The following is a 144179-nucleotide window of genomic DNA, read 5'->3' as shown; positions in this document are numbered from 1 at the left end:
TGCTGGAAAAGCACAGCAGTTCAGGCAACATCCGAGGAGCAGAAAAATCGACGTTCCAGGCAAAAGCCCTTCATCAGGAATACAGGCAGACTATTCCTTATCTCTGAAGGGTGGAGAGATAAATGAGAGGATGGTGGGGGTGGGGAGAAAGTAGCATAGAGTACAATCGGTGAGTGGTGGTGGGGATGAAGGTGATAGGTCAGGGAGGAGGGTGGGGGAAGGTAGCAAAGAGTACAATGGGTGGATGGGGGTGGGATGAAAGTGATAGGTCAGGGAGGAGTGTGGAGTGGATAGGTGGAAAAAAAGATAGGCAGGCAGGACAAGTCATGGGGACTGTGCTGAGCTGGAAGTTTGGAACTGGGGTGAGGTGGGGAAGGGGAAATGAGGAAACTGTTGAAGTCCACATTGATGCCCTGGGGTTGAAGTTTTCCGATGCAGAAGATGAGGCATTCTTCCTCCAGGCATCTGGTGGTGAGGGAGCAGCAGTGAACGAGGCCCAGGACATCCATGTCCTCGGCTGAGTTGGAGGGGGAGTTAAAATGTTGGGCCTCAGGGTGGTGTGGTTGATTGGTGCGAGTGTCCCAGAGATGTTCCCTAAAGTGCTCTGCTAGGAGGCATCCTGTCTCCCCAATGTAGAGGAGACCGCATCGGGAGCAACGGATACAATAAATGATATTGGTGGATGTGCAGGTAAAACTTTGATGGATGTGGAAGGCTCCTTTAGGGCCTTGGATGGAGGTGAGGGAGGAGGTGTGAGCGCAGGTTTTGCAATTCCTGCGGTGGCAGGGGAAAGTGCCAGAATGGGAGGGTGGGTTGTTGGGGGGTGTGGACCTGACCAAGTAGTCATGGAGGTAATGGTCTTTGCAGAAGGCGGAAGGTAGAAAGGGGTGGGGAGGGAAATATATCCCTGGTGGTGGGGTCCACTTGGAGGTGGCAGAAATGTCAGCAGATGATTTGGTTTATGCGAAGGTTGGTAGGGTGGAAGGGGAGCGCCAGGGGAGTTCTGTCCTTGTTATGGTTGGAGGAGTGGGGTCTGAGGGCGGAGGTGCGGGATGTGAATGAGATGTATTGGAGGGCATCTTCAACCAAGTGGGAAGGGAAATTGTGGTCTTTAAAGAAGGAGAATATCTGTCTGGTGTGTTCTGTGGTGGAACTGGTCCTCCTGGGAGCAGATACAGTAGAGGCGGAGGAATTGGGAATATGGGATGGCATTTTTGCAGGAGATAGGGTGGGAAGAGGTATAATCCAGGTTGCTGTAGGAGTCGATGGGTTTGTAAAAAATGTCGGTGTCAAGTCGGTCATCATTAACGGAGATGGAGAGGTCCAGGAAGGGGAAGGTGGTGTCAGAGATGGTCCAGGTAAATTTAAGGTCAGGGTGGAATGTGTTGGTGAAGTTGATGAATTGCTCAACCTCCTCGCGGGAGCACGAGGTGGTGCCAATGCAGTCATCAATGTAACAGAGGAAGAGGTGGGGAGTGGTGCCAGTGTAATTACGGAAGATGGACTGTTCTACGTAGCCAACAAAGAGACAGGCATAGCTGGAGCCCATATGGGTGCCCATGGCTACCCCTTTGGTCTGGAGGAAGTAGGAGGATTCAAAGGAGAAATTGTTAAGGGTGAGGACCAGTTCGGCCAAACGAATGAGAGTGTCGGTGAAAGGGTACAGTTGGGGACGTCTGGAGAGGAAGAAATGGAGGCCTTGGAGGCCCTGGTCATGGCGGATGGAGGTGTAGAGGGATTGGATATCCATGGTGAAGATGAGGCATTGGGGGCCTGGGAAACAGATGTCTTAGAGGAGGTGGAGGGCGTGGGTGGTGTCTTGAATGTATGTGGAGAGTTCCTGTACTAGGGGGGATAGGACAGTGTCGAGGTAGGTAGAGATGAGTTCAGTGGGGCAGGAGCATGCTGAGACAATGGGTCGGCCAGGGTGGTCAGGCTTGTGGATCTTGGGAAGGAGGTTGAACCGGGCAGTGTGGGGTTCCCGGACTATGAGGTTGGAAGCTATGGGTGGGAGATCTCCTGAGGTGATGAGGTTCTGTATGGTCTGGGAGATGATGGTTTGGTGATGGGGGGGTGGTGCCATGGTCGAGGGGGCAGTAGGAGGAGGTGTCCTTGGGTTAGCATCTGACTTCAGCGGTGTAGAAGTCAGTGCGCCAGACTACCACTGCACCCCCTTTATCTGCTGGCTTGATGTAAAGGGAGGGATTGGAGCAGAGGGATTGGAGGGCAGCGTATTGTGTGAGTGAGAGGTTGGAGTGGGGGAGGGGGGTAGACAGATTGAGGCAGTTAATGTCCCGGCAGCAGTTGAAAATGAAGAGGTCACGGGCGGGTAATACACCAGCACAGGGTGTTCAGGTGGATGGAGTGTGTTGGAGGCAAGTGAAGGGGTCCTCGGAAGGTGGGCAGGAGTCCTAACTGTAAAAGTAAGCTCAGAGGCAGCGGAAGAAGTGTTCAACGTCGTGGCATGTATTAAATTCATTGATAAGTGGGCGGAGGGGAATGCAGGTGAGTCCTTTGCTGAGGACTGATTGTTTGTCCTCAGTGAGGGGGAGGTCTGGAGGGATGGTGAAAACTCAGCAGGGCTGGGAGCTGGGATCTGGTATTGGTGTGGAGCTGGGAGTAGGGGCGGAGCCTGTAATTGGAGTGGGTGTGGTGGTGGGGGAATGGGGGTAGAGTCATGAGCAGGGGTGGTGTTCCCCTCAGGGTTCTGGGGGGCAGGCATGGTGACAGTGGAATCTGTGGGGGGTGTGTCAGCAGAATGCAGGTGAGTGGCATTGGTGGGGTGGAAGTGGTGGCAAATACGGCAGTAGGGGGTGCAGAGGTCACTGAGCGTGTGACATCAGCGATGATGTGAGGAGCGGAAGTGATGATACATGTGGTGCATGAGGAATTGTGAGGGGCGGAAGTGGCTGTGGAAGCGGATGTGATGGGGGTGGAAGTGACATCATCGATCAGTGTGGGGATGGTGGCTGCACCAGCCGCATGACTAATGGCGTCCGAGCAGTTCCAGAGGCCGGGGGAATCTACTGGAATATTTGGGGAGTGCTGGTTATGGAGGTGGTTGGATAAAGGTTTGTTGTACGTATAGGTTTTGATGTTTGAGACAGCATACGCTTCAAGGACATTGAAGACTGGGCAATAATGGTGGAACAAATGTTCATAACATTAACGGTAACCTTGTTCCTACTGAACTGATGATAAAAACAATCTGATTCACTAATATTCTTTAAGGAAGGGAATCTGCTTCCATGACATTTTACCCTGTCCATAACTCCAAACCAACAGTAATTGGATTGATTCTGTTTAACAAATCTGTTTAAAACTAATGGTCTAATAAAGAAAGTGATTGTCAAGGACAATGATAACCATTGTTGCAATTAATTCCCATTTGTTGTGAAAGAATATTGAAGAGACCTTGGACTTTAAGTTGATGTTGCTCTTCTCTGTCCAAGAACAACTTTTCAATTGCCCTGGCCATGAATTCTGCAATTCTTTCTTTAAACTACTTTCCTTTCTTACGTCTCTCCCTAATTTCAATAGCCTCCTTGAAAGCATGTGTGTTTTTCCATGCCACCTGTAGTATTATCAAAATAAGATAAAATGTAACAAGCAGTGCTAAAATTGTGGTGTAGCAGTACTTGGTCATTGCCCATAGCCCATATTACCACATAATTACTCTGGTGATGATTTGGATGCCCAGGAAACAACATTGTGGTAACTCATGAGTAAATTTCCTGCACATAGAATTTGGACAGTGTAGAAGCAGGCCATTCAGCCCATTGAGTCCACACTGACCGTCAAAAGTACATTCCAGACCCACCCCCTCCACTATAACCCCCTATTTTCCATGGCTAATCCACCCAGCCTGCACACTACAGACATTTTAGCATGGCCAATCCACCTAATCTGCACATCTTTAGATCATAGGAGGAAACCCAGACAGACACAGAGAGAATGTCCAAACTTCACACATACAATCATCCAAGGCTGGAATCAAACCTGGGTCCCTGATGCTGTGGGGCACTAGTGTTAACCACTGAGCCACCATGCCCACTGTTCTTGCCATATTCTTGACACTTAGTAAGTTGTTCCTGAAGAAGGCGTCATGCCCGAAACGTCGATTCTCCTGCTCCTTGGATGCTGCCTGACCTGCTGCGCTTTTCCAGCAACACATTTTCAGCACCAGTCTTAGTAAGAACAATGTGAGTTTGATTTTTAACTTAATACAATAGTGCAAAAGAAGTTATAATTAGTGATAGCTCATTTTACATTTCTCCTAATTTTGATTTCTGTTGAAATCAACAATAAAAAATATGGGTGCGGTATCATAGATATCGGATTTGCTATCGCTAATATTAAATTCAAATTTATTGAGCAATAACACTGTATGCCTGTAGCATAGTCTCTGTAACATGATGGATGGTACAATATCTGTCTTTGCTGGTTGCACATCTAAAACATGAGAGCCTAAATTAGTATTTTACCCTTTCTCAAGCAATTACTTAACCGTATAACTTTGTCATGTGGAACCTGCTTTCATGCATTGACCTAATGCTTGACAATGTTAATTGCTTACCTTTATATTTTGGTCACAGTCAGAGTGCTTTTGTGCACTTCCTGACAGAACAGTATTACACCATAACGATACTCTCTATTATATTCTTCAATGACTGTGAACCTTCTGCACTGTTGGTCAGTGCCACAAAGATGGCATTTCACCATCTCATTAGCCAAAAACAATGTAAGGTGGTCACTAATAAATTCAATTAGGAATTCAAGAGAAACCTCTTTATGGAGAGAGTGGGTTGATTGTGGAACTCACTATTAGAATGAGTAGTTGAGGTAAATAAGCAGAAGGTACACAAACACGGGAGGGAGAAAAGAATGAAAGGTTGCACTGACACTGTTACACAATGTGGGTTAACAGAGCACTCATGTGGTGTATAAATACTGGCATAATAACCAAATGGTCTGCTTCTGTGCATACTCTGTGTGATTCTATATATTAAAACTAAAACCTAAATCTTCGCTAAATCTTTATCTGCTACGTTGAACACTCCTGTGCACTTCACAGATAGATTAGTGAAACATAAGTGTTTAATACTGATTATGTGGCTTGTTTGATGACTAAAGAGTAGTTAAGCAGCACTGTTGCAGTTACCTTTTAATTGCTTATCAGGTGTGTACATATCTCACTACCAACAATCTTGGATGAATATGATTTTTCAGATTCTTTCCTTTGAGCTTGCAGCAAAATGAAAGTGCTCTTTTAATATATTTTCTGTGACCAATGATAATTTTTACTTTGTCAGACCTCTGTTTGATTATGGCATGTAAACAGATCTAAATTATGTTTTGTTCATTGAGAGAGTGCATCAACAATGCCAGTCTCAAACTGGAATAGATGGAGGGGGAAAGTATCCTATGTGGGTTGATTGCAATGTAGGGATTATTCATTCATCTCCTACTGGATAGCTGTCTCACCAGCTCTTCTGAAAAGCAACATATCTAATCAGTTACAGGAAAATTATAACAAAGAAACATTAATCGGGGCAAAGCCACCAATCAATTTTGACTCATTACTGAAAAAAAAATGCTATTTGATAACTTATACGGGTCCTGTTGAATATCCTATTAGAGCAGTGGGAATTGCCCATGCAAGATGCAAGTTTCAAATCCATAATCCAAAAGACCCAGCAGTTAATATGGAATCTCACAAAATTAGAAGGCAGCAAGGACACCATTTCAAGAAGGTACTTGTAAGCTTAGAATATGATAGCTTGGTTGCAGTGTGTTTTGGCGTGTTGCACTATTTGCGATGCAAAACTGCATGAAGAGCACAACTGCAGTTTATAATTTAACACGAGCCCTTAATGCTACCTTGCAACGTACTTCAACCCCAATTTTTGTCCTGAATGTGACTACTGCAGCACTCACTTTAATATTTTTTAGTCTGAATCATAGTTCACATCAATATCTAACATGAGTGCAGCTGCAGTAAAACTAAATGTAGAGCAAACTGACATCAAAAGAGAGGCAACTCAAAGTGTCTGTGGTGTCAGTTGAGATTTAACAATGCTGATTCAACTTTCTAAACTTAAACAGGTAGAAGTCTGCTGGACCATTGCCTCCCATTTAAATTTAAATGATGGAACAGATTTGGAGCAGATCCAATACAGAAATATTCATTTATTGAACTTAATAACAAGTGGTAACATTGCAAATTCCTTCATGGAGGACTTCCAAAAATGTTCTCTGTCCCACTGAACAGGATCAGCAGAATTCTTTTATTTTTCCAATTTCAGACTTTCTACAAACTCTTATAAGATTGTTTATGCATGGTAGCAGTGTAAAATTGACTTTGCTTTCAGATAATTGTGGTTGTATTGTGGTTATGGAAGGTTTGAGGCTGTCATAGTTTGCTTGAGTGAAAAGATAGGGAAAGTTCTCCTTGTTTGATTGGAAGACAAGACATTGAAACCAAAGGCATTCAGAAATCTTTTATCATGTTATATCTCTCTTATTTATGTTCCATGAGTGGATGTTTGCTGCATTGTGGCAAATCGTTGTGTGGCAGTCACATTAATAATGTGCTGTATGCATGTTTGTGAATAGTTACAGAGGATATTTTTGTAACAATTGATGTTAAGTGGCTAAAAAAAGGGATTGAACACAATATCTAAGCTGACACTCCAGTGCAATGCTTAGGGAAAGCTACACTGACTGATAACTTTAATAAATTCCCAGTCTTTCCTCCAAAAAGATATAAAAGCTAAGTCAGCAAGCAGCTGAGCTTGAAGGCTTGTTTTCAGATGTTTCATCACTATACAAGGTAACATCATCAGTGAGAGTCTCCAGTGAAATGCTGGTGGTATGTTCCACCTCTCTATATATAGGTCATGGTTTCTTAAGGTGAGTAATGTCATTTCCTGTTTTTATTTCAAGAGAAAGTAGATAGGATCTAAATCAATGTGTTTATTGATGGAGTTCTGGTTAGAACGCCATGCCCCTAAGAATTCTCGTGCATGTCTTTGTTTCACCTGTCCTATGATGTGTGTGTTGTTCCAATCAAAATGATGTCCTTCTTTATCTGTAGGTATAGAAACTAGTGATAATGGATTGTATCTTTTGGTGGCCAATTGGTGTTCAAGTATCCTGGACACGCACGAGAATTCTTAGAAGCATGGCATTCTAACCAAAACTCCATCAATAAACACAGCAATTTAGATCCTATCTACCTTCCCTTGAGAAGAAGAACCGGAAATGACATCACCTACTTTAAGAAGCCAAGACCTATAAATAGAGAGGTAGAACATACCACCAATGTTTCATGAGGGAAACTTTCATTAATGATGTAACCTAGTAATAGTGATAAAACATCTGAAAACAAACCTTCAAGCTCAGCAAGCTAACTTACAGACTTATCAGCAACCTGAACTACAAATCTTCTCAAAAATTGTTAAAATATAAAATCCCATAAAAGTTATAAATGATTATAATATACACCTTTAACATGAGTTTGAAAAGGAGCTGGGAAAATTTTCCGATGGTTCTAACCATTCATAAGCAAATAATTGTGGCAGTATGAACTTGCTATGCCTAAATTGGTTGCTATGTAAACTGTGTTTCAAAAGTACTTAATTGGCTGCAAAGTACCTTGTTACAAATGTTTAATTTCACTCATTCATGGGATGCGATCATTGCTGCCAAAGCCAGCATTTTTTGCCTCTCGTTAACTCCGCTTGAGAATGTAGAGGTGCTCTACCTTCCAGGATCACTGCAGACTATGTTGTGCAGCTGATGCGAGGGAGGGCGTTCCATGATTTTGACATAGGGATAATGAAGGAATGGTGATTTAGTTTCAAGTCAGAATGGTGTGTAGCTTGGAGAGGAGCTTATAGATGATGGTCCTTCTCTGTGTATGCTGTCCTTGTCCTGCTAGGTAGAATGGTCATGATTTGGAAAGTCTTGTTGAAGGACCATTGGTGATTTGTTGCTGGGCATCTTATAGATGGTATATACTGTTCCCATTGGTTGTGGAGGGATTAATTGTTGAGGGTGTTAGATGGGATGCTGATGATGCAGTCGTTATTTCCTGAATAATGTCAAACTTCTTAGATGTTTTTTGGTGGTATCAGTCAAGTACTGAGTATTCCACCACGCTCCTGACTTCTGCCATGTAAAATGTGATGAGGCATTTGGAAGTCAGGAGATGATTGCTCACTTCAAGTAGTTGGTAACCTCTTCTAGCCACAGTGTTTATATGAATGGTCAAGTTCAGGTTCTGGTCAATGGTATCCCCAGGATGCTGATATTGGGGGATTCAGTGATGGTTATGGCCATTAAATGTCAAGGTATGATGAATTCTCACTTGTCAGAGATTGTCATTGCTTGACGCTTATGTAATGCAAATGTTATTTGCCAATTGTAAACCAAATCTGAATGTTCTTCAGGTTTTCCTGTATTTGAACATAAGCTGCCTCTCTATGTGAGTGGCACAAATAGTTCTCAACATTGTGAAATCAACAGCAAATTCCCCACTTCCAACTTCATGATGAAATGAAGATAATTGATGTAACAGCTGAAGTTGGACATGACCCTGAGCAACTCCAGCAGTAATGTTCCCTGGCTGAATTGATTGATCTCCAAAAGCTACAATCATCTTATTTTTGTGCCAGGTATGACTACAACCAGCACAGAGTTTCTCCCTGACTGCAGTTTTTCTGGAGGATTCATTAATGCTGCACTCTGGTTAAAAGCTGAATTGATATCAAGGACAGTCACCTGTCATTGTCTTCAGAGTTCAGCTTTTCTGTTCATGTTTGGACCAAGGCTGCAGTATGGTTTGGAGCTGAATGGCCCTGGTATAATTAAAACTGTGAGCAGGTTATTGTTGAGTAAGTGGCAATTGATAGGACTATCAATGACACCTTCTATTCCCTCAATAATGATTGAAAGTTGACTGATGGGCTAGGAATTTGTTGGGTTCGATTTTTTTCCTAACTTTTTGCAGACATAACAGGTCTGAGCAATTTTTCTATGTTGTTGGGTGGATGCTATTGTTATAACTGTACTGTATTGCTTGGTCAGTCTTCAGTACTACTGTCAGAATATTGTGAGGGCCCGTAACATTGGCAGTATCCAGAGTCTTCAGCCATTGCATGGTATCACAAAAGTGAATCAAATGGGCTGAAGAATGGAATCTGTGATGATGGGAACTCAGGACAAGGCTGAGATGAATCATCTACTCAGCGCTTCTGCCTAAAGATGGATGCAAATGCTTTGACCTTGACTTTTGCGCCAATTTGTTTGGCTCCTCAAGCATTGTGTGGGAGATATTTGTGGAGCCTTTTCCTCCAATGAGATGTCAATTGGTTCCACAACCATTTATGACTAGTTGTGGCAGAACTGCAACTGCAATTTATGATCAATTGATAATAGGATCATTTAATTTTCTCATTCTTCTTAGCATTCAAGTAGTCCCTTTTTTGTAGTTTTACCAGGTTGACACCTCAGTTTTAAGCATGACTGGTACTGCTGCTTTTGTGTGTACTCCTACACTGTCCAATAAACCAAGGTCAATCTGCCAGCTTGTTGGTAATAGTCCAGTGTGAGATGCGCTAGGCCAATAGACAGAATGTGATTGAACACAATTCACTGCTGCTGCCTCATAGATGCCCAGATTTGAATAATTAGATCTGTTTGAAATCTATGTCATGCAGCACGGTGATAGTGATAGAACACAATGGAGGATATCCTCACTGTGAAGGTGGGACTTTGTCTCCATAAGGACTGTACAGTGATTATTGCCCTGATACTGAAAGAAAATAATTCTTTCTTATGACAGATTTCCAAAGCTTTCAGCAAACAAAGCTGAGTACAAAACATAAGGTGCTATCTAATCAGAACTCAGTCCCTGAATTATATTTTGTTGTGTTGGTTACGTAGTTTCAGATTCTCTTGGCCTTACTTAAAATTTGAAGTTATTTATCCAACTTATTGGATATTTCTGCATGGTCTTTGACAAGGCCACAATACTTTTTTAAATTGGTTGTTATTTATGCTGCTTAATTAGTCATTGGATAATTCAAATTACCTAAAACAAATAAAATGATATTCAATTATCAGGAGTAGACCATATTTGTCTTCTGTTAATTTTAACCAATAATTTAATACTTCAACTGATTATACTTTCTCCTTTCCTCTCCTGAGCAATACTTTTTTATCGACATTTGATCACAAACTAGGACCTTATCAGCAAGGGTCTGAATTGTTCATACAGGGAAATCTGTAGATTTACTTGAAAGTCTTGTGCCAACAATTAGACAAACATATTTGCAACTAAGACACATTGTGAAAATTATTGCATTCATGTGCTCAGTTCCTGTACAGGGAGTGACTGAGCAAGCAAAGAAATCAGACCCTCATTGGTTCATCATAGCCATAATGAGCAGATGGGAAGATTCTGAACCTTGGACTGGGATATGTCGCTTGGCTGGAGGTTAAGAAATAAAAAGGGTATTAAGAAGTCCGAATGTAAAACCAATTTGACAGCTTGTCTGCAAAGTGATACGTTTTGTGGAAAATTACCATGCTTCAGCTTTAAAAAAGTACACAGTTAATGGGCATATAAATTGCAGTTGACTGAATAAATAACTTTCACTTTGTTTTGCATTTATTAAGTGCATTGATGTCAAGGAAAGCTCTTTTCTCACAAAGCTCTGTACAAGTTTAGTTAAAAGCGCAGGTCTTTTTTTGACTTAATCTTATTCAATATCATGCATTTATGTAACATCTTCAATGTAGTAATGCAGAAGAATTTCATTTCAGTACTCATTCATTATCATTATGGATCACTCGATTTCCTTGTCCTCTAATCTATCATAGATATCTTACAATCATTTTATAATCAACATATTCAATTTAAGCAAATTAACACATTGGCCCACATTTTGTAGTCAGAAGAATATGACTATATTCACATTTGACCATGAAAAAGCTTCCCAGAAGGATCTCGGAGATACAATTCCACCATCCCTGATGTTACTTTCATTACACATCAAGTGGACACCTGACACATAGCAACAATGATCTCCTTCAGCAGGGTACATAAACAATCATATTAAAGATTTCTCACATGCAATAAAATCAGAAGTAAACTGCCTGAATAATCTTCACTTTTTAGTCATTTCATAGAGTGAAGTAAGTATTGAGGCTTACACATGGTCTTGAGATAGAAGCTGGTAAATCTTTACCAAACTTGAAAATTTTATTTTTTTCTTGTTTTGAATTTCTATGAAACACTTTTTTAAAACCAGAATAAAGTGATATGAGATTCCAGATTTTTTTTTACCAGAACCAGAGAGGTTGTTCAGAAATAAGTGTTAATTTAGTACTCTGTTGAAAGCCCAGCAACACTTTACTGGCATAATTTCATTTATTTTTCAGTAACACTAAAAACTGAAAAGAGGAACTCAACATTGATTCACATGATTTCTAAAGATTTCTAAATTTAGGCTCTCCAACTGATCAGCCTATGGAGAAGCAGGCAAGTCCTGACACAGCTTCCAGATTTCTATGCTTAAAACTGAATGTGCATAGGTCAGGTGTTGCTGTCAGTTTCACAATTGCAATAACGGTAAATGCTGACAATTTCGCCGTCTTTATAGCCATTAAATTGGTGAGGAAATTTCATATTTGGCTGCGTTTTGAGCATCTAAGCTATTATATATTAGACAAGAAACAGAAATGCCTCAATATTTGCCCCACATTTCTACAATCTGGTATTGAATCAACTAACCAGCAACATTTGCTCTGCTGTGGTCTAGGAGTCCAGAACTAGAGGGCATAGGTTTAGTGTGAGAGGGGAAAGATATAAAAGAGACCTAAGGGGCAAATTTTTCACACAGAGGGTGGTACGTATATGGAATGAGCTGCCAGAGAAAGTCATGGAGGCTGGTACAATTGCAACATTTCAAAGGTATTTGGATAGGTATATGAATAGGAAGGGTTTGGAGGGATATGGGCCGGGTGCTGGCAGGTGGGACTACATTGGGCTGGGATATCTGGTCGGCATGGATGGGTTGGACCGATGGGTCGGTTTCCATGTTGTACATCTTTATGACTCTATGACTATGGTGTTGATTAGAATAGTTCTTCTTTAAACCTGACAATATGGTAACTCACACTTTATATTTTAATGCTGCATGATTTCCTTATCATCATCTTCATTTGGGCCAAGGTAGTCCTTAACAAGCAAGACTTTTTTTTCCTGATTTTTTTGTTTCAAATGTTTAATAAGGAAACAAAGATAAGGATTGACATGTCTGTAAGATTATGAAAGTGTACAATGCAGCAGACCTACAGATGATGTGGAAAAAAAATAAAAACGGGTGGCCATAGTATAGGAATAGTAGAATTAATAGATCTAATAAATTATTTAGGACAGATGTATTTACTTATAGAATGTAGAACTCATTATCGCATGGAGTAATTGAGACAAATGGTATAGATGAGTTTAAAGAAAATCTGAAGTGATGCAGGAAGTGAAAACAATATCCTGATGGGATGAGATGGAGAAGAATGGAAGAAAGATCACATAAAGCATGAACTCCACACAGGCCAATTGGCCCAAATACTATTTCTGTTCTTTAAATTCTCAGCAGACAGTGCAAACAAATAAAATGTTGATTTAATCAAAGTAACTTGCTCAAATACTTAATTAAATCTACATCTTAATTTTGAATAACTTACAAAGAAAGTGATTCCCCTGATCTACTAGCCTTTGGCTTGAATGGACTCTAAACGTTGTGATAAAGCTTCAAGTGCAGAACTTGGAACTACAGGAACATTCTTGCTTATATACTAAGGCATACATTTCTGTACCCTTGGAACCATGACTGTTCAGTTGTTTGTTTGTGAAACCAAATATTTACTTTGTAGTAATAATGGCTAATGTATTGTGTGCTGACATAATTTGGTAAAGGTTATTTTACACTGTTAATGTTAGACATGAAATAATGCCTTTATATGGAACTTATGATTGATATTCTGGATTTCTTTTGCCACAAGGAATCTTAAATTCATACAAAAACTTTCACAATTTCAAGACATTCCAAGGTACTTTACAGCCAATGAAGTATTGTTGAAGTGTAGTCACCATTCTACTGCAAGAAATGTAGCAGTCATTTGCACACAGCAATGTCCCACAGTTAGCAATGCTATTGCAAACTGTGTAAAAAAAATTAGGAAACTAAAATTATGTTTGTTTCATGTTTTTTTCTGGCCTTGTTTTAAAAAAAACGTTCTCTCCTTTGAAATGGGAAACAAACAAAGGGCTGAATCTTCAGTTTTTAATGGCTAAGTGTGAGTTATATTGGGTTTTTTGGAGGGGTTCTCATCATGAGGACACAATGAGAATGCTTGTCCTATCTTGACCAACGTTCCTCATTACCAACCTAGCCCATGCTATGCATTCCTCATGCTGATTTCAGACACATCTTACCACATGCTGTTCCCAAAATGACTATTCATTCAAAGGCCAGCATCTCTTGCACCCATGTCAGTTATGAACGACTACTGTGCACCCGTGTAAGCATTGGCAATTTGGCATTGACCTTACCAGTGATGGAATACCACAGCAACTATGCTGCTCATGGCACATAGCCAGTATAGCATTATGCTCACTTCCTCACTCACACAACCCAGCATGCCCGAATGGTGCAGTACACTCCATCTGGACTATATAGGAACTCTCGTCCAGACCACACCAAACTGTGGAATTGCATACTCAGCAACGCTATTATCTGCTCCATCACAGCCCTGGGTCACAGCACATGCATCAACTTGATGAGGTTACTGCATTGGCTGAAGAGATCACACATTAAATCGAGAAAGAAGTGCCTACCACATTTGCCATCCTTGTTCCCACGTCTGTAATTGTGCTTGCCCCCTCTCCACTTTTGCTTCCTTTAACTTTTTGTCTGTTATCCCCCTGTGCCCTTCCAGGCCCTCTCTTTATCAATGAAGGGATAAACTCCAGCATTGTAATCACCCCAAACCTCAACAAGCAATCCCTAGGAATGACTGACTAGACTCCTGGCTGCTGCCTTTGCACCGTCTACATGAGAGTACACAATGTGACTGACTTCTGGTGCTGTTCCTACAAGATGGGCATTGAGATCATCTAGGATTGAGGTCAGACAGGTCCTCTCACCTTGAGTATCCCAAGTTGACCATGGTAAAGGCCCTGGATTATGTGCAGACAGTGCTCCTGATGGTTATCAGTGATATCCCCTTGACACAATTGAAAACTAAGTCCCCATTTCATTGACTAAAGGTGTGTTTGCCGTGTACAGTTTGCAGCTGACACATGCTATCGATGTTAACCTTTGTACCATTCAACAAAATGCCAAACCATCTCAGCAAAGAGATTTCTATTGACATGCAGCCTGTCTAAGTGTCTGCTTTCAAAAGCACATCAATACAGCATATCGAAAACCTTTAGATCTGGCTAAAGTGCCAATGCACTAACAGGCTTGGCACAGCATGGCAAGGCAACATAGATTGGTGTGGGGAGTGTGCAGGAAGACATTAAGTGAACAAGTACTTAGAGAGGAAGCAAGCAGCACTGAGATGCTAGTTGCCTGATCCAATCCATAAGCTGGGCAACCACTTATGTGCCCAAGTGTCCTTGCTAAAGCCTTTCAATGCTAGATGCCTATGCTTCCTGCTATGCAAGTCCATGGTTCCTCAGTGACCTGTAAGTGAATCAGAAAGGGCCCCTGATAGTGGTCAGGGATTGGCAAATTTCAGATGCTAATATCCATTGATGAGGGATGTGTGTAGCTGGTGCCCATGGATCATGCCCAGAGATGCTGTTAAATACTGAGCAGCATGGAGCTGATTGCAGACATCGGGTTGACATCAAATTTTCTCAACAATTGTGGGCGGCACGGTGGCACAGTGGTTAGCACTGCTGCCTCACAGCGCCAGAGACCCGGGTTCAATTCCCGCCTCAGGCGACTCTCTGTGTGGAGTTTGCACATTCTCCCCGTGTCTGCGTGGGTTTCCTCCGGGTGCTCCGGTTTCCTCCCACACTCCAAAGATGTGCAGGTTAGGTGAATTGGCCATGCTAAATTGCCCATAGTGTTAGGTAAGGGGTAGATGTAGGGGTATGGGTGGGTTGCGCTTCGGCGGGGCGGTGTGGACTTGTTGGGCCGAAGGGCCTGTTTCCACACTGTAAGTAATCTAAAAAAAAATTAGCTTTTTCATACATTTACTGAGTTATGAAGCTGATTATTAATAAGGCAAGTTATGGTGTTAACCAGCATTTGAAAAGCTATCATTATCCTTAATTAGCAACTCACTGCTACCTATGAGAAATACACCTCACTACTTGGCACATACAGAAAGGATGCAGCAAGTTCACCCTCCACATTAAGATAGACTTTGCTGGATTTCTTGCCACCAATCTCACCACAGACTACGTTGATTAAACTCCTGTAAGATTCTGCCCAAGATGTGAGTTCTTAGCTCAAACTGCCATAGTATTGGTGTTAGTCAGCAGGTAAATATTGCCCAACAACATAGCAAAGTTTCATGCCCTTCCTCAATTTCTGTCATAGGGCCCACCTACAAGGTTCTTTAGCATTCTATCTGAAAGATGGCACATTGAAAAGTGGGTCAAATAGTCAAAAGGCACCCTATAGATGGGGCTCTCCCTCCAGCATCTGACTATTCTTTGTCTTTTTTTTTTAAGTGCATGGCATTTTCTTGTTGGAGTACCCTACCAGTTTATAACTGGAGCTGAGTGCAGCTCTGAAGATGAAAGCCATCTAAATGACCCTTTAACTTCAGATGCTTGCCTATCACCCTTAGCTGGACCTCCAAGTCTCCAGGCTAATTATGACCTCAACCACATTGAAAATCATTCATCAGTTTTCTGCCAGAGCTAAGTCCGAGGAGTGAAATCGTCCCAACACCTGTTTCCCACCTCCATGAGGTGGATTCAGCTTCAAATCACAAGAGTGAGTCTGTAATTGCACGAGTTACTGACTTAAAGGTAACAGAACTATCATGGACCCACATTTTTACATAATTTATCCTTTGCCTTGGCCTTTAAAGATGCTTTAAAATGTATACATTCTTTAAATTATCTGCGAAGATGTCAAGTTGTATGTCTCCAATGAATTAAGTTAAATTAGTTACTGGTATTAGAATAAGGTAAGAATGTTATAAATGTTCAAATACATACACAGTTAAAAGAAAATGCTCAGGATGTTGTACTTGTAATAACCACAGGAATTTGATGAGACTCATAATTTTACCCTCTTGTTCCAACAGAATAAGGAGTTATCAGATAAATTTATTTCCCTAGTGGCACCTGGATCTTAAGCACTCCCTCCTTTGTAAGTAGAATGGGTCAAACTATGACCTAGATTTCATTGTTTTATAATTCATTTTTTAAATATGATTAGCAGTGATAAGGATAAATTAACACACTGCACCGCACTGTACTCTATACTTGACTATTGTACAATTGGCTACCAGCTGTGCCTTTTAATGATTGTCATTGCAAAATATCACTGGAAGTCACGCCAGAAAATTTAAATGCTGCCTTTCATCTGGATGCAATGTTAGTGCTGATTTGATAGTAGCTAGAATCTTAAAATATGAAAATAGATACATTGTAAGTTGTATTATTTGGATGCTTTCATTTTCATCTGCTTACTTAGCTCAGGGTTAACTTTGTAGATTGATTCTTTGCCACATTTGCAAAATGGTTTTTGGCAGCATGCATTCAAGATTTGGAGCAATGATGTGACTATCAATTTCAAATAATTAAATAATCTGGACAGTTAATTTTTCATACATAACAAAATATTTAGTTTATTTAACTGGATTAATATTAGACATAAAAATTCAAAAACCATATATACATCAGAAATTCCTTCCTTTGTAACATTCCTGGAATAAAACAAATTTTACAACTTTGCGGTGAGAATGGTGCTGCATTTGTCACAGAATTAAATAGACTATAATTAGATGAAGACCTAAAACAATACTGATAAGTAAAGCAAATATATGTACCATAAATATAAATTCAGCAAAGGCCAACTTTCATTCTTTAAACATTTGCCCTGGTGCCATTGGGGAACTCCAGTGCTGCCAATAATTCAAGTGTTGATCAGGCAAATCACTTTAATGATTCTTGCAAGTTTGCAATAACAAGGTTTGACTGTATGTAATTAAAGAATTGAATGCATCTTCATTAATGTACATTTTGGAATCCTCTGGCAACAGTGGAAGTAAAATCAATTGAAATCATATCTGCTACTTCTGCAGCACTTCTCATTCATACAATATACTTGATGAGATTTGAACTCACTGGAGTCTCACTGCCTGTAAGGGTGGTAGAGGTATCGTTAGAGAATCCCTCATAACATTTAAGAGGTATTTAGAGGTGCACTTGTGACGCCAAGGCTAAGTGAGCCATGCGCTGGAAAATGAGATCAGAATAGTCGTGGTCATTTTTGACCAGGCAGACACAGTGGGCCGAAGGGCCTTTTTCTGTATTGTGTACTGTGTTTTTGTGACTATATAAATATTACATACCTCAGGTCATAACTGAATACGTTTACATGTTTTATGTTATGTCTGTTCAGGTCAAATGCTCTATTTCATGTATTACTTGTTACTTTTTGATCCACTTGACTCATTTAAAAGGAGATATTAAAGTGTAGCAGAAAGCATATAACATTTTTCATGATTTGATACTGAATATTTGATACTGGAGTATAAATACATGAATAACAACCAGTTTGTATGGCAGGGTCTTAGCAACTTCTTTTTATTTGATTGCAAGATGTGGATGTCACTGGCTAGATCAGCATTTATTGCACATCCCTAATTGCCCAGAGGGCAGTAATGAGTCAACCAGATTGCTGAGGGTACGGAGTCACATCTAGACCAGACCGGGTAAGGATGATAGATTTTCTTTCCTAAAGGGCATTAGTGAACCAGGTGGATGTTTTTTATTCTGACTATTGTCAGTAATTTTACAGTCACCATTTGACTCTTAATTCCAGATTTTCCTTTCCCAAATTTCATCCTCTACCTTGACAGGATTTGAAGCCAGATCTACAGAACATTATCTGGGTCTCTGGATTAATAGTTTATGAATAAATAATACCATTATACCGTTGCCTCCTCAGATTATAACAAATCCTTTTCACTCAATAGAAACAGTCTTGGAATACCTAGAAAACAGTAGAATCAGACACAGCCAGCATGGATTTACAAAGGAGAAATTATCCTAGAGAAGCCTGCCAGAATTCTTTGAGAATGTAACTAATAGCATTGTTCAGGGGAGCGGGTGGGTGTAGTTTTTTTCTTTAAAACGCTTTCGACAAAGTCCCATTGAAGAGATAAATGTATAAATGTATAAAAGCACATGGGATTGGGGATAATGTATTGCGATGGATAAACAAGTTGGTTAGCAGGCAGGAAAGGAAGAGTAGGAATAAATGGATCTTCTTCTGAATGACAGGCAGTGACTACTGGGTCACTTGACTACCACAGGAATTGGTTCTTGGTCCCTAGCTATCTACAAGATCTGTTAATGATTCAGATGAGGAAACATGACACAAAGCTGGGAGTATAGAAGATGTGGAAATGTTGCAATTTGATTTGGACAAGCTGAGTGATGGGCAGTATAATGAGGATAATGGTGAGACAACCCCTTTGGTAGCAAAGATATGAAGGCAGATTATTATTTAAATAGCAGTAAATTGAGAGAGCAAAATGTTCAATGTGACCAGGGTGCAGCAGGCAGAACAGAAGCCAAACTGTGCATTGGCCTTCATAGCGAGAGATTTCGAGTAAAAGAAAAAAGATAGGCAGTAATTATGCGAAGCGTTGGTGATGCCACACCTGGAATACTGTGTGTACACCTGGAGTCCTTTTGGTCTCCTTACCTGAGGAAGGATATTCTTGCTATAGAGGGAATGCAGCAATGGTTGACCAGATTGATTCCTGGGATGGCAGGACTGATGTATAAGAGAAGAGAAATGGTTAAGATTAATTCACTAGAGTTTACAAGAATGAAGGGGGATCTCGCAGAAACCCAGAAAATTCTAACAGGATAGACAGGTTGGATGCAGGGTGAATGTTCTCAATAGTGGTGGTGGTAGTGGTGGCGGCTGGGGTAGGGGGTGCAGACATGTCCAGAACTGGTTTCATAGATTAAGGATAATCAATACACTTTTAGGATTGAGATGAGAAGTTTCTCCACACACAAAGTGATCAGCCTATGGAATTCATTCCCACAGAAAATCGTTGAGCCCAAAACATTGTGTTTTCAAAAAGGAGGTTGACACAACTGTTGTGGCTAAAGGGATATGTGGGGAGGCAGGATTAGGAAGTGGAGCTCAATGATCAGCCATGATCATATTGAATGGTGGATCAGGCTCAAGGAGGTTGAATAGTCTACTTCTGACTTATTTTCAAAATTTTTATGTTCATGGAAATGAACGATTCACCCCTTACTGCTCTCTGCAATATATCACCATTGCCTTGCTGATTGAGTTGATATTGAATGCCAACTGGCAAGTAAGACAAGGATTCAATTGTAAGGCAGTGTGCTCAAGTCTGCTCTAATATAGTACTATGTGACTGTAGCAGACAGTACGAGCTGGCAGTGACTCATAACATGATTACTAACTAATGTGATCTGAATTAACAAGCCAGAGATATTTTCTAACTTAAATTGAATGTATTGCCAACAGAATAGAAAGGAAGTACTGAGTAGCATATGCAAAGTAGAAAATTAGTGTTACTTAAATGGAAGGAACACGAGATGGTCAGTTGAGGAGGAAACACCATCATATAGGTATTACTCAGCTGTTCTTTTCAGTTTCAACCAGCTCTCATGGATTTATTTCTTTTTGTTCAAATTCCTGTGACATTTCCAATGTTGCACAATGTAAAAGAATGTATCAAATGCAATCCGATGAGATCAACTGCAGCATAGAATCAGAATCATGTGATCCATATGAAACAAAGTGATCTCAGGGAGCACATCACCCGACATGAACACTTAGGGCAGCAAGCATGTTGGGCTCGGTTTTCCGTCTCAAGAAAACAGTCACTGATTGGGATTTTAATGGCAGCATGAAAGTGGCGCAGATACAAGTTCTCCATCCAAATAAAGGGGAGGGTGTGTTCTCAAAGCTGGGATCCCATTTCAGTGTCCTTCCAGTTTGAGAGAAACAGTAGACAGTAATGGAAGGCAAATGACAGACAGGGTGCTTTAACATGGGACATTTTTCCCACTGGAGTGTAGGAGGTTGAGGTTTATAGAGATTTATAAAATCATGAGGGATATGGATAAGCTTAATAGTAGGTGTCTTTACCTTAGGATGGGGTATTTCAAGATGAGAGAGCACATTATTAAGGTGAGAGGAGAGCAATTTTAAAAAGACCTGAGGGGCAAATCTTTTACACAGAGGTTGGTTCACATGTGGAATGAGCTTCCTAAGGAAGTGGTGGATGTGAGTACAATTACAATGTTTAAAAGACACTTAGGTAAGTACATGAAGGGCGAAGGTTTGGAGAGATATGGGCCAGGAGCAGGCAGGTGGGACTTATTTAGTTTGGGATTATGTTCAGCATGAATGGTTGGACCGAAGGATCTGTTTCTGTGCTGTATGACTCTATGATGGAGCATTTTCTCCAAGTTTTGAAAACTTTAACCTGAAGTTAGATTCAGCAGACACACCAACGCTATGGGAATTCAGAGAAGGGCAGGCAGTGATCACTGTAGAGGATGGCCTGTAGCTGCTCTTGCAACATGGAGAGCCCCCTCGAGATCCCTGGAGCATTGGACCAAGCTGGCCCTGGGTCGCTGCTGGGAAATGGGAGGCTGATTGGAAAATCCCAATTTGTATTCTTTAGTTGGACATAAATAATGCTTAATGAGGTAAATTGGCTACCCACAACATGCCTGGAAACAGGAATATCAGCTAGCAAACTTAATTACAGCCCCATCTGCCTACAGGCCTGGCCCCAATGGTCTCCAATAATCCAACCCATTGACTGTTGGCATGTGGGGACCATGTTTTGCTCAGAGCACCCTGCATTATTATATATCTTTGGGACAAATGTATTTCCCTTGCATATAATTCTGCGTACAATCACTTGCCTATCTCTAAAAATAGTACTATTATCCGAAATGTGGAGTAGCAAGTTTCAAAAGGTCTATTATTTTGATTGAAAAAGATTCAAGTGGCAACCTGTTGTTTGCCTGGACCCAACATAATGGTATCATTTATTTCCAAACATCATTATATTGTTAGAACCACACTGGCCATATGCTCACAGTGCTCTCAATTTGCATACCTCTTTTATAGCTCCCTTTTAGTTTTTGAGTGTTTTAATTTAAATAAATCAGCAGCAAAGCTTTAATCTTAAACAAGATTAAGGTTTGTTTATTACTAAAGTATTGCAGAACATTGTACAGTTGAAAAAAACAATAAAGGTATGCCCTAAAATAGAGATGCAAACTTTTTAAGTAATTAAAGATAATAGTTACTTATGAAGATTAATGCTATCGGGAAACTTTTATTTCATAGTGTCTCCTACAGTTCTTCCTTGTAGATTCTGCCCAAAATGGTTACTCATAGCCTGTCTTATACAAATCAAAGTTAAAATGGCTGATATCCCAAAACTGTTGTCATGTGTTTGCATGTTAAATATTGTCTACTGGTTGAGATAATTAATCTTTCTAACTATCTTAACCATTATTTGAATGGCTTTCATTATCAGGTTGTGGTGAACAAGGCAGAACTATTCACACCTCCAGGGAGCTATTGTTAGGGAATTCCTGTTTACCCTTCGAAATATTTATTGAATTTCAAAAGACCTGTTGTGATTTCTTCCAAAGAGAAGAGCAGTCTAGTTCCAATACCAGCTGAAATCCGTAAGGGCACTCGTTGGATGGCTGGGAGCCATTCTGTAAGATTCTATGTCTAGTTGAAAAAAACCAGATTAACGTTCTTTACGACATATATAATATTATAATTACACAGTCGTGATGGTATCGTGGAAGAATAACTGTATTGCTTTTATGTGATCTCCCATGGAAAATGCCAAAATTCTGGCTCTTCCAATTTCCTGCCAGAAGTAACTAATCTTGGCAGATAGACTGCCTCTGATTGAAGATCTTGTTACCTGACAGTAAAGTAAATAAGTCAGATGAACCTCAGAGAAAAAAAACTCCCCAGTGACAACTCATAACTTTCCACCAGTTTGAAAGTGCTGTTAACTTTAGAGTGCATGCATATATATTGCAATAAAAGCCCACTGTGAAAGACTTGACTGCATGGATTCAAATAAAAAAAAACGAAATTGATGACAATTAATCAATACACTTTTTTTTAACATGACCCACACCCACTGCAAGAGTGCATATTTGTTTATTGAGTTGTTTGTTTCTGCTTTTCCTTTAGTACCCAACATCTTTGCTCAAAAAACTTCACGAACAGTCACAGGTGTTCAAGTGTGATGGAACCTGAGTTTGATGTCAGCTCATAGTGTTTCATGATTTAATGTGCTGGCAGATTGGCTGACTGCTCACCAACAGAAGTAATGGAGATTCCTTGAGGAATCCAAGTTTTATTTCAAATTGCACAGTGCATGTCCTTTATCCATCAGTCCTTACATCCCTAGCTACTCATTATTAAACTGGCATTGAAATTCTGAAACCAAAAGAGAAAATGCTGGAAAATCTCAGCAGGTCTGGCAGCATCTGTAAGGAGAGAAAAGAGCTGACGTTTCGAATCTAACTGACCCAAAGCTTTGACAAAGAGTCAGTTAGACTCAAAACGTCAGCTCTTTTCTCTCCTTACAGATGCTGCCAGACCTGCTGAGATTTTCCAGCATTTTCTCTTTTGGTTTCAGATTCCAGCATCTGCAGTAATTTGCTTTTACTTTAAGCATTGAAATTCTCCTTGACTTCAAGACATAAGTTATTGGTTGTTCCTACTACTAGCCAATTTGGTGTACTATATTCATACTGTTGCCTTCTAATCAGTTTGATTTTTATTCAGTTTGATTTCAAATGCATGATAATCTCTTGCATATCTTTTATTAGGACACAAATTTAAATAAAGTTACTTCCATGCTTATCAAAGTTAAAGCCATGCATGAGCACAATAGTTTTGGAAAAAGAAGGCTATTTGTTTGATATTAATCTATCTGGGCTAACCCTACATTCCCAATTATTGCCTTTAATTACATTTTTCATGATTCCAACGCTCTTTCCAGAAGACCATTCAAAACCTTGAACACATTTTATGTGGAGAATAGCCTCATAGTATTAATCATCAAATTCAACTTTGCTACTTTGAATTTATGTGTCTTTTGTTCTAACCTGTAGTATAATATCAGGTGATGCTCAGCATCAACATTTCCCATAACATTTTATTATCTGACTTTGTTGTCTAGAGGAATTAAGGGCTACGGGGAGAACGCTGGTAAGTGGAGCTGAAATGTGCGTCAGCCATGATTGAATGGCGGAGTGGACTCGATGGGCCGAATGGCCTTACTTCCACTCCTATGTCTTATGGTCTTATGGACTTACTTCTACTTTCTCACTATTTGGTTGCCTTCTTTCCAGGCTGACAACTTCAGTTGTCTCCAGACCTTTCTCATAACGTAGACCCAGATTATGAGGATTAACCTTGTCAGACTTCTGTGCATCATCTTCAATGTTTGAGTCTCTCCTATGTTTCTTAACAAACATAAATTCCCACAGTTGATCTGGCCAGATCACTAAATTGGCGCGGCACGGTGGCTCAGTGGTTAGCACTGCTACCTCACAGCACAGGGTCCCAGGTTAGATTCCAGCCTCGGGCAAGTGTCTGTGTGGAGTTTGCGCGTTCTTCCCGTGTCTGCGTGGGTTTTCTCCGGGTGCTCCGGTTTCCTCCCACAGTCCAAAAATGTGCAAGTCAGGTGAATTAGCCATGCTAAATTGTCCATAGTGTTAGGTGCATTAGTCAGAGGGAAATGGGTCTGGGTGGGATACTCTTCAGAGGGTCGGTGTGGACTGGTTGGGCCGAAGGGCCTGTTTCCACACTGTAGGGAATCTAATCTAAATTGATTAGGTATTCCAAAGAATTGAATAATCCTTTGACTTGTGGTCCAATGTTTTGGGCTATGTTGACTATTGTTGGACATATTGAGCTTATAGTTTACTATAGCCTTACACATTTTTGAATGTTAGCTATTTCAGCTCTGTTTGCTGCATACGCTTGTTTCCCTTTTTCCCTTTCAATGGTCTTACTTTACTTCTGTCTACATTAACTTTCACTTTCACATTTTGCTTACTTCATCCTATAATTCCTGAGAGAGGCACTTCATTTCCAAATTGGTATTACCTACAAATTTAATCAACTTGCATTAAGTAACAAATACTGGGCCATTGAAATAAATTATAAATACTATTGACTTCAATAATGAACCATTGAGCACCACATTCTATACTTCGGATCTGTATGTTAACCCTCAACCCGTGTCAACTGTTTCCCTACTCTTCAGTCACTTTTGTCTCCAGAGCCTAAGTCTTGAATGTCGCAGCATAAAGTTTAGTTAGTGACTTTTAAAACTTCATCATATGTCTTGCAGTACTTGCAAACCATCTCCTGTGTTTGATCTTCCTATCAATGCTGGGGTGGGCTTTTACTGTTGATTTTGACGGACAGATGAGCACAGGAACAATGCACTGCCAGCGAGGTTATTAATGTAAATGCAAAATATTTGTAACAGGTGGCAAGAGTTTCTACTTGCTGGTGCATTGGAAGTTTTGGGGGAAAGTGGAGTGTAGATTATGGTAGATTATGTGTTTCCCCACTCACTGTAGAATTGTAATTCCGTGCATTGCAATTTGTTGGTCCTAATCGGTTCCTTGTCCAGAATGCAGGTTTGACAGGAAGAAAGTACAATGAATAAGTTGCAGGTTTATATAGGTCTTGTTTGGAAATGTGAGACAAACCACCAACATGGGGTAGAACAGGTCTAAGTTTAGGAAGGTGTCCAGCACTGATATCTGGTGAAGGGGTGGAGGAGTTTCTCTTGTGGAGATTGGGTTGCAAAGCGAAATGATGCCAGGCTGACAAGCAACAAACGTGGAGGGGCTGACCTTCTTCTTGAACCTGTCCGCACTTCACTGTTGTTGCCCAGTTTCGAAGGCCCACATACATGAGGTGGCTCAGTGGTCAGCACTGCTGTTCCACAGCACCAGGGACCCGGGCTACTATCTGTGTGGACTCTGCACATTCACCCTGTGTCTGTGTGGATTTCCCCTGGGTGCTTCGCTTCCCTCCCACAGTCTAAAGATGGGCATGCTCATTGGATTAGCCATGGGAAATGCATGTGTACGGTGATAGGGTAGGGGGTGGGTTTGAACAGGTTGCTGTTTGGAGGGTCAGTATGGATCCGATAGGCCAGATGGCCTACTTCCACACTGTAGGGATTCTATACTTTTATGGTGCATTGCACTCTTTAGAGTGATGTCCTTTTATGGGAGCAATGCGGTAATGAATGAAATACCCAAACAATAGGCCACTGGCTATCTGCTCTATAGCACTCTAGGCACAGGATGTGTCTGGAGATTATTCTGTACTGTATATATTAGTTTACCTCAAATAAACCCACACAAAATTTCCAATTGAACATGAACCATGAATTTAATTTGTGTCACATTTAGGTAATACAAGAATATTCTTACATTGTGGGCCCTTTTTTTATTACATGGCTATTCATAGTTAAATCTGCAAAACAAGTTCAATCCGAGGTTTTCAGGCACATTAACATACTTAAAGTGCCAGCCTGAATCCTGAGAATGTCTGCCTATACCTCGTTCCACCTCACTTAAAGTTAGAAATTGGCAGTTGTCAATTTTAGTTGACCTGACACCTTCATTCAGGACCACTACTTTCTCAAGTTAAAATTCTTCCAGTACTTAATTTGTGTACCACCAGATAAAGAGAAGATTATTGTTTCCAAGTTAAGTCAGGGCTTCCCAAAGTGGACACCCCCAGAGTTCTGCAGCTACAACAACAACCATGGGGCACTGACCACATTATAACAGCTGTCCTCCTAGTCTAACAGGATCTTGCTCTCACAGTTACCCCACTTCACTTCCAGTTCTTACCAAAGGGCTGCAATAATTTTTAAGCCTCAATATGGCATCACAGTGGGAAAAGCTTAAGAAGCACCAGGTTGAATCTTATATTGTAGCCTATCCTGTGAAGCAATTAAATGTTAACTTGAATTTTTACAGCCACGACAGAAGTACTGAATTTGCTTGATACTTTAAGAGAGCATCTGCTATGTTTATTTATCATTGTAATCATACATTGTATTTTTGGTGAGCATACTTTGAGATTAGTAAAATATGCCAAAACATATTTTTTAAAATAAAGGTTTTGTGACCCAGTTGAGCAGACCAATGGTAGCAATGTGAGACACGTGGATCATCTTCTTCTGTTCTTACTCCAAAAGCACACTATCCTGACATGGAATTATATTGTTGCTCCTTTATTTATGCTGAATCAAAATCCTGTAACTCCATCTCGCACAGTACTGTAACAGTACCTACATCATGTGGACTGCAGTGACTCAAGAAGATAGCTCAACATTAACTTCTTGATGCTTGTTAAAGACAAGCAATAAATATTGGACTTGCCTGTGGAACCCATGTTCCATAAATGAATAAGAAAAAGCACTGCAATACAATTATTTTAATTGAATTTGTACAAAGGTTCTTGGAATACAGCAATTGCAATTTGCATATGTGGGTGGCATATGTACGTATTATTTATTAAAGCACATTTTTAAATCTCCCATCAGATATGCATCAAGGTAATTTTACAGAGCTAAGGCAATGCTCTTAATAATAGAGATTTCCTTATGTCACAAAATTGAGTAATTGATCTTCCCTGAAATTTCTAAAATCAAGTCGAAGAAAATTTATCTCTGAGTTAGTTTGAAAGTTGAAATCAAATTTCAATCTGAAAGGCATGTAGGGAAAAGTTGTGAGCTGTATTAATGTGCATAAAAAAGTTGTGCAATGTGTCAGTATTTCAAATGAATTCCTTCTTTGGAGACAAAAGGAAAAGATAATATTCCAACAGAACACAAATATAACAGCACCACTGAGAGCAATCATTGAAACATGATGCAAATACATTTTATTATTTAAATTATTAACCATTTGATTCTTTTGTAACATTTGTCTAATATACCTCAACTTGTCAGTCATGGACTAGGAATCAATAATACCATCAAACAAAGTGTAGTCTCACTGCTGTAGATGCCTGAACTCATCCACAAAATCCCTTCGACTGCGTATGTTCTCTAAACAGTCCGACAGTGAGGGCATAAAAATATTAATGCTTGTCAACCTGCTGGTTATAAATTTTATTTTTAAAACATTTTTTAATATGACTGTAAATTGATGTTTTTAAAAGGGCACTAGTTATCTTGCTAAAGGACTTTCCATTTTAATAGACCTGTTTCCTACCAGTAAACATAAATAATCTCAGCGTGAATATCATAGTCCATAAACTCATGTCTATGCATTCTGAAATTGTGCACAAAATCTTATTACAGGGGTTTCTCTATGTTCTAACATTGTGCTTTCATGTATTTGTATTCATCGAAGAACAAAGAAAATGACAGTACAGGAACAGGCCCTTTGGCTTTCCAAACCTGCGCCAATCCAGATCCTCTATTGAAACCTGTTGCCTATTTTCAAAGGGTCTGTATCCCTCTGCTCCCTGCCCATTCATGTATCTATCTAGATACATCTTAAATGATGCTATCGTGCCCACCCCTACCACCTCCATAGGTAATACATTCCAAGCACCCACCACCCTCTGTGTAAAGAACCTTCCATGCATATCTCCCTTAAATTTTTCCCCTCTCACTTTGAGCTCATGACCCCTAAAAATTGAGTCCCCCACTCTGGGAAATAGCTTCTTGCTATCCATTCTGTCTATGCCTCTCGTGATTTTGTAGATCTCAGACCTCCTCAAGCTCCATCTTTCTAATGAAAATAATCCTAATCTACTCAACCTCTCTTCACAGCTAGCACCTCCATACCAGGCAACATCTTTGTGAACCTCCTCTGCACCCTTTCTAAAACATCCACATCCTTTTGATAATTTGGTGACCAAAACTGTATGCAGTATTTCAAATGTGGCTGAACCAAAGTCTTATACAACTGTAAAATGACCTGCCAATTCTTATACTCAATACCCCATCCGATGAAGGAAAGCATGCCGTATGCCTTCTTGGCCACTCTATTAACTTGCATTGCCACTGTCAGGGAACAATGGACCTGAACACCCAGGTCTCCCTGTACATCAATTTTCCCCAGGACTTTTCCATTTACCGTATAGTGTGCTTTGACTTGGATCTTTCAGAATGCATCACCTCACATTTGCCCAGATTGAGCTCCATCTGGCATTTCTCTGCCAACTCTCCAATCTATATGTATTCTGCTGCACTCTCTGACAGTCCCCTTCACTATCTCCTACTCCAGCAATCTTAGTGTCATCTGCAAACTTGCTAATCAAACCACTTATGTCTTCCTCTAGATCATTTAGGTACATCATAAACAATAGTGGTCCCAACACAGTTCCCTGTGGAGCACCATTGGTCGCAGGTCTCCATTTTGAGAAACTCCCTTCCACTTCTACTCTCTGTCTCCTGCTGCCCAGCCAGTTCTCTATCCATCTAGCTAGTACATCCTGGACCCCATGCGTCTTCACTTTCTCCATCAGCCTACCATGGGGAACCTTATCAAATGCCTTACTAAAGTCCATGTATATGACATCTACAGCCCTTCCCTCATCAATTAAGGTTATCACTTCCTCAAAGTGTTCCAATAAGTTGGTAAGACCACATCGCTGATCACTTAGAAGCCCATTTTCTTCGAAATGTAAATAGGTCCTATCCATCAGTATCTTCTCCAGCAGATTCCCTATCACTGACATCAGGCTCACCGGTCTGTAATTACCTGGATCATCCCTGCCCACCTTCTTAAACAAGGGAACTACATTAGCAATTCTCCAGTCCTCCAGGACCTCACCCGTATTCAAGAATGCTGCAAAGATATCTATTAAGGCCCCAGTTATTTCCCCTCTCACTTCCCTCCGTAACCTGGGATAGATCCCATCTGGATCAGGGAACTTGTCAAACCTTATTGCCTTTTAGAATGCCCAACATTTCCTCCCTCCTTATGCTAACTTGACTAGAGTAATCAAACATCTATCCCTAACCTCAACATCTGTCATGTCCCTCTCCTCGGTGAATACCGATGAAAAGTACTCATTAAGAATCTCACCCATTTTCTCTGACTCCACGCATAACTTTCCTCCTTTGTCCTTGAGTGATCCAACCCTTTCTCTAGTTACTCTCTTGCTCCTTATATACAAATAAAGGCTTTGGGATTTTTCTTAACGCTGTTTGCTCAAGATATCTCATGACCCCTTTTAGCCTTCTTAATTCCACGTTTCAGATTGGTCCAACTTTCCCAATATTCTTCCAAAGCTTCGTGTGAGGATCCTCACAAATCAGTGTGAGGATTAACAGTATTGTAGAAATGAAATATTTTGACTTTGCACCTGGTGACGGCATCAAGCATAATCAAGAAAGGTTAAAGAAAGAACTTAGTGCAATTAGCAGTTCTTTCTATATTGTTATGACAGAGTACTTCGATCTCTCTCTCTCTCTCTCTCTCTCTCTCTCTCGCACACACATGCAATTTGCATCTCCTTCACTACTTGTCATCATGGCCTTTCTAATTCATAAATTTAAGCACAATCATGACAGATCTGAGAAGCATTTTCATCCCGTGGACTTACAGCCAGCTCATGTAGATTAATACTGACCAAAGTCATATTACTTAGGACTCAGAAAAAATAAATATTCATCCCTTCTAATTAGGATCAATTGGAGGTTAAGAAACCACTTTTATTGTAAAACCTTCGTTCCAATATTTTAAGAATTAATATAGTGTAACCAGCACTCTATTAATTGCACTGATTCCCCAAATGTTATGTTTATTAGACAGGAATAATTTTAGGTAGAGCCTAAACACTGTTTGAAGCTAATTCATTGTTTTACTTTTACAGTTCATTCCAAATGTAGGGATGATTTACTGATTTCTGACTTTGCTGGTCTCTGTCCTCAGACCTTGGACTGTTTTGTGACTATAACCACAGATCAAGGCAAGGAATGTGTTAGCAAGAAACTTCGACATTCCATTCAGATCCCAAATGCTGTCTTACATTGACTACCAGCACATAGACTGTTTTCCCACTTATTTATTTGTTTTTCATGATAAACTTTCTAAACAGCATTTGCAGAATTCTGCATTTCTTGGTGTTACCCAGACATACATCCAAAAATGTCAGAAAAAGCAGTAAAGGGGATCATCAATGCTTTTTTTTTCTCTGTTCTTGATCCATGATTAATATTTTACTCATCAATCTAGTAGTTGAACCACAGAAGCATTGACACATGAAAGCAGAGAGACATATAGGTTTGCCAACTTCACCTGGGTGTATTCTTGATGGGCTCATTGCATAACCTCCTGCCTTTTGCAACCACACTCAGTTCTTCTTCAAAAAGTACTTTTCTTTAGCTAATCGACCAAAGTGAAAAATCCACATGTTCTTAACACTTCAGAATTTTTATCCCTGGATTTATAGAGATTAATATTCAATTCCTGGAATCTCCCGAGGAATATAGGATGGTTGTCAAACCTGGAGACCCGTAAAGGTTCAAATAACTGACTTCAGTTTAAAGCAGTGAAAATAAACAGTTAAAAACATTTAAGTAGTGATAATCTTATACAAAATCTCAGGAATATCTAATTGATTTTCTGGTTCCAGATAAATGCTTATACATAAACATATACACACTCACACACACACACTCTCACACACACACTCTCTCTCACACACACACACACACACACACACACACATACACTCTCACACACACACACTCTCACACACACACACACACACACACACATACACTCACACACACACACACACACTCTCACATACACACACACACACACACACACACACACACTCACACACACACTCACACACACTCACACACACTCACACACACACACACACATATATATATATATATATCCAGAAATTTATCTGGATGTACTTACAGGCTAGGCATAACTTCTGGATTGGTGGTCATTGCTTCTGTATCCACGAAGTCTTCATTAGAATTAGACTGTTTCAAATTAGATCCATAAGCTGAACCAATCTTTCAGCTCTTTTGAATACTTATGAAAATATTTTATTTCCTGGTGCTTTCCATTGCATCCAGTATTCTGTGACTAAATTTCAGAAAGACCAGCTACTTTCTTCTATCATGTTCTAAAAAAAAACTGACAACTAAGGCTGTAAAAGTTATTTTACCGTAAATAAAGATTTATGTTTGATTTTGACTAAATAGGAAGGTTCTAGCTAATTGACTCTGTGATCTACACATGGAGTTCTATGATGTATAGTTAAGAACTAAGGAAACCACAAATGATTTAGTTGTGGCTTAAAACATATTATCTAAACCATTTTGTCCATTATAGTTATGAAGACAAATTTCTTTTACCAGTATGAATTCAGGTCATCAGTTCCCATCTGTATACATTCATACTTTAACATTTTCAGCATAACGCGGGGAAGTAAATCATTGCTGCATCAAAACGACAGCTTCTCAAAAGAAGACAACTTGCAACTAACAGCAAAAGAGTGTATAATTTGAAACGTTGTGAACGAAATAGCCCAAAGCTACTTGCATGGAGGAACATTCATAAAATGCATGTTTATCTGCTTTTACTACAGATGATTTCTGCAAAAGTATACTATAATGCGATATTACATTAACTTCTCATACACAGGGCTGTTCCTGGCTAGCTAGGAGATTGGAGGACTTACTCCAGTGGCTTCCAGTTTTGATGAGCATGGAACAAAAATTCACATTTCTGCTCACAATTTTATTTAATTGTGTTTTGTATTCTGTGTGATACTTCAGCTTCACCTCTCACCCGGAATATTTCTTCAGTTTTGGGATCTCCCATTCTAAAAATGTGATCTTTTTAAAAATCTAAGGTACTGGAAATCTGTTAACTTATAGTTAAACCTTTGTTAACTAATGATTTTGATTACATTTTCATAATACAGTATCCATCCAACATAGCTTGAAAGTTCAAAGCTCCAAAGGAATCCAGAGCTCATAATGCAAAAGAACTGCAGGAGGTTCGAATAAGCCAGCATCTAATACCCTTAAACAATCAAATTAGTTTGTTTGTGTTAGAACTCAAATTATCTGGAACATTTGCCAAACAAGCCCTTCAGACTCAAAACATTATCACATTGTTTTTTGAAATATCTCAATCGTGTAGACAATTGCATATGAAAATTTAATTGCTTAAAGGCATGATGGTTAACTGATGTTTATTCTTTATCTTTGCTGTTTGAAGACAGCAGCAATAATCTGACAACCTAAAACAGGAATACTGTAAATAATGCCTTGTGCTTCCTACCTCTGGCAGTTCACCATGGCTATCCCTATTATGAGACTTTGAATTTCAGCATTTGGTAATAATTTGTTACATCTGGTATATAGGAATATTCTAACATTAATGTGGTGGAATTCATGACCTTTAACTTTAAGCACTAATTGTGATCTAATTTTGATAAAACATCATTCACCATTGTTAGCAGCTGTATTTCCAATTGTTAGGCACAAAACTCCAGAATTATCTCCCTACGTCTCACAGCTTCTCCTCTGCTCTTTGTCCTCCTTTAACACCAACCAAACTTTAGGTCACCTGTCTCAATATGTTGGTGTGACTGAGGACCAAGTTTTATCTGATAGCATTTTTCTGTAGTACTTTGAGAAGTCTGCTACTTTCAAGACAATGTATAATACATGTTGATCAGAAGAGATTTAACAGGATGTTGCCGTATTTGGGATTATAATGTGTTTGAATTATAATGAAAGACTGGGTGGACTGGGACTTTTTTTCACTGGACATTAAGAGGTTGAGAGGTGACCTTTCAGAGGTTTATAAAATCATGAGGGGTATTCATAGGGTTAATAATGTATTTTCCCTAGAATGGGGGATTTCAAGGCTAGAGGGTATTTTGTAAAGGTGACAGAAGAGAGATTTTTTTTAAAAATGAGGGGTAATTTTTTTACAAAGAGGGTGGTTTGTGAGTGGATAAACTTCCAGAGGAATGGTGGATGTGGGCACAGTTACAACATTTAAAAGACAGTTAGATAAATACATGAATAGGTAAGGTTTGGAGGGATATGGGCCAAGCCAAAGCAGGTGAGACTTGTTTAGTTTGGGATTATGCTTGCCATGGACTGGTTAGATCGAAGGATCTGTTTCAGCGTTGTGCGACTCAATGACTCTATGACTTCAAGTTGTTGTTGTTAGTAAACTTCTGTGAAAAGCACCTCAGCCTAATTTTAAGTGGTCCCTGGACACACGAAGCAAAACTGTCAACATTTAATACAACTGCTATCAAGTGCTATGAAGAAACTTCAGGATAACTTCAGTGAAACATGGGAAAATGTTACATTGGTACCAAAAGTGTTTTTCTAAATTGGATCCTGAAACACATGATTAAAAGACTGAAAGAAGCCATCATTTTCCATCCCAACACATTGGCTACTTGTACTTACTTTGATAATGGAAATGATAATATGTTCTCTAAGCTAACATTTTGTGATTCATAATCACAAAATAGTTGGAGGATAAGTTGCTGAACATTTCCCAGGGTATCTTTTGAGGTCCTTACAGTGTTGGATGTAATGACCATAACTTTGGAGCAATGGACAATGTTCAGAAATGAGAAAGTGAACTGATGTCAAAAGTACAGGTACAATAAATCTGAGACAATGTTGTATGATGATTCTGAGGTGAACAGAGAGTACAAAAAAAGATGAATAGGTTCAAAGGCAATCTGTTAAACAAACTAAGGGACAACAAAAGCTCCAGAAACATATACTTGAGCATCTGTTAAAATGAACAAGCAAACTCAGCTGGAATGAAGTCAATGTTGAACATTCAAAATGTTACATCTGTTTAAAACCCTCATCTTCTTTGATAATTACTGTTCCTTTCTGTAATAATGATGGCAACTATTTTCATTCCAGATACGGCAAAGTATATATGTCAATACATTTAATTGCCCATGATGTTTTCACCAAGAATTTAAAATGGTATTCACTGATCCACTGAGATAGAAACCAGTTCATAATAAAACTACTCCTATCTTTTAAAAATAAAATTTATTCGTATACAGTAACAAGCAATGTTATATTAATTCCTGAACAGCAGTTGAAATGTTCAAAATATCTTTTGCATAAGAAATCTCAGCAGAAACTATCAGTGCTGAAACTACAATTTTAATTACTGATGTTACCAGGAACAAGGATTTTTTTTTACAATGAAATGTCAACTGCTAACTCTTCACTTAGCTTTGCTCCTGATGGAGTTCTGGCAGCACACTCATGAAGAGCAGGCTGATAACTGATGTAGGAGAAAGTGAGGACTGCAGATGCTGGAGATCAGAGTTGAAAGTGTGTTGCTGGAAAAGCGCAGCAGGTCAGGCAGCATCCAAGGAGCAGGAGAATCGATGTTTCGGGCATGAGCCCTTCTTCAGGAATGCCCTCATTTGCTCTCCTGCTCCTTGGATGCTGCCTGACCTGCTGTGCTTTTCCACCAACACATTTTCAGCTCTGATAGCTGATGTACACATCTTTAAGGGTTTTCAAAACTGCAAAGCATTAGATGTGCAATTCAAATCAAAGTACTACAATATTCTGATCAGCAATTCCAAAGAAAAGACTTTGTCCTTAAAACATGCTGTTGGTCTCAGGATCTGTTGTACTGTCCAAACATTACATATCAATGAGAATCAGCATCTTTTAAATTGGTTAAGAGTGGTGCTATTCCACACAGCCAGTGTTTGTAATATGTCACATTATTATCATATATAATATGCCAGATTATCAATGCAAGTCACTAAAAGAAAGTTTGTTCTTGGCTTCCAATTATGTATAACTTATGATTTCACAATTTGCAGTTACATACACTTTACATAAAAAGCTGATGAGCTGGAAGGCTCATTATCTGAAATTGGAACATTATTTTTTGCAAGAGGTGCTGCACTATCATTAAACAACATTGTATGATGTAAAGATGCAGCTTTAAACATAATTTAATTGTATTCTAATTCATGCTTTTGTATTTTGCTGAGAAAAAAGTTTGTTTGTAAGTTAAATAGTCATTATATGCAGAATGTAAACAAACATATTATTTCACACATATGATAAATATGATTGCAAAGTTAATATTCATAGATTTTTGAGGGATGCATTCAGCTTGTAACTCAGACCAGGAATGGGCGGCATGTTAAACCAATTTTAGGTGAACATTGTTATAGTAATTACTGTAGGTATCTTTCAAATTAAAAAGATTGCATAATGATTAGACTATCCCATGAGTGAATTTTCCTAACTGAAGTTCAACAATTTAAGAGAACATATTGAATCTTCTGCCTCCAGTGACAGATTGACATTGACCCTACCTTGCCAAGATAAGAATGGAAAGAATTTTCACAGGTGTGATATTCTCTGATGTTTTATGTGAGAAAATGGGTCAGTTTGCGCAGTATGACCAATTTCATTCCTGTATCCAAATTGACTCAAGTTGGTCTGAGACTCTGAAATGGGACAGGAAGTCGATTGTTAAAGTCAGGAAATACATGGTGCTGTTTCTGAAATAATCAGACTACCGTCAGATTTGATTAATTAGATTAAAACTGTAGCTTTTCAGGGAAAATACACTTGGCATTTTAACTATGCTGTGTGTAGTTTCAGATGGTTAGTCTTCTTCAGGGAATTGGATGTAGAACCCTGGAAAGACATTTAAAACAAAAGTTAGTTTTCAAGTTCATTTCATGATCTTATGATATAATCGTTGATTCTTGGATTGCTGTGAAAAAAAGGTAAATTTTGTTATAATGAAGCAATGCAAATATCCTTGTGGAACAAGGAAAATATGAGGACTACAATGCTGGAGATCAGAATCGAGAGTTTGGTGTGGAAAAGCACAGCAGGTCAGGCAGCATCTGAGGAGCAGGAAAATCTTTCGGGCATAAGCCCTTCATTAGCAATTCCTGATGAAGGGCTTATGCCCGAAACGTCGATTCTCCTGCTCCTCGCATGCTGCCTGACCTGCTGTGCTTTTCCAGCACCACACTCTCGATCCTTGTGGAACAACTTTCTGCTTGTGTTTAAGCACCAACATTGTTTTATTAACTGGCAACTTGAAAAAAATACAAATTTGTGTAAAAATATACAAAAATGTTACAATGTGATCCTTCCAATTTAGCAGTAAATGTCAGAGTGTATAGACAATACACGCTTTTTTTTTGTTCTAAAGTAGCTATCTTTTGTGCTATTAACTAGTAGAATGCCTTTATAAACGCTAAGGATAATGCGTTTTACTCCGACCTAAAACTTGTTAGTCATAGGAGCTGTGACTAACAACAACTGACTAATAGGTAATTGTAACTGACAATACTGTCCAAATATCACTCAACAATGGCGATCAGGATCGTTTGACTTGTTAAGAAAGTTATTAAAAATAGTTTCAAATTGATCGTTGTAAATGATCGGATTGTTATTTTAGTTTCTTCTGGCAACATTTTACATTTCACTTCCATGGGGTGTTCAAACGGTTTGACCGGATGTCGCTCATGACGAAGTGGGCTTGCTCTAGAAAGGGTATATTGCCAACTTTTAGAATTTTAATAAAGTATAACGTTCCCCACTGTTGTCAACTGAATTCGCTTCTTTCCAGCGTTTGTCATAATAAAGTCACGAATTAATTAGAAACAAAGCAGATGTCTGTGCCAGATTTAAATGAAGCATGGTCAAAATGATATTTAAGTCAACATATTTGAAAAACACTGTCCATTTCGTATTGAAGACTCAGATCTGTGAGTAATGAATACGAGTGTTGTGAAATGATTTTTGTTTTCTTTCCAAGGCTGCGTATCTTAAAAAAGAGTGCCACCTTCACACAATTTTTTCATAATTTCCCATTTTAATCACTAATCTAAAGAGGTGAGATACGATAATTGATTTTATTTGCGTCCAGTTGCAAAGTGCAAAAGGTCTCAAAATGTTTCCAGTCGAAATGATGTGCCAAAATGTAACTACATGTTTTCTCGCCTGTTGTGTTCACTTGCTAAGTCAATAGCTTCAAAGTTGGCGGGACGGACAGACGGATTTGAAAGCAGCAGATCGTAATGGAACTCAGACCGAATTCACTACTTGTCAGGGATTCCCAATACCGTTCGCTAAATTCATAACACAACTACATTGAAGGGACATTCACTTCTCTCTCTTCTCTACTTACTCCCAAGTCATACCTTCTCTAAATGGTTTGCGTCCCGCCTCCTGTCAAACTTCACACGTTAATCTCAAGAGATCGTAATTGCCATGCAATATCAAAATTTTCACCTGACTTGGAACTTCTGAAATAGGGTACTCTGGTGAAAAGCGGTTGATGGAGCATATGCACGTAAATCTGCAGCCACTGTTTTGAGACCAGCGGATCTGACAGTACATATGCAAAGTTATTATTCTATTACACTCTTTACCGCCGGCTTCTATTGTAGTCTCTAAACTCCCTGGCATGAAGGATATGCTGTACTTTCTCCTTACAGCCATTTCCATCACTGGAGAAGGAGGTAGTTAAATAATACACACATTTCTGTCGGTTGCTATTGATCATAAATCAGCGATTTGAATAATGTCTGCTTAGAATTAAAGGGTCAGCATGATATTTCAAATAATGCAACGTAGAATGGGGAGGCTGTTCATCCATTAGTCTGAAATGCTAGGCTAGCCCGAACAAGAAAGTCAAAAGGAGCTCTGTTTGAAATGCTTTAATGATCCTACGAAGCTGATTTCTGCACTACATAATTTCAGATTTTGGAGAGAAAAAAAAATTCTAATTAAATCTAGTAGTCGAAGACTGGAGATGTTTGATAACTAAAATCTTCATCAGCAATTTATCTTCCTGTAGCATAAATTTACTGCAAAGCTGTGCTTTCATAGCTCTGACGAGTCCTATTAATCTTCTTCAGCAAGTTTTCGATGGGAGTCTACAGCTATTCGCGCCATGTGATCTAGTAATATCTAAATTGTCATCTAGAAGGGCAGAAGGGAGTTTCCAGCCTCAACCACTCCGTCTGTGGCAGCATAAGTGAAATCGAATAGCTAACCTATTTTCATCCGAATTGATCAATAGTTTAATATCTTACACCGAAATATTCATATGTAATGTAAATCCAAATGGGGCGGGCGGGGGGGGGGGGGGGTGCTGCAGTTGGTGGTTTTGGATGTTGGCAGGCTGTGGAATCTTCGGCCCAGGCCACTCGATGTGCACGACATTAGAGAAATATAGAAACAACGCTTATCTGTATACATTACGGAGTCTTATTGATTAACTCGTCCGTTTAAGAGAAACGAGAAGACCAACTCATTAGCCGAAATAATTAGGAAGAAACAAGATTTCAGCAAGTAATTGTGCACAATGGAATCAAGTAATCAAGTTACATGCATTAGGCAAGGATGTGTGGTGGGGTGGGAAGGACGTGTGGGGGGGTAGGGGTAGTGTTGATTGTGGATGGAGGCTTGCTAATAGCCAGTCATGTAAGATAGCAGATCATCTAAGCCATTATTTTATAAAGAGCAAAATTGGGGTTTGATAAATTTGCCTGCGTCAGACAATGCCATGTCCAGAATCCCCTCTGGTTTAATAGTTCTTGGGAAATTATTTGATCGTCAACGTTTTTATGCAGAACTTTAAAATGACAGTTTTTGCTTTTGGCATTGAAATGGTGCTGAGGATAAAAAAAAGCATCGCGCAGAAATTGTTCTGTGGTGAATTATAAACAAGCATCCACAGACATAATAAATGTGATTGTAAAGTTCAGATCAGATAGCTAGCAGTCATTTTAAGGAGATAGAACATCACTGTGTAGCCCTATTGCAATGTCACGCCACGGCAGAGTCAAACTTATCTCTTACTATTATCACCCTTACAAACTACATCTACTTTGGTTGTAAAGAGGAGAGAGAAGGGGAAAGGAAGAGATAGAAAAATGCTGGCGTTCTGCCTAAAGAGAAATCATTGAAACAAATTAATCCTTCGCCGGTTAAATTGACATGGCAATCCATCATCGCAGAGCCTGCCTCTGAAAGCAATCTACTGGCTGCATGTTCTCAGATTGGCCCTGAGGGCACAGAGACAGATAGAGAAGGGAAAGGGAGGGGGGTGGGGGGGGGGGGGGGGGGACGCGCCTGTAACCTGCACCTTTAAATGAACAACAAAGTGTTCATGGACGAAATGTAAAAACAATACAAGAAACCGGAAAGTTAAAGCAGCAACCAACTCACTGATTAATGAAAGTTAAAACGAGCTCTGATCTGACTGTTCACAGAGAAAGACAAGACAGGCAGCAGGTGAAACGGGCCACTGCATGTTCCCATACCTTGAATAAACAGTACGGTGCTATGGTTGAAAAAAGACACCGTGCTAGAACCAGCAGTTATAAGTAAAACCGAATTTAAACTCGGCAGCTGTATATGTGTTTACCTTCAGCACATGACAAAATAAACATTGCTTATTTTAAATGACGTATAAGAGGCTGCCTTATCTTAACCATGAATAGGAACCAGTTGCAAACAACAGAACTCTTACTAATTAATAAATAGGAGGGAGAGGGATGCAAAGCTAATAGTGTATCTGCATTAACAATGATCTTGGTGAGATGGGGGGCCATGGTGTTATAGGCGTGGGGATAGACTAATCATTTGCTTCTAATGCTTCATTGAGACTTGAACTCACATTTAGAACAAACTTGGGCTCAAGAAAGCGTTGCGTGAGAGACGGCCGAAATCACGAGATGGGTGAAGGGATGTGGCGAAAGGCTGTCCAGGGTGGCGAGTGAAACCTTTAAACAATATATTAAGAAGAAAGGCTGCTGAACACTGGCGTTTCCCCAATAATTAAAGCGGACAGTGACAAATTGGTTTACATCGGTAACACAAATCGTGTCTGCAGCAGACTGGAAGCAACTTCCAAAGTTATATAAAAACTGTTTTTCTTTTTAAGTAATTTTCTCTTTTTTTCTAAAAGAAAGGTTAATTTCGCAGCTCTAAATAAACACGTTTGTTCCCAGTTCCCAGACAGGAGCATTCAGGACACAATTTATTTCATTCATTTATTTTAAGCACTCAGTTTCTAACTCTATTTTGGGAGCATATCACGGCATTCATCAGTTTGTTAACCAAACTTTCACTTTTTTTGTTGCAAATCATCTTTCTGACACCCCCTATTGACAGCTCCAGTTTATTGTTTGCTTCCTGGGTCTATGTGTATCGATCACAGTTCCTCGCTACATTTCAACATCATTTATGGAGAGATGTAAGTGGATTCAAAGTACGTCGCAAGTTTGACCGACCTAAGAATGTGTTCAACGTGGAGTTGTATGAAGGAACCAATTGTTGCCAATTATCATTTGTCGCAAGATGTAATTTATAATCCATGCACAGTCTATGGGGAAGGTCACGTTGAACTTATAAAATATGATTATAAATACAGCATACTTTTCTTTTTTTAAAAAAGCAGAATTACTAACCTGGCATTTCACAAGAAATCAAACATAGGAAACTGTTTCTGAAAATTTGCTAGCTCAATCGCTATACAGTTTGGAACTAGCCTGGTCATTTACTCCTCCTTTTTGATGTCTCATATTAGACAATACCTTAGAGAAGTTTATGACAAGGGAACAATTCTAATCCTCTACTCTCTAGCAAACGCAAAACATCAGGGAGTTCCTATCAGCATTCTTGTCTATTTTGCATCTTTCCGCCTCGCTTTCAAACTCCATCAGATTTATTTTACGTGTTCATTAGCCTGGTTAACCTTTGCTAGATCTTGGGCCGGCATGGGTTAATCAGGGCAGCACGGTGAGGCCTGGGGTCAGAGGCGCCACGTCTTGCCCTTGGAGTGCTGTTTTTTTTTGTTGGTAGTGCTGGAAGGTGAGGGTGAGCGCGCTTTCTCTTTTTCTCTCTCATCCTCTCGAGCAGCACCATCCTCTCCACCTGCAGCTCTCAGTTTATCTCTGGGGAGTGCAAAACAGGAGATGACACTCTACAAATCGCTAATTAGACTTTCCCAGATAGCCCGGGATGCGGTTTGCCTTTTCGCTTCTATGCAGCTTTACAGCTAAATATAGACGGAAGCTTAATTTATTTAAAATGTTAACATGCAGCTTTGCTTCGGTATCCTGCAGGGATTTTTTTTCCAAAAGTATATCCATTTGCATCAATGTTATGACACCTAGCATTATCTGTGTGTACATGCATTGGAATGTATAGATTTACTGTATTTATATAGGGAGACGAACTGTATCTTTCCATACACCTGCCTTTAACGTATTTACACTTCAGTCAAATGAAATTTAGTAGTGTGAAACTTACACAGACATCTCTCATACTGATTATTTCCGTTTCTTCTCTTTTTCCCCCTATAAGTCGGCAGCCTGCTTTTTAAATTCCTCAACATGACACTTTCCCCCACTGTCAGAAATCACCTCCTAATCAGCGTCTATCGATTTCCGCATTTTTTCGCCTGTTTCTCCACACCTGAAACACATCCTTTAACCCTCTCTCTTTACACACAATGATTTACCCCTTTGCTCTCTGCTCACCAACGAAAAGCCAATCGATATGCCCGTGTTATTTGTGTGTGATCAGTAAATATTTGGCCTAGTGACATCTTCAGCTTCCCTCCCAATCGATACAGGACCCAACAGGCGGCGTGCCGTAATTTGCAGACAACTACCGTCTCCATGTTGTACCTTTTCTCGTTTTATTCTGCCTGCTCTTCTGTTAAGCTCAATTTCTTCTTGACTCAACCTCGGAGTCACGCCCAGTATCCCTTTAATGCGACAGGATTCTTAATAAGCTAGACGTCTAGTTATCAGCAACTTTCCATTCATGAAACAAGGTGAATCTTCTTATGGCTAGACTGTACATAATAGCTGGATAACACAGAATGATTAATGTTAACCGGATTTTTGTTTTGTAAGGCCGTGCATTCAAAAAGACAATATCTCCGGCAATCCATGAATTGTGGTTACCTTCCACAATACGATATACTTCGTCTTGCTAAAGTATTATTTCTGAGAAAATTATTTTTTTTCAGCTTTCAAACCGGTAAATGCAGTACAGTTCGTACATGACGGTTATTTGAGTGGGGACGCTTGCTAAAGGACAACTTGGAAATCAAGGAGACATTTCATTTTGGAACGCAATGCTGTAATGTCAACTTTTCTATTGGCGAGGCCAGAGGGTTAGCATTACGTTTGATCCCTACGTTCCTACTCAATTAGACCATAATGTTATTTGCATTCACTTTAAACATACACCACTGGATACAACCACTCTCAACTTTAAAATATATTTCTCAACATTATAATAAAATGTGTGAAGCCAAAAGAAGCGGTTGCCCCCCAACGCCACCCCATCTCCAATTGCTCAAGATCAGCTTTGCGCAGAAATTACTTCGCTTGTTAGTCAGCTTCCCTACAACTGAACTACCTCGTGCCTTTTGAGAAATCGTAAAACAAAACAGCTAGCTAGCTGGGGTTAGGCTGCACACATTAGATACCTGAAACATATCCAGTTGGCTTGGCATCCTTAACAATTGAAAATACGCTAAGATATAGGTATGTTCAAAGATCTTTATATTGGCTTCCCATTTTACTTGCAGATTTGCTCATTTTATTTCCTCCTAAAACACAAAAGCATCAAGAAATCGCCTCTAGACAATCGGCGTATTTTGTTTCTGCAAATGTATATGTAAGGCCAGTAGAAATATCTATATCATGTTTAGGCTCTCATATCTTTTGTGTCATTAGAAATGGCTGTATGGAAACGTAGTGGAGCGGCTAATACTGGCAAGATTTGGAAGTGCACATGTACTTAATGATTTAATTGCGGCAGATTCCTAGCCCAGAAACCGGAGGGTGAGCAGTATTTAGCTGCAATCAGGCCAGAAATGTTGCACAAGATTTTTCTCTTGAAAGAGCGCCTATGTGTCCATTGAAGGGCACTGATCCGAAAAGACAGAGGGGACAAATAAAAATCGATCTGCAGCGACCCTGGCCGTCCTTTTCACACGATTCACACACAATCCCCTCTCCACTCTGCCAAGACAAAGGCCTGAGGCTGGGAGATTCTCCATCAGCCACAGATAGCCTTTCGAAAACGCGCAGATAATTTTACACAGGGCACAAACCGCATTCTATGTCAACAATTCATCTCAAAACCTCAAAGTAATCTTCGCTCTTCCACAGGAGCGTTGATGGGGTAAGGAATGAGGTTGTGAAGGAGGGAAGGGGTGAGGGGGTGGGGAGCGGTTAAACGTTGGGGCAAATCATTACCTTTGTGTTCCGAAGCTCAAACAACTTTATAGAAGGAATATACTGAAACCAGATATACTTGGACCTAACAAAGTTCTCTAAACTCCTGTTACCAGATCAGCTACCATTTCGAAGGGTTGGATGGTAAAAAGGGTTGTAATTCAATTTTTCTATCTCTCTGTCTAGTCCTAACTGAGCGGTAAAGTGTCTGTGATTAGCTTATGATTTGAACCGCTTTCCTGTACTTTTGCTTTTGCAATGAGAAAGATTGATTGGGAATTTTAGTAAAAGCTGTGAAACTGATCACAGTAAAGGGGACGAAAATTACCCAGGACAGGGCAGCCTGGGGGTGGGGGTGGGGGGGGGGTGGGGGGAGAGAGTCGGTGGTTCTGGTAGGGTTTGGGGCGGGGTGGGGTGGGGGGGTGTTGTTTAGATAACGCGGCTCGCATTCCGCTACACTTTCACTAGCTTCAGCGGCCGCGGGACTCCCAGAAAGTGCACCAAAAGATTGGGCGAAAAGTTGAAATGGCAAATCGAAAGTGCTTCCCTGCTTTCTGAATATTTATGCAAAGCCTCTCGCTTCTCGCCAAAGGCATAGCCTTCTATCAGTTTACACGATCGGTCGCGCAAACAGATGACGGCCGATGGAATGAATGATTCTCTTCAACAGATAAATAGATCAGGTGAGAGGGAGACGAAGCCCTCCTTTAGTTCACCTGCCAGAAAAAAAGAGATTCATCTCACTCAGTACTTTCCAACTCAGTTCCGCCAAGATTCACAACTTCCTGTGTCCAGAGGAGACTCGAACCCATCACGACGCAAATAATTTCGGACACTGAACAAAGACAATTGCAGGCGATGATGTTTGGTATGTTTTTTTAAAAAATAAATATATGTGTTTTACTTAGGGGAGGGAAGGTGCGTTTTTCTTGGTCAAGACATGATCGTTCTTAAACACCTATATTTATTAACCCATCTCTATAATTTTGACATCAGGCAGGTTTTGAATTTCAACACATGTTCTAATTCGGAAGATCTTGAATATCCGTTAAGACAATTAGGTTTTTTTTTGCTTTATTTAATGTTGGATTTTTTTTTAAGAAAAGACGTTAAATCAGGCTCGTGCTTTTCTATCGTTCCCTCCTTCCCTCTCTCTCTCTCCCTCTACGTTTGGATTATTTTGATAATAAACCACCGGATTATTGTGTGCATTGTCTCCTAAGTAATAGCGATCAGCCCCCGGACTTTCGTACCTCGGAACGGGTCGCTGTCTCGCACCCGCGGTGCAATAATGGAGATATACAACCTTACGACCAGAAATATGACAAATCTCGACAACTTAGAATTAAAATGAACTTCGATTTTTTCCCCCTCCTCAAGATGTGACACGTAGTAAGCGCAGAAATCCAACGGCTCTTTGCCTTGCAAAGTGGATTTAGTTAAATTTTAGTTGCAGTTTAAACTGCAGTATAATGGTGATTTGATTTACATCACGAGATCATTTTTAAAACTTTCTTTCTAAAAAACAAATCAAACACCGAATCATCTCAGGAGAGAAAATAGCCGTGTTTACAATCAACAGATTTTGTTTTTGTAATTTCATAATAAATTGGTACTCACCACCTTTATCTAGATCCTCGGACGCGTCTGATGATTTGAGGGTTTTAAAAATAGTATATTTACTTACTGGGAGAGAAAGCGCCCGGTTTCGATTTGGCTTTGCTGCGTTAGGAGAGCCGCTTTTTGAAGGGGGGAGAAAAAGCAAATCTGTTACCAATCGTTTGTTTTGGAAATAAGACACATGCCTAGTCACCTAAGTCAAGCCAGCGTCCGGGCAGATCGAGAAGGGAAAGAAGCACAAAGCGACGGAGATCAGCAGTCCCGCTCGGCAACGTCCGAGTCAATTAGAGAAAAAATCCTAAAGAATTAATCACATTAAAAGTGCAGAAGTTTTTTTTGTTGGGGGGGGGGGGGTATAAAAACGCGTTGTGAGCGAGCAGGCGCCGCGCTCCCTTTGAATGGCTTGTCTCCTCTGGAGTTCTACAGCGACACTCCGTACGCTAGGTGGCAGCCAGATACTGTACAAGATTTTGACAAATTCTCCAGCATATGCTGCGATTTAGCACTGTAAATTTTTCAGAAGCCCGCTGCACTGACAGCTCCCGGCGGTTATCAAAGTGCCACAAGTCACCGCTTAAAAACTGCAATGACTTTGAGATCACCGGAACACAATGGGAATCACTTTCTCCATTCACTGTGTTGTAATGCACTTTTTTTTGAGGGGGGGTGGGGGTGGGGGGGTAGGGTGGGGGTGAACGGCGGGGGAGAGAGAAAGAGAGAGAGAGAGAGAGAAAAACAGGGCAAATTCATAGGGGCCACAAATTCAATAGATCTAACTGGTTATTAGGGAGCAACTGGGAAGGAAGTGGCATCCAGTCCGTGTTATAAATAGGTTACTTTGGCAATGCCATGGTTGTACCCATTGCAATAGTCAATTTAGCGAATCCTATATTTTCGATCCACAAAGCACTTAAATTCAAGTAGCTGGGTTCTAACTAACACGCTGTTTTGAGTCGCAGTAAACTAAAGTAACTTCTGAAATAAATCAAGTGCAACCTGTCCATTTGAAATAAAGAAAGCAAGGATTACATTCACTAATAATAAATCCAAACTTTTGGATACATCTCGAAAAAAAGTTATTAGCAGGAATCACTATTCGCCTGATAACATTGATATCATGGCACGGTAGTTTAATTAATAACAAGAGACATTCACTTCATATTTCTCAAAATTAACTGCATGTTGCATTTAAGACTGTTGAATGTCAAGACTTCATACAAGTCTTTTGTTTGGCCTTTTACCAACGGTTAAATTTGAAAAGATACATGCAATTTGCAGATTATGAAATATCACTGTAGATGCTATGCTGAAGATGCTGTCCAGTCTTTGCTGATGTGTGTGTGGTTCTGTGTCAAATGAACATCAAGACGAAATTGAACTTGTTTACCTTCAAGTAACCAGACCATAGTGGGTTATACTTTTTGATCACTTTATTGAATTGTAAGCACTTTGCGAAGAGACTGGTGCCAATTAGTATATGCGTTCAAGTAGGTTTTTGAAAGAAAGTCGACACGGCAGAGGGAAATATTTCTTCTCAGGTAACGGTATTTCAGATACTAGCTACTACACCTCAAACGGAACACCTGTTTCGTGCAATGTATCCTCGATCGTGTGCCATATACCTGAATGTTTGTAATTTCACATTGTATATGTTAACTGGGGAATTGCGCAATCATCGTTTTAGCACGTAAATATTTGAGCATTACCAGTAACACGTACTTTGTATTTTCAAGGCTTATTTGTCAAATATACAGAATTCCTTCTAAAATGCGTACGGAAGTGTATAAAGCATGTGAAAGGCGCATTTAGAACCCAGCGCCAGAGAACTCTCACACATTGAAATTTCCTTCAATGATATAATTCTCGTTATTTTTCTCTCCATGCAATTTATTTAACAGACGTATTTCGCAAACTCTCCATTACTGCAATTAAAGATAAACTACAATGCGGCCAGAGCCTTCAAAACCACTGAGTTTACCTGAATGTGTATATTTCTCACGAACATAATATTTGCCAATTTTGTTCAGTTGAAACGTCAATTTCTTAGTTAAAGCTGGTAGCGCTACCAATAGACTAACCCCATGCAACCCGAATAACAAAAAAAAAGGTATAAATGGAGTTGTCTTTCTTCCAAAACAAAGACAGTGGAAATTCGAATCCATTGTTACAGAGGGGCAGGGAGAGCAAGTGGCATCGGGGCATCTCCGCTCCAAAGATTCGCCGCTCTTCCGCAGAATTTTGGGTATTTTATTTCGAAATTATTTATTAATCTGCACGCATCTCTATATGTCTATCTGTGTACCTTACTAACTATCTGTACACTTCAAAGCTCTTTTTACTTTTAAGTATTTCAAAGTAATCGTGATAGTTATCCGTATTAATAATGGTTCATCAGATGAATGAGACCCTCTCGAGTATTCTTGTTTTTTTTTTCTCAGGCTACACACCTTCTGCAATGTAAAGGGACAATTATTCTTCACAAAGCAGCTGTAGCTGATTTCTGACATAGCGGTCCTTAATTTCATTCGGATACTTCCATAAAATCTCTAGTAATCCTCGTCACACTTCTAACAGCTCCCGTTAGGATGTCTCAATCAATGAGAAATCATCTCCGTCAATGCTGCATCTTCAATGTTAACTTTTTTGCCCAAAGTTGACTTGTGAATAGCATGGGTTTCCTGGTTTTAACAGTGCATTGGTATTCGGGAATATGATTAGTGCAGAAGCGTTGGAAATTATATAATGAAAATGCTATAGAACAACAATATATAATGCAGCTATAGCCTTGTAAGCTTTACCGTGGATTTTTAAAATTAATATCAAGTAAGCTTTTCATAGTGCAAGGTTCCACCTCAATTAAAGGACGCATTTAACAGTAATCTGAATTGGGTTTGTTCAATGTTGCTGCATTCCTAGCCTTTTTTGTACAGTATTATATTAGATTATTAAATCCCTATATAATGTTAATCTCTGATAGTCAAGTTTAAAATATTTCATTCTGTCCAGTACCCAATTTCTTGCAGATTTTTTTAAAGAAAATCTGGGTGTATGTGTTGTATGGGGGTAGTAGGGAGGTGGGTGGCTGGTTGGGAGAGGGAGGTGGATGTAAGAAATAAAAAACTTATTTTTTCGAAGTAGACCTCTGCGCATGGATGTAATGTAAATTTGTTGCCGGCCAGGACGTGCTGGATAATAAGTAAGGTGCCTATCCAATGCGGTGCAGGGGGCGGGCCAGATGTCCCAGCCCCTCGAACCTAAAGCTCTGACCAGTCGCCTTTGATTGTCAGTCGCCAGCAGCCGCCGCTTGGCTCCGTCACTCGGCAGCGCCATATAAGGAAAGCATCTCCATAGAAACGTGTCAGTTTCAATAGTCGTGTCAAAGTTCACTATATACAGCCATCCGCGCAGATTTCCCCTTTCAGAAAAATTACTCCGCAAGCCCGCTCGTTCAAATCGGATTCACTTCCAACCCCCTTTTGCATATTTGATCAGTTTGATTCTCTCTCTCTTCCCTTATTTTGCCTCCTCTCGCATGAGAGAGGTTCTATAGCTCCCTTTTTTTCCACGACGTCGACTCCTTTTTTTTGTAGTCTCTCTCTCTCCCCCTCTCTCTCTCTCTTTTTGCTGGCGAGTTGTTGACTCTCTTCGCGTGTATGTGTGTGCAGTTCAACCAGTACCAGTACGGCGGAGAATTTATGATCAGTTGATGTTCGGGCACTTCTACTCCGGATCGTACATCTGCCTTCAAGAGTCGATTCTCTCTCTCTCGCTCTCTCTTTTTTTTGTTTTTTAATCTTTAACCTTTCATCCCCCTTCGTCCTTTTTTTTAATGGGATTTCTGAATGGCTGACTGCGTGCTGCCCTGGTCCTGGCCCCCCGACACTCGCTTCTTCTCTGCCGATCGGGTTTGAACTGCTACTCTCTCTCTCTCTTTCTCTCCCTCTCTCCCTCCCTCTCTTTTTTTTCTGTTGTCAGCTAATCGACTCTTCTTTCTTCATTCTTCCCCCAACACCACCCCCACCCTCCCCCTCCCCAACACCACCTCATCTGCCGATTCAAAAGACAAGACATTTTTTTTTGTCTGATAATACTCTGCCCGAGATATGGCAATGGTAGTCAGTACGTGGCGAGACCCGCAGGACGACGTGGCCGGAGCACAGGGCACACAGCCACCCCCGCCTCAGCAAGGACCGCAGCCGCCTTCTGGAGCACCTCTTACCCCGCAGACCCCAGGCCAGCCGGGAGCTCCGGGAACCCCGGCCCAGCCTAACCAACAGAGCCAGCAACAAGGCGAGAAGCAGCAGCAACACATCGAGTGTGTGGTGTGCGGGGACAAATCGAGCGGCAAGCACTACGGCCAGTTCACCTGCGAGGGCTGTAAGAGTTTCTTTAAGAGAAGTGTGCGCAGAAACTTGACGTACACATGTCGTGCCAACAGGAACTGCCCCATAGACCAACACCATCGCAATCAGTGTCAGTACTGTCGCCTGAAAAAATGCCTCAAAGTCGGCATGAGACGGGAAGGTATTGAGAATTCATTTATTTAAAATGTTTGAGCTACTATAGCCAGCCCCTTACTTCCCACTCCCCCCAACCCCCACCCTGCAGAAAAGAGCTCTCACTTCCATTCCATAAAGTTGTTCTGTGTTGTTGAACGCCAGTTAAAATGAATTGCTAGTGCCTCTCTGTACTTTGCAGAGTGCTTGGGGCCGAGAAAGTCGTATGTGTTCTTGTAAACGTTATTTTTTTTCTTTGATTTCAGTGTGTGTGTTTGAGAGAGAGAGAAAGACAGTATGTGTGTGTGTGTGTCTGTCTGTCTGTCTGTCTGACTGTTTGAAAATAGTCAGATGAGGACTAACCGTAGAAAGCGTGCTTTGATTGCAATCTAATTTGAAAAATGTGTTATGCTACACATGAAACTTCTCATGAAAAGAGGGGAGGGTATTGAGAATGCACGGTGCAAGTTGAAGCAGTTTGCAGAGTAAAGTCCAGATAGTAAAATAAATCAGCCATTGTTGTAAAATATTCAATCAGTTTTTGCATGCTTTAGGGAAATGACATAGTAAAATGGCATAGCAGTAATGGGTTTAAAATGTGCAGTCTGGCTTTAAAACATGTACAGTCGGTGGGAATTAAAATAAAAATTATAGTGTATGTACAAGCTATTGTTGTTTGTAAATGGCTAGGGGTGTGTATTGTATGCAAACTGTTTGAAAATGTGGTAAGATTCAGGTTTCAATATCTGTAGTCTGTTCTTTTCGCACTGCAGCAGTCCAAAGGGGAAGAATGCCACCTACACAACCGACTCCAGGCCAGTTCGCCTTGACAAACGGAGATCCACTCAACTGCCATTCCTATTTATCGGGATATATCTCCCTGTTACTGCGGGCCGAGCCCTACCCGACCTCCCGCTACGGCAGTCAGTGCATGCAACCGAACAATATCATGGGCATTGAGAACATTTGTGAACTGGCCGCTCGGCTGCTCTTCAGCGCCGTGGAATGGGCGAGGAATATTCCTTTCTTCCCGGATCTGCAGATCACGGACCAGGTAGCCCTGCTGAGGCTGACCTGGAGCGAGTTGTTTGTTCTGAACGCTGCCCAGTGCTCCATGCCTCTTCATGTGGCTCCTCTCTTAGCCGCCGCTGGGCTGCACGCGTCCCCTATGTCTGCAGACAGGGTCGTTGCTTTCATGGATCACATAAGGATCTTCCAGGAGCAGGTCGAGAAACTCAAAGCTTTGCATGTCGACTCGGCAGAGTACAGCTGCTTAAAGGCTATCGTCCTCTTCACTTCAGGTAGGAATATATTCATTCCAGAATATGGCTGATCTGTAATCAGAACAGCCATGATATCAGATCTGAGTAAGCATGCAGTCATATACTCAGCTCTCATCTAAATGTAGTGTCATGTATGCTTTCTATAATATCGACATTAAAATAGACAGGGCGAGAATGCCTTTATATTTTAGCACAATGTTAGTTTTAAAATATGAAAATATTTAGTGAAAAAATACATTTAGTTACTAGTGATGATTTTGTCTTAAAGGCGGTTACTACACATTTTACATGCCTATCGCAATATATATGTAAAATTACGTGCAAATAAAAATCTGGGGAGCGATTAAAATATAGCTATGTTTTGACATTTTACAAACATTATAGGCTCTGTCGAATGTCCCTCATACTATGTGCAGAATTGCTGCATTTAAGTTGCAACAGGAGCGCAAGCATTCATCTGGGCTGAGTATAAAGCTTTCAGGGATTGATATCAGGAAACAGAAATTTTTAGTTTATGTGGGAAAGCGGTTCACAATCCTTTCCTTGTTGTCTTAGGGTGATCTGGGTATCCAGAGGACTCCCTGGACCCCTTCCAATGCTTGGGTCGTGACCCAAGCTTCCTTTTCTATATTATTACTTCACACATTTAAAAAAAGATGCTTTTCCATCACGTCCTTTTTAAAAAAAATTTAAAAACTAATCAAATTAGAAGCGAACATTTTGTTAGTGGGAAAAATCCAGGCATTTGAGTTTAAGTGGGGGTGACGTGTTGTGTGTTTGCTTTAAGTTATCACATGCCAGTTTTTATGAAGTAGTATTTTTCTTAGACTTTTTTTTATACTTGAATTACTAACCGACTTGGAAATACTTTTAAATATTGTGCGGTTTATTTTGTTTGTTCAGTCTACTTGATCCTACTCAACCAAGAGCAATCGATGACATTACCATAGCAGTTAATTTATTACTATTTGTAAAATGTCAGGCCTTGTGTGCAGCGAAGCAAACTCACTGTTTTGTGAGCACTTTGGTGTTACACGCTATTGGAAGGAAAATATATACGCATAGATGTATAAGGTTGCTCGCCGAAGATGGCCAAACCTGGTTTAAGTTTAGAAAACCCAAAAGTATTACATAAAATGTGGTTGTGAATGGTTGCTGTATCTATGCTTTGTGTTTGCTTTGATGCCTATAATAATATGCGTCTGTTGGGCTGGGTTTAGAGCATTGCAAGATGGAATGGCTAGGTCAGGTCACAACCTATGCTCTCTAATTAAAGGTCCTATGCAAGTATGGGTGCAATTTATTTAATCCTGCACTTTTTTTCTAATATATTTCTTTTTTCACTCTTTTCTTTGTGCCCATTTCCTTAATGAAGATGCTTGTGGCTTGTCTGATGTGGCCCATATAGAAAGCTTACAGGAGAAATCGCAATGTGCTCTGGAGGAATATGTTCGCAGCCAGTATCCGAACCAACCGACCCGCTTTGGGAAGCTTTTACTTCGTCTCCCTTCTCTTCGCACCGTCTCATCTTCTGTCATCGAGCAATTATTCTTCGTCCGTTTGGTAGGTAAAACCCCCATAGAAACTCTGATCCGTGATATGTTGCTATCTGGGAGCAGCTTCAACTGGCCTTACATGTCGATTCAATAAATAGAAGGGGGAGGAAAAAGGCAAGTGACATTATTTTGCAAATTCCTTCTGTAATGGGAGGAAATAAAAGGCTGTTACAAGTTTACCTATGTGACACAAAAAAAATGAAGAGAGGGAAGAAAAAAGAGGACTGTGGATTTCAATGACTGTACACGAACTTAGAAAAAACGCGTTCAAAAACTCTCCTGTGTCGTTCAGAACAACTTGCTACTTATCATTTTTGTAACAAAAGGAAATTAGTCTTTTATTTTGGTTTATTTTGTAAACTTTTGAGAAATATCGATATAAAGATAAGTGCATTTAAACAAGAATTTCAAAATTAGGAGGAAAGAAAATAACATTTTCCAAATTATTATAAATTGTCCTGTGTCTATGTATCTATAGCTGTTTTGTATTTTTCCTGGTTTCAAACCAGTCTCCTCTGTGATTCTCTACTAATAATTTTGATATAACCATTGCTTCTTATCAGATACGGTGTATCACGTAAATATGTTCTGCAAGAATTAAAACTGAATCCACTAAAACGTTAGACGAAAGGTTGTATTGACAGGATTGAAACTTAATGCTGGAAACGCACTTATAGTGTTAACTCATAAGACGTTTAATTTTGGGGAAATGGACGGCAGACTTATATTAAATGATACACACTTGTAATTTAAAAATCCATTGTTGAAAACTCGTTAATATTGACATGTGGAGGGGGGCGGGGTGGGGGTGGGGGGGTGGAAGGACTACATTGTTCGTATATTTCTGAAGCAGAAATATTTTATGTGTCCAAGACACAGAACAATTTTGTTTCATTAAATTTAAGAACATTTTAGTGATCTGAATGTGGCTCCATTTAGTTCCTGTTGCAGTATAGAGTCCGACCAGGCTCCAAAAAGAACGCCTGTTTGTATATTTCCGACCCATTTGTAACAATTATCAACCCGTTGCCCTTTTAAAGGAAAAATAACGCCACAATTTCTTTTCTTGGATTCAGCATGGAACTCTATGTCGGCACTTACTATTTGACATGTGGTTAATTAAGTATCTAGAGTTTACAGTCGTGTGTACAAACTGAAGGTTTTTTTTAAAGTGCAACATTTCTGTACTGTAAGAGTTATGATTGGATTGTTTGGTCAGTCCTGTGTGTTATATTCAAGAAAAATGAAAGTGTTCGGAGATTATAATATTATTTGATATATTGAACTTTTTCGCTGTTACAACTGTATGTTCACCCAAGGAAAAAAATCTCATTACAATGGTCAAACACCGCAGTTTACTGGAGTCATTACAACTCGTGGATTATTTGTCTTATTTACTCAATATACCTGTATAGTTTACTACCACTGTCTGTAGTAGTGGGCAAACCACATGCTCTTTCAATGAAAGGATAAACCGTGGACTCATGCTGCTCCTTGTCTTTTGGGTTTAGCAGTGACACCTTAAAGAAACAGTCGAACAACCCCAATATGAGACGCCGTTCTCCTCCCTTTTTAAATTCAAAATGCCATAGGGATTTTGACCACCGACCCTTATTTAGTTCTAACTTAAGTGCCTGTGCAACCAATGTACATTAGACAGGTGTTAGGAAGCATGGATCATTATGTGTTTTAATGGTCAAGTTTTTGTTTTGAAGCTTATTGTGTCTAAAGTTCACGCACAGAACACACTTAAACAAGCAATTGCTACTAGGAACAGTGTTGATTGTAAATAAAATATATTAAATGAGATTTATTCAAAAAGTATGTCTGGAAAAATGTGGTTGCCAATTTTTGTTATTGGAAGTTCTTCAAACTGAGGATGATGTGACTGACGTTTGATGTGTAGCACTATAAGTGAGCCTGATTTAATGTATATAAATATAAATTCATTTGATTTTTTTATATATGGGAATAGACTGTGAGAGCATGGCCACAGGTCGCTAACACATTTTACATTTGTTACATACATGTAAATGTTGGATTGTATAGAGGTTATACATTTTGGCGATTGTTTGCCTTCAGTGCTCCCATATTACCCTTGTACTAAAAGCAAAACACAAAAAAAAACAGAGCGAGCTGGTTTGAGTTGGCCAAGCCATTTGTTCCAAGCTTTTCTGGTAGTGCTGCTACCTACACTGCAGTGTGAAAACTTGCATTTTTGTCCCTTTTACAAAAAAAAAGACAAAAAAAACTTTTTTTGTGTGTGTGGCTATCCAGCCACATACTACATCATGTTGTGGTCGCACACAAAAAAGAATCATTTTGTATAGTTGATGGAACAGTGATCTTTACCTGTTGTAGAGACAGATCTGGACCAGAAATGATGTATGGTTGTGATTATTAACACGTTTGCAGCTGACCCACGTTTTTTTTTACTTCAGGGTATTGCTACGCTGTTCTAACTTATAGATCGAGCCTTTTCAGATGTTTTTTTTATTGCAAGTAATATGTGTATGGAGTTACTACGCCAGACTCCTGTTTGTGTTAGCTATTGTATACAGCGTTTTTGTTGTAAATTGTTCTTGGTATTAAATTATAATTTATGGCTTTGAATCGAAGGCTCTCACTGTTTTATTCCCAATTTTCTCAATTTAAATATTGATGTACCGAGGCCTTGATCATAACCAACTGCTATACATAATGTTGTGAATACATAGTATGAAACTATCACTGTGTAGCAAAGTTTGATTGCAGGATTAAAATGTTTTACGTTTAGTTTAGGTTAGTTTATAAATACTAACACCCGTTCTCCTCCCCCTCCCTGCCCCCCACCCACTCCAAAAGTTGCCCCCATTCTAGCTGCGTTAGAACAATAAAATTAACCCGGGGGTGAAACTGACAAAAGGGATTGAAATTGACGAGCTTGTCCTTTAACTGGCGAGATCTGAGGCTGTTGAAATATGGTGACGCTCGCCTGAAGTGTCCATTTATTTTTCCTGCGGCTTTTTTTTATCTGATCTTACTTCGCATTTCTGTGCTAGGGGTTAAAAGAAACCAGTCAAACATGATCTGCAAGCTTGCATGGCTCCGGCGTGCCGCCCAATCTTTCTCTCTCTCTCTCTCTCTTTCTCTCAAACACTTTTTTTCTCTCTCGCAGCGAGTGAAGGGAGGTCTGTGCAATATGACTTCACTCGGCATTCTCAGCAACCCAAGTGTGATTGCCTTTCACCGCTAATGACCAAATTTTGAGGGTTGGGGGGGGGGGGGGTGGTGAGGTGGTGGCTATCAGATCATGTTTTACAACGCGGCTTGGCGATGTTTAAACAGCAACAATAACAAAACAGAAAGCCCAGTTGAGAGGGTATAATTCAATATTGCACGATCTGCACTGCACCAAATCCAGTGCGATTTCTGAAGGTGCCTTTATTTTCTCTGAAAGGGAAGGACGCGGTTGCTATGTTGCAGAAAGTTTTGTGCATTCGGTGTGTCTTTAATGGGAGTTTTATTTTGGGGAGAGGAGGGTTAGAGGTTGATGTGGGGTGCAGTTGTAACCAGAGACCGTGTGTGTGAAAGTATGTGTTCAGCCGGCTGGGTTTAGTGTCCTGTTAGCAAGCCAACATGGCGGCGTGTAATATGTTGCCGAGCCCAAGCAAGCTGTAATAGGAAACACATTTCAAACCCTTTTTTGCCATTCGTCTACAGAGCGGCTCCAATAAAACGATTAGCAGCAGGATCTATGTACCGGCTTATTTATTTATTCCTTTGCAATCGCAGGCGAGGGCGATCCAAGGGGAAGGGGCTAGGGGTGGGGGGTGGGAGGTCGAGTGTTGGTAGTGGTGAAGGAGGAATCTCGGGTCTGAAAGTGCAGTTGTCTTTTTATTCCGCTGAAGCCACTACATTTTATTCCTTGCAAACAGTCCTCGACACACATACACACGCACAGAGAGAGAGAAAGAGGCCTCGGCGTTTCACGCAATCCCATTGTGGTTTGTCATTTAAATATGCAAAAACAACAACTCGCCCAACCTCTCAAGGCAATCGTCTTTTACAGGGGGGGCCGTTTACTAGCCGCAACACACACTGTTACAAAATAGCAAGTGTCTCTTTGCAAAGGCGGTTGTCTCTCTACCAAATCTATTTACATTGCTCCGCTCCACATAACATGCTCTCTCTCCCTTGCCCCTCTGTTTCAAAATCGGGTTTGGTGGCGAAGAGCGAACGGGTTAAATTCAGGCCGGTGCTGCTCAGCTTTCCTGGTGTGAGGGCAAAACTCAGACCCCAAAGTGCGAGTGATTTAAACAAAGTTTGCATTCGCTGTGCTATCGACTTCGGTAACGAGGGCGGGGGTGGGGGGGGGGGGGGGGTGGGGGCTTGAATGTATTTACAGCTTTCGAGACGCAGACACGTTCAGAATCTTAAAACCCTGCACGCATTTATTTATTTAAACTAGGCTGAAAGTTGCTTCAGACGATTCTCTCACCACCCCCCTCCTCCCACCACCCCATTTTCTCGAATTTCAAAGCCTCCCTACTGCGCTGTTACCTAATTAATGGTGAAACGCAACTAAAGCTAATTACTCAATAATTTTAAAGCAGTTAAGGCTGGGCGTTGGTTGTAACAAGATTCGAGTTGGTGAAGAAAAAAAGTTTGTGTGGCTGTTAAGCTCATTCAATATAATATGTATATATTTTAAAAGGTATCACTTGAATATTCTTTAAAGATCAGGTCTCGAAAAGGGTTTTCTTGAATTTAATTTTAAAACACGAAACGCAGGAGAATATGTGTGGTGTCTTTCAAAATTTGAGTTTGCATATATATTCCAATGCAAAATTCATTTTAATCCAGCTTTCAACTCAAAGATGATTGCCATTATATTCTCAACCTCAAAGGGACTGGGGATGCAATTTTGCAACAATTTGTATCATGGTTCTCGTGGGCTGATTTCAGTTGACAACGCGTGTGCTGGGTTTGAACTCTATAATTTGCTCTTATGTCCCCGCATTAGGAGCGTACAGCGAACTAATGAGCGCTTGCTTCTCCGAATGTCACATTTATTTATTTTCTTCTGCAGAAAGTTTGAGGAAAAGCGGTGGGCTTGCACAAAGTCCCAAACCTTCCTGGTAAAGCACCGGACACATCCACACACACACACACACACACATCCACACACTCCATTCCTCGATGAAGAATTTTTCAAAAAGGTGTAATCTGGAATGGTGTTGCGTTCTGCCAATTTTTATGATTATTGGTCAAACTTCCATTTTTGTGTAAGCATGGAACTACACACACACACACACACATACACACACACTTGCAGCCAGTCTTCATATGTGTAGACTTTTAACACTGATATTGCAACAAGAGGAACGAAACATGGACAAACAGAGCTGTCTGGATTTTAAATAAAGTGCAATTCTTCAAGAAACCTTCTGTTTCGGCTTGCAGCGATGGCAACATACCGCTAGCTAGGATTTAGTACATCTTGTACAAGTTATTTTTTTCTCTTTGCTTCCTTCCCCTACCCGCCCCAACCCCAAACCCCTTTCCATCCTCCCCGGGAGGTTGCCCATCTTCAGCAGTTTTACCTTTTGAGAGGAGATGGCATAGATCTCTTGGCAATGGAAGTGCTATTGATTCCATTATTAAGACGCAAGCAGACACACGCATTTTGCGTCCTTTGCAGACTAAAGAACTGGCGTTAAGTTTATTTTTTAATTGAGAGCCGTAAACTGCAGTAGAAGGGGAACATTGGGCGCTACAATTCTCGGCCTTTTTAAAAAAATCTGAGCACTCAGATGCTATCCCACCTGAGGTGTGTGATTGAAAACGACTCTTCCGTCGTGCCAAAAGAGGCTGTTCATTCATATCCCTATATATATCTGTTAGCAGTTTGATGCGGTGAAGCACTTTTTGGAAGCAAGATAACCCGATTACCACTGACCTGTGCCTTTGATACTCCAATTCTAAGTTTATGTAATCAGACTCCCCACGCTCTTTCTAAAGTCTTTTAATAAATGTCTATTAAAACGCCACAAAAACGGGATAAATTTACTGTAGCTGCCGCTTTACAGGAAATAAATGCTAATGATAGATTTACCACCAGGGATTCGCCTTTAACTCCACCAGACTGCTGTTCGCGGCCCAGTCCTCTACAACTCAAAGCTTCTACACTATTTATTTTCAGTTCAAATTGACATTTCTTCGGAGGGGAATTAATTTATTGACAGCCCCGCGAAATAATGTTTCCCCTCTCTACTCCTCCGATTTTTTTCTTCTTCATAAACGAGTGATTTGCGAATTCCTTTGTGCAAACTTTTTTTGCAGGCTTCATTGAGATGTCTCTGTTCTGCTTGTCTGTCAAGTTATCTCTGTGCACACAAAGAAAGTGCTTCTAAATGGACTTAGTGCTCAGCGTGTGTGCTCTCTAAATGTTAGAAAATTGTGCCATCTACCCGTTATCCACAGAATTGTCACTTAAGGACCTACTTCGAGTTTCAACCACAAGTTAAACACGACAGGAACAGTACTGATTCAAAGTGAAGGAAGGCTATATTATCTTAATACTTGCATTCAGACAGAAGTTAACTGATTCACTTTATTTCCTCCTGTTTATCATATTAATAATTTGCAGTTGGATTAAACCCGTCCTATCTTTCCCACCTGTTAGCCTGAAATTTAGCAACCAATGTTTGAGATCCGTGTAAATTCTATAGATACTTGAACACCACTAAAGGCCCAAAGAAGGCAATACTCTTAATACCGCATTTTGCCCCATTATTTGTACGACGGGGCATCACTGATTTGTTTCCTCGGGGACAAAAAGGCCCCTGTCTTAAAAAAATAAGTCTGGTGTCTTCTGACAGTGAGTAAGATGTGCACGCACTAACGGAATCATGCACAGTTGCACACACAGGAATACAGTTTGCAGATGTGAGGGGATAAAATCTGCCATACCCACTAAACGAGAATTTAAACAAATCATCCATATATTATCAGAAGTATTTCCCCGTTTCTTTGAATTATAGAATATTTGCTCGGGCACTTAGTTATTTATTCCTCTGATGAGAGGAACTCTCCGACGTAGATTGAATGGTGTCAGACACCAACATCGTTTTGTTTCGCGTAGGAACTGATGTCAATGCATGGACAAGTGCACTGAGCCGAGTACATTAATAAGCTTTGTAACTTCGGTGCTCCGGTTTGAAAATTTCGTTGCAAACACCTAGCCACTCGCAGGTTTTCCCCAAGACTGGCTCGAGGGTTTAGGAACCGTTCCTCCAAATTTCACTCGTTATTCCCAACACTTAACTGAAATAACTCAAAGTTGATAATGAAACAGACACACGGGGTTGGACGGGACTTTACAATCAAACAAGCATTTTTTTTCTGATTGCTCGACGAGATTATGTGAATGATTCGGAAAGACAGCCTAGGTTGTTAACAAAAGTTGCTGGTTGGTGGGTAGCTGCGTGCTAGAGATGAGGCTGATTATATCATTGCTACGCACCACAAATGAGACGTTCTGGGATCTGAGGGTCAACCATCGATCCCTTCCTATGTAACGAAAGGACGGGTTAATTTTCTCTCATTAGCATTCCCATTGCACCAACCTACAGATTGACAACTAACACATCTGCTCTATGCTTATTTTTCTTTAAATAACGCCTTTCCCAAATTACAAAACACTAGTCTTATCTGTTTTTGTGTGTAGTCTTTTATATCGTGGAAAAAAAAACGCACTAAAACACCCGGTCATTCCCCCTCTTTCCAGTCAAGCATTTGTCTCAATTCCACCTTCTTTTTTTTTGTTTTATTATTTCTTTTTCGCCCCTTTTCTCTGCCCTCCATCTTCGACGTCCAACCACATTCTGTCTTCTCCTCACACCCTCACCCTTCCTCTCTCTCTATAACCCAGCGCCTTGATGTTTTGTTTGCCCTGTGAAATAGACGAGGTTTCGTCGGCACCAAAGTGGCAAAGTTCAGATTGAGGGAGAGGGTGAGAGAGAGAGAGAGAGAGAAAAAAAAATCTCCATCCAGACGAACAAAAGGATGCCTGGGCTTGGAAACTATAGCATGGATATGAAAACCGCAGTTTCGACTGGTGTGTGTATGCGTGTGTGCGTGTGTCTGTGTGTGTCTGTATGTGTGTGTGTGTCTGCGTGTATTTTAAAGGTTTCTTTGAACTGCCTTTGTGCTGAGTCGGCGCTGCTTCTTGCCAATGCAAGTCACGGTCATACGAACTTTGTGTTAACCTTTTATGTCGAATGAATCTTTTCATTTGGAAAGCCATAAATCTCATTCCGTAGCTCCTTTTGTGCAGCGCACTACGACTTAGTAAGCCAAGTGTGCGTTCAACAACAACAACAAAAAAAGTAGGAAAACAAAAAAAAAGTTGCAACCGATAGAAAGTATAACTTTAAAAGCAAACAAACACAATCAGATTCCAGTGTAAAGTGCGGGACTGGCTGTTCACAGGAGGCGTCGTGGAAGCAATCGAAGTGGAAACGGAGCGCACACAGTCACAGTAAGCAAGCTATTTTCTAAAAACCTCCTTCAAGGTTTACATGGAGACGATGATTTATCGTTTCGAAACGGTCATTATTTTGGTGAATTTCAAGTAGTTAGGACCTGCTGTGAGTTGAGCCGAGTGGTTAGAGACGGGACGAAGGACTGTGAGGATGTGAGAGAGAGTTACAGAAAATAGGAAATACTTAAATAAATGGTCATTTGAAAAGCAGGCTTGTAAACCAGGTGAACAGCTACACGCACACGCAAAAAAAAGGAATCTTTTAGCTGAAGTTTATGTCGAACTGTCAGCAATTGGGGAGGGGGGTGGATTGGGGGAAGAGCCTGTAAATGCTGTGCATGCGCGAGAAGGGATGAGTAGATAGAGAGAGAGCGGGGGAGAGAAAGTTTTATCATTAAAGGTCTGGCCTGCAAAACTCTCCGACTCCAAATGGAAATATCAGGATCCCATTAAACCATGACTGTTAGATTGGTTATTCCCGTACTGTGATGAATTTGTGTGTTTTATTCTTGTAAGTGAGTCTTTTTTTGTGTGGGGTGGATTTGGTTTTATTTTAAAACTTATCATTGAGTTATTGGTGTGTGATTGCCCGTTCGTTCCGTACGTTTGGAACCTTTTGTAATACTTTTAAGCATAAAAAATGTTATTTAGACTGCGTGTGGACTATCCGTTGCTTCGTCCGGTATTCCAATCACTATCTATTTGTTCCCCTTTCCCTCCCTTTTTTTTCATCTCTCTCTCCTCCTTTGCTTTCTTCTCTTTCTTTTCCTACCTGCGAATGTTTCATTATTAATACGTTCTCCCAGTCCACAGTTACAACACCTCCCCCCACCCCCATCCCTCCTCCCACCATCACCACTCCCGCCCTAGTTGAATCTTTCTATCATTGGGCATCATTGCGGGACAGCTGTGTTTATCACTATCGGTACAGGAGGGATCATTCGTCTCTCAGTCTTCCGCTCAGAGCGTTATTAATTGCCACTACAATGCTGGTGATTTTTAACTAATAACAAAGTTGTAAATTAACGCGTTCCTTCAAATATTACTAATTTGTCAACACTGATTGATTTGACTCATACTCCGCTGGTGTGGATAGTGTTGCAACCACGATATTGACTGTGTGACCATTAATGCAGATTGGCAGCTTTCTGTGAGGGCAAACTTAATGAAACATTTTTTTTGTTATTGCTGTTGTTAGTGGAATTATCACTGCAACCTTTACTTAAAAATCAATCGCAGAGTTTAAAAAATGCTGTTACAACTGAATGTAAAATGTCAGTGTGTTCTGCCTGTCTGTCCACTACAGTGAGTGGTACAGTATAGCATCTATTAGAGTCCCATATTTATTTGTTCAAGTCAACATTTTCATAGATACTTCACACGTCACTCGCCTTGATCAACGTACCTTCCAATCTGTTAATTATTTTAAGAAATCACCCGAGGTGCAGTGCCGAGGTGCTGATGCTTCAATACGGCATGTAGAACACCTGGAAGTCAAGAGAATACTGTTAAACTTCGACCTCTGGTCCTCTGTTTTTTTTTCTCTTTCGGGATAAAGCCGGAGAGAGAGCGATTTCAATCGTCTCAAAGGATGGTTAAAAAGCCTGAAAGAATAGCTCGCTCTGATGATGAACTTACTGCCAGCGTTAAGCCTTTAAGCCCTTTGGTGGATTCTGACACTTTTCTATTGGAAAACAGTAACTAAGATTTGCAAAGTTCCCTCGTTCTATGAACATCTATTGTTTCATCCTGTTTCCAGCGGCCTCACTAGGGTCTGACAATCTATTATTTATATACATATGTAGTGTATCCATTTTTTATTCCTGATTGCTTCAAAACTAAATATAGGAATTCCATCTCACACGAATTTGGTGATCCTGCCGTATTAAGTAGAAACAAGCAGCAGTCTATTTTATTTACTTTGTCAATCTCCAGATTAAAAGTACAAACATGCTGTGCGAAACTAACTTTCTGCAGAAATTAAATTTAAATGGAAGTTGCAACCTCAATGGGACCTATGTATATATATATATATATGAGGAATTCAATCTACCGAGTATTGTGACTCGTCTTTAAATAGGTTGTATTTGTGTGCATGAAACCTTTGTCTGGGTTTAGGAGCAAAGCTTTTCAAGCAGACCTAGCGATAGTTCAGGGTCACTGGCAATTTACTGTCCCATTACTTTAAAGCCTGGCACCCCGAAACTATTCAAGAAATAAGAAAATTGGAACGACTTCTAAATACTACCTTGACGATCTTCTCTCATATAACCTGCTGAAGAATTCGGTTCATTTGAACGGAAATTATATCGAGACATTTCAGAGACACAAATGGCGTTTATTGGGCGTTCACAGTATGAATGGAATATCTGGCTATGTCATGGAGCAGAACTCACACAAAGTGCACTTCAACAGTAAACATTTTTTTTCAAAGGCATGAATCAGGGAAACATGTTTAAGTCTTTGTAATAAAGGTGCTATAAAATGTGTTTCAGCGAGTTGCTGTTGCATTCTTTGCACTTCATGTGCAACTGGCTATATAATAACACCAAGGAAAAGTCGGCTTCACAAACATGTATTGGTCTAAATGATGTCCTGATTTATCGAGGCAAATTTATTTATTATTAAAACCATAATCCTTAAGCACAAGAACAGCTTTAAAGGACTCGTCTACTTCTGAATGATCTGGTTCGTTTCTCCGTCTTGGTTTAGTACTGAGGGGTAAAAAAAAATCATGCAGCAGAAAGTTTAGACTTCTATTATCATTTATCTATTATCTATTAGCCTGAGAGTCAGAATAAGGAACCATATGTGAAGTAGCAAGGAGTTAATCCTTATATCATCAACTCAAATTTGGTTATTAAATCGGTGGCCAGCAATAATTTATTTACAGAGTGAGTCACATATCTTGTCTCTTGATGACATCTTCTTCGCCCACATCTGTTTACTGCCTCCCAATAACAAGCAGAATCTGTAAAACGTTTTTTTCCCTCCAAGTAAGTCACACTGAAGTCTTCGCGGATTTCTGTTTTACAGATTACGTACAATATAATCTTCAGTAAAATCATTGCCAAAATATGCAGAATACTTATTAGAAAGTGTGACAAGCCGTGAAAGTGTGGAAGTGCATCTGCTGGTGCCTTGATTGTAGAATCACAATTAAATACATTTCATATTTCCAAGTTCTAATTGAAAATTGCATGTTAACTACAGCAACCAAATGGGGCTGAAATTATATCTGCGATTCTCCCGAATTATAAAAAAAGGGTAATGTTACAATGAAGTACCAAATTAATTTGGTACAGTTAACCGATACTAATTCCCAAAAATAGCCATTACTACAGATCTTGATAAATATTGCAGAATAGGAAAGAAAAACAGGCGGTCATTGAAATCACTGAATGCCCTTTCTAATTAGAACCAGTGCTATAAGGTTATATTTAAAACATTTAGCCCCCAGTACAGTATTACTTATCGTAGCTTTAGACTGACACACTGGTTTTTAAGGCTCAAGCAGCGACTAATATTTACGTGTATATTTGTAGTCATTTATTTGGCAATACAAAATCTGATTCGATTGTTAGGCAGATCATTTTATTGTATCAATACCTCACCAGGCACGATTTCTAAGCGATTAAAAAATGGCGCTCTGTGGCAGGTTATCAACTGCCGCCATTCTGTGGACGCGGATAAGTGGGACTGTTTATTAGAAGTATTAATAAATAATTCTGGCTAGCATTGTTCGGTGTTTTATCGTTATTCTCAGATTTTATTAAGACGAAACAAAAAAAAACTGCGTTGGAATTAAAGCTGGTGGAACAACATGTATCTGCCGAGCAGTTAAAAACAATTTCATTTATTGGGTATTATGCCACTCTGCCGATATATCAAGGAAATAGTCAGGGCAGGTTATTTGCTTTGATAAATTGACCGCGCTGAGCAGCTACCCCAGTAGACTGGCCTACATAGTTTCAGCATAATCAATGATAGCGGAGATATATTTAATATCCCACAACATATTGATCTTAGATACTGCATGCATTATATTTGTTCCTGTAGAATGATTTTTTTTTAGTGCTATGTATTGATGCACGTACTCTATGTATATCTGGAATCTCGGTTCATCTTCTAGATGTCCATTGGATTGACCCCACAGCTCCGATCCTTCTCCAATATGACGTTCAAATAGACACATGCACCTTAGTGCTTTGTCTGTTTGTGTTTTAATATGGATCCCTTTTTAATTTATGATCTGCCCCCTCTCCCCAAAGATCCGACGATTAAACCGCGCTCAGAGTGAGTAGATTAAAGCGGATCTGAGATTGGAATCCTGGCCCAACACGTGACTCTGAACAATTGAATTCATTACAATATCAAGACAATCAAACATAAACCAAGTCTTATTAAAATATCGAACATACTGCATTTATTTGAATAGGTAAAGAACAAATGACTGAGATCGGGCTGCTATATTGTGTGATTAATATTTCATATCATTATAGTACATTGTTCAATATATTATTGAAATAACATGCTTAGATATTTGTTTTAGAACTAGATACCACGGCATTGTGTTTGTTAATCAGCACACGCATGATAAAAAATAGGGTGGATGGGAGTCAGGAAATTTGCAACATATTTGGTACAGCAGAGGGAAACAGTGATGCCAAAGTTCTAACGCTTGCATCTTCTGAAACTGTACGGTGAGAAAACTGATTTGTACAAAGATTAATGTATAAAAAAATGACCCCCGAAATGGACTTAATACACTTTGCTGTTGTAGTCTCTATAAGAACAATGATACACACGCATAACCGCAGTGGGTCAAATTCGCTAGATTATTCCATTAAATACCTCACGAATTAGAAATAGACTTCAGGAGCGTTCCTAGAATGAATCCCAAGGCTAAATATATACAGGTTTATCAGAAAAAGAACTCCAATATAATTTGCATTAATACAACAGGGGTTTTTTTTTATCAGTATGATAAAGAATTGGAACAGAGTCCTCATTTCCTCTCAGATAAACAACACCTGAAGAGATGTCCAGAAAGTAGTTCCTCCCTCTGTTCATTATTACAAATGTTTCCATACTCTCCAACACCTAGAAATGAATTCAAATGCTCCTTTCTAATAAAACGATGGTCGATGATTTACAACCTACACAACCATGTCCGGCTAGATTTAATAAGTCCCCAACTCTAATAAGTGTCGATTTTGCAATGAATTCGGTTCTGCCTTTTTAATTTTGCACTGTCAAAATATAAAATCTCTTGATTCTACTGTATTAAATATCATATGAATTGTTCGGAAACTTGATGCACAAAAAGGGCCTGACTGATATTCTGTATCTGGTACTTTAAAAATGACAAATGTCTTGTCAAATGTAGAAAATCTATTCCATCTGGATCTCCACAATTACTCATTCAGTGAAATGCGGCTGGAAAGGTCTGACGGCGCGTCACATAAAATAAATTTGTAATGTAATAGCAAAAACGTAGGGATAATTTGCTGCTAATCGTCTTGTAGCATGGTGCTGGAGAGGAAATCAGCTGGATAAAGAGTGCGACAGGGTTTGAAAAGAAGAGGAAAAAGTTTATAATTAGTGTTGAGACAAAAAGCATCATATTTAAAAAAATCTTTATGTTGGAGTGCTATATGTTTCTTGCTTTATAGTCCAGGGAGAGTTGGATAAGTGCCTGACCACTGAATTAATAATGGCCAGTTTCTCGGCTGCCTGTTCTGTTGGAGCCGGGTTTTATACTGTAATCATTAGCAGCCCCTCTGGCTACATGTTTTGCATCGGTGTAACACTATGACACAGTTGTAATACAAACTCCTCAGTCTTGCTTTGCATTTTGTGGCAGGAAGTTTAACAGCAGTAGAATTCATCCTCACTCTCTAGTTTAAATGGTAATCGTAAAAACTCCGACCGACTGTAATATTCATATATGAAAAATAAAATATGGTATATTCATCAAACATTTTTGCCCTATCATCCTTCAATTTGGATTGAGGGATAGAGTGAATTTACGATTCAATACGATGTGTATTTTTCATATTCATTTTTATATCATTTAACATATATTGCTAATGGAATTAATTGGCATTATGTAACTTTGCCATTAGCAGATAAACTACTGAGTGTCCGAGTAAAGCAATATTTTAATGTGAGCGGTTCAGGATCAGCACGTCAAAAAAGATGCTGTTGTCGGTCTCTAATAAAAGGTTCAATAATTTAATGAAAAGTTACAAAGGGTAACGATGTTTATGTCATGTTTGAGAGACTGTTTGATCTGCTCACTGCTTTTGGTGTGCACATCCCACTAATGACAGCGGGGTGGCGCTAATATCTGTGGTTTCTCTCCTGTACTTTCAAAATGGTGCAGTACAATCAAGCACAAAAGAATTTTACATGATTGAATTTGTTTGGGGGGGGGGGGCAGGGGTCCATAAAATGTGACAAAATTCCACACAGATTTTGTGAATTTTTATAAAATAAAATTGTCCCGAGCTACAGACAATTTCAGTACTAACATTTCAGACGGTGACTGCTGCAGAAGAGTTTTGCAGAGTAAAAGTTTAAAAAAAAACAATTGTTGAAATAAATACTGCAGCGCAGCGAAACCGATGTGTTGCACGAAGGGGTTCCCTTAATATGATACTGTTTGTCAACTATCTTTACTTCAAATGCGGAGTAACTGACAAACTATGGCGTTTCCGAATTTAGTTAGATTATACTTTTGATTTTGCTTTAAAAAAGACTACAAATCTTTCTTTAATAACTGTGCAGAACCTTTACGTGTAATGATTGACTTTGCTTATTTGCCCTTTTCAGTTCACAGAATCAAATCAGCTATAAGGTATTGGAGAAAATAAACATATGTTAAACTGTAGAACAAATCATACATTTAAAATTATTCTTTGATTAGATTCATTGCGAAATATTTTTTGTTTCATGACATTTGTCATATAAGAAAGCATCTAAATATCAAATAAAAGCGATTAACCCCAACGTATTCATTAATTGCGCCCCACAAAGTATCTTTTAAGACCTAATGGTTTACCTCCTTCTTGGCACCCCATTTAGCAACGAAACGATTATTTGGTATTTTTGTGTTATTCTAGAGAAAGTGAGGAAAGTCGGGCAGGTGAAGTTTGGTGATTGGAACTTGTAGCAGCTGCCCACAATTAAATACGATTGAGTTCGATTACTGTGTTGATATCATTTAATTCTGAGTTAGCATGAAATCTTGGAATATTCATTCATGCCACTCAGGTAAAAGCACATGATAAAGAAAAAAACGGACTTTGTCACAGCTAGTATTTATTTAATTCTTTTATTGGTGCAACTTCGTCAATCGTCAACAAACGTGAAACACTTTAATTATGAGCATAGTTTCTCTCAATGGAGAATCGTTTGATTTCAGACTGAGTTCGTGGCATCACACAAAGCCTCCGAATTCGTTTTATTTTGCGGTATAATTATGAAGTTCGAATTTTGCAGTAAACTGACGCTAGCATACGTACAGTTGTCGACCGTCCACTTTATTCAAAATCCTAACCTTTTGATTGTGTTAGTTTCTTTTATTTTGTGAGATATTATGGATTTGCAGAATAAATTGTTAAGAGTTATTACTCAGTCAGGTACTAGGAGGCGCTGGTTCCTATTCAAAATTATGTACTAAAAAGCACAGTTCTTTGTCTAGGTAGAGTGTTTTGAAGGTGACATCAAATCCTAGGATTAAATTATTGGGAACGAAAGCCAATGTACCTCTAATTATTTTTTAAAAAACCGCATCGTCCAGTGTTATTTTAAACCTTATTGGTTGCGGAATTAAATTATCTGTTTTAAAGGGCGGTTTATCAAAATGGCTTTGCTGAATTATCTGCGCATCCTTTCGAAATGCATAAGCAAAATCAAGCTTTAATTTAAAGAATATATTCGCTGCTATGAATTAAAAGCGAGAAAGATAGTGACTGTTTTTTTGTTTTTAATTGCAAAATAAAATGAATCATATTCATCGGGGTGCTAGTTTCGTTCAATATTATATGTCGAGGATGTTGTTTGTCTTGTGAAATTAAAAGTGACATTCCAACATTAAAATCTCTTAAATGTAATAAGTGAAGTCATACCACGGATTTGTTCGGGGTCCTGATAAATAAACCGGCAAAAGACGCAAAGGCTAATCAATGCAACTATATTTTGTCCACGATGGTTGGGGAACTGATAGATTGTAATTGAAAAGAGCAGATATAAAAGTGGGCGCCATTCTAACCGTACCAAACGAGTAACAGGCAATAAACTATCAACACATGCTATCGTCAAACTTTTGAACATTTCACATTAAGATCCTCAAATTGTTAAATTAAATGCTTCTTTCTTTGTTGAAACAATGAGAAAAGCACCAACAACTGTTCCACACGTTAGAAGTAAAAGATAATGGATGAACTTGCGCAGTTTGGTACTGACTTAAAAATCACACATATTCAACTAGATGTTATGTAGAAAAAAATGTTCGCAGAAATAACATGCGGGAAATGTATTGTCCAAACGCATTGAATATTTGTAAACCCACAAACATAATAGTTTACCGAAAAAAACCCCCTAGCTTCGAATTAACTTTCAACTTGTCGCGTTAAAATAAATTGCAGGTATATACCAAGGATGGGACCGTTGTCATAAATTACAAATCAATCCACTTGTGGTCCGTTATGGGTATGTGTTCCCAGCATAAATTTCATTGAGACTCATAGCCCTCGGTGATTTTTCTAATTTCCTGTTTTCTTATAATCTTTGCAATCGTCAGGTTGTCACCTTCCCCGCATCAATATAATAACGTCCAAAGCAAATCAATTTGTTCTTTGCGTTTTGATCCTTTTTGGAAGCTGATTTCAGGTTATAAAACAGGTTATTTTCTTTGCAGATTTCAAGAAAATGGACATACGGAGAGTTTGCATGTTTTCTCCGCGAAATTATGTCTCACTCTATTTAATTTTACATCACTAATGTGCAACAAGGTAGTGCTCAGAAAAGCATTTTTTATCATCACGTTACAGACTTAGTTTTAAGTTCCAGTATCCAGTGCTGGTCACATTTCTTTAGAATCGATCCAAGACTTAAAAGCAAAATCGCCCCTTTTTTTGCAATGAATGTTTTTGTAATATTATTTGCAATAAAATGAATGGCCTGATCAAACGTTTTAAAATATTTCAGCAGTGTGACGCAATCATTGTATTTATTATAAAACTATTATCGTGCAGAATTATGAGCGTTTACTTGAAGCGTACATCCTCGCGCTAGCTATAATGCAATAAAGTCATCAAGATCAAATTCGCAACTTACATTCTTTTAAAAAATCATTGTATTTCATTTTAAAATGATAAACGTGCGGCCATGAATATGATAGATGTGCAAGCGTTTTTTCTTGAAGTTATCTGAACTCATTTATCTGTTGATATTTCTTTCAAAAATGGTCTTGACGGTAAGGTCAATTGGATGACGGCATGGGAAATCATTTTGCACATTGATAATTAAAACAAGGAAGTTATCATGCAGGGCATAGTATTTTTTTCCCTCCCGATTCTTTCCCTCTGTGTTGTGATCAACTGATGTGATGTTCACAACAAATCTATAGTATCCAAACAACAATATTGCTTGGAATACGTATGATATTAACTATTAATAAAATTCTCTAATCTAAACTTCTGTACACACGCTAATTGGACTCTAGGAACCTATATGTTCGGTGTTCTTTGTTTGATTGCATCGAGTTTCTGAACACAGCATGAAAATTGGCATTTGTTTTGCTGCGTATGAATGGATTAATTTGCAGATCTGTAAAATAGTATTCACGGAGGGTGGGATGTTATGAAAAGTTAGTGTCTGCTTAGGAAACCCCTCCAACTCCATTTATGAAACATTTCGTCGTTTTCAGTCCTGTAGCGTTGTACTAAGGCTATTGAATTGGCATTATCGAAGAACACACGTCTTAAATCAGGTTTCATGAGTAGATTTTAAAGTTTATTGTGGTAAAATCGAAAGTTGTGGTACGAGAGATAGAGGAAGAAACACTTTGTTTAAGGAAGACTTAAAGGGTTTCAGAAACATGGAATTGGCATACGTCAGAGCTGCTTGGGACAAGAGTTTCTACGAAGCACCTGTTGAAGAACCATCTTTGACAAGTTCACTGTTGAATATATCAATACCTACGCCCAGGCAATCTCTATATTTAGAATTATGAAGTCCTTTAAATGATCCAATATCTGCCCATGCAGAAAATTAACGCATTTTTATTGTCTATAGCTGTTAACAGTTAGGTTGCGAACTTTGATCTACGTTAACTGAAATTTTGTACAATAGTTACTTATTTTATGTAAAAAGAATTCTACTCATCTCGAACGAAAGCATGGAGCATAACTAGCGAAAGTTGGCCCGTATTTTCCACAAACCTATCACGGAACAAATGAACGTATAACTGCAATGGCATCGAACTAAATATTTCAGCCACTTGATAACTTTCTTGATGTTCCTGTCATTTTATTTCGCAGGTTACCGTTTCTGTACCCCCGCCTCCTCCCTTCTCCCGGGGTCTAAAATCTAGCAGCCACTTTTAAATGTCAACATTGCGGTAGAGCTGTCAAGATCGACATGACAACTACCTCCTGCTGATTTTTAAGCGAAATTCGAACCTAATCAACATTTCACATCGCTAACAGTTCAATCTCTCTTTTTTTTTAAAGAAAAAGCAATAACACTCCACAGATGGCACTGTTACAGGTGCTGGAAGCTTCAGTGTACTCCGCTTGGGAGGAGAAGTTTCAAGTGGGACAGGTACAATAATCCCCCTAAAAAGAGTTTTCTATTCGCTTTGGGCGATGGAAATAGCTCCTGCATATAAAAAACCTCAAGAAATTTCAATCAGAATATCCAACACACTTGCTTTAGGATAAACAACAAGGGAGATATAGCTGCAACTGATGTATTGCAGCATCGATTTACTGACCAATTTCCCTTATTCCCGCCGCTCCCCCCACCCCTTCCCAACATACCCCTATTTCCCAATAGGGAGAACCCTAGAGGGAATGAATTTGTGGATTTTTTTTTGCACTGTTCAAGTGAATTCAGCCCAATTAGACGCCACGAAAAAATCCATCACTTTCGCAAGACCTGAATGACTAAAATGGAAGATGAACATAGAAAAGCAAACACATATGAATGAGGCATGATCATCTCAACCTTAAAAAAAACCCACAAGTTTTGCTAATACAGGATTGCTATGATGTTTTGCATGATAATTCCAATACGGTTCGGTTCATAATAGCATGGTTTCTACACCACACACAGATCTTGAGGACTTATAAAGGATTTAGGCTACAATAAATATTAATATAATGCGAATTCCCATGCCCTGAGAGAAAAAAAAATGTTTGGAAATGTAGGATTGTAAGAATCGAAATAATTGTTTAAAATTAAGCAATTCATATAATTTAATACCCTACATCAAAACACATATAAAGAAGACGAATTTGCGCCCAGGGCCAGTCTACTGAATCATTGCTTTGCCTAATTCTTACTTGAATAATTTTCGTAAAATCTAACAGCAGAAATCAGGGTAAATTGTTGAACCTGATGCAATATCTGTCAAAAGTTTACATCAAAGACACAATATTATTCAGTTACCAGAGAAACTGTCTCCTCAGATAAGAATATCTTAATTACAGCGACACAAAGGTAACGATTGCAAAAAAAAATAAGATTTGAAAGAGAAGCTTTTCGGTCTGTTTCTTTGATGGTTTTCTGTATCGGATCACGATGAAGTTCTGAATCGGGGAAGCCTGAAGTTCGCTGAACTCGGTAGCTATAAGTAAACAAGTTGTCAGATTGGAATAATCTCTCTTCTTTGGGTTCTGAGAAAATTTCGGCCTCACATTCTTAGATGTAGCTAAATCTACTTTCTCCTCGAGCCGATAGTGGCGTACTTCGTGTCTTGGACAATAATGTGGCAATTGTTAAAGTTTTGTGACCCATAAAATTTCGGGGTTAGTATTCTGGCTATGGCATGTAATTATGCAAAACACTTTTCATAAAGACTTGCCATTCGATCTAATGGCATAGTCTACGGTCCAAAACTATGTGTATGTGTGTGTGCGTTGGGGTTGGGTGGGAGGGGATAGTGATGGTGGCGGGGGGTCATGGCGGTCATGGTGTGTAGGGGGAGGGGGGAGGATGTGGGTGGGGAGTGGCGCGGGGCTCACTGATTGCATTCACATAGACTCTTACAGTACATCTACCTGCAAAGTTGCAGGTTCCAGTGAAGGTACCGATTCCCAGTCTGCCTACTTTCATTTAAAGTTCATACTGAATGGACTATATCAGCCTGTCCAAATATGCATCTGAGAGCAATCCCTGCTTATTTTGATTTCATGACAGTTATTGATAGCTGTGAGTGATTAGTGAAATCCATGTCCCTCTCTAGCCTGACGGGACATTGACAAGCGCATTGTAAAAGGGACTGACAGCTGAGATTGAATTAGTTGCATTTGTACAAATTTGAGGAACCGATAATCAGGAAATCAAAGGAGAACTATGACATCCGACAGAAATATGGCTGGAAATCACTGATTACTTGGTAGAACTTTCTTTCATCATCAAGGCAAAAAAAAACAAAGGCTAACGTGTTAAATGCAACCCGACAAGCTGACACATGGACAAAAAAAAACGCTATAGCTTATTGACTTTGTGCAGGGAGAGAGAGCGCGCGAGAAGCATTCCAGTATTTTAAAAGGTTTTATAATTATTATCTAAACAGCGACAAATAAGCACAGACATGGGCTCACTTGAAATACTTTGTGATCGATTTTCCATTTTACTGTTTCAATGTCCTTTTTTCTGCCTTAAGGAAAGATTTATATGGCTTCTGCAGAGTATGCTTCAGCGTTTTATTGATTAGAATTTTAACGAAAGCCTAGCAGGTAGTTACATCGCAGATTTTGCATTTCAGAGGGAGGACTCTGCAGTAGGTGCCTTTATTGATGAAGGCAAGTTGACTAAGTTGGTAGGTTTATTTAAATATTTCACTTTTAACGGAGAAAAATATAATTGTACAACATTTATTGAACAGCGCTTAATATTATTTATCATATATAGTTAGCATGTCGAAATTATGACAGAAGCACCACATGTTACTGTCTAACACTGACAAGAGACTCACTCTGCCACTGAACTGATTGACCTGCCCCACGGAACTTCCCTGATAGCAAGTGATTTAATTCCACCTTACTTAGTCAGACGCGATAAAAACTAAAATCAAAAAGCTCATGCGATATTTTAGAAGTTCCCATGTTTACTTTCAATTGCGTGATGGAATACCCATCGATTTCTAGGTGCATAATGATTTTGCTGACAGATCCTAATTTTGCGCAATAATGAAGATTTGCCAAGCGCTGTGATGACCATTCATGGATGTTCAATGTAGACGCTTCTCTAACAGATTTTGTAGCAAGGAAGCACTGCCAGAGAGAGAGAGAGAGAGAGAGGCAGAAGAGACTGGTTGTCAGGGGTCAGGCAGTCGGAGATTGCTTCTTGAGATCTTTCAAATTTCACACGTTTGAAGGCTTATAGGCTTACTGATTCGTATTTCAAAACAAGATCAGTGGATTCATAATCAAAAAATTGAGGTCTGTAACTGGGCTGCATTTTGATGCACAGAGATGTCTTGTAGGGTGAGTGAATTTGGAAAGCACAGTTCTGACACGTCTCTGATCGCTGGTATGACGGGTCTCGCTGAGAAAAGAGGAACTTGCTGTCTGTCTTGTTGCCTCTCGACCATCAAAGCCGGAGTTAGTGGAAATTGGGAATCAAATTAAGTGGTGGTCCAAAATAAATGCCAAATGAGTGCTTTCTTATTTTTTGAGCACGTGTTGCTTGCGAGACAGGCCCCGCGGTTCCCCCCACAGTCGTATGTTATTTTTAAAAAAAAAAGGTATTTCCACACGCTGAGGAAAAGGGTGTGCAACCAAAGGGGAACACAGAACAGCCAGGACAGTTCTAAAGAAGTCATGGTGAGTGACGTTGAAAGCAGCATCTTTGTTTTCAAGCAGCATTCTGCTGGCTCGATCAATGACGTCACATGCTGGAAGCTGCTGCAAGAAAAGTTTGATACAAAAGTGAATTACCCAAATAATTATACCCAGAATATTAAAAATGGATGTCCTCTGCCAAGTTACAAAATTAATACCACATTATAATGAAAAGATAATTATCAGCTGGACATCTTACGATGCCTGCAGCTCGAAACTATCAAACCAGATACTGTCATTTGCTAATGCTAACGAAAATAGTTGGCTGTATACTAACCATTGACAGTACCTTCGCTAAGTACTGAAGGCAAAAACAAAACGGTTCGAAGCCAGGCAATCCGCCATAGTCTATAAAAGAAACGTTAATACCCTATTAAAACATTGCAATTTGCTATTTGTTTTATCATTCTCCAACAACCAAATTTCATGTAAAAGTATCATTTCGGGGACACTGAATATTGGAGCATTAGTTAATCTTTCATGCATCTCTATTAGTGATGGAGATCTATTGCTATTGCAATCTTAATGACTTATTGTGAAATCAAATTGTATGGGGCATTGCTATATATGAAGGATTTAATCCAGCTTCACAAATACACCAAACTAACGACGCGTTTTGGGAAAAGGAAAGAAACGAGATTCATTGTCTTAATTAGTGCTAGGCCATAAGTCAAGTAAGTTGGCCGGGGGCGGGGGTTGATGGTGGGGTGGGGAGGGGGGTGGGGGGGGGGGTGGGGGAGATAGTTGTTTGGAATCGAACGTCTCTTTTTGTAACATTTCATGCGGCAACATGGTATTGTAACAGGGGTGCGGAATTAATAGATAAAAGAACAAGGACCACAGTGGAAACTCCCTTTCAATAGATTTATTAGTTGTTTTGTTTGTAGTTTTGTAAATCAATGAAACTATAATTAAATGTACATCCTCCCATGTGTGGAAAAAAACCACTTAGCTCAAATGGGCATTTTGTTTCAAAATGACATGAATACTGATGGAAAATGAAATCCAGATTAAAGAAAGCAAGTGCGATATAAAGGGTATGGAAGCAGTAATGGTATATTGAAACAAGGCAATGTGGGCAGCAGGAAAGTAGGGCCAAAGAGCATTGGACACCAGCATTAGCACAGAACAGTTACGAAAATAATAAATGATTGTAAACCCGCCAGATGATAAAAGCTGAAAAAGAAAAATTGTTTTAAAAATGCAGCACAATGAGCAAGAAGAATAGAAAGCAAGATTGACAATTTTTGCAATAAGCAAAAATGGAGGGGAGGGGAAGAGTTGGCAGAGAAGAGGAAGTGTGAGTCTGAGGAAAGTAAGATAGAAGGGGGCCAGAGATAAAGCTCTGTCCTGATTGATGACCAGTTTTTTGTTGCTGACATTACCATTAAATTATTGCCCAGTATCCTAGTTGTGTTGTCTGCGGCGAACCTCTACCACAAGCTGTTTAATTTTTTTCTAATAGTCTCACGCCTGGCTGCCTTTAGCTGCTCGCTATTAATCAGCAAGAGGCTGTACGTTCAGGAAGAAAAGCGTTTGCACTGCACGTGTTCGACAGTGCAGTATAGTCTGCACTCAACCATTTATACAACAAATTATTCTTATTAGGTACACTTTATATTTCAATAAAATTTCACGCACAAAATACACTGCTTTGGAGTTCAAAGAATAAACAGCCTGCTGCAGAGAAAAACACAAATCGGCCTGTCTCTTGCGTTCTTGTATACAATCACAGCCAATCAAACCTGTGAGGCCAAAGTTAACGGAGTGTATTCATCTAGTGTAACCTCGGTGATATCAGTTCACTCATATTCACCTCGGAAGGAAAGTAGTTTGTTCTCTGACTCGCAGGCAGAAATTTTGTCATAGTACATTAACACTACTAAGTTTCCAGCATGGCTAGTGCAGTCAAAGTTTTTTTTCAATATATTTTGCAGGGTGCATGGCACCTGTTAGTGTATATCAGCAGCATGTTCAACCTCATTGAGGTTAATAGTTAAATATTCATTTTAAAGCTCTCCAGTTGAAATAAAGGCGCACTGTTTGAAATCCTTCAGTTTTCTTTTACTTGCACCAATTTATCTATTTCGAATCAGTGTTGTTGAATTACCCTAACACGTTGTAATGGGATTGACATTGGATTTTAAGGTGAATCAGATGTACTACCGCGTCCCGATGAGCCATCAAAAATGGATTCAGTTATGTCATTCAGTGGCAACTTTGGGAAACCTTCAAATTTATGAAGCAAAATATGAAGCAAATGCCAAAAGGGCTGTTTCCTTTTAAGCGAACACTTCTTTCAAATAAATGGTTTGTTCCAAAGGAATTGAAATTGGAATTTCTCAGGGAGTGGAACATAAATTCTGCATTAAAACGGCTGTTGATTTATGTATTAAAGAAACGAACAATTTATAAGGATATTTGTTTCAAAGATGCTTCATTTTTAATTTTCATGGTATTGCATTGACTTGTCTATCCAATCCCAAACTTGCAGTGCCACGAGCGCGTCACATTTAGATATTCCAGTAATTTTCATCCTTTGGACCAGAGCATGGATTGGACAAGTTATTCCCAACTAAGACTTCAGAACGCCCTGGTTTGAACAGAAGTGGTGTTAGTCCATCTCGAGAGCCTGGCCTCACGCTAATTACATATTGTACTTGTTGCAGCTTAACTCCAACCTCAAACGAAGGCACTGACAAGCTGATCTGATCAGAGGCAAAAGGCATCTTGTTTCTTGAAGGAAACAGAAAATCTCCTCCGAGTTAATACTTCCTGGAACTTGGACAAAAAAGAAAGGAGCAACAAGAACCAACAGGGAGCGTGGCACAAAGATTATATGAGATTATATGACAAGGTAAAACAATTAAAAATACAATAAATACCTCTGAAAGAGACCAGAAAGACCAGAAAAAAACAACAACAAGAAAAAAGGGGCAACTGTGCATTCTACCTCAGTAAAACAGTTGAAAAATGAATGGCTCATCACAGAAGACAGATAGATTAATGGTACAGGTGCAATCAAAAATGTAACATTTCTGCTTCATTGCATGGCTTCTCTTTTGCTTATTTGATACTATTAAGCCCAAACCAACAGGACGATAGAGTAAAATGTATCAGATTTTCCTTGTCTAATATGCCGTGGATAGTGGGTCCCTTTTAGATTTACACTACAATGTAGTCATTGAAGGCGAACTCATAGATCGAAACAAAAACATGAATTGCTGGAAAAGCTCAGCAGGTCTGACAACACCAGTGGAGAGAAATCAGACTTAACGTTTCCCGTCCAGTGGACCTTCCTCGGAACCCGTAGGTCCATGCCTGATTTGGGGGGTTAGCACCTTGCAATTTCGTAGCGGGCCGTGACATTTGGCTCAACCTGAGCTTGGCGATAGAATGATAGGCGTGTTGGGCATCTATTGGCCCTGCCCCTTGTTCATCATTGAGAAGTGAAAACAGATACCGATGCGAATTGCAGACTGGTTGATTGGAGGAGTTTGGTGATTTACAATCCAGTTTGGCGGCAGTAGAGGCCATGAAATCTGGGTGGGGCGGGTGGATGGACAATGGCCTTGGGCAAAGCAACATGTCACATAGCTACATGGCTTTAAACATAACAGCACTAGCGATTGGAAAATCTCAGGTAAACAAATAATGGTGCACAGCACTGTAAAGTGAGTGCAACAATTAAACAGAATCTTCATTTACGTCTTTTGGGGATGACGTGCATCAATTACCAGATTCAATCTTCTCAGCATGAAGTTTTCATATTTCGGTTGTTGTAGCACTTACATTAACAAAATTATGACCAGCCGACAATGTCAACAGTATGCTAACTGTGAGATAAAACTTCAAAAGTTGGAGCAGTTTCAACGTGAACTGCATCACATGAATATTCACCAGTTGCAATGCTTTGATTGAAATGTCAGTGCAGTCAACTGACATCCACCCAAGACTGAAGCGAGTTTGTGCATTGTCAAGAGTTTGTAAGGTTAAAGACAAGGATGGTTCGATTCTAGTTTCTAACAACAGTGCACGCAATAGTTGATGCGATTTAAATACAAATTAAAGCGGGAAAAGTGGACAATCTTTCTTCTCCACAACGATAGAAACAAGACGTGCTGGAAATGAAATGAGGAGCAGAAAGGAGAAAAGGATATAAAAGTGCAGTTGATGCTCGAAGCAGTGATTCATAGAACTGCCATTTATTATTTTTAAGCCCCTTTATTGTTTAAAAAGTCATTAATTCGGAAAGCGATTTAGGTTTTGTATTTCAAAGTGTAAGGTGCAATTGGTAATTTGATTAGAGAAAGGAAAATGCATAAGTAGAACTGTCGGAGAGGCAGTAAGAGTTAATTTTATACTTGGTGAAGTTCCAAATCGTTCTTGACATTTAACACACCTGTACAGACTGGGAGACGTGCAGTACCCTGAGGGGAAATTAAGGGCGTGTAAGCGCCACGTGTTAAGTTTTGCCGTCTTCCGGTGCCGATTTCATGATGTCACCCACTGAACAAGAAGTGGATTTCCAACAGCAAGTTGTTACCTAAAATAACACGCCCCAAATCTTTGATGGGAAAGGTTAGGAAAGGTTCTTACAGGCTTGAATTCTATTCGGGTCCAGTTTGAGGTCGGAACAAGTTCAGGTGACAGGCCTGAGATGTACTGAGACCTTTTGTACGTTGTCCTTTTGTGAATTGCTTTATTTCGGGCCAGTTTCCTTTTATTCAAAACTTTGAAAATCACCGCATTTTTAGACTGAGCCGCAGATTCTAAGCGCAGTATGTTTTCTGGTAAAAAGCATCTTGAGACCCTATCTTTTTTGGAAGTGAATCCTTGCCATCTGGGAGCTTTAGAAATCAGCATTTTAAGGTTTCATCAGTTGCTTTTAGGACCTGCACCAAGACTGACTAGGCCAGTGGTGCGGACGCTACCACGGCGCATCAAAACGCTTCACCAACACGGATATGCTATGATAGCATTCACAGTTAATTATTGCATGTTGGCAACATCGTGAAGTACTTACTGTTGTTGCGCAAGCAAACATTTGAGCTTCAATACGCAAGGAGGACAGATAGAAACGAGAAACCGGACGAAAGCAGTTAAACCACACTCAAAACAGATTCAGACTAATACAGCTGTCAGCACACTAGCCCTTTAGTTCGTAGTGGGAGCGTTAGTGGCGCTAACAGGTAGCGATGTCAGACGTCATTCGCAGCTAGCACACTGACAATGCCAATGCAGCCAGACATAGGGTCTGACACTCAGGAGATCATTGCAAATCCTCATGGACTCACAACTAGAACTTTCCTCTCGAATGCAGTGTTAGGGGAGCACACCTTTTCGCTAACATTAACAATGTTGGGGGAAAGTAATCGTTTCGAGAAAAGTTTTGAAGGATCTTGCAGTTTGCACAGAAACGAAGTTATACTGGATCCAATCCAAGGAGCAAGCAATTGTGCAAAAGTGTGCAATTGCTGTCTTTGGTCTGACAGTTCCGAGTTCAAACCCAACCTGCCTGGCAGTATTCCTTAATTATTACCATCAACATCCAGGGTGGTGCGGAGGTAGTTCCCCAACTTCTGGGGTTGTAGGTGCGGAATCAAGTCCTATCTGCCCCGGTGGTTTGTAATAAAATGCTCAAACGGTTGGCTTCCTCAGTGTCAGTACATTGAGGTATCAGAGCGTTGCCCTACCTCCAGCCTATGCCGACACATTCCAAGTTTTAGTTTGTGATGCAAATGCGGCAGTTGACCCAAATTGTTGAGATGGCAAGTCTATTTGTTGAAAATCCCACAATACCTTCATAAGATGTCGAACAAATAAACAAAAAGTCAAAGATGAGCTCAGTATTTAGTGAGTACGACGCAGGGGAACCACTGGGCAAGTTGGACATGCAACAAACCCTACAATGCACGACATCGTTTAGTTACGTGACTCAAAGAACTAAGAGTCCAGTGGTCAACAAAAAGAGAAAGTCATTGATGTGCATTGGTTAACCATTTATAAACTGTTGTTGAATTCTCAACTCAACACTTTTAGACATCTCCTTCACACACTTTTGTCTATGAAGTTTGACTCAGTGATGAGATGCTTGCCCTTGCTTCGAAGTATCTGTTCAAATTGTGCTCCCGGGCTAGAGGATGTGGTTAAAGATGATGCCCTAGAGCAGTGGTGAGAAAAGATGTTTTGCTGGAGATTCGAGAATTGGTCTGAATCTCGACCTTCTGGATTAGTGGTGCTGGAAGAGCTCAGCAGTTCAGGCAGCATCCAAGCAGCTTCGAATCTCTACCTGCCTACTTGGGTGGATGCAAAAATTCCCATTCACGACTTGAAGATGAAGAGGGAGATTTTTTTTAACCCCTGGTGACCCGGTCAAAACCCGGCCTTTCGCCAAATCGGCTGAATCCCGGCTGATTCCGGGATATTGCTGCATACAAATTGCTGATTACAATTATATCCGTAATAATAGTCATTGCGCTTAACCGACCAATTAATTGGCTATAAAACTGTCCGAGACAAACCAAAAATCAGGACAAGTTGTTTACTTTTTTTTCCAGTTTCATTTGAATTAGCATTTAAGTGGCCCGTATGGAATCGGGTAACAGCAGTTTGTAAAGTTGCTGACAAGAATAAAACGGTATTTTTTGTTCCTCTCGATTCAAAGAATGATGTTTGCCAATGCACCTCAAATACTGCCTGTGCCTGGGTCGGATGATTTGCAGCTGAACTGTGGGTTTTGCATTGTAACCCAAAATGAATCCTTCGACTCGGAGACAGTTCTGTGCATGCGCTATAATTATTTTTATTGTGGAGGTGTAACCCAAAGCTTTCACATAAGGAACTCCTTGCCCGTCAAGTCTGGGACAGCGCTCAGGTGTGTATTGAGGCACAGGATCGATGCGTACCTATATAAAGCTTGTTGTTTCAAGCCCGTATCACATCAGAAACATGTTGAATATGCGCAACTTCTGTATCAATGAAGCATCTATTAAATCTCATTTTAGCAATGCACTCCAAAACTATATTAACGTGAATATATGCATAATGCACAAGGACAGATCAGGCATTGGATGTGCCAAACGTAATGTCAGGTCAATGAGAACGTTAAAGTTGCTGCTCTCTCCACGGATGCTGCCTGACCAACTGTGTATTTCAATAACTTCAGATTTACAGCAACGGCGGTATTTTGTTTTTGTGTTACTGTTTCTGAATCGTAAATCGTTTTCAAAGTATGCCTTTTTTTTGCTAGCTTAAATTGCAGCCAGATTGCTGAAGGAAGCGGAAATAAATGGCTCAGCATTAGGGAATTTTAAAAATCAATTTAGGATCAATGGATAGATTGTAAAATCCACTTCACTCTAGATTAGAATCTAATATGTGAAGTCCAAAGAATATCAGACTACTCGCTGGTATTTGGAATTAGCTCAGCTACTTCATGGCCCTACCCTTGAATTAGGTCAATGCCTGGTCCAAATTATGCTGCTGGTTTCATGTGGGTGCACATTCAAACCAGATCGAATTGATCTGAAAGTGACTCTATAATGGTAATAGAAATATTATTTTGCGTGCGTTCCATCTTCTATTTTCGATTTCTAATACTTAAGTCACATTACTTAAGTGATTTGGTGGCTCAGTTTACTGATACCTCTCGTAGTCCCGTTGACAGGAGTATGACATTCGCATCTGTAGTGTTGTGTGGAAAGCGGCTCTGGTCTCCCATACTGCTGAAACCGGCGCGTAAAATAGTGCAAATAATAGTTTTCAGCAATGCCGAGTGTCAGTTATGCAGCATTTTATAGTTTCACACTTTAACTGTCGAACCCAGAGTGTAATACACAATTTATTCGCTGGAAATTACTCTTAAAGGATAGGGGAGGGAAAACAATGTGTGAGATATTTACTGAAGTTCCCCCCACCCCACCCCCCACCCCCACACGCTCTTTCTTTGCAGAATATATTCCATGATTACAAAATTAGCAAAATAATTAGTGTGAATGCCTCATGATCTCCTGGCATCGCCATAGAAACATTAGGATGCTATGCCGCAATGAATCTCTACCAAGATATTAGAGATGCTCTCAAGATGTTAGTCTCTCAAATCCGTAGTGATTCAGAAGTTATTCAGTCCAGATTCAATTATCTGAATGTGAACTGTCAAGAGTTTTTTTTCGGAAATTAGAAACTTGAACTTCTTTTTTTCCCTGTGCACTTCAGTGCCAGTGCACGACATTACTCCGTACTTCACGTTTATTGACTATTCTTAATGTTTTCGACTGAATAAAAGCTGCATGGTTATATCATTCTGAAAATTCAGTGTAATTCCTGCAAGACTATTGCTCTAGTGGGTGTCAACAAGGATGTGCCAACATTAGTCAGCACCAAAGCCAATCAGCATTCGTTTTAATGGCGAAAGAAATCCAAATTACAAAGCTGCATGAGTATACTTTATAAGCATACATCTCTTTTATAGCTGTTATAATAATGCCATTTTCATGCTGGCATGCACACCGCATGAGAGAAACTTCAGCGAAAATAAGCAGTTTTCACAGAAACATCCACAGAATCGGGGAATGAGATTTAGCCAAAACAATGAAATTTTATATTATGAAACTGTAATTTTCTTTGTTAAGGCATTGTGAATCACTGTTGTCCTTTGCTGACTATAGCATTCCACATTCTCCATCTAAATTACCTTTCTTTTAAAAAGAAATGAATGCCTGATGCATTAAAATATAATGTCTTATTTAACCATGCTTAATTAGTAGCCTTGAAAATAGCTTGCTCCGTTTTAATAATATATTTTGAGTTGCATCTAACTATTTTTGGGGTTACAAAATGGAACCGATCATTTACAACAGTTCTAATGGTGCAAATTACGCACACAGGAGAAGGGGATGTACGTAGTACAGATGCACAAGGAAACTGTCTTGCATTAGCCGTTCACAGCTGTGTTAGTGATACGGATGTTACACTTGGATATAGGAGGGATGCATCATATTATTGATCGCTATCCAAGGGCCCATATATGGATGCCGGGTGACGGCTAAGCTTGGCGTGATTGCCCCGAGGTTGTGTGGAATGTCAACTAACCCCTACAGGTTCAGGTTTGAATTCCGGCCACTGGGTGAAATGATGAGGGGAAACGTGATGGTCACAGAGTCATCTCCCTACTAGAATGTCTTCAGCAGTGGAAACAATTAGCGAGTAACGGAGGTTTAAAATGTATCGCTGTTTTCGTCCCGAAACAATTAATGTTTGCACTGCAACATTCTACATGTGTGAGCCTCTGAGGCACAGTCCTCTGAAAAGTATGGAAAATCACTTCTAGAGTTACCATGCATGCACCACAAGTACCGAGAAGATAACTGAAGCTGCAAAATAATTTATGCAATAATGACAAGAGGATGATTGACAGCTTAGGGGTATTCACCTCTCACTCAATTAAAATATGTACATTTTTCACATGATTTATTTTGCAGTAACTACCTCTCGTTCAAACTTGTCAGATTTTTTTTAAAGTGGCAGTATTATGCAACAGCTTACTGTTATGCTGTGGTAGTCTTTTCCTCAAGTGCATTTCACCATTTTTTTTAATGGAGCACATTTACAAATTGTTTACTAAAGACGGTACTTCTGAAACCAAAAGTTAACTTTGAAAACTCCAAAGATGTGCAGGTGGATTGACCATGGTAAATTGCCCATAGTATCCAGGGATGTGCAGGCTAGGTGGATTAGCTATGGGAAAAGCTGGGTTCCGGGAAAAAGGTAGGGGCGTGGGTCTGAGTGAGGTGCTCTTCGGACGGTCTGTGGGGACTCGATGGGCCCATACGGACGGCCTGTGTAGAGATTCTACCATACTATGAAAAATGGGAATGGACGCTCCAATACTCAGTAGAATATCTGTGCACTGATTTTATTTTTCTTTCATTCACCTGTGGCCAGGGTAACATTTATTGCTCATCCCTAGTTGCTCTTGACAAGATAGTGGTGAGCTGATTTCTTGAACATGTGCTGCAGGTAGACCCACAATGCACTCAGGATTGGAATTAAAGCTTCATGTACAAACCTAACTACAAAGACACCTCTGAAAGTTGCACAAATGGGGATGTTTATTTCATGTGTAGGTGCCACGGCATTGCCCACGTCTGGCAACACCTGATGTTAAACTTGTTTTTTTGTTTCTCCCCGCTGTTTGTTGCACGAGAGGATATCGAAAGGCAAACCGTCAACACGAGTCAACAGATGTGAAGCTGGGAGAGCACAGCAGGTGACACAGCCTCCGAGGAGAAGGAAAAGCAATGTTTCCGACCGAAACCCTTCGTCAGGACTTAGTGTTCGTTTTTTTTTCAAATTAGGAGGAAATTTGTTCACCAATTAATGTCCTGCAAAGTGTCCTCACTCGTCGCTCGAAGTGTCCTGGCACCGAATGGACGCCGGGGACGGACCAGTAAGTCAAGGAGTCGGGCAACCTAGAATCCATGCTGAAATAACACTATACAAAGGCGGCATATTTTCACTCGTTTTATTAAACAATCCTTCTTTAATAAGTTGTTAAACTGAAGAGAACGATGAAAATGGGAGCGATAGAAAACATTTCGATGAAAGCGGGAGAGATAGAAAACGTTGCATATAAATAAAACGCCTTTTGCAAACAATTTTTATGTCATTCACAGAATATCTTGAAAATAAAACAAAATTGTCTGTGCAAATATTTGCCTTCAATTTAATCTCGGCAGTTAACTAACCTCTTTGAGCAACTTTTGAGGGATTGGTGATAGGGCAGTCAATAAGATTGGGCATTCGAGTGCGGGACAGTTGAATAATGCAAGCAGCAAATGAGACGCATTTATTTAGTCAACAAACGTTCCCGCTCCCCGCCCCCCACCCCCCTTCACGTCACCATTAATTGCCACATGTTCAACTAAGTTTGCGGTTCTTTGCTTCAGCGCTTCCTCAAGACTGGTAGTATCTCTACCAGGCACCGGGGACATGGAGACAGTCTAAGGCTGTGATCTGAGATCTGTGCCATGACAGAAAGCTATAACAATATAAGTCTGTTGGACATGCCGGCTGGGCTGTCAGTTTTAATTTGTGCATGACCTAGTGGCCGAAAAATGGGAAAGAAGTGGCAGAAAGTGGGACTGAAGGCTAGTATTATTGCTTTGACAGCTTCACTCATCTAGAAGTAACGCAAAATGCAATTTATATTTATACTCCCTGACCTTCTGCTCCAAAAGGAAAGTATCTAATGAAGGGGCATGAAGGTAGAGTAGAAGCAGACTTAAGTTCAGCTGGAATTTGTCTACATTGTTATTCTTCAACTGTTTAATTACAGACGAAATGTAAATCAAACACCAAAGAAGATAACGGAGCCTGAAGTCTTCGCTTTGTTTTATTTTTGGGAAGGGGATATGTGTACGGGGGAGGGAATAGGCTGGGTAGAACAGGAAGGAATAGGGAGTCCCAGGGATGTCCTGCAGGACGTCTATTGCAACTCCATTAAAATCGAAAAAAAAATCAAGAAACACTCCCGACGCTTGTTTTATTTGTTTCATCCCCCGAGACCCAGTCACTGAACTGTGTTGACTTTTCACCGTGCACCCATGGCCAAATATTAAATATTCTGGAAGAATGCCAAAGACAGGCCTGGGTTCACACCAAAGTAAACACCATCGTGTCTTCTAGTTTCATACACACTGATCGCGATTTGCAAGATATGTATTTGCTGATATCACATGTCTCTCTCTCTCCTTATTCTATCTTCCTTTTAATCCACAGACCCGTGCTTCTGCCGGTCCTGTAATCCTGTGGCATGTGCTGATGACATCACATGATGTCCATTGCCGGCAACATCCAGTTCCCTGCAACTGTCATTTAATGTTGCAAGCAAATGAAAAATGACTGTGAGACTCACTGGCTCCCAGAAGTGACCTTGAGTATTATTAGAATGACCTCCCATCGGTTTGACCAGAAGACCTTTGATATCTGCATGAAGAAAATATACGAGTGAGATGCCTCGTCTACAGAAAGGACAACGATCAGCGAGAATAGCACAAAGCTAAGGTGCAGCTCATTGCTGCCAACATTATAAAATAATCACCGTTCATGACGACTCCCTGCATCCACTTGCTCTAAGAATTGTATTTTTTCTAATGCAAACCATTAGATTTTTGTTTAAGAAACGCATTAATTTAAAAGGCCCCTGGCTTGTACAGGATGCACACACACATACACACACACACACACATAGAGACATACATATCGCCCCTGTTAGTTGGAAATGAATCTGACAGTCAATAGAGTTCCATGCCTTTCAACGGGCATGCTATTACCAACGTTGTCAAGCCGTAGCCAGGAAGAAGACTGTAAGGGGAAATCACATGTTTTGAGAGGTTAGTTCATTGAGTAGACCAAAGCTTTTCTTCACCAAAAAAAGGTAAACCGAATTCCGTGATGTAATCAGCTGTTCTCCATTCAATCACGCAGTCTCTTCCTTCCCTAAACAAACTGTTACTACTCTATTGCAATCAGCTCACACACTCTAAGCACGTTCCATGACCAATACGATATCCCGAAAACAAATTAATGAGGACTGATTATGGGAAGGACGGTTAGCGTTACTGCTCTACTTTCACCCCTTGCATCGTTCATCTATGCCCGTCAGTCTCCTCTTCCCTTCACATTTCATATTATTTTTAAAAAAATCTCCCCGCCCACTTTACCAGATTCTAATCTCTTTCTTCCTCTTTAATTCCCCTTTCCTCATGCTTCTGGGCTTTTTCTTGGTTTCTTTGCCTTATCCACCAACCGGAGGCGCACCTTACTTTATTTATGCCTTTTGAGGGGATTAATGAACCTTCTCCCAATTGTCTGTTCTCCTCCAGCGGTGCATCCTGTTAGTAACAATGCAAAGTGGTTGTGGTCTTATGTGAGTTGGTGTTTGTACACAAACGGAGGTACCCCTACCTCCAAACTGCACCTATTCGGGATATTTGACACCAGCAAAGTTGTCAAACGCAAGTTGAATCTGCGATTGTTCAAATAAAAACCGCCATTCAGTTGATTCAGCCAGGGGCTAACAATTCCCTATTACTGGTGTTATTACTGTAACAGTAACGCCAGTGCAACACAATGCATTTTGGTCCACACGTAGTTATAATTAGCTACATATATGAAGCTGCGTATCGCATGCAAGCATTGGCAGCAGTAAAGGGTCTCTCTTTCTTCTCCTACCCCCACCCACCACTACATCGGCATCCTACCTCATCCCACTCCCATCCTCCCATTCCCTCCCTCAATATTAGACAAGCTGTTCACTTTCAATCCATATTGAAATTAATACGAATATTGTCATGTACAGATTGCGACCGTGGGATACTTGAGTTGAGCTAATGCCTTTTCCCCAATGTGCATTCGTCAGTATGATAAAATGTTCCTTTGCATATAGAACGGTGCTGCATCGAGATTGTAGTGTGCTGAATTACATGTGTTACAAAGTTGGAAAGAGAGATCTTTCAAAGGCAGCAGATTCAATCCAATCAAATAACATTGTGATTTTCTAAGACCTTCTGTGACAAAATTGAAATCTTAATAAATGAAAGCATCAGAACTGTCTATTCATTCATTCTATAACTGCTTATTTATTGTGTATATTGTTCATTGTTCACATTCATTGTATATAGGGTTCACATTGAGCATAGAGGATATATATATATATATATATATAGAAATAGGGAACGGTAAAATGCATACCCTCTCTGCATGTAGGCAGTCAGGTTGTGCAGACTGGCCAGTATCATTTGAAAATTGCATTAATCGAAAGTCACCCAATACTTTGAGTCTAAGCAAGAGGAGTAGGGACATGTATTCCACAATAATTGGGATCAAAGCAACGCTACTTCTCTGCTTCAGATGTTACGAAAACTTTTCAACCAAGAGGCTCGTTAACACCTTAAGGTTCACCTTGGTCCTTATGGTTAATCCGCCACAAATCGGTAGAATGGGTTCCTCAGAAAGTGGCTTGAAAACTATTTTTTGTGCGTGTCTCAGCGACCTTTTCATCACGTGCCACATCTTTACAAACGGAAGGTAAAACCAATATCTCACGTGAAAAGACCAATAAAATATGTACACGGGGATAAGTACCACAACGTAGAGTTGCAACAACTTTCTTGCTTTACTTTTATGAGTATTCTCTGCGGGGGAATAAAACTAAAACACCCGCGGATATAAATTGAACTAAAATGTGCTTGACTGAAGGGTGGACATCGCAGAGATGCTTGGTTGAGCACAGTCATCCCTTTCTGCATTCTAATGTGTGATCTGGGAAACCTATCAATTTATTTCTGTGCACTTGGAATAGAGTGAAGGCTTTGCTCAGTCAAGGCGAAGGTGGCAAACCTTTTGGGGTAACAGAATGGAATGATTCGCTTCTTTTCCATTAGACTGTGGGTCAGAAAGACTGTCGATAATGGGTGCTCCCGGTGAGCGATTAAAAAAGGTTCCGAGAGGGCAGTGAATGACTATTTAAATAGAAACAATGTACAAGATTTGGGGGAAGCCAGGAGTTTAACACTAAGTCAAAACGCTCACAGAGGGCCGGGACAGACACGATCGACAGGATAACCTCCATGTACGGTTACAATCTGTGAATTTTTTATTCTGTGAATAAAAAAAACCCCACAAATTAGTTAAATCTAAAGTTCAGTGCAGCTGTCACCTTGTGTTTAAAGTACAAAAGGCCAAAACACATTACTGGTGAACTGCACAACTTTTGTATCCAATGAGTGCACTTTCTGTGGATTTTTCGTTCACTGATCCAGATCAGTTAATCCTCCCTCTGCCGAGAACATTCTCTCTCTGTAAATTTTCTCCCCCACCCCCATCAATAAAATGAAACCTGCTTTCAGTAACTAATTGGGTCCGTTATTGTCTGTGTTAAATGTTTTTCGCCAGGACTTGAGTAAAGAAGGTATTTCTTGATCTTCGTATTGCATACTTCACATGACATTCCCAACCTGTGTTCGACATTATCTATTAACCTACCACAGGAATCAAAGCTCAAAAAAAATATATTCATTCATTTTTTTGTTTTGATTTGATGACAGTAAAAATGGCAGACTGGAATAACAGACGCGGTTATAAGTCGTGTCTGCTTTTGCGGCTTCCATACTTGCACTGACGACTGATTCCAATGGTTATTGTTTTATTTTAATCCCATTCGCTTGTGTTCAATTGAACACTCGATACCAGCATAAACTACAGCATCAATAGATTGTGTGTGTGTTTTTTGTGTAATAAATACAACCAGCGCCTTCGAGATTACATGTGTGGGTATGCAGTGAAGCATGAACACAAATGACTATTTTTTCCGAATAAGTGGATCTGTGATAACTTTCAGGATAGAATTGCTTTATTCTGGTTACCTACTGGGAGACGATAACCTTCGTCTTTTAAAATGCTGAGAGATGAGCAGTTAGCCCCCTTCCAATGTTCTAACTGTAAAATTATATACTCCAGATTACAGTCTCACCGACTCTCACACTCGACTGCCCATACCCTGCATATTTTGTATGCAAACAAATTGAAACATTTTCCTTAATTTGAGGTTTATCAGACATGGTTTATTACAGAATCGAAAGAATTTTTTTTTGTCTAATTCACGGGTTAGGAGACGACCCCTTTCACGAACAACTCGAAGTAGTTCAAGGTGATTGATGACAATGTTTACTCTGGCTGAGATTTATTGCAGCGACTTGTTAGCATGGAGACGTAAGGTAACATTCAGTAGGAAGCCCGGGAGGAAGTTCTAGAGGACAGAAGTCGAATTAAAGACCTGTGTCTTTTGCCTAATTCTGTATGGAGTTTACACCCACTGCAAGGTCATTTCACAATACACCCTAATGCAGCTCTGAAACCTTAAGCTCCCGCGAGCTCTTGTAATAACTGGTAATAAAAAAGTCGTATGCTATCAATAGTTGACACAAATATTTATTGGAGGCACAGGCAGGCTGTAATCCTTATTGTTATCCATATTGTATACTCACTATTTTCTTAAAGTCAAACTTGTGGATCAGAACTTGCGTGTTTGTTGCAACAGAGAATCAAACGATCATTATTATGGCATCTCTTTCCAAGTATATCGCTTTTTTTAAACAGTTCTGAAGAAGGGTCACTAGATTCGTAACGTTAACCTAGTTTTTTCTACACCGATATTGCCAGCCCTGCTGAGTTTCTCCAGCAATTTTTGTTTATCTTTCGCATTTTTGATACTTGTTCTGATGCACAACCAACACTCTCTAATCTGTGAAATATGCACCCGGAAACCTCAACAGCTTTGATTAAAGTTACGTAAACCGCCTGAAAGAGGAGTTCCTGAGGCATCCTCAATTATTACCATGCAAATAATCAATGAGAATGCCCACCTTTCGGCCCTAATCATAGATCAAAGAAATATGAATTTATTTTAAGTTGCACATTAGGATGTCGAGCCTGTAAAATCTATTACGGAGCCCAAACATGAGCAAGGTGCATCAAATCGTTGCATCCTCTTTAGCAAACTTGACAAAATAGAAGAAATATGACATGTGAATTATTAAACAGAGCCCATTTGACTTTTAACCCCGCTGTTTTCAGGAAGCTAAATTTCCGGTATATTTATCTTGATACGTATTACAAGGGCTGCGGGCCATTGAGTTGAAAAAAAAATCAGGGGCAGAACGAACAGCCGGGCTCGAACGAAGGTCTGCATGAGAAACGGGTCATTTGTCAGTGAAAAGAAGTCAATAAATTAGATAGAATGATGGATAAAAAGGATCGAAATGGATGCAAGGGACAGCAGACAGCGAGTTGGGTCTGGCTTAGCGAAACCGGCCCAAGAGGCAACTAACCCTTTCAATATGGATTGGCTCGATTAACAGCAGGAGAGCATTTGGGGAGTTACCTACTATCTAACAGGTGTTAGATTGTAAAAAAGTTTCAAATTTGACTATACATCAAATAATGTAGGAACTTCTATCACTAATGATATATTCTGCCATATTACCAATTTACACGTTTCTACTCTGTTTTCCAACGATTTCATGTCTAATTTTAGGTTGAATATGATGAATCGTGCATTATTCCTCACGAAATAATGACATCTAACCGAAATGTTTAAAGGTCCAGAGTTGACTTGAAATAATTGCACCTATCACATTGTCCTCATCTGCAACGATGCTCAAAATGTAGTTAATCACAAACGATGTTTTTTCTTCGAATTCACACTCTAATTTCTTATGAAGTTGTTCTATAATGCAATGTGTCTCAGTCGTTACATTGTGTATTACCCCATGTAGTCTGATAGAAGGTGTCAGTTTGCATACGCATTTGCACTATGGTCTAGATATATACTCAATTCTTTCATTTAATGTGCCCCATTAAAATGAGAAATCTTACACTTTTATTCAGGTATATACCCATCCAAGCTATAGAGAAATCATATTTACGAGTATGGCAATATTTCTGTTTAAATTTTTAACTCGATTGATTTATCAGCCTGCAGTCTGTTTGACTGCAAACTACATCAGGTAGTTGGCCAGGTGTGTCAGCCATGAGAATGCCTGGATTTATTTAAGTGTTTTTAAAGATCCAGAAGAAGCGGGCGAGCTAGATATTTCCACAATATTACTGACAATTATTAAGAAACAGTTTCACTATTAGCGATGCGAAAATTAGTGAATGGGCACGCAACGGAGGGGAAAATCCTGGGTAATTGAATAAACCAAAATCTGGGTGATAGAGCAGTCAAAAGTGGCCGCGATGACAGGAGAGCTATGAGGCAAGTGATGGATACTATTGTCCTAATTTGACCCTCCATTAACACCAGTTCTCAGCAGCTGTATTATGTCAGAAATTCCCATCGACATACAGAGGTTGTCACCGATTTTCTCAGCTCTCCCAGTCTTCGATGCAGCGCTCAATCCTATCTCAAATAAATGGGTGGAGGATATGACCCAAAACTGCTCTCCAATCTTAGCAGCCCTATTACCGCCTCCAAAATGCATTGTTGTGCAGGTGCCAGTAATTTGGTCCTTATCTCTAAAATGTTTATGCAGCTCCGTCCATTAATACTGGAAATGTTATTAATATTAATTAACAAATAAAACGAACCATTTTGGGCCCAGTGAATAGCTCATCTTCTAATTGGACTTAAAAGAAGAAAAAAGTTGACCTACTAGTGACAGACACAGGTTTCAGGGTGACATTTCATTGTGTAGCACCATGTGAGAGAAATAAAAAGAGACCCGTCAATTTAATGCAAGGACCAAAAGTGCATATTGTTGCTAAGAGACGGGGATGCCGCTGAACTTCCATCAGAAGCTCTTCTCCGACCTTATGCAAATAGAACTGAAAACTCTTTGTGGATGGCAGCGAATTCCACCCACCATGTCAGGAATACCTGGCAGAGGCTTTTATTCAAATGTTCAGTAAAAACACACAAGATGTGATAAAGCATGACACATTCAGCTCTGGGGAGAAAGAGAGAGAGAGAGAGACAGGGAGGAGAGAGAAAGAGAGAGACAGAGAGAGCCTCACCATCCAAAATGCCATCAATCCAACATCCAGAACTGTCATTTTCTCCCCCTTCAGTCTCATAGAAGATTGGTCCAAAATAGTAAAGTGTCTCCTTACATCACTAAAAGGTCTATTAAGGCACATTAATGTAAGTAATAAAGCAAACTACCGCAATACACATGAAGGCTAGGGGAACGGAATCTGAGGAACGGTCAGATCATTTCACTTTAATGTCCTTTCGAAATTATCTATACCGAAAAACACACAGAGTAACCCCATTAACGCAAATGAAGTAGAAATGTACAGTTTAAGAAACCATTCAGAGATTGGTTATTACTACATTTGGAATTGCAAGCAAACTGAAGTTCAAAAATACGATTTCTTGAGGAAACTGTCTGACGATAGTGTAGGATTGAATTAACAATAGTAATAAAGAAACGGATTTTGTTTGAATATTAATTCATACAAGGTATAATATTGCGCATTTAATTCTCTCAAGAAACAATACTATTACAAGTGATGTACTTTAACAAGGAGGAAATCTAATGTTTGCTGCCTACCTAGATCAATTGCGTGGTTACTATCTTCAAAAAAAGATAATTCACATAGTTTTATTCTGTGTAAGAGCAGCATCTATATTTATTTGGAAATGATACGCATAGGTAATTGGAGAAAATTAAACTTTATGTAATCCAGAATACCATACATGTCGAATTATTCGCCCCAAATTTTGTATCATGAACACGTATTTAAATATAATTTAAAATATACTTTGGAATTATTGGGGAAGCGCCCACATTTGCGCAAATGCATTTTTTGTTTAATATCAATTTTAAGTGAAAGTTTAAACATTTCATTTTAAAGGAGGTCTCAAAATGGGCATATGATGATTTGTTTTAGGATTTGTAATGGGTGGTCGATGACGTTTCAAGATTTATTCAAATTTCAGTGGAACCTGGTTAGTAAGCAAAAATAGTGAAGTGTATAAAACCACTTGAAGATTTTCTTAAAGCCTTGTTCAATTAACATGCACTTTAAGTTTTTTTTAAATCAATCTACTGAAATGACTATCTATGAACAGCACTTTTCCAATTACGCTCGAGGTCCCTTTCCCAGTTCACGCGTTTTCTAAGAAAATACATTTCTACATCCCCACCGAGAAATGTATGCAGCACGGTGAGCAAACTCGTATAAACTGAAATCTCAGATGTCAGATGCTCTGCTGGCTATATTGGATGGAAGCGGTTAATAATCAAGTTACTTCGCACACTTCATATCATCAAATTAATACAGCGAGGAAAAATAGGTTTAATCCAGTAATTTGAATAAATTTAAAAATAAACCAACGCAATTGTGTAAAGAATCGAAAGTTTGAGTTTTCTTGCAGCAAACTAACTCTGCAGGCAACGCTTTTTTTTCGTGGCAATATTAACCATTCTGACTTGTTTTTTTATTAAAGAAAATGCTATCAGTCTTAAACTTATGTTACACCAATCGACTTTCAGAAGTAGTCATGTTTGTTCTTATAGACCTTTTTAAAAAAATTGGATATTGCAATGTGCAAAGTAAACTATTTCACTATTTCCAGCTCTTCCCCACTCACGTTCCCCTCCTTCACGTGTATCTTAAGTAACATGTTCGCACTCCTTTGAAACAAATAAGACGCGGTGGTTTCGTGTGGTTATAGTTTAGCACAAACGAAGTTCGCCTCATGTAGAAATGCAGTAAATTCCGCAAGAAAACTAATTCGCTCCGTGATGGATGTAGAAGTTGAAACAAGTAATAGGGTTGGATAAATAGCAAGTGAAAATTGTGCTCTCGGAGTTATGTTGGGGTGAAAAAAAAGGCCATTATATTTCCAATATTGCAAAGGACACCGAGACTAAAATCAGAACTGTCCCACTTTGTTTGACAATACTATCTTAAACAAGCAGTTAAATTACCTTGAAATTGCTACTGAAATAGTGGCTAGATTTCCAAATAGCAAACCGATTTTCGTAATGTGTATAAAAAAGCTGGATATTTAAACAACCTCGGCGTATGTGCAGGTAGCGTTTTAATGGGGAACTCAGTAGATGCTGCAAATATTAATAGGATTGGAATCGCTCAGTTTCTGGCGGCAGCTCATGGATCAACTAGCAGTAATACACGCAGAACATATGGAGGCCCTGGACTAAGACGCAGTTGTTTTCCCGCCTGTTCACACCAACCCAGGTGTTTCAATACGGTTCACTTCAGGAAATCAAGTTCACGAGTTAGCCATGATCAATGTCCTCAATCCAAGCCAAACAAGACTCGCCCACGGCCCCACCATTAAAATGTTCAACAGCGATCACCGGAAACCTTTCATGGTCTCCTTTACAGGTCGATGTCATTAGAAGCCTCTTAAACATAGACCCTGGAGTCAAATCTGTTTGCCTGCCCTCATCTTGCGGTCATATGTAGGTAACCTGTGGGCGTCTATAGATAGAGGCGGTGGCGACTGAAAGTCAGGCACATGACACCCACCCCAGGAATGCACATCGATTTTCCACAATATGGAGAGGGTCCCTTAATTTAACCCAGCACGGTTTTTTGGGGAAATTGATCCCAGGTCAGGCTGTCAGAAGCTTCCTATGGTGAAAGTTGCTGCTAACTGTATGGGACCAAGCAATACCATAAAAGACTGCAACTGTCAGGTGCATCTTTCTTAACCGCTTCCCTACCAACTTAAGGTCAGCATTAACAAGTCCAAATCAACCCAGGAACATTCGAGAATCTCGTGCCAAGTAGGAGTGGAGCAATGCAGGATGTATCAGTTGTACACCAGAACCATGCTGGTGCAATCTATTTTATTCAGAGCCTGATACCAGCAATTTCAGTTTCGGAATACAGAAATGTATCAATTTACTCCGCCCCTGATGCTTTTCTTTCCAAGCTGGCTTAATATTAAATGTACAGATAAAGTCTTTTTTGAACAATGTCAGTGAAAAAAAAAATGAAGATCTCACAAATGTTCGTTAAGCCAGACGAATAGATTCTGCTCTACAGAGATGGCAATAGGGCAGAAGGACCCAAATGGAAATCCTTCTCAACAGTGTGCACTCGAATTGCTTTTTGCAGTTAGTTTGCATAATGCATTGAGGCTGCCATAATTATATTTTACAGGGCGCCACTTCTTCTCGAGATAAATGTGGGCTAACAAAATACAGCATTTCCGCATAATCACAAGTTTAAAGACGGATACAGATATGATTGTCTGTTTCATAGACTCGCTGATTGAACTATTATTAACTACATTTCAAATGTAAATGTGCACAATAGCCCATCAACAACTAGCTCCATACCAAAGCTCGAGGGAATAATGCAGGACTGTTGATTGGGTTTTACCTATACCTGATACACGAGATCGCCAGCCCTGATTCCGTCATAGCAGAGAACTCACACAGCCAAACATTCACATGTTGTCTCCCGGGCGCTGAGTCCAAAACGAGCCATCTACACAATAATGAAGTAGCCAGTTCCATCAAGTGCTCCCATTAAGACTGGGAGAGGTCTGATGAGAAGGTTGCACGGGTTGGATAAAGCTATTATTCCACACCTTTATTATAGTTCTAGATTTCTTGCTTTATTTTTTGCATAATGACATTTTTTTCAACGCCAAACATATAAAAATGCTAATGCATTGGGGTACCGGATAGAGAACCAGCGTGCGCCCAGAGAAGTAATGTGCACTGAACCATGCCAAAACACTGTTACTCTTCTGTAATTAATATATGCATCACAAGGATAGAATTTTAATGTATAGCTATTGATTTCGGAGTAGAATATTCCATTCATATATTTAACTGTAATAGTAAATCGCATAGACTATGAATTAAATGTTAATAAAGATACAAGACAATCTTCTAAGGTTAAAACAATATAACCAGTGTCATTACTGACTTACATCTGGAATGGGAGCATAAATCAAACCAATGTCATGACTTCATTGAATAAAGACAGGGCTGAGCACCACGTACCATTTTATGGTTTTCTATTAATGACAGGACTTAAGTACAGTTAAATTATATTCCATGCAGATTTCCGGTTAATACAAACTATAACTATTGTGGATGTGATTACTTCTAAAACTCTGCCCTGGCAATAATTATAGTGCCCTGAAGTCTGTTAGGTTTTAATAGCGAAAGGCAGAATGGATTGCTCCAAGGTGGACTGTGTTATAAACAATCGGTACGCTATTTCCCGCTCTCCCTGTCCTTACATGGAAATACTTGTACACTCGAAGCGACTCAGTCTTGCATCCATGTGTAACTGATTCCATATCCAACCTTGGCTAAGAAAAGTCAAGGGGCGTAACATCAGTGGATAATAAACTTACTCACATGTCACTTCCTCCTAAACAGGTTAGTTTATCAGGGCTCTATATGTGCATGAGGGTCTAGCTCAGGCGACTGATTACTGAGCCAATACATTTTCTGTGACTTACATTTATTGCCACAGGACTGATGAACTACAGTCTGTTAACAGCACTGTGTAACCTCATCTTACTTTCAGAAACATGCTGAGAGCGAAATAAGATCAATTGTGTCCATTGATGTTCAGTTGCATCGCACCAATAGATCAACGTGGCAATATTCTTCCTCGTCAGTAAATAGGGACACGCGGGAAACTTCTTGAGGCACCCATTCTCAACGCGCTCTAGATAATAATCGTCAAGAAGTTTTGCATTTTACAGTTTTTTTTCTCGCCAAGTTATCCGATAGGTCAGTTGTAATCGGAAGCTAAAGCACCTTTTGCATTCTCAGTACTCACTGTGACACGTCCTTTGACTGATAACGCTATGTACTGCCATCTAGGTACAGTAATTCACACACAGATCTGGTGTTTGTCTTTCGATGTTTTTTCATGACAAGAATGTTTGAAAGGCTCCAGGAGGTCCATAAGTTCACCGGGAAAACATATCTATCAGCCTAAGTACACACCGCTCAGAGAAGGCGTCATGGCATGTATAATATTGACGTATGACTCAGTGTAGACAGGGTGCAAAGTCGTACCAAGGTGAACAAAGGGGCAGGTATAGACCTGATACAGTCAACTAGGTCAACGAATGTTGTTTAACACAATTATAGAATTAGCTATTAATAATTTTGATAATAATTTGGAGATAATAAAGAAAGGACAACAAGTCTAATCAGATTTTACCCACCTGAAGATAGTTATGAAGCATTTTAACAAGGTTCTGGTTCTGTTTGTTGACTGGCTTTGTGTTTGCATTTTCACATTATGAATCAAAGTACTATATTTGGTAGATAACACAGGCTGTTAAAAGCAAGAAAAAGGTTATGGGGGTATGTGAGGGCAAGGGCATGGGGTATGGTTATCTCTTAGTTAAAGCAGCATAGAAATATGGTTAAAGTCAGAGTCTAATAACAACAGTTCAATTGACTTTTGAGTGCAATTGAGTTTTTATATATGATTCATACATAAACATACAGAACTACAAATCACTCATGAATAGGTCTGTTGAACCAAAGATATGGTCAGCCTTTCATGCCTTATATGGAATTACTAATGATGACACATGTGAACATTAATGTTGGCAACCATTGGCAGAACAGGTTTTGTTAACAGAAGTTTTTTTTATCAGTAATATAGGCTGCAGAGGTATGTAGTTGTTACATGAAGCTGAAAGGACAGTTGAGAGTAAGGCAGTAAAGAGGTTTCTTGCTCTCATCATTATGTCTGCTTGTAACAATTACATCTGTTCCACACGTGTCAGCTACTAAGAACATGTTTTTCTAATGGGGATTGATGGGCATTATCCAAAGTTTAATTTAGTTTTAAAAGTCCTTCTCCCCCTACCACCATGAGAAAAACAGCTGCTATTGCAGATTAGAGTCAGCACCCCTAGTGCTGAATTGTTTTCATTGACTGTGGCAACGGAATGCTCAAAAACCTCATTCAAAAGAAATAATCATTAAGTTTTTGTAAGATTGATCCACCAGAAGAATGTATGATAAAGCCAACGTTGCCACAATCCCACTGGACTACAGGCTGCTCTATCATTAGAGTGAGACAATTACTGGTGGTTTAAACTGTAGGTCACATTACCTCAAACAGGAGGAGAGGTTGTGAGGAAGAGTTCTGCATGGTAACCTCAGTGCATACAGGACTTGAACTCATGTTGTTTTGTATCACTCGGTGGTGCAAAACAGTCACTCAGCCAACTGAACTTATTATAAGGCTAGATTTGCCACAAGCAGGAACACCAGATTTCCCTCAAGGAATATAGCAAAGAGTAGCAAAAGCAAAGTGACAGAAACAGAAAACTGAGATAGAATCTGCGACAAATCTCACAAACCTTTACATTTGAATGTAGAAGGCCTCTTTCAAAATCATGTTCAAAATATTATGTTTTCCTAATATACTTTCGAAGACCAAATAAATACAGTTCAAATAGATGGTATTATTTGCCTAGTTCCATTCTTAGCTGTCGAATTATGGAGACGTGATCACTAGGAATCATTTCTCTTCTTTCTCCATCATCATTGTCTCTGGTGTTCCTCAAGCATCTATTCTTAATCCCCTTCTATTTCTCATCTGTACCATAATCTGAAATCACATCTTTTGTATACTGTATTTGCAAATACCCAGCTCTACCTCAATACTATCTTTCTCTTGCTATGATAAAGTATCAGATTGCTGATCTAATGACCTGAGTGAATAAGCAGAAATTACACACTAACTAAGTATTAGGAAGACTAAAGTCATTATTCTAACTTGCTTCTCTACACTTCATTCTGTGCCTACCAAATGCATCCATCTCCCTGTCAACTGTCTGAGAATAAACAAAATTCTTTGCAACTAACTGTCATTTGATACCAAATGAGCTTCTCAGCACAGATTCAGGTATCACAATAACTGCTTATTGTCAGCTATTTAATATCATCAAGATTGTGGAAAAGGATATGGAAGATATAGACTGTAGGGAAATAGATGGTGACATCTTGCAAAATGTCCAGATTACAGAGGAGCAAGTGCTGGATCTCTTGAAACGGTTAAAGATGGAAATATCCCCAGGACCTGATCAGGTGTACCCAAGAACTCTTTGGGAAGCTAGAGAAGTGATTGCTGGGCCTCTTACAGAGATATTTGTATCATCGATAGTCACAGGTGAAGTGCTGGAAGACTGGAGGTTGGCAAACGTGGTGCTACTGTTTAAGAAGGGTGGTAAGGACAAGCCATGGAACTATAGATCAGTGAGCCTGACCTTGGTGGTGGGCAAGTTGTTGGAGGGAATTCTGAGGGACAGGATGTACATGTATTTGGAAAGGCAAGGACTGATTCGGGATAGTCAACATGGCTTTGGGCATGGAAAATCATGTCTCACAAACTTGATGGAGTTTTTTGATGAAGTAACAAAGAAGATTTATGAGGGCAGAGCAGTAGATGTGATCTATATGGACTTCAGTGCGGTGTTCGACAAGGTTCCCCATGGGAGGCTGATTAGCAAGGTTAGATCTCATGAATACAGGGAGAACTAGCCATTTGGATACAGAACTGACTCAAAGGTAGAAGACAGAGGGTGGTGGTGGAGGGTTGTTTTTCAGACTGGAGTCCTGTGACCAGTGGAGTGCCACAAGGATCGGTGCTGGGCCCTCTACTTATTGTCATTTACATAAATGATTTGGATGCGAGCATAAGAGGTACAGTTAGTAAGTTTGCAGATGACACCAAAATTGGAGGTGTGGTGGACAGCGAAGAGGCTTATCTCAGATTACAACAGGATCTGGATTAGATGGGCCAATGGGCTGAGAAGTGGCAGATAGAGTTTCATTCAGATAAATGCGAGGTGCTGCATTTTGGGAAAGCAAACCTTGGCAGGACTTATACACTTAATGGTAAGGTCCTAGGGAGTGTTGCTGAACAAAGAGACCTTGGAGTGCAGGTTCATAGCTCCTTGAAAGTGGAGTCGCAGGTAGATAGGATAGTGAAGAAGGCGTTTGGTATGCTTTCCTTTATTGGTCAGAGTATTGAGTACAGGAGTTGGGAGGTCATGTTGCGGCTGTACAGGACATTGGTTAGGCCACTGTTGGAATATTGCATGCAATTCTGGTCTCCTTCCTATCGGAAAGATGTTGTGAAACCTGAAAGGGTTCAGAAAAGATTTACAAGGATGTTGCCAGGGTTGGAGGATCTGAGCTACAGGGAGAGGCTGAACAGGCTGGGGCTGTTTTCCCTGGCACGACGGAGGCTGAGGGGTGACCTTATTTAGGTTTACAAAATTATGAGGGGCGTGGATAGGATAAATAGGCAAAGTCTTATCCCTGGGGTTGGGGAGTCCAGAACTAGAGGGCATAAGTTTAGGGTGAGAGGGGAAAGATATAAAAGAGACCTAAGGGGCAACGTTTTCATGCAGAGGGTGGTACATGTATGGAATGAGCTGCCAGATGATGTGGTGGAGGTTGATACAATTGCAACATTTAAGAGGCATTTGGATGGGTATATGAATAGGAAGGATTTGGAGGAAATGGGCCGGGTGCTGGCAGGTGGGACTAGATTGGGTTGGGATATCTGGTCGCATGGACAGGTTGGACTGAAGGGTCTGTTTCCATGCTGTACATCTCTATGATTCAATGGCTCTATTTGTTCCTGCTTCACATAATCTACTGGTGAAAACCTTAATCATCCTTTTGTTCACTCTAGACTTGTTTTTTGCAATGTTTTTCTGGCTGGTCTCCCATATTCAGACCACCATTTTTAATTTATTTATAAGATGTGAACATCACAATATTTATTTCCCATCTCTAGTTGCAGTTTAGAAGGAAGTAGTGAGCTGCCTTCTTGAATCATTACAGTTGATTTGCCGTAGGTAGGGCCACAATGCCATTAAGGAGGGAGTTCTAGTATCCATATTTACTAAATGAACAGTGACATATTTCTAAGTTAGGAGAGTTCTAAGAGTGGCTTGGAAGGGAAACAGTACCTGGTGTCCTTGTTCTTCTAGATTTGGAAAGTCTCAGGAGCCTTGGAAAATTTCTACCGTGCATCTTGTAGATGGCACATATTGCTCATTACATTTGAAAATTTGATCTAATTTCTCCTTATTTTGTATTATATTTTGTTTCATATTTTCCTGTGTGTGACTTGGGACATTTATTACTTTAAAGGTACTACATAAACACAAGTTATTCTCGTGTCACCTTTTAGCATTTTCTTTGAAGTAAATAACTATCTGCCATCAATGCAAAATATCAGCAACTGAGTATATCACTGTTAATCCTGAATCATCCTGATAGCTTATCTAATATGTCAATCATGGATAAAATGCAATATCTAAATGAATAGTGCATTTCTCACAAACTGCAGTTTGATACATGAATTCCCCTGATATATGAAAGTGGCATGAACATAAGAAATAGGAACATGAAAATGCCATTCAACGTTTCAATCCTGCTTGCTCTATTCAGTCAGCTCATGGCTGGTCTTAATATTGTCCACTCCCCTGCTTGATCCTCATAAATCTTGATTCTCCTTTAGCTCAACAATCTGACTATCTCAGTTTTCAATATATTCAATGACGAAGCATCTACAGATCTCTGAAATAGAAAATTTGAAAGATTTACGACTGTCTGAGAGAACAACTTCCTTCTCATTTTTATGTTAAATTATTCTAAAATTCTGCCTTCCTAGTTCTAGATTCCTCCTCTGGAGAAAACATCCTTTCAATATCTGTCAAGCCCTACATTTAACTAGTTCAGTCCACAGATGCGATAAGTTGTTCTGCTCCGATATCAAACTGTTAGGAGGTTCTTATGGTGCAGTGGTAGCATCCCTACATCTGACCTAGGATGCCCAGATCAATGTCCCACATGCTCCAGAAGTGTATAATAACATTTCTGAATTGGTTGATCAGGAAGAGCCAAGTCTGTCTGTCTGTCTGTCTGGCTCTCTCTCTCTCTCTAACTCTCTTCAAACCATTAGGCATAGATAAGTTAATCATCAAAGTTAACCTGATGGAGTCAAAATGTTCCTGTTTTGCTTTGTTTTTATGTTTTACCATAATTATGTTCAAACAAGGTTCAATGACTTCTCTGGCTTTTGGCACTCTAAGTTCTCAGACATTTTCAGTCCTGGCGGGTAGGAAGTGTGAGAGAAGAGAAGCAGGATTTACATCCAGCAAGGTCTAATACATTTTGTGAACAGCTAATATTGCTGTCTATTACAAGAAAAAACAAAATCTGTATGAGGAATGCATCCCAACTGTTGATTAGATTAAGACATGAGATAGACTTCAGTATATTCTTGGAATTTTGACCAAAGATTATTGTAAATATTTGATCATGACCTTCTGGTTCATTTAGCCCATTTCACACAATAGTGATATCACAAGATATCACAAGATATCACTATTACATATTGTAAAATGTAAATTCTCCTGCCAAAAATTAGTAACAAAAACACTGGTCAGCATGGGGTAGAACATGTGGGACATTCCTCTCATATTCATCCAGATGATCAAACTAGTCCAATTGATCTCTCTGTTCATAATTTCCTGAAGTGCGTATGTTTTCTAAGAGCGAATGTCTATACAAACCAAGAACAGGTCCAGAAGTTGCATGAAGGAATTGGCTTTCATTGCATTACAGATCACCTTGTTCCTGAGGTCCAACATTATTCTGGTAAAAAGGCACTTTCTACATTAAACATAGATCGTTTCTTCTGCAACTACACCTCTGGTTCTTCATAATATGTTTGGGGAAACAAATTGCCAGCTAGAATGCAATATATTCTCAGTATCATCTTCGAGATCTCAATCAGATTATTTTGCATCAAGCAAACTCTTTTAGGCATCTAGCCAACTCTCTGCAGTTTAGTTAGTGGAAATGACAAAAGACTCACCTTCAAGCTTAAAAGGTGGGTAGTGCATGGAATACCCACCCCCACTAGCTTAATCCAATATTGGCTCAGAAGCCATGTTATTATTTGACTGAGTTGGCAGTGTATATTATGCTTCAATGGGGATCTTGTCTATTTTCTTAAGTTTTTCATCTTACGTTTAATTCTGTTTTTCATAGAATACTAATAAATTAATGGAGCAACTGGAAAGATTTCAAAATACTTCTAAATTATTCAATACGTTTCCATTTCCATAAGAGACTGCTTCCATGCTGTACGTTTGTCTGACTCTATGCCTCTATTTTCAGAGCTTCCGTTTTCCTTGTTACTAATTCTATGCCTGGTTTTTACTTTACTGTTGATTTCTGAATCACATCTATTTCCTGTGTTGTTAAATAATATTCCCTTCCTTCACCCCTTTCTTCTGGAGGACAATAATTTACCCTGTCACTAAAATTAGTCCAGGATCCATTTATTTAATTTTGGTTCATTTTTATTTTTCCTGAGAAGTCAGAGGTAGGTAGATAAGATAGTGAAGAAGACGTTTGGTATGCTTGCTTTTACTGATCAATGATTTGAGTACAAGAGTTGGGAGGTCATGTTGTGACTGTATAGGACATTGGTGAGGCCACTTTTGGAATACTTCATGCAATTCTGGTATCCCTGCTATAGGAATGATGTTGTGAAACTTGAAAGGATTCAGAAAAGATTCACAAGAATATTGACAAGTTTGGAAGGTTTGAGCTATGTGGACAAGCTGAATAGGCTGGGACTATTTTCCCGAGAGTGTCAGAGATTGTGGGATGACCTTATAGAGGTTTATACAATCATGAGGGGCATGGATAGGGTAAATAAACAAGATCTTTTGGGTGGGGAATCCAAAACTAGAGGGCACAGGTTTAAGGTGAGAGGGGAAAGATTTAGAACGGACCTAAGGGGCAACGTTGTCATGCAGAGGGTGGTGCATGTATGGAATGCGCTGCCCGAGGAAGTGATAGAGGCTGGTATAATTACAACATTTTAAAAGCATCTAGTTGGGTATATGAATAGGTAGTGTTTAGAGGGATATGGGCCAAATGCTGGCAAATAGGACTAGATTTATTTAGGATATATGGTTGGCATGGATGAGTTGGACAGAAGAGACTGCTTCCATGTTGTACGTTTCTATGACTCTATGCCTCTATTTTCAGAGCTTCACCTATTATAGTCGTAGTGCAGAGTAGGCCAAAACAGTTGAGATAAAACATGCCAAGCTTTGTAACTAATTTTCCTGGGAGAACATTTGCTGAACAGCTCAGTAGAAGGATATGATGACATGGTCTGTTTCCAACTAAGGAGACTCAAAGCATAGCAACGATCCTTAATTTTCTCTTACTTTCAACTTTCTCTTCCCTCAAAGAAATTTGTACAAGATTGGAATCTTCTGGTCTAATGTTGAAGGACTTGAAGTCATGCCTTTCTATATCTTATGGGGTGAAGAGATTCTGAATTGAGTTCTGAAAAATATTTTAGTTGAGGTGGCTGAGCTATATGTTGATGAGACCTGCTAATGACCGTAGCATGACTTTTTAAGGAATACATATAAAAGGGAATTGTTGGCACAATATCAAGGCCCACACATCTACTCCATTCTGGACCAAAGTTCAGAATGGTAAAGAGTAATTAGCAGGAGTAAAGTGGAAAGAGATATCCCAAAGCATTGCAGTTTGTGAACTGTATGGAGAACAATTATAGGTTTCTAGGATTTAGGATTATGAGAACAAGAGTAGCATGTCCATCCTCTCATGTAAATTAGATCTCCCTTCCATTTAACAACTTTGATCCATGCCTCTTGAGATACTACTTACTTTATAAAAATCTGACAATTTCAGTTTTGAAGACTTCAATTGACCAGGCATCCAGTATGTTAGCTACATTAGTAGAACAGACATGTACATAATTTATCTCACATGAACTGAAAGCTAAGTGATTTGATTGCAGGTACCATGCTGTTGAGATATAGTACAATTGATACTTCATGAACTGGTCACAATAAGAATTTAACAAAAGGCTTTCTACACCAGTGAAGCTTGACCCTTGTATCTTATTCATTAGTGGGCTAACCTGTGAATCATTATTGAATCATTTTCATCTTTCCTACTCATCTGGTCCATTTTGTAAAACATTTTTCCATATATATTTACTCTTTTGAATATATGTATTAAATTTCTTCTTCTGTTCTTTGTCTGAATGTAGGTCTAACCCACAGTGTCATAACAGAACACAGTAACGGGTCATCAATCTACCTCAGCCCGTACGGAGTTCAGACCACATTGTCTTGACACCAGTTTGACCCAACTGTCCAACACCCAAGATTGGTGAGTTGCTGTGACACATGCATGTTGTACATTGGAGCAACAAATAGTGATGATAGAAGTTCCAAATTTCCTTATATTAAATTCTATTGTTCAGGAATCTCTCCTAGGTAGACCACCAATGAGGCATGAAAGAAGGATTTGCAGATTGCTGCTCAAACTTGTTCAATTGCATTATCAACGGACCTTCCTTGCATATCAAGTCTTGATGTCGGATGTGATCCCACAGCATCTGGTTGACAGGTAGTGGTGCTATTCAATCTGCCACAAGACCATGTACTTATTTTAAATTTGCTTTTCACCATTTTCAATTGCTGTTCTCCACTCCTATTTTCTCATTTCCTGGATTATTCTGGATTTAATTATATCATTTAAAATCATAAATAACTGCACAGTCATTCACAGTTAACATGAATTTATCTTTCTTTTTGTCATAATTCACATCAGCTGCATATTTAATATGTTACGTTGCTCTTCTCCATGCTCTTTCCAAAGCATACATTGAATATCTTTTATGTGACATGGTATTCAGAACTGAACACTGTACTTCAGATGTGCCCTGATCTGTTCATTGTTAAACCTTACAGTGGATTTGCACTGCCCTTCAGTATTACTGCAAAGTGCTTTCCACTTTACATCAAAGCTAAAGATACAGCACAAAACTGAAGTAGAGCTTAATCACCAGTCAGGCAACATCAATGTGTGCCCCTTAGCTGGAAATCATCTCACATTGTTCAAGTTTGGCATTGAATAGAATTGTGGTCCAATGTAATGTTCATCTTGATTTAAGATGCATATATGACAGTGGTCCTTTGGTGCCAAGAACACCATATAACTATCCAGAGTTGATGAAGAATTGTATGGCTCAGCCCTCAAATCTTGCCTATATCCTGGCATATGCAAGGTCCCATATGGACAGAGAACTGGGAAATCCTAATGTTGAGAGATTCCATTCCTGCCAGCCTACCTCCCTCCCAAGTCCATCACAGCAGTTGTAGATTATAAAATAGTGGAGAGACCCAAACACTTACATGACTGAGTAGGAGTTTCTAGATCAGATTTGGAGTTAATATATCTTGATCTTGGTCTCATTCCAAAATATTGCCTTGGATTTCCTTTGGAATGTACTTAGTTCAGTGTGTTCATATCCATCTCCTCAAAACCTCAGCCATTGTTACTTAATTGCCTTCAAAAATACAATTTCACAAATTTCTCCTCATTCTTCTTTAACATCCTCAAGTGTATAATATCAGGGCCACACCCCCAAAGTAAATCATGCAACTTTGTGATCCTGGCCTTGAGAATAGTTTAAATCCTTTATTCTTTTGTGGAATGGAGGTGTCACTGGTAAGGCCAGTATTTGTTGCCTGTCCCTAACTGTCTTGTCCTCAGTGGCTTTCTAGGCTATATCGGAGGGCAGTTCAGAGTCAGACACATTGCTGTGAACCTGTAGCCACGTGTCCAGGAAAGATTTCCTTCCCTAAAGGACATTAGAATATTTTTTCACAATGTTATCAACATGCTTTCTAATGAATCCAATTATAGCATCTTCACTGACTATGTAGGTTTTTCTTTTCTCTTTAACTTTTCCATCACTTTAAGAACTTCGAATTGACCTCCAACAACTTTAACTACTGAGATTCTGAAGAACGTTTTTTGTGTAACTGATCCATTTCATTAATCTTTTTGCTGCAAAACTACCTTTCAAAACCTATTATAACTAAGTTATATACCTTTTCCAAAGGCCCTCTTTCCTCATTTTTCAGGAACTTTGAATTCATTTCTAATTTCATTTTAATTGACCTATTGTCATATTAAAAGAACAATTGTTTTATGATGTTTCATAACTTGCATTGTCTATTCAATAACTGAATTAAACTATATGTTATTTCACCTCAGTACATATTCTGAGTTTATTTCTTTTTCAGATTGAAACTCATTTTAAAATCTTGTTCTTTTAATCTGTGAGCTATAGAATCTCGAATGATGTATGATGTTCTAAGAGGTAAAAGGACCACCATTGTATATACATCTTAAATCAAGACAAACATCACACTGGACTTAGACTTTTCTTTTAATAAGTTAGACTTTTTAAAACTATTTTTAAGTGTTGGATAATTTAAAATTAATCAAATTGTGATTAGTAGTCCATAAAGGGTGTCACTATGACCACATCATGGATACAACTTTCTCCCTGTAGAGTTTTCAATACAATAAATTTTTTAAAAAATTGTCTTTGCATTCACTAGTTCTCATTCTGTTGTTTTACTTCGAATTGCCTTCCCAAATTATATTGAGTTGAATAAGATCACATACTGGCATACCTTGCCATCTGTTCATTGTCTTCATGTTTGAAGAGACTGAATATTGTTGTATTATTTATAACTCTTTATTCCTATCTACTTAGCTCCCCAATAAGTGCTTAGAGATTTTGGTTTTGCCCTAATATACTGTCACAATCTTTCTTGCTGTGGTTTTGTGGGTAATGTGCTCTTCTCTCGGTCAACGATTAGTTTGCTCAATCCTGCTCCAAAGACAGGAGCACAAATCCATTTGGATACCTCAGTGAGGTACACTGTTGGAGATGTAATCTTTCAAATGAATATTGAACCTATTTGCCCTGCCAGGTGGTGAGCAGCAATGTTTTCCATGGTATCCCAGACAGTATTTAAGCCTCAGTATGTAAGTCAACAACAGTCTGTCAGGTCACTATTTCATTGTAATTTCTGAGATCATGCTGTATACAATCTGACCTACCCCTCCTCATATTTCTGATGTTCTTATTATGTATGTTATGTTTAGTATAAATCATTGAGGATATTTTCTTTCCGTTCTCTCACACATTTCCACGCTCTCAGCTAAAGACTTCATCTGTCATAGCATAGTATTCCTTGGCATTTATTTCAAATAGCGCATTGTAGATTACTTTTTAAAGGTTTATTCTTGCTGTAACTTTGCCACAAATATCCCCAAGGAATGGAATACTGCTCGCTCAAATATGTTGATTCCATGACCACCTCAGGACACACAGTGACAAATAATAGTAAAGGAAGATTCACAAGGTTCTACTTAAGATCTGGAGCTAAGCTCAGAGCAAGGAGCACCAAGCATAATGATGATCACGAGTGAAGAAAAATACACACCAGTAGCAAAGAAACCTTTTCTAGAAGGTGGTTTCACATGCAGGTCTTGCTGACTAATAAAGAATGCTGCTTTCAGAATGTCTCTAATTCGTGCAAACATTTGAGAGAGTGCTTATTATATTTTCTGGACTATCAATGGCTAAATCTCTTTAAAATAGACCCCAGCACGGGCATAGATGCTCTTTGAAAAATGCTGGAGCTATGGAGATGTTAGAGATCGCTGTGCATAAATGTTTAATGTTTGGATACACTTTGCTGGGAAGTTGATTGGACAGCATCCTGACACAGACCTTCACTTACCTTACTGTGGTTGTTGCTCTTGCAGTGGATTGAAAGTTATTGCCTAATGATGAGAGATGATCAGAGTTATTCCAGGCCAGTTAGCTGGTGACTGTTCTTGGCATGCAGCTAGTCCAGTTGAAACTGATTAGCAGGTTTCAAGCACGGATCAGGTAAGGGTAATGTGTTGCAGACGTTTCACCCCCTGTCTAGGTGACATCCTCAGTGCTTGGGATCCTCCTGTGAAGCACTTCTGTGATGTTCCCTCTGGCATTTATAGTGGTTTGTCTCTGCCGCTTCCGGTTGAATGCCGGAGGAAACATCACAGAAGCGCTTCACAGGAGGCTCCCAAGCACTGAGATGTCATCTAGACAGGGGACGAAACGCCTGCAACACAAATTCCCAGCTCAGCGAACAGAACCACAACAACGAGCACCTGAGCTACAAATCTTCTCACAAACTTTGAAGGGTAACGCTGTTGCCAGAAGTTGCCTGCTGCCAGAGGTTTGGTAGAATTGTCCCTTTCACCTACAAAATCTAGAGGTTGATGCTGATGAAGACGATGGGGCAAATATCACAAAAATATCAAGTTCTAAATTCCAGTTTAAAGCAAAAGTGGAAATTTGAGCAGGGCGAGGTCATGAGGTCCCTCAAGTCTTCTCCACTACTCAATATGAAGGCATCTGATCTTTGGGGTTTCAATTCCACTTTCCTGTCTGCTGCCTAAGTCTTGTCAAACCTTGAGAGGCCAAAAGCCTGTCTCAACATTAAATATGTTCAGCGATGGAGCAACATCCTGTGCAACCCTTTGGTGCAGAGTATTCCAAAGAGTCATGATGCTCTGAGTGACAAAATGCCTCTTCATCTTAGCCCCAAATGATTGTTCCCTTCTGAACCCACGCTAAAGTAGATCCACAAAATAGGTAGCCTTATTTATTGCAAAATACATACTGGAATTATATAGTTCAGATCCACTATTGGATTTCAATATTTTTTTTGATCTCAGATAACATTTCCAATCCATTGATCTTCTGAAAATATTGACCATGCATCAATTGGTTCAAACAGTTGAGGGGTAGTTTTCACACCAGTTGTTGAACTGATCGATGTTCACGTATCTTGGATATCTCTGATATGTTAACAAAGGATTGGGAGGTATCTAAGTGGGAGGGAAAAATCTTCATAGATTAATATGATTAATGGCTTTGCTCTTAGGAAACTCCAACTCAGGCAGAATTCTGTGGTTTGCATCCTACTTTGTGCTGCACACTCATCATTCCTGTCCTTTATGACTTCTGTGATTCAATAGACAATAGAGAATAGGTGCAGGAGTAGGCCATTCTGCCCTTTGAGTCTGCACCACCATTCAATATGATCATGGCTGATCATCCTTAATCAGTATCCTGTTCTTGCCTTATCTCCATAATCCTTGATTCCACTATCCTTGAGAAATCTATCCAACTCTTTCTTAAATGAATCCAGAGACTGGGCCTCCACTGCCCTCTGGGACAGAACATTCCACACAGCCACCACTCTCTGGGTGAAGAAATTTCTCCTCATCTCTGTCCTAAATGGTCTACCCCCTATTTTTATACTGTGTCCTCTGGTTCATTGTTCATCAGTGCATTGATTTCAAAATATTCATCCTTATCTATAAAATCCTCCATTATCTTGAAGAGTGCAGCCTTTCTAGCCCAATGTTCTAACATACTCTTGTGTACACCTCCCATTTTAAGTAACCTTCAAATACCACTGTCTGTCACTCTGAAAATATCTTCCTAAACCTTTCAACAGGCTTGTTTCAAGAACTTCATGAAAATATGCCTCATTGAGTGAATCTTCAATCTCTTCCCTGAGCTTCACACTCATTCCTCCATGATACCCTTGGCTGCTCCTATAAAATGCAATGGGATGTTTGATATGAGATTTTTTTTATATAGGTGCAAGTGTTTGTTTCAAGGGCGATTTTGTGTGATAGTGTAAAATGGGTAATAAGAAATTGACAACATGGTTAATGTATGGATTGATTTTCAATTCTTTTACCCTGAATGGAAACTAAATTCACTGACAATGTAAAGCAGTGACAACTCACTATCACCCAATTTTCATGTTACCAACTAACCAAGATTGACCCCAATATATTTTACAGTCAAACAAAGAAAAGTTCTTCCATTGTAGTTAAAATTTGGAGTGCTTAAGGATAAGGTTGGTAAAATATTACAGCATGAGATTTTATAATACTTGGAGAAGATACTGATGCTGATCATTATCATCAACGATGTTAGGATCAGAATAAGCTGCAGTAGTGATAGAGGGCTGTCCAGCTGTTAGGCCTTTCAGTACAATTTCCCCAATAGTAAATATACAACCTGAATGATGCATTTATATGAGGAAACATGCAATCTGATTGTAATGATGAATCACTGAGTACTGAACAAACTTCCATGACCATTTATTAATAGCTAAGAGTTTCCCATTAATGTGTAGTAATATTGTACAATTATTCTCTTTCTATGCCCTGATGTTTTTAAGGTGGCTGTGTTATGGTGTAATATTTGGTATCCAGGAGTTGAAAAGTCAAAGTAATTGGAAGGTCAGAGTAAAAATAAAGGAGTGGAGTAATAAAGAAAGGATAGAAAAGAAATGATTGAAATTTATGAATCAGATGAAGGAACAGAGTGATGAATAAATACATAATCATGAAGAGATGGATTGCTACTAGGGAAAAATATATTTTTACTATCTGCTTCAGCTTTTTAACTGACAGTTTTATTATTCTGTAATAAATATACATGGGTTATGTAAAAGCAGTGTTCTTTAAATGTTCCATTCTAGTCAGAAAAATTTATGAAAACCCTCAATTTTGATTTACGGTTGAGGGCTATTCTAATGCCGTGTTTTCCTTCAAGCACCACTGATTAAATCTTAAAACATTAAATGCTGATGGATGTGAAATAGTGCACCTGCACTGTTAAGTGATGGGAGGTTAGAAGCCTGCACTCACCAGGCTGAGTCACTGACTCCTAAGACCTCATCTGTCTCAATCTCTGCTGCCACTGACATTGTACAAGCAGGCACAATTAATAATGGTGTTATCCACTAACACCACTACAGACATCCTGATGAAGAGATTCTAACCCTTACGACAAAAGCACTTCAGTGAAGGCCAGACAGTCACCTCCCCGCCTTTAAATTCAGGACTCCACCTTTGCCACTAAGTCTCATCAGACCACATTCTCACAGCAAAAATAAAAGATCAAGTGCTACTGGTTATTATGTTATTTTTCCTCCTTGTCCACGAGGGAAGGCTGAGACCGGTTATGGATTAACAAATGATCAATAGTTCCTTGCTGCCTTTCTCGGCAGGGGAAAATGAACTCCAAACACAGTCAAACTCTTATTGATCAGAAGATAGCTTTCACTTTCATTACCACTGTCTCCTGATAACCCACAAATAATGTGATGAGCTGGTAATCTCTCTGATTTTCAATGGACCCTTCACCCTCTCATCTCTGGCAGGGCTTTCATTTTTTTTTCCCTGATAAATCCTTTCACATAATTTATGCAGGAGCTCTTCACCAGTTTTATCAGACTGTGCCACTCAGAAAACACTAATTTTTGCCCGGCGACCATCTATGATTTGCAAATGTACTTATATTTTTCATTTTGAATGTCTTCACACTGTCATAGCTCTACACTAATAAACAGTGATTGATTAACAAGTCAATAATCAATCAGGTTGTCATGAAGCATGTGAAGCAGATTTGACTTTACACATGAGAAATGCAAACACTGTTAAATTATTCAAAAGTAAGGCACTAAAAGTCACAATTATTGTTGCACAGCCTGATTATAAGTACTTTTTTTGGAAGACTATTTTATATTTTGGATATATCACCATCTTTGCAACAACCCAGGCATATTTGCAGTTTAAGAATGAGCCCAATGAAATACATTATATTTTGATTTATTCAGTTTTTTTAACTGCTTTATAAAGCAAATACATCTTCCTCATAACATGGAACTTCATTGAAGGAAGGAGCATTCTTAAAATAACTGGGCGTGTTTGTTTGTGTATGTAAAAAAGGAATCGTGTGCGTGCACACATTGACATGTATAAAGCAACTTGTCAGTGGTCTATTAAAGTACTTACATATGCTACAGATATCTCCAATATTTTACAGCATGTCAGCTAGGAGCAGTAAAATCTTACCAGTAGTGTTGAGTGTTTGCTTTTATGGAATTTTAGTGCAGTAAAAGTATAGAGAATTGAGGACTGCATCAGCATATAAACTTAATGATTGGCACTTTGATGCACTCATAATAGTAACAATATTTCTTAGCATGAATCTTTACAACACTCTGAAGCTGGTATTGCCATAGATAGTGAAAAAATCAGCAGAGATTTCCGAGTCAAGAACTGCTAGGGACTTATCACTTGCAACCACAATTGGATGTTTTAATATTTACTCCTTACATCTCAAAGTTCTTTGCTGGTGCCATTTCATTAAAATGTTATTAAAGGTATTGACATTCTTAACATAAAGTGCATAAAGGTCCCACATAATTGCTGTAATTGTTAATTAGATTTATGATAAGACGAAGGACTATGGTGTCATAATTGCTTTTCAGATGTTGGTAATGGTGGTGGTCCTAATCCCCAATGCCTAGTTTATGTGGTGGGACTGCAGCTGAAAGACATATAAGATAACTGTGACCATTGCCAAACATCTGTTTGTTGCAGCTACTTAAAATGGCTAAATAGAAAAACAGGCAGGAGGTTTGAAGCACAAACAGGAGGGGCACATGCCCTTATCAGCACATACTTTATTAGTCCACTTTAAGGATTACATTTTAATGAAATGTTCCTATGCTGCTTCAGCTGAAAAAAATCATCATTTTTGAAATATTATTACCTACTTGGAGCATAACAAAGAATATAAATTCAAATTGTTATGACTTAACCATTGCATTGCATGTGCACTTAGCAAGTGCCATGTTTAATAACTAGCCATTGACCAATCAGATCCTAGTATTTCGTTTAATCCATATGATTATATTCAGTTAATGTATTCATATATTTCTGCTCAGTCTGGCTATTGTTTTAAATTCTATTTAAAGACGCTGGATGTATTGTAATAACTCACCTCAGTGGTACTAATCAGACCATTCTATCTTATGTTTTTTTTCTATGAGTGAAGCTTCAGAAAAAGTTATAAGTCACAATTTTAAAAGTAAAACCTCATGACTGGATTTATTAGGGACCAATTGCACCTGGTCAGTACAGTTTAAGTCTTAACAAGAAAGGATTTAATTTATTCTGTGAGCCAGTAAAAAAATATTGATTAAGCACATATTATTGAGAACTACATTTGAGAGTTTGTGGAAAAGTATTGAGACATTTGAACTTTCTAATAAAACCAGATTGACAACACGAAGCTTTCAATATTATAGGTGTCACCTGGAATGACAATGGATGTGGATAATAAGAAACCATATCCAAGGATGTCCATGGCTTAGAAAGCAGATCTTTCAGGCTCTGTACTTCATCTGGCACCAAGCAGGCTACACAAATCTCAGTTACGTTGGCGTCACCACAGATTAAGGTGTGAGGTATCTCTGTTTCAACAAAAATGAAGCCTTTGGTTGGTGTCAGTTTTTGGCAAGTTCACCTGCTTTGTATAAATGACATTCATAAGTGAAAATTACCACTGCATGGGGAGGCTGGGCTATTAATCCAGAAACTCAGCTAATATTCTGTGGAGCCGGGTTCAAATCCCACCATGACAGCTCCTCCAAGATTGATACTCAACTATCCTCTGAAATGACCTAGCAAGTCACTCAGTTCAAGAGCAGCGAGGGATGGGCAATACATGCTGGCCAGCCAGCCACGCCCATGTCCCATGAATGAACAAAAAAGATTAACCACCTTCCAAGCACCAGCTGGGGACATCAATGGAATTGCTCACCATGGCATTAAAGAGACAACAGGTCTCTTATAAGAAAAGGTAGCAGTACTCTTACTGATGATGAGAAGGCCAGTTTTAAATCCCTCAATCATTTTTTTTGCTTTCTGTGTTTATGTGTGCTGAAGTTCGCAATGATAACATCATAGAATATTCTATGCCAACTTCAGCATAAACACAGAAAGCAGAAGATAATGACTGAAGTTAGCAGTCTATCATCACATAGACAGTGAATGCATCTAAAATATAATTTCCAATTATAGTATGTATGTTGACAACCCAGAGCTAGCATGTGGCTTGCAACTGAGTCAGTTTTTACAAATGGAAGGAGAAGCTGAAAGGTTTATCTATGACATCTGTTAGACTATTGCTGGCTTACTTTCTGGAAAATTCACATTACACTGAGGCAGTTGAATCACAAGAAAATCTTGGGGTGTTTGGGGAAGTGTGGCTTTTCAGGAATTCACCACCTCTGTCCCTTCAACAAGAACATTGATGCAACACAGATTAGGGGTAAAGAGAGAGCAACAATGTATCATAATCACAATTTGCTCTCATTGTACATACACAATTTCAAAGAAATGAATACTATGAAGGTTACGAACATTGTGCTATGTACTTATGCTGATGAGCTGCACCTTATTATGTAATTAAACTCCAGTGCAGCCTATAAAATGGACGTTGGAAGTATTAATAACAAAATGATTTATTTACTTCAGTTTGCAGACAGTAATAGGTGTCAATGCAATTGCCATCAGAGATATTTGAAGCAAGTCTGGACTCAGGATGAAGATCATCCTAACACTTCCTTCCACTTCACCTTTTCTTATGTCCTGACTGGCTCTGGATCCTCTTTTCCAAATCTGTTGTTTTAATAATCTACGTATTGCATTACCTACACTATTAACCTGAATCAATTCAATGTATTAGGCACTCCTCCAACAGTCAACATTCTTTTAATAATCCAAAGCTCTACTCTATTTTATTTTTTTCTCCTTCAGTGGTATGATCAAAATCTCTCACAAGAGGGGTGGAATGCTGGTTTTGGCAGTCCATTGTGCAATCAGTCTTTATTCCAGAATAGTTATTAAATTCCTGACACCATACAAAATGAACATGTCAAAGCTATTGCCTGAAAGCACACATTCATATGTTTCTACCCAATGTACGTTAAGCAAGCATCAGTTTTTTTCTATTCACCAAATACGTGGAATTGATGTTTTGCTCACAGAGACCTACAAGAGTATCGTTGTCACACTTGAATAAAATGTATCTGCTTCTGCAACTCTTGTTGCATGACATTTCTGAACTGCCACCATATGAAATGTCATTACCCCTAATCTGTGTTGCATCAATGTTCTTGTTGAAGGGACAGAGGTGGTGAATTCCTGAAAAGCCACACTTCCCCATCCACCCCAAGACTTCCTTGTGATTCAACTGCCTCAGTGTAATGTGGATTTTCCAGAAAGTAAGCCAGCAATAGTCTAACAGATGTCATAGATAAACCTTTCAGCTTCTCCTTCCATTTATAGAAACTGACTGAATTGTAAGCCACATGCTAACTCTGGGTTGTCAACATACATAGTATAACTGGAAATTATATTTTAGATGTATTCACTGCCTAAGTGTTGATAGACTGCTAACTTCAGTCATTACTTTCTGCTTTCTGTGTTGATGTGTTGGCATAGAATATTCTATGATGTTATCATTGCGAACTTCAGCACACATACACACAGAAAGCAAAAAATAATGATTGAGGGATTTAAAACTGGCCTTCTCAACATCAGTAAGAGTACAGCTACCTTTTCAGTCACAATGCCAGAATCCATTGACCATATCAATTGTTCAGTGGTAATCTGCGCAGTAAACAACACCAAAATGACAAACTGTGTTGCGGAATCTGATGTGGTAGCCATCCTGGCTTACTTTGAGGTGAGAGACTGGTTCATGTACATGAAGATCAGTAGGTTTTATGATGGCTCTGCACATTTAGACTTATAAAGCAAAGCAGGAAGGTGCTAAATATCCTGAAAGGCAAGGCTGAGCTGCTGTGAACATCAACATAGGCACAAACTGTGTAGGCAGTAAGAAAGCAAGTGAAGAGACATTGAGATGCAGCTTGTCCAATGCTTGAGATGGGGATGTGCAAAGCAGTCCAGCAGCAGCATTGCAATGAAAGGTCTTGGTGCACTCCAAAGTACATTATTAAAGTAGTGAACTGTTTTCTAAGTTAGTTAGGGATTTGCCATGGTGAGGTGGTGAGGCTGGCATTTGTCAGATGCCAACCTCTGTGGACAGGGGTTGCCCATGAGCATGCCTGGAAATGTCAAAGACTGCTGGTCCAGATGGATTAGTGGGCTGCAACAACTAGGTATCTACTCTGACTTTCATGTTGGCAATTATCTCTTTCTAGCTTCTCTCCACCACAGGGAATAATAGCAAATTGTATATAAATAAAGCTCAAACAGACAGTAATGAGAACTTATTGCCACCAAATAGACCTCTTCCCACTCACTTCTTACCTCGTTGTTAAAACCTTAGGTGAAAAATCAGACTTTTGTTTCTTATCCTTGGAAATCTCATTTGTCCAATCCCACCACATTTTTCCAGTTAACTCACCATTGCCACATTGAGAAAGTTCAGCCTACTGTCATTTCCCTTCTTTCTTTACTCTATGGTTGAGACAGGGTAGAATGTATAACAAGTGGACCATGCAATGCCACCCAAGATGAAGTCTTAACTCATTATTTTCAACTGGCTGGTTGTTTCTTTTTTCCTTGCAACAAGGCAAGAAGATTGTCAAGGGTATCTGCATTCCTCAGAATTACAACATGGATCATAATAAACTCCTTCACCCACTTTACCAGAAATTATAATGGCCCTGCAATAAGCATTGCAGAAGATAAAGTAAGCTTAATAAGGGTAAGTAATTGATCATGAGGAAAGAGAAAAAAAAATGGGAAAAAGGGCAAAATTTTACAATCAAAAGGTCAAAATGTCCCTAATTATTACAGGCTGAGGAGTGGGCTGCAGTTAGGCCTGCAGGGACTCGGGAGTTGTGGTAAGTCAGTCATGGAACTGCATAAAGATCAGTCAGGAGTCTGGGCACTCTCTAGTCAGAGCTGTCCTTCCAAATTAGTGAGGGGGTGGGTGCCCTGAAAGTCAACATGAGTTAGTAGGGATCACTACTATGCTTGACAGTTTAGGAAATAAATTGGAGGCAGTATATTGGGACATAGAGGGGATAATAATTGTGATGGAAAGACAAGCCAACTCATAAGAATGATCATGCTTTGGAGGGAATGAGAGACTGTGGAGTGAAGGCGGATCATCAATGGTTGCTACCACCCTGATTTTGATGGGAGAACAGTGCAACATTAGGGTCAGCGTGACTAAACTGTAGGCTCAGGGCTCAAGGCTAATGTTCAGAGATAAAGAATTGAAAAAAATATATTTGGGTGGGAATATGTGGAAGCTCATAACTTTTTATGTTAAGGACAAAAGGAAGGTGAAGATTTGAGCAGTCACCTTCTTTAGTAGACTGGGCCTGCTGCTCAATCCACAATGTATGATCAGTATTACCTTCTATTTTTATCCAAATCACAAATGCACAATGTAAATGAGAAATGGGTGCTACCACACCTGGCACGGACAGAATAAGTAAGTTCATTTCTGCATGATTAGATTACTTACAGTGTGGAAACAGGCCCTTCGGCCCAACAAGTCCACACCGACCCGCCGAAGCGCAACCCACCCATACCCCTACATTTACCCCTTACCTAACACTATGGGCAATTTAGCATGGCCAATTCACCTGACCTGCACATCTTTGGACTGTGGGAGGAAACCGGAGCACCCGGAGGAAACCCACGCAGACACAGGGAGAACGTGCAAACTCCACACAGTCAGTCGCCTGAGGCAGGAATTGAACCTGGGTCTCTGGCGCTGTGAGGCAGCAGTGCTAACCACTGTGCCACCGTGCTGCCCACCGTTTTGTGACAGTGTCTTGGATCATCCTCAGTCTGCAGTGTCAATGCTCCTTGCTCGCCTGGAAAGCATGGCATGAAAGACAACCGACTCTGGGCCTTCTATACCAGCTCCATTTCCTGACAGCATCTTCATTTGCGGTTTCTAAATGTGGAGGCTGCTTGGCAGCTTGTAGGGGTTGCTGCTGGTCCAGGGCTTGCTGGCACATTTGTCCTTTTTTCATTTCTTTGCACCTTCATTGCACCACAGCCACAGTGATAATGACTGGATCCAGTGGCTGGATCCACTGGTCAGAGTTCCAATGAACCTCTCTGACAAAAATCAGGAACAGAACAGATCGCTAATAATATGAGCAATCAGCATTGATATCAACTGCAAATGACAGATTTGCAGAGTCTTTGATGAAGTGGACATGGAGCACTCTTACAAGGAGACATGTGGAATGCCTGTACATGGACCTTTGATATAGTGGACTTTATTCTGATGTATGTAGCTCAAGCCATGCTCCACAATAGAATAGGAGATTGTAAGTGTGGCAGGATTACTGAAACCTTTCCTACATTCACCTGCACCACCCCACATCCCCAAATAAAGGCAGAAACGCATAAATTGTCCGTAGTGTTAGGTAAGGGGTAGATGTAGGGGTATGGGTGGGTTGCGCTTCGGCGGGGCGGTGTGGACTTGTTGGGCCGAAGGGCCTGTTTCCACACTGAAAGTAATCTAATCTAAAAAAAAAACGGTGTCATTTACTGGAGCAGAGCTGCAGTACTGGGAATGGCAGGACATAACAGTTTAGATTTGATTCATTAATTGTGTGAATGTTTGGCTTTTTTGCTGCATGCTGATTCCACTGTTTGGCATTGATGTGGCCCTGTGTTGCTGTTTCACCAGGTTGACATCTCATTTATAGCCAGGTCTGCACCCTTCATTAAACCAGATTGGACTTTCCAGTAATGGCAGATATGAGGTTTTGAAGTTCATTATTGTGCTTGCATATTGTTCTGATGCTGCTGATGGCCCACACCACCTCACGAAGGTTCAGGTTTGAGTGGTGAGATTTGTTTGTTCAAACAATAGACTACACAACACAATAGATGGTAACCTCAATGTAGAAGCATCCTTGTTTCCTCTGTGACTGTGCAGTGACCACTCTCAACAGTACTGTTATGGGTGGATGCATCTGAGACAGGGAGATTGGTGAGGATGAGACCATTTAGATTTTTCCTTATGGGTGGACATTGTGTGTGCATGTGAAACTTTGTTGCTCTACATTACTAACGATGATTGTTATTATTTGTTGCTTGCCTTCTTCTCTGTGTTGATTTGTCAATTGCACTCTTTGGAGTGCTTATATGTTATATAGTGTCTAGGGTTGTGTTGCTTTCCTGAGGGAAAGATGTTCTTCTCCTCTCAATATCTATTTGTGAGTTTTTCTAGTTTCTGATTCTTCACAATTTGTATAGATTTCTCCAAAGTTAAGTTGCTCTTGAACTATAAGATTCATCAATAATTGTAACAACAATTCTGTCTTTTATGAAATTTGCTTTCATTTTCAAAGCATCACAACCACAGCTTTCCACAAATCTTTTAAGGTCATTCCTCTGGTAGCTGAACTCTCCTGTTAAATATTGCCCACTCAAGAATTTTTATTTGTTCTCACATTTAAATAATTATTAAAGGACTTAAAACCTCAAAAATGTATTTTCCCCCTCCTTTGATATTGCTACAGTTTATAATGTCATTAAAAGGAACCATTGAATACAATAGTTATTTAACATTTTCAGTTTCAGATTTAGTGTTTATCTTACGAATTGTCTTCTTCAAGATGTCAAATCTTGTGCTCTCTTTGGCCAAACACTAACATTAAATTGCTTTGTGAATACTTATTCACTTGACATTTTTTCTTTAATGCTGTTTTAAATATGTAGCATTGATATTCTACTCTTTCTTTATGTTTGTACTCATTAAATCGATGCTGTTTCAACGCTTCTTCAAAGTTTTGAACTTTGATTAGATTACTTACAGTGTGGAAACAGACCCATCCCCTTACATGTATCCCTTCACCTAACACTACAGGCAATTTAGCACAGCCAATTCACCTAACCTGCACATCTTTGTACTGTGGGAGGAAACTCACACAGACATAGGGAGAATGTGCAAACTCCACACAGACAGTCGCCTAAGGTGGGATTTGAACCTGGATCTCTGGCACTGTGAGGCATCAGTACTAACCACTGTGCCACTCCTTTTTTAATGCACTTAACACTGTGGGCAATTTAGCCTGGCCAATTCACCTGCCTTGCACACCTTTGGATTGTGGGAGGAAACCCACTCAGACACATGTGCAAGCTCCACACAGACAGGCAGGAATCGAACCCAGGACCTTGGTGCTATGAGGCAACAGTGCTAACCTCTGAGCCACTGTGCTGCCCATGCAGTCAGACTTTTCAACTCCATGATAGCAATGTCTTCCTTTTCTACAAATTTTCAAATTTCCTACTATGACAATAGTCTATTAACTTTCCAATGTGGTGTTAAATTTTGCTAGTGAGCAAACTGCCTTCCATTTCTTCCTTAAGCTTCCAGCTGCATTAAATATCAGTTCTCTACCTTTGCGCTGATAATTAAATTTTTTTCTTCCAGTTTTAACAATTAAAATGGTGGCTTCCCATGTTATGGAGTGTTTTCCTGCCTTCTGCAGCCAAGATGGAGATTTCCCATTTCTTCACCAGCAAACTGAATGGTTTCCACGTTTTCACAGCTCCAAACAGAACACATCCCCTTGCAAAGTTCTTTAAATAAACTTCTGTGACTGCATCCTTAATAAGTTTTTCAGCCAACATTTCAGTTTAAATTATGAGTGTTCCAGTCTTCAAAAAGTCTTAAAATTCTTCCATTTTTTCCATTTCTGTTAAATTTAGTCTTTCACATTTGCATCTCCTTAAATTTATTCAATGAATTTTCAAATATTGTAGCCACAGTTTAATTTTTGGACCCTTATTCTATCTGCTGTAGCATTGCCTCATGGACCCTACTTGAAATGGTAGGAATGCTGGTTTTGAAGGTGACAACTCTGATTAATTTATTTTGTCCTAGTCTGGTCTTTTGTGCTTTAGTTAAAAAAAAAGCTTGTCACTTTGCACTGTGAGATCTCTCAATTGACTCCCAGTTCTTCCCAAAGAGCCTTCTTCTCTAAGACCTCTAAGTGTGGCTAGCATTTACTCTCTTTCCAACCTTCTCTATTTCTCCTGCACTTCTTGCCAGCTCTCAGGTGAAAATTTTCTTTTGGAATGTTGTTTTCATATTGTTGCTGTTCCCAGGAATTCTGAATTTGGTTTATGCATTTCAGCTTCTAACTGACAATGTTGTTTTAAAATTGCAATGTTCTTAAAGTAGTAAACGCACTTTTGTAAATTTTCTTTCCCCTGGGCCGAATGGATTCTCTCCACTATTGTTACCTTAACAGCAATGGTGTCCACTGCTGATCAGCATGTCCTTTTGAACTCTTGCACTAACCATTAGTGACTTCTGGCTAGAGTAGAGTAGTACTACTAGTTTCCTTCCTATGCTAAGTGTAGAGGACTGTCTAATTATCAGTGGTAGAGGATAAATTACTTAGAGGATTTTAGCAAGGAAAGTCTTTGTTTTGCATGATAGCAATGTGTACAAATAACACTAATGAGTTAGGTTTAATGACAACTATTAGGAGACAGAGATGGCCTGTCAGTCTGCACTGGGAAATTATGCTAGACTGCCTGATTCTCCACCCAAAGACTATTTTTTTTTAATGAATTAGATTCCCTGCAGTGTAGAAACAGACTCTTCAGCCCAACAAATCCACACTGACCCTCTGAAGGGTAACCCACCCAGACCCATTTCCCTTTGACTAATGCCCCTAACATTATGGGCAATTTAGCATGGTCAATTTGCCTGACCTGCATAATATTTTGGACTGTAGAAGGAAACTAGAGCACCCAAAGGAAACCCACACAGACATGGGGAGAATATGCAAACTCCGCACAGACAGTCATCCGGGGCTAGAATTGAACCTGGGTCCCTGGCGGTGTCAGGTAGTAGTGCTAACCACTGAGCCACCCTAATCATCTTTTGTAGACTTTGTGGAGTAAATGCAACTTCAACATGAATTTTTGCAGAGCCATTATCCTATGCAACAATGAACTTCCCACCTCATTCCTATGCCATCTTTAAGATTACTTATTTCTAACTCCATAATGTCACTTCACTTCGCCCCGTCTTAATTTATCTGCTGCTGAAACTTTCATCTAAGCCTTCTTTACTTCTTAGATTCAATGATGGCAATGCGGTCTTGGCCAATCTCCCACATGCTCCCCTGTGTAAACCTGAGGTTATTCATAACTCTGCTGCCTGTGTCTGAACTTGCATTGAATCCCGTTCCTCTGTCACAGCTGTGCTTGTTGACCTACATTGGTTTGCAGCCAAACTACATTGTGATCTTAAAATTCTCATCATCATTTTCAAATCCTCCTGTGGCTTTACTCCTCTCTATCTTTGCAATATTTTCCAACCCAAAACCTTTCTGAGATATATTTTATCTTCTAACTCTGCTGTCAGTGCACTCCCAATGAGAACTGCTCTAAAACTGGTTTGACACAATTCTAATTTCCAGCATTTTCTTGCTACACCACTGCACTCTCCACTTCACCTTCCTCATTTAAGATATATCTTATCTCCTCCCCGAGAATGCACATTCTCCCCGTGTCTGCGTGGGTTTCCTCCGGGTGCTCCGGTTTCCTCCCACAGTCCAAAAATGTGCAGGTTAGGTGAATTGGCTATGCTAAATTGCCCGTAGTGTTAGGTGCATTAGTCAGAGGGAAATGGGTCTGGGTGGGTTGCTCTTTGGAGGGTTGGTGTGGACTTGTTGGGCTGAAGGGCCTGTTTCCACACTGTAAGTAATCTAATCTAATCTTACAATGAAGCTCCTTGACTAAGCTTTCAACCATCTACCTAACATCTCCTTCCATGACTCAGTGTCACACTTTGGTATACAATGCTCCTGTGAAGTGCCTTGACAGATATTATAATGTTAAAGGTGCTATATAAATACAAATATGCTGTTCTAATTGTGACTTCAGATTCTTATAGGCCAAATGGTGTAGCTACTGAAGGATGAAGCATTTTTGAATCTAAGGTGATTACAATGCATGCTAAGTTCCAGGGTCATGCTGGACAAAGGAACCTTGAATGAGGCCAAGTAGTAAAGTTCCTCTGATCCTTGAGTTTACCAAGAAACAGCTATGTAGATCTCCTGCTTAATATCCTCTTGATTATCAAAATTACTCTTTAAAGGATGTAAATGTCTGATATATTCCTACGAAATTTATTTATATGATACTTTAGCAGAGTTGTTAACAGGTTTATTTCACATCTCCCTAGGATAAGGGTAAGATAGATCTCAGTCCCTCCTGAGAAACTTTAATGTGCTATAGGATATCTTTCATAAATGTGCTTTTAACTGCAGAACCTGGCTTCTGTTGGCTAATGTATGGGGGACTGGCCAGCTTATGAAATGAGTTTTAAGAAACATTGAAATCACATCAACAAAATAGTCTAGGTGCTCACCGGCTGTCAAGAGGAACAAGTGAGTAAACAAAGTCTCCATTACAGCTGATTGCAGGGTCAAAGGTGAAACTTGCCCTTATTGAAATACAATGGCAGCGTTAACCTACTGTCCCTATTTTGTTTGCCTGTTGACTTTGCTTTCTCCTTTAGACATGCGAAGGAGATACAGAGACAGTTTTATGCTGCATTGACTTTTAACACTGCATCTGAAGTTGAAACCCTGACCCAAATTCTATGTATACAAAGGGCTCTATGTGTTGGTATTAGGACAGGTTTTGAGAATCCTAACCAGTATTTGTATTATTTGTGGGATTTTAAATTCACAATGACATCAAAGAGCAATGATTTATGAAAGATTAAAAATTATTGAACTGAGAATCTGATGAGGGCAAAATAGAAGTTTTGATTATATCTGTCTCAGCTGTTAAAAAAAGCGTGTAAGGTCTTAAGATGAATGGTTACTTGAGAAACCAAAACAGAATGTGAGCAAGCTTTTTGTTATCTAACCCTTTGTGTTGCTGACAGACCAAGTGAATTCTGATTTTCAAGCAGTTCTGAGCATAATGAGCTTCTGATATAAACCTTAATACTAATGTTTTACCTATTCATAGCATGACATTAATGTTCTTCAAATAGTAATGACATATTCAAAGTTGAGGTCAAACAAAACAACTGCAGCTAAAATAAGTGTTCCTTCATTGAAATTGAGCCTGTATTCTTTCAAGTTTTGAAGAATGAGGGGTGATCTCATTAAATCTACAAAATACTTCAGGGGATAGACAGGGCAGATGTAGGTAAAGTGTTTCTCCTGGTTGACGAGACAAGAACCCAGTGACACAATTTCAAAATAAGGTGCAAGTTGAGGAGAGTTTATTTTCACTCAGAGCTGTGAAGCATGGATGTTTTCTAAAGGGCTGTGGAAGCTCAGTTATTCTAAATATCAATGATGTATATCATTAAGGGGATAACCTGGAGAAAGTAGTATTGAAGTGGGTGCTCAGATATGATTGTGTTGAATGATGCAACGGGTTTGATGGGCTGAATGGCTTTCTCCAGCTCCTAGCTTACTAATTGTTCATTGAAAAAAAATAAAGTTAGGCTTTTAAAATGTATTACAGCATATTCTACCAATCTGTTTTGTTTTGTCACTTTTTCTTCTACAGCTTCCTGAAAATTTTAACTTTAATTTTACTGAATTTTACCTTTTTTTGTTCTTTTAGTTTAAACTTAATGCACTTGTTTATTTTTCTGTGTCTCTATTGGTGGTAGAGCCCGGATTCACTTTTGAGTTTCAAAATTAGTGGTTTGCTCATGGGTTGCAATCAGAACTGCCCACCCACTGAAATCACATTCCATGAGAAAATAACTGAAGTCAAGTATTATTCATTCAGCTATTTGTGATCAACAAACCTATAAGATTTACCTAGTTACCACTAGACTGACTCAGGTCCCTAAAAGACCAGCCATTGGTTGGCTGGTAGATTTCCTACTTCTGAATCAGAAGATGGGAATTCAGAAATGAACACATAACATAGGCTGATGCCTACATGCAATGCTGAGAGAGGGCTGTACTGATAGAGGTACCAATTTTTGGATAAGACATTAAACTGAGGGCCCACCTACCTCACATCCTCATATGAACGAATCCATCACGCTATTTGAAGAATCTCAAAGGATGTCTCCCAATCTTTAACCCTTAGCAAATATCACTGAAAATAGACAAAAAAAATCACTATTTCATTGCTGTGTTCAGATTAGCTGTCACATTTACAAAAGTGAACTATACAGTCTGGTCGGATATAGCATGATAGCTCTGTGCCTGTGTGATCCCACATTATAAGGAAATTGCATAAGACCAATAGGACATGAATCGCATTGTATTCAATACAGGTAAGCAAAGTTCGTGTTCTACAAATACTGTCTAAATTCTTCAATAGTGTTATAGCGTGTTATAGTAGAACTGACTGTACTTCAAAGAATTTCATTCGTGGTAATTCCTTTGATATGCCATGAAAGGCATTTTATAAATTAAAATGTTCTCTATTTCTTTATAACCAAGAGGCAAATGGCAGACAAGTTGGGGATGATTTAAAACATCCACCCAGAGCAGGAGGGAATTGGGTGGAGCTGAATCACTTTTGGGAGAGGCCTGTGCCATTCTTTTGATTCATGTCACTGGTGAGAGGCTTGTGCACTTGGAGGTTTTGAGCATTCAATGTTTGGATCTCGCCCACGAAAGATTAAGTGAGCAAACTGTGAAGAGACAGGGGCCACCAGGAATTGGGTGTTGCCAAGGTCAATTTTTGACAGATTCCTCCCGATCTTTCAACGAGCACTGCTACCCTAAAACCTATCCATTTATGTGTGACATAGTATGTTTCTTTTAAGGCAGAAAGGCCCCTGTATGCTCTTTAGACCAAATAACAAACAGGTGCCAGATATAGCTCAGGAGCAAATGGATTTCATTGTGCATGAATCTAGTCTGCAGTCTGTGAGAAAAGGAAAAAAAATGCAAAATCTTCTCTCACACTTCTGAAATTACTTTGAACTTTCAGCTTCTCTTTGAATGATTTTATGACAATCAATCTGCCAGTTTAATAGCTAATGGATATCTTACATCCACGAACATTACGAGCATTAACCACAAGTGACATTGATGTGGCTGAGCATTTCAGGCTCGTTTTAAATCAGTCAGAAGTGCAAGTACTGGAATGGCAGTGGAACAGAAATGGGAATTGAATCCCAGTACAGCAGAACTACAGTTAAGAACCAGAGCCAGAATCTGAGCATGTGTCCAGCATGGATTATTGAATGCTTTCTCAAGACCTAGAGGTTAAAAAGGATCATGCAGCTTTCTGGATAAGAAAGCTTGAGTCAATGACAGTGATCTTTCTTTCACCATGGTTTATGTACAACAAACATGGTGCTTTCAAAAACCCATTGCTCCAAATTATAGCATGCAATGCCCACACTGGACTTTTGAAAATTCCATCCATTTGTATGAAATTCTTCCATGGACTATAGAACTGACTCATTACTATGTTTTCATTAAATGAGTTAACAAATATGTTGAAATAGAACAGAGAGCAATTTCACACAGATAATGAAGCTTTTTTTCAAATATGTTTAAGTTTCTTTTTTATAATAAATAAAAGCTTCAGAACCTACTGTAAAATGAATCTTGTTAGGCATTGTGTCTTTTTGGATTATTTTCTTTGCCTGCACCTCCTCCCCAAGAAGTTCCAGGATGTAGAATTACAGAATCATTACCTGCAAAAGGAGGCCATTCAGCCAATCACATCTGCACATTAGGACAAAACTTATTTTGCTGCAAAATTAGAAAGCATCTTTCCAAACACTGTCCCTCTTTAAGATACATAAATACCAGTGGGCATCTGTGTGTTTGTAACTGCTCCCATTTTTCTGCTGAAACTTTAATGGAAAGCCTGCAAAATTTTTAACTGGGTATGCCTTTGGAGCTTCCATTGCACGTCCAATGAAGTCATGATGGAGGAGGGAGATCAACTCCAAGAAAATTCCAAACCCAATCTGACAGTTAAAAGTGGATGTCATTTTCTATTATGATCAACATTCATAGCAGCAGTTCTAATAGACAATAATGAATTAAGTAGTTGGTCAACAGATCACTAAAAATTATTGTAAGCTTAGAAGAAAATCTTGCAAGTAAGTAGTTTACCATCCAGGGTTAGTTATCCTATTCCCATAGTTGAGACAATATTTTCTCTTGGAGTTTTGTACAACTTTAAACATAATGATTAGGATATATTTGTGTTGCTCACAATCCGCAGAATGTAAAGTTTCTTGTAAAATGGTAAACCAAATAAACTATTATCCCTCAAAAGGATTGCGTTTTGCATCAATGTGTGATTCTGTCACAATAAATGAGGTTACATTCCATCTGATTGGGTGTGTCACTCTCATACTGGGTAGATTTACAATTGCATTATGTTGACAGGAAGTCACTTATGTATGAACCTCTTCTTCCAAAAACTTCTTCACTTTCCTTTTGTTCATCAAACCATTATATGCCTGCACAGTATTTTTGGCATTTTCTGATCTTGTTTCGGTTTCCCAGCCTCCGATATTTACTTTTCCATTTGCTTCATATGCCATTGTCCCATTTTGAATCACGTTTGATGCATAATTACCGTAGCACTGACATAAGGAAAATGTGTGAATATATTATGCACTGGTGCGTGTCGACTTCTCACATCTGCAGGTTGAAATCCACAATATGCTAGGTGTTCCAATGTGTCTGGACGTCTGATGATTCTCTTCAGCTCTTGGGTCAGTAGGTGGGGTGTTTGACATTGAGCAAATCCTTCATTCACTTCAGCAGGTTGGATGCAAGGAGTCAGACTCAGGAGCATTGAGATATTATTGTCTGCTCTAAACAGAAACAGTTTTTAGTAGGAATTTGTACGTAATCTGCAGAGACTTTGGTATTCATTTTGTACAGAGGGATGCTGCAAAAGAGACAGATGCGAAGACAAAATGAGAATGTTGCAAGAAATATTTTTTTATCTTGCTATATTCTATTTCTATACATTTGAAACCTGATAATTTCTATTGTGTGGCTGCCTGCTCTTTCTGGACTAGCTCACAACACCATCAATTTCATAAACAGGCAACTATGTCACTCAAAATGGCTCAGTCCTTATGATATTAAAAAAATAACATTACTCAAAGAATTACTCATCAGGCATCTTATCAAATGTCTTAGAAACTTGAATGAAATTGTATGTTGTCACATGTCCACAGCCCACAATGCTTTAAGCCTGCAGACAAAAGAGCTTGAAAATGAAAGGATTAGGGCCTCTTGTTAAAACAGCGGACAAAGGCATGTCAATCAAACTTGCTGAACATCTGACCACTAATATCGAAAAATAATTATCAGGCAGCAATAGAACATCCTAAAGATTGCAAAGGTATCATGCAGTTTTTGTTTTGTTTAGTATTTTTCTCATTTTCATAGAATCTTAAAATCATAGACTGAGTTCTGTAGAGAAAGAGGTAATTCAGCCTGTTGTGTTTTTGACACTGTCTGGAAGAGCAATTCATTTCATCTTACTCCCCCAACTCTTTTCCATAGGCCTGCTTTTTTTTTTGTATTCAGATAATTATCTAATTCCCTTTGAATGCCATGATTGAATCAAACTCCAACACATGCTCATGCAATACATTCCAAATCCCAACTTATCGCTATGTGAAAATAATTTCCTTATGTAATCGTTTTTTTCTGTAAATCACTTTAAATTAGCCCCTTTTGGTTCTCAACCATTTTGCCAATGGAAACAGTTTCTCCCTCTCTACTCTATCTAGACCCTTTATGATCTCATGCATCTCTATCAAATCTCCTCAAAACCTCCTTCTCTCTAAACAGCGCCAGCTTTTCAAATCTATCCATATTACTGACTTCTCTCATCCCTAAAACTATTCTCATTCTCATAAATCTTTGCTGCAATCTGTTTTCACATCCTTTCAAAAACATAGTGTGCAGTATTGGACAAAATACTCCACTCGAGGCTGACCTAGCATTTTATAAATGTTCAGCAAAATTTCTTCTCTTTTGTTTGTACTTTATGCCTCCATTTATAAAGCCCAGAATCTCAAATGCCTTACAAAGCCTCGTATATCCCTTACATGCTTTTTCAATCCTGTACCTCCTTCAACATATACATGTACATTTGCACATTTACCCCAGATCTGTTTGCTCCTGCACCCTCTTTAGAATTGGATCCTTTATTTTATATGATGTCTTTACAATCTTCTTATGAAAAGGTATCACTTCATACCTTAGATTATTTAATTTTCCACATGCATCCAAACAGACCAATCCATGTCCTCATAAAGTCTATCATTAGACTCATCAGATCTCACAATATTTCTAAATTCTGTTCCATCAATAAAGTTTTGTCTTACTTTTTACCCATTTTGTCTCAGTTATCCTTATTTTTCTTGTTGAGTTCAGACATGTTAGGCATATGACGGTATATTTTGCAAATTTTGACTGCAGCTTTATGAGGAGAAGGTTTCAAGATTTTAAAAATTGAAGTGACAAGAACTACAGACCTTTTTGTCCATGGGCAGAAACTTATAGATGCCTCACTCAATGTCAGGAAAAACTAGCTGCATCCTTTAATTAAGTTCCAGATGCCAAGGCCAGATTCTCAGTAGGCATTAGCAAATTGCTTGTTAAGGGGGATAATTGCTTGTGAATAAGCTTAATTATGGTAAACCTTGCCTTGGTAATATACAGCTTCCTATTGTACCATATAGTATGATCAAAATAAATGGTGAGGTACAAGTCAGTGAGACATACAAGTCAGAGCAGTTACCTGGTGATGTGAGCTCATCATTTTCTTCAAAGGACCTCCATGTTGGACACCAGGCACCAATTTCTCAGGGTATACTTGACTGGCATCAGTCATAAGCTTCCCATGTCCATAAGACCATAAGACCATAAGACATAGGAGTGGAAGTAAGGCCATTTGGCTCATCGAGTCCACTCTATCATTTGATCATGGCTGATGGGCATTTCAACTCCACTTACCAGCATTCTCCCCGTAGCCCTTAATTCTTTGTGACATCAAGAATTTATCCAGCTCTGCCTTGAAGATATTTAGCGTCCCAGCCTCCACTGCACTCCACGGCAATGAATTCCACAGGCCCACCACTCTCTGGCTGAAGAAATGTCTCCACATTTCTGTTCTGAATTGACACCCTCTAATTCTAAGGCTGTGCCCACCGGTCCTAGTTTCCTCACCTAATGGAAACAATTTCTTAGTGTCCACCCTTTCCAAGCCATGTATTATCTTGTAAGTTTCTATTAGATCTCCTCTTAACCTTCTAAACTTCAACGAGTACAATCCCAGGATCCTCAGCCGTTCCTCATATGTTGGACCTACTATTCCAGGGATCATCCATGTGAATCTCTGCTGGACACGCTCCAGTGCCAGTCTGTCCCTCCTGAGGTGTGGGGCCCAAAACTGGACACAGTACTCCAAATGGGGCCTAACCAGAGCTTTATAAAGTCTCAGTAGCACATTGCTGCTTTTATATTCCAAGCCTCTTGAGATAAATGACAACATTGCATTTGCTTTCTTAATCACGGATTCAACCTGCATGTTTACCTTTAGAGAATCCTCGACTAGCACTCCCAGATCCCTTTGTACTTTGGCTTTATGAATTTTCTCATTGTTTAGAAAGTAGTCCATGCCTGTATTCTTTTTTCCAAAGTGCAAGACCTCGCATTTGCTCACATTGAATTTCATCAGCCATTTCCTGGACCACTCTCCCAAACTGTCTAAATCCTTCTGCAGCTGAAAATGTGTTGCTGGAAAAGCGCAGCAGGTCAGGCAGCATCCAAGGAGCAGGAGAATCGACGTTTTGGGCATAAGCCCTTCTTCAGGAATGAGGAAAGTGTGTCCAGCAGGCTAAGATAAAAGGTAGGGAGGAGGGACAGGGGGGAGGGGTGTTGGAAATGCGATAGGTGGAAAGAGGTCAAGGTGAGGGTGACAGGCCAGAGTGGGGGTGGGGGCGGAGAGGTCAGGAAGAAGATTGCAGGTGAGGAAGGCGGTGCTGAGTTTGAGGGATTTGACTGAGACAAGGTGGGGGGAGGGGAAATGAGGAAACTGGAGAAATCTGAGGTAATCCCTTGTGGTTGGAGGGTTCCTAGGCGGAAGATGAGGCGCTCTTCCTCCAAACGTCGTGTTGCTATGGTCTGGCGATGGAGGAGTCCAAGGACCTGCATATCCTTGGTGGAGTGGGAGAGGGAGTTGAAGTGTTGAGCCATGGGGTGGTTGGGTTGGTTGGTCCGGGTGTCCCAGAGGTGTTCTCTGAAACGTTCCGCAAGTAGTCAGCCTGTCTCCCCAATATAGAGGAGGCCACATCGGGTGCAGCGGATGCAATAAATGATGTGTGTGGAAGTTCAGGTGAATTTGTGGTGGATATGGAAGGATCCCTTGGGGCCTTGGAGGGAAGTAAGGGGGGAGGTGTGGGCGCAAGTTTTGCATTTCTTGCGGTTGCAGGGGAAGGTGCCGGGAGTGGAAGTTGGGTTGGTGGGGGGCGTGGACCAGATGAGGGAGTCACGGAGGATGTGGTCTTTTCAGAACACTAATAGGGAAGGGGAGGGAAATATATCCTTGGTGGTGAGGTCCGTTTGGAGGTGGCGGAAATGACGGTGGATGATACGCTGTATATGGAGGTTGGTGGGGTGGTAGGTGAGGACCAGTGGGGTTCTGTCCTGGTGGCGGTTGGAGGGGCGGGGCTCAAGGGCAGTGGAGCAGGAAGTGGAGGAGATGTGGTGGAGGGCATCGTCGATCATGTCTGGGGGGAAATTGCGGTCTTTGAAGAAGGAGGCCATCTGGGTTGTATGGTATTGGAACTGGTCCTCCTGGCAGCAGATGCGGCGGAGACAAAGGAATTGGGAATATGGGATGGCATTTTTACAAGGGGCAGGGTGGGAGGAGGTGTAGTCTAGGTAGCTGTGGGAGTCGGTCGGTTTATAGTAAATGTCCGTGTTGATTCGGTCGCCCAAGTTAGAAATGGAAAGATCTAGGAAGGGGAGGGAGGAGTCTGAGACTGTCCAGGTGAATTTGAAGTCGGGGTGGAAGGTGTTGGTAAAGTGGATGAACTGATCAACTTCCTCGTGGGAGCACGAGGCAGCGCCGATACAGTCATCGATGTAGCGGAGGAAAAGGTGGGGGGTGGTGCCAGTGTAGCTGCAGAAGATGGACTGTTCCATATATCCTATGAAGAGGCAGGCATAGCTGGGGCCCATGCGGGTGCCCATGGCTACTCCTTTGGTTTGGAGGAAGTGGGAGGATTGGAAAGAGAATTTGTTGAGGGTGAGGACCAGTTCAGTCAGTCGAAGGAGGGTGTCAGTGGAAGGGTACTGGTTGGTACGGCAGGAAAGGAAGAAGCGGAGGGCTTTGAGTCCTTTGTGATGGGGGATGGAGGTGTACAGGGACTGGATGTCCATGGTGAAGATAAGGCGTTGGGGTCCAGGGAAGCGAAAATCATGGAGGAGGTGGAAGGCGTGGGTGGTGTCCCGAACGTAGGTGGGGAGTTCTTGGATTAAGGAGGACATGACCGTGTCGAGGTGTGCAGAGATGAGTTCGGTGGGGCAGGAGCAGGCTGAGACAATGGGTTGGCCGGGGCAGTCAGGTTTGTGGATTTTGGGCAGGAGATAGAAATGAGCGGTGCGGGGTTGTGGGACTATGAGGTTGGACGAGGTGGATGGGAGATCCCCCGAGGTGATGAGGTTATGGATGGTCTGGGAGATGATGGTTTGGTGGTGGGAGGTGGGGTCATGGTCAAGGGGGCAGCAGGAGGAGGTGTCCGCGAGCTGGCGTTTAGCCTCAACGGTGTAAATGTCGGTGCGCCAAACTACTACCGCGCCTCCCTTGTCTGCCGGTTTAATAGTGAGGTTGGGGTTGGAATGGAGGGAGTGGATGGCTGCACGTTCCAATGGTGAGAGGTTGGAGTGGGTGAGAGGGGTGGAGAAGTTGAGGTGGTCAATGTCGCGGTGGCAGTTGACTATGAAGAGATCGAGGGCAGGTAAGAGGCCAGCACGGGGTCTCGCTGTGTGTTGAACTTGTTAATCCTATGCCTAGATCCTTCTGCAGCCTCCCCACCTCCTCAGTACTACCTGCCTGTCCACCTATCTTCGTATCATTGGCAAACTTCACTAGAATGCCCCCAGTCCCTTCATCCAGATCATTAATATATAACGTGAACAGCTGCAGCCCCAACACTGAACCCTGAGGGACACACCTTGTCACCGGCTGCCATTCTGAAAAAGAACCTCTTATCCCAACTGTCTGCCTTCTTTCAGACAGCCAATCCTCAATCCATGCCAGTAGCTCACCTCAAACACCATGGGCCCTCACCTTGCTCAACAGCCTCCCGTGTGGCACCTTATCAAAGGCCTTTTGGAAGTCTAGATAGACCACATCCACTAGGTTTCCCTGGTCTAACCTACTTGTCACCTCTTCAAAGAATTCTAACAGGTTTGTCAGGCATGACCTCCCCTTACTAAATCCATGTTGACTTGTTCTAATCCGACCCTGCTCTTCCAAGAATTTAGAAACCTCATCCTTAATGATGGATTCTAGAATTTTACCAACAACCGAGGTTAAGCTAATTGGCCTATAATTTTCTATCTTTTGTCTTGATCCTTTCTTGAACAATGGGGTTACAACAGCGGCCTTCCAATCATCCGGGACTGTCCCTGACTCCAGTGACTTCTGAAAGATCTCAACCAATTCCTCCACTATTTCCTCAGCCACCTCCCTCAGAACTCTAGGATGTACCCCATCGGGGCCAGGAGGTTTGTCAATTTTAAGACCTTTTAGCTTTTCTAGCACTATCTCTTTTGTAATGGCAACCATACTCAACTCAGCCCCCTGACTCCCTTTAATTGTTGGGATATTACTCGTGTCTTCCACTGAGAAGACTGACGCAAAGTACTTATTAAGTTCTCTAGCTATTTCCTTATCTCCAATCACGAGCCTTCCAGCATCAGTTTGAAGTGGTTCAATGTCAACTTTTGCCTGTCGTTTGTTTTTGTATTGAAAGAAACTTTTACTATCATTTCTAATATTGCTGGCTAGCCTACCTTCATATTTGATCCTTTCCTTCCTTATTTCTCTCTTTGTTATCCTCTGTTTTTGTAGCCTTCCCAATCTTCTGATTTCCCAATGCTCTTGGCCACTTTCTAGGATCTCTCTTTTTCTTTGATACATTTCCTGACTTCCTTTGTCAGCCATGGCTGTCTAATCCCTCCCCGGATAATCTTTCTTTTCTTGGGGATGAACCTCTGTACAGTGTCCTCAATTATACCCACAAACTCCTGCCATTTTTGCTCTACTGCCTTCCTCACCAGGCTCTGCTTCCAGTCGATTTTCGTCAGTTCCTCTTTCACGCCCTCGTAATTACCTTTGTTCAACTTAATACCATTACATCTGATTTTGCCTTCTCTCTTTCAAACTGAAGACCATATTATGATCGCTGCTTCCTAAGTGTTCCTTAATTTAAGATCTTTTATAAAGTCTGGTTCATTACATAGCACTAGGTCCAAAATAGCCTGCTCCCTTGTGGGCTCCATGATAAGCTGTTCCAAAAAGCTATCCTGTAAGCATTCCAAGAATTCCCTTTCTTTGGATCCACTGGCAACATTATTTACCCAGTCCACCTGCATATTGAAGTCTCCCATGATCACCGTGACCTTGCCTTTCTGACATGCCTTTTCTATTTCCCGGTACATGTTGCGCCCCTGGTCCTGACCACTGTTAGGAGGTCTGTACATAACTCCCATTATGGTTTTTTTGCCTTTGTGGTTCCTCAATTCCACCCACACAGACTCCACATCATCCGACCCTACGTCATTCAGTGCCATAGATTTAATTTTGTTCTTAACTAACAAGGCCACCCCACCCCCTCTGCCCATCTTCCTGTTTTTTCGATAAGTTGTAAATCCTTGGATGTTTAACTGCCAGTCCTGAACCCCCTGCAAAAATGTCTCTGTTAAGCTTACCACATCATAATCATTCACGATGATCTGTGCCGTTAGTTCATCTACTTTGTTACGAATGCTACGAGCATTCAGGTAAAGTGCCTTAATGCTAACATTCTTATCATTAGAGATATTGGAAGTCATAAGATGGCCTAAGGTATCCTTCCTTTTTGTTGCATTCCTAATCTGCCTCAAGGTTAAATCCACCTGCATACATGCTATCCTCCTGCTTATCTTTACATTTAACTCCATACACCCTGTCGCTTTCACTTTCCCTTCCCCCCAACTCAGAAGTTTAAAGTCGTACTGACTTTATCAGTCGGACTATTTATCCTCTTCGCTAGAACATTGGTACCAGATCGGTTCAGGTGGAGACCACCCCAATGGTGCAGATCCCTCCGGTTCCAAAACTGATGACAATGCCCCACGAAATAGAATCCCTCTTTCCCACACCAATCCCTTAGCCACGTGTTTACTTTCCTAATTTTCTTATCCCTATGCCAATTGGCATGTGGCTCGGGCAGTAATCCGGAGATTATGACCCTTGAGGACCTGTACTTCAATTTCCTTCCTAGTGCTTGATAATCCCCAAACAGGTCCTCCACCCTAGTCTTGCCGATGTTGTTAGTCCCAACGTGGATCACAACAACTGGATCCTCCCCCTCCCGCTCCAATATCCTTTCAAGCCGGTCGGAGATGTCCCGCACCCTGGCACTGGACAGGCAACACACCATGCGAGACTCCCGATCCGACTTGCATAGGATACTATCTGTCCCCCTAATTATAGAATCCCCTATAACAACTACTTGTCTTTTTGCTCCCCCCTCTTGAATGGCCTTCTGCACTGTGGTGCCGTGGTCAGCTGGCTCATCCTGACCAGAGCTCTTTTCCTCATCCATACAGGGAGCAAGAATCTCATACCTGTTGGACAAGGTCAAGGGCTGAGGCTCCTGCACTCCTGAACTCAGGTTCCCCCTACCTGCCTCACTTACAGTCACACTCTGATGTCCCTGATCACTAATTGAATGTGAATGACTTAATCTCCCAGGTGTGACTGCCTCCTGAAACAAAGTGTCCAGGTAACTCTCCCCCTCCCGGATGTGTCGCAGTGTTTGAAGCTCAGATTCTAGATCATAAACTCTGAGCCGGATTTCTTCCAGCAACTAACACTTGCTGCAGATGTGGTCACTGCCATTCACAATGGGATCAGCCAGCTCCCACATCATACAGCTACAGCACATCACCTGCCCAGCCATCTCTGTTTAGTTAATTACTTTATTACTTTGTATAGGTTTGAGTTAAAATACTTTCTGATACCTCTCTGCTATAGTCTTTTTTCTAAAAACCAATTAATAGATAAACCATAAAAAGTAAATATTTAACCATTCATCGATAAAGAAATAGAAAATCCTTACCTTAACAAACCAGAGTCCTATTTTTGGTTAGAGGAGGGGTGGGGGAGGGGTGGGAGACACAACACGTGTAGTGTCTCAGGTTCAGCCACTGCCCAGATATATTACCGGCAGTCCCCTGGTCGTCACTCCTGCTCTTCCTACTTATTAACGAGGTTAGAGGAGGAGTGCGGGTGGGAGAAACTACAGTAGTAGAGTCTCAGGTTTAGCCGCCTTGCTGATATATATGGTCACTGCTTTCCTTCCCGGCTACCCCTCCAGTCCACATCACTTCCTCCGCTGCTCCCGCCCCTTTTCCACTGCTGCTCACACTTAAAATGGCCATTGGTGTCGAAGGGTGAGTATTTATACTCACTGCTTACCTTCCCGGCTACCCCTCTGGTCCCTGTCACTTCCCCCGCTGCTCCCGCTCCTTCTGTGAAAGAGAAAAACACTGCTGCCCGCCACTGGTAAATAATTTTAATAAAAACTGCCTTACCTTATCTGCAGTCTTCCGAGTTCGTCCTACCTCTGCTGCTGCTCACATTTTCAATGTCTATTGACATTGAAATCTGACATGTGCCAGATTCTAAGAAGTATCATGGTACATCTTCAGTTTACTCAGATTGTGCTTCTGCACTTCAGTGTTGCATCTTGGGGCATACAGATGTGCATCATTAATGCTGTAGTGAGGACACTGTGCAGTAAGGGACACACACCCAGCTCATGGACTGGACCAGGTTGCATCTCTGGGCTGTTTAAATGCTCACTCAGTACTCATTCACTATAAGCCCAGCTGGATGCTTACAGCTACCCTGTCTTGGTTTGCTTTGCATTGTCATTTTGGACCTTACTCCTCAACTGAAGGTATGAGGCTCACAGTAATTGGTGTTGCTTTATAGTTAAGTGCAGAACAAAGCCAGAAAGCTGGGCATGATGTCAGCAGTCCTTCAGTGAAGGGAGATAGTATTCTGTCAGTGTTCCGATGCAGTAAATCAAGTGCAACCTTCAATACAAGTCCAAGTGGGTTGGACATAGTCACTCTGTTGTTGGACTCGGGGCCAGTGCAGGCAGTCTAGCTTGTGAGCCCAGTCAGACCACATGTGGAAGCCCCTTGCATTGATCTAATGCAGTCCTTTTATAGAAAGACTGTAATGTTTATCTTTTTAATTTTATTTCTTATTTTTCTAACTTATACAATGAATAGCTGTAAGGTAACACAACTTATTTTCTTTATTTCTTTTTCTATATCTAAGTAGGCACTTTGCACCTAAGGTGGCATGGTGTGGGGCAACATTGTAAACTTTTCACTGTACTCCTGTAATTGAATACATGTGACAATAAACCTAATTCTAATTCTAATTCTGATTCTGATTCTATTCAGGGCAGTAAAGTCAGGATGTTGTCCTTATAATGGGTGATCAGCCGAATGCCAGGCAGCTCACCATACATTTTGACTCTTTCTGCCCTATTGTGAACTGTTTCCCTCCTGGAATGAGAAAGGCAGATATCAAGGAAGGTGAACTTAGGTGAGCGCTCGGCTGCAGGTGGGAATGTGTACCAGGCGAGTGAGTAGGCAGTGGGAAGAGCGAGCAGGATAGCAGTGTTGGGGGTTGAAGTGGATTGGAGCAAGGTGAACAAAAAAATGTTGTAGGAATTAGTAAGAGCAAGTGCCTTAGTGGAAGGTGGATACAGCAACAGACGTACAGCGAGTGTGAGTTATCAGCGAGAAGCTGACGGTACTTATACTTATGGAGTGAAAAACTGTCATTGACCTTCTTCCTACATTGCTGGTCATTCCTCCAGATGGCTGAGACTGCACTGACCCAAGTGGCAACTTCAGACCAGATTTGTTTGGTCTGATGTCATGGCCTCCTCTGCTGTCCGTGGGGGAAGTGGACATCCTACTGTACAGCAGGGCATCCAGGTGCCTGTCCGTAAAGTGCGACAGTAATTTTTTTCCTCTCTGTCATGCCTGTAACAAATGTCAGGAAGCTTGCAGGGCAGCTCTGACAGACAGTGCTTATCAGGATTTGTAAAGATGTTGCCAGGGGTTTCCAGGTAGTGGCAAGTTGTTCTGGGTACAGCAAGTAGTAGAATGGTGCTGGAATCAGACAAGACTGATATCATAGGAATGGGGTAAATAATCAATGAGGCAAATTTGGTAAGTTGTGGCAACAAAACCACAACCACAGGCTTCATGGAGAGAAATCATCCATCAAATTTGATAAAAGTGAGATCTTCTTGTGGCACAGTGATAGTGTTCTTACCCTTGGACCAGGGGGCTTGGTTTTAAGTCCCAGCTGGTCTAGAGGTGTGTAACAACATCACTGAACGGGTTGATTAGAAAAATAGGTAGTGAAGAAAAAGTAACATTCAACCATTTGTGGATCTACAGGAATCTCTATTCAACCAACACTTGCAGGACTCTATACATATGGACTGTGTAGGACTCTCTCTCCATGTGAAGGTGGAACATCTTGTGTTTTTTTGAAATTTTCTCACTTTCTTGATTATATTAAAATACAACCATGAAGGTTAGGAGCAGAAGCAGGCCATTGAGTTTGCTTCAACATTCAATGAGATCATGGCTGATCTGATAATTCTCAACTCCATTTCACCCTTGATCCCCTTCCTGATTAAAAATCTGTCTGTCTCAGCTTTCAATATACTAAGCAACACAGCCTCTACATCCTCCTGCGGTAAAGAATTCCACAGATTCACAACTGTGAAATCCTCCTCATCTCTGTCCTAACTAGGTGATTCCCTTGTTCTGAGATTGTGCCCTCTGGTCCTAGAGTCTCCCACAGTGGGAAACAATACCTCTACTTCTACCCTGTGAAGCCCCCCCAACAATCTTACACATTTCAATAAGGTCACCTTTCACTTTTCAGCCTCTCATGAGAAAATCCCTCCATACCTGAGATCAAACTGGTGGACCTTCTCTAACTGCCTCCAATAGTAGTATATTTTCTCAGAGATAAAGGGACTAAGATTATTCTCAGTGTTCGAGGTGTAGTCGAACATTGAACTAGTGCCTTGTGTTGTTTTGGCATGACTTCCCTATTTTTATGCTAATTTCCTTTGAAATAAAGGTTTACATTCCATCTGCCTTCCCAATCACCTGGAGAGTTAGCTTTTCGTGATTCATACACTAGGTCTCCCAAATCCTTATGTGTTGCAGCTTTCTGCAATCTTTCTCCATTTAAGTAACATTCAGCTCCTCTATTCTTCCCACCAAAGTGCATCACCTCACATTTTCCCAATCTGTATTTCATCTAACAAGTTTTTGCATACTCTGCTGTCAATACACAGACCCACCATATAATGAACTGCACTGAAAGCATGGTTTGCAGACTTCATCCTGTATTTTAAATAGTTTTGATAATCATCAAGAGCATGGGAACTCAGTGACATGGATAAAGAGAACATAGAACAATTTTCATTAACTGACACCTACCTTTGGATTGATAGGCAGAATTCTTACTCCAGGAACAAATGGAGATTGGACGTTCAATTGAATTTGGCATTTCTATCCAACAAAGTAATCACATCAGTTTGGATTCCCACTGGCTTACTTGAATGGGCTGTGGGAGTCCATCAGACTGTCTTTCCATAAGGATGAAGAACTATTGGCTGCTAAACAAAAGTGAATAATTCCATTCAATACAGCCTATTAATTCTTCAAACCCCTCCAATATCTGTTCTTTAAAGGAAGGTTATGGAACTTAGAACACAATGATATCCTAAAAATACAGCACTTGCCACCAAAGCTGATTTGGACAAACTTATCAGCTGTAGATGGGTACAATCAAAACAGGAGCACTTCAAGTGTGAAAAGGACACACATATCAGAAGACACTTTATATCAATAATAGCATACACATAACAAGCTTTGCATAAGGAGCCAGATTATAGAGTAATAGAGTCAGACAATATGGAAACAGACCCTTTAGTCCAAACAGTCCATGCTGACCATAATCCCAAACTAAACTAGTCCCACCCTGCCTGCACTTGGCCCATATCCCTCCAAACCTTTCCTATTCATGTACTTAGCTCAAGAGCTTTTAAATTATGTAACTTTACCCACATCCACCACTTCCTCTGGAATATCATTTCACGCATGAACCACTCTCTGTGTAAAAAAGTTGACCCTCATGTCCTTTTAAAATCTTTTTCCTCTGGTCTTAAAAATATGCTCCCTAGTATTGAAATCCCCCATCTTAAGGAAAATACACCTGCTATTCATCTTATCTATACCACTCATGATTTTATAAAGCTCTATAAGATCACCTCAACCTCCTACGCTCCAGTGAAAAAAGTTTAGCCTATCCAGCCTCTTCTTGTAACCCAAATCCTCCATTACTGGCAACATCCCGGTAATTCTCTTTTGAACTTCCTCCCGCTTAACAATATCCTTCCTGTGACAGGGCAACCAGAACTGATCTCAAGATTCCAGAACAGGCCTCATCAACATCCTATACAACATCAACATGACATCCCAACTCCAATACTCAAAGGTCTGAACAATGAAGCCAAGCATACTAAATGCTTTCTTAACCACCCTGGATTAGTGGTGCTGGAAGAGCACAGCAGTTCAGGCAGCATCCGAGGAGCAGTAAAATCGGTGTCTCGGGCAAAGCCCTTCATCAGGAATAAAGGCAGAGAGCCAGAAGCATGGAGAGATAAGCTAGAGGAGGGTGGGGGTGGGGAGAAGTAGCATAGAGTATAATAGGTGAGCGTGGGAGGGGATGAAGGTGATAGGTCGGGGGAGGGGGGAGGTTGGAGTGGATAGGTGGAAAAGAAGATAGGCAGGTAGAACAAATCATGGGGACAGTGCTGAGATGAAAGTTTGGAACTAGGGTGAGGTGGGGGAAGGGGAAATGAAGAAACTGTTGAAGTCCACATTGATGCCCTGCGGTTGAAGTGTTCCGAGGCGGAAGATGAGACATTCTTCCTCCAGGCGTCTGGTGTAAGGGAGTGGCAGTGAAGGAGGCCCAGGACCTCTATGTCCTCAGCAGAGTGGGAGGGGGAGTTGAAATGTTGGGCCACAGGGCGGTGTGGTTGATTGGTGCGGGTGTCCCGGAGATGTTCCCTAAAGCGCTCTGATAGGAGGCGTCCAGTCTCCCCAATGTAGAGGAGACCATATCGGGAGCAACGGATACATTAAATTATATTAATGGATGTGCAGGTAAAACTTTGATGGATGTGGAAGGCTCCTTTAGGGCCTTGGATGGAGGTGAGGGAGGAGGTGTGGGCGCAGGTTTTGCAGTTCCTATGGTGGCAGGGGAA

General features: G+C 40.0%; 1 protein-coding gene and 3 long non-coding RNA genes across 7 annotated transcripts; 2 read left to right on the top strand and 2 right to left on the bottom strand.

Annotated features, from left to right (window-relative positions):
• Positions 1 to 34774: 34774 nt before the first annotated feature.
• LOC140468875 (uncharacterized) lies at positions 34775 to 45852 on the bottom strand. Its single transcript, XR_011955861.1, has 3 exons — positions 45246 to 45852; positions 40043 to 40148; positions 34775 to 36033 (listed from the first exon to the last, which is right to left on the bottom strand). It is a non-coding gene; the product is annotated as an uncharacterized lncRNA (long non-coding RNA).
• Positions 44105 to 55193, top strand: nr2f2 (nuclear receptor subfamily 2, group F, member 2). Of its 4 annotated transcripts, none has more exons than XM_072564930.1 (3): positions 44105 to 44493; positions 50494 to 51042; positions 52400 to 55193. In XM_072564930.1, exons 1-3 carry the CDS (start codon positions 44484 to 44486, stop codon positions 52672 to 52674), a joined length of 834 nt encoding a protein of 277 aa, XP_072421031.1. In that variant the 5' UTR covers positions 44105 to 44483; the 3' UTR covers positions 52675 to 55193. The 4 variants fall into 4 exon arrangements, with proteins under 4 accessions (XP_072421031.1, XP_072421032.1, XP_072421029.1 ...); XM_072564931.1 differs by having other exon boundaries at positions 44106 to 44493; positions 50515 to 51042; XM_072564928.1 differs by lacking the exon at positions 44105 to 44493 and adding an exon at positions 48380 to 49769.
• A 5433-nt stretch (positions 55194 to 60626) lies between these two features.
• On the top strand, positions 60627 to 88811 carry LOC140468872 (uncharacterized). The gene is made up of 4 exons (XR_011955860.1): positions 60627 to 61104; positions 77858 to 78045; positions 85398 to 85638; positions 86970 to 88811. It is a non-coding gene; the product is annotated as an uncharacterized lncRNA (long non-coding RNA).
• Positions 88812 to 115495: 26684 nt separating this feature from the next.
• LOC140469162 (uncharacterized) lies at positions 115496 to 130558 on the bottom strand. The gene is made up of 3 exons (XR_011955993.1): positions 129126 to 130558; positions 127581 to 127666; positions 115496 to 116022 (listed from the first exon to the last, which is right to left on the bottom strand). It is a non-coding gene; the product is annotated as an uncharacterized lncRNA (long non-coding RNA).
• Between the last annotated feature and the right edge of the window lie 13621 nt (positions 130559 to 144179).

Source organism: Chiloscyllium punctatum, chromosome 48, assembly GCF_047496795.1.
Source record: "Chiloscyllium punctatum isolate Juve2018m chromosome 48, sChiPun1.3, whole genome shotgun sequence".
NCBI lineage: Eukaryota > Metazoa > Chordata > Chondrichthyes > Orectolobiformes > Hemiscylliidae > Chiloscyllium > Chiloscyllium punctatum.
This window is presented reverse-complemented; position numbering and strand designations above follow the sequence as displayed.

Bases quoted from the DNA above. Each gene is read 5' to 3' on its own strand.
- nr2f2 (XM_072564928.1), top strand. From the start codon at position 49,349: ATGGCAATGGTAGTCAGTACGTGGCGAGACCCGCAGGACGACGTGGCC. The intron at 49,770-50,493 runs GTATTGAGAATT...CAATATCTGTAG, and splicing joins AGTCGGCATGAGACGGGAAG to TCTGTTCTTTTCGCACTGCA. The intron at 51,043-52,399 runs GTAGGAATATAT...TCCTTAATGAAG, and splicing joins TATCGTCCTCTTCACTTCAG to ATGCTTGTGGCTTGTCTGAT.